The 137,146-nt window shown below is 45.8% G+C and overlaps 13 protein-coding genes and 1 pseudogene across 18 annotated transcripts; 6 read left to right on the top strand and 8 right to left on the bottom strand.

Moving 5' to 3' along the window:
• Nucleotides 1–21,970: 21,970 nt before the first annotated feature.
• On the bottom strand, nt 21,971–23,398 carry LOC4326501 (macrodontain-1). The gene is made up of 2 exons (XM_015778556.3): nt 22,834–23,398; nt 21,971–22,741 (listed from the first exon to the last, which is right to left on the bottom strand). The coding sequence occupies exons 1-2, from the start codon at nt 23,324–23,326 to the stop codon at nt 22,149–22,151; spliced, it is 1,086 nt and encodes a 361-aa protein (XP_015634042.1). The 5' UTR covers nt 23,327–23,398; the 3' UTR covers nt 21,971–22,148.
• Nucleotides 23,399–23,783: 385 nt separating this feature from the next.
• Nucleotides 23,784–25,424, bottom strand: LOC107280841 (non-specific lipid transfer protein GPI-anchored 25). Its single transcript, XM_015782158.1, has 2 exons — nt 25,414–25,424; nt 23,784–24,378 (listed from the first exon to the last, which is right to left on the bottom strand). Exons 1-2 carry the CDS (start codon nt 25,422–25,424, stop codon nt 23,784–23,786), a joined length of 606 nt encoding a protein of 201 aa, XP_015637644.1.
• Nucleotides 25,425–33,370: 7,946 nt separating this feature from the next.
• Nucleotides 33,371–34,784, top strand: LOC107280557 (senescence-specific cysteine protease SAG39). Its single transcript, XM_015778886.3, has 2 exons — nt 33,371–33,919; nt 34,005–34,784. Exons 1-2 carry the CDS (start codon nt 33,484–33,486, stop codon nt 34,595–34,597), a joined length of 1,029 nt encoding a protein of 342 aa, XP_015634372.1. The 5' UTR covers nt 33,371–33,483; the 3' UTR covers nt 34,598–34,784.
• Nucleotides 34,785–38,838: 4,054 nt separating this feature from the next.
• On the bottom strand, nt 38,839–40,330 carry LOC4326500 (senescence-specific cysteine protease SAG39). The gene is made up of 2 exons (XM_015773290.3): nt 39,761–40,330; nt 38,839–39,674 (listed from the first exon to the last, which is right to left on the bottom strand). Exons 1-2 carry the CDS (start codon nt 40,197–40,199, stop codon nt 39,082–39,084), a joined length of 1,032 nt encoding a protein of 343 aa, XP_015628776.1. The 5' UTR covers nt 40,200–40,330; the 3' UTR covers nt 38,839–39,081.
• Nucleotides 40,331–43,238: 2,908 nt separating this feature from the next.
• Nucleotides 43,239–44,679, top strand: LOC4326499 (macrodontain-1). Its single transcript, XM_015776511.3, has 2 exons — nt 43,239–43,803; nt 43,896–44,679. The coding sequence occupies exons 1-2, from the start codon at nt 43,311–43,313 to the stop codon at nt 44,486–44,488; spliced, it is 1,086 nt and encodes a 361-aa protein (XP_015631997.1). The 5' UTR covers nt 43,239–43,310; the 3' UTR covers nt 44,489–44,679.
• A 20,497-nt stretch (nt 44,680–65,176) lies between these two features.
• LOC9266029 (uncharacterized) lies at nt 65,177–67,806 on the bottom strand. 2 transcript variants are annotated; one of them, XM_015779276.3, is made up of 3 exons: nt 67,551–67,806; nt 67,401–67,462; nt 65,177–66,882 (listed from the first exon to the last, which is right to left on the bottom strand). In XM_015779276.3, the coding sequence occupies exons 2-3, from the start codon at nt 67,401–67,403 to the stop codon at nt 65,746–65,748; spliced, it is 1,140 nt and encodes a 379-aa protein (XP_015634762.1). In that variant the 5' UTR covers nt 67,404–67,462; nt 67,551–67,806; the 3' UTR covers nt 65,177–65,745. The 2 variants fall into 2 exon arrangements, with proteins under 2 accessions (XP_015634762.1, XP_015634769.1); XM_015779283.3 differs by having other exon boundaries at nt 67,401–67,455; nt 67,551–67,794.
• A 5,138-nt stretch (nt 67,807–72,944) lies between these two features.
• LOC4326498 (uncharacterized) lies at nt 72,945–75,358 on the top strand. The gene is made up of 2 exons (XM_015772973.3): nt 72,945–73,273; nt 73,512–75,358. The coding sequence occupies exons 1-2, from the start codon at nt 73,166–73,168 to the stop codon at nt 74,886–74,888; spliced, it is 1,485 nt and encodes a 494-aa protein (XP_015628459.1). The 5' UTR covers nt 72,945–73,165; the 3' UTR covers nt 74,889–75,358.
• A 2,643-nt stretch (nt 75,359–78,001) lies between these two features.
• Nucleotides 78,002–82,856, top strand: LOC4326497 (glycine-rich domain-containing protein 1). Of its 2 annotated transcripts, none has more exons than XM_066311742.1 (7): nt 78,002–78,457; nt 78,897–79,292; nt 79,377–79,658; nt 80,540–81,048; nt 81,561–81,691; nt 81,791–81,928; nt 82,038–82,856. In XM_066311742.1, exons 1-6 carry the CDS (start codon nt 78,185–78,187, stop codon nt 81,886–81,888), a joined length of 1,689 nt encoding a protein of 562 aa, XP_066167839.1. In that variant the 5' UTR covers nt 78,002–78,184; the 3' UTR covers nt 81,889–81,928; nt 82,038–82,856. The 2 variants fall into 2 exon arrangements, with proteins under 2 accessions (XP_066167839.1, XP_015622361.1); XM_015766875.2 differs by having other exon boundaries at nt 81,786–81,928.
• A 193-nt stretch (nt 82,857–83,049) lies between these two features.
• Nucleotides 83,050–88,124, bottom strand: LOC4326496 (dual specificity protein phosphatase PHS1). Of its 2 annotated transcripts, XR_010742084.1 has the most exons (11): nt 87,898–88,124; nt 87,674–87,789; nt 87,065–87,287; nt 86,491–86,667; nt 86,252–86,412; nt 85,170–86,169; nt 84,620–84,766; nt 84,313–84,540; nt 84,061–84,218; nt 83,377–83,882; nt 83,050–83,184 (listed from the first exon to the last, which is right to left on the bottom strand). XR_010742084.1 is itself a non-coding variant. In XM_015780630.3 (10 exons), the coding sequence occupies exons 1-10, from the start codon at nt 87,946–87,948 to the stop codon at nt 83,528–83,530; spliced, it is 2,616 nt and encodes an 871-aa protein (XP_015636116.1). In that variant the 5' UTR covers nt 87,949–88,124; the 3' UTR covers nt 83,050–83,527. The 2 variants fall into 2 exon arrangements, 1 of the variants encoding a protein (XP_015636116.1); XM_015780630.3 differs by having other exon boundaries at nt 83,050–83,882.
• Nucleotides 88,125–92,866: 4,742 nt separating this feature from the next.
• LOC4326495 (uncharacterized) lies at nt 92,867–96,438 on the bottom strand. Of its 3 annotated transcripts, XM_015780228.3 has the most exons (3): nt 96,232–96,438; nt 95,956–96,123; nt 92,867–94,373 (listed from the first exon to the last, which is right to left on the bottom strand). In XM_015780228.3, exons 2-3 carry the CDS (start codon nt 96,121–96,123, stop codon nt 93,009–93,011), a joined length of 1,533 nt encoding a protein of 510 aa, XP_015635714.1. In that variant the 5' UTR covers nt 96,232–96,438; the 3' UTR covers nt 92,867–93,008. The 3 variants fall into 3 exon arrangements, with proteins under 3 accessions (XP_015635714.1, XP_015635732.1, XP_015635723.1); XM_015780246.3 differs by lacking the exons at nt 95,956–96,123; nt 96,232–96,438 and adding an exon at nt 94,609–94,767; XM_015780237.3 differs by lacking the exons at nt 95,956–96,123; nt 96,232–96,438 and adding an exon at nt 94,604–94,766.
• A 6,589-nt stretch (nt 96,439–103,027) lies between these two features.
• On the top strand, nt 103,028–104,233 carry LOC4326494 (uncharacterized). The gene has a single exon (XM_015779976.3). The coding sequence runs from the start codon at nt 103,117–103,119 to the stop codon at nt 103,645–103,647; it is 531 nt and encodes a 176-aa protein (XP_015635462.1). The 5' UTR covers nt 103,028–103,116; the 3' UTR covers nt 103,648–104,233.
• Nucleotides 104,234–106,153: 1,920 nt separating this feature from the next.
• Nucleotides 106,154–107,737, bottom strand: LOC4326493 (uncharacterized; annotated as a pseudogene).
• A 2,916-nt stretch (nt 107,738–110,653) lies between these two features.
• Nucleotides 110,654–112,875, bottom strand: LOC9269789 (uncharacterized). The gene is made up of 2 exons (XM_015770808.3): nt 112,402–112,875; nt 110,654–111,953 (listed from the first exon to the last, which is right to left on the bottom strand). Exons 1-2 carry the CDS (start codon nt 112,402–112,404, stop codon nt 110,748–110,750), a joined length of 1,209 nt encoding a protein of 402 aa, XP_015626294.1. The 5' UTR covers nt 112,405–112,875; the 3' UTR covers nt 110,654–110,747.
• A 10,698-nt stretch (nt 112,876–123,573) lies between these two features.
• On the top strand, nt 123,574–134,336 carry LOC136355271 (uncharacterized). Its single transcript, XM_066307657.1, has 5 exons — nt 123,574–123,614; nt 124,359–125,153; nt 125,571–125,795; nt 128,425–128,615; nt 134,095–134,336. The coding sequence occupies exons 1-5, from the start codon at nt 123,574–123,576 to the stop codon at nt 134,334–134,336; spliced, it is 1,494 nt and encodes a 497-aa protein (XP_066163754.1).
• The last annotated feature ends 2,810 nt before the right edge of the window (nt 134,337–137,146 follow it).

Raw genomic sequence — 137,146 nt, 5'->3', positions numbered from 1 at the left:
GGTGATTTCAGTGAAATCATAATCTTTTGACTTATTGGAGTTAAGGTAGGTAACCCTACTCCACTTAGGTACGATGACTAGGAGAATCCAATGTCGCCTGCGCAGTGGTTATGTAGCGTTAGTACTAAGAACCTTAACTTCAAAAACAATATACATGAAGGGTAGTGTCCTCTTACTCTTGGTTGTGTGCGCACATGATGTACTCCTTGTCTTGATGGGCCCATAAACACCGGTTGACATAGTCAACCACCTCAGTGAAGCTCTGTCGTAAATTAACCTCGTTCATCATGGATGGATCAAGAAACCCAACCTGATTACCAAGGCGACGACTCTCGATCCAACAGAACCTTAAAACATTTACGTATTAGAACTAATTTAATTAGGAGATATAGTCCAATCATATCACAAGTATAGAAGGTATGTACTTACAAGGAGTAGGATTTTAGAAGTCTAGTGTCCAACTTCGGAATCCTTAAAAAGTCGAAAAAGTCATCAAAGCCTATAGTTATATAGGCAAGCGACGATAGGAACGGCTGGTGGTCGTGATGTCCAACTATGGATGACTCCCTCATTTTCCGCTTGGCATTGCTTAGCTCCATGTATTGCTTATGTAGCTCTCGGCAAGCAATACCCATCACGGCTAACACATTGTCCTCCACCAATGGCATGCCTAGCTCAAATTGGGCCGGCGCCCTCACGACCTTCCCCGCTTTGCTCACCGGCATCGACGTCGCAGCCTTGCCCCTTTTTGGCTCCGGCGCCAACTCCCCGACCTTCCCGAGTTCACGCTTCTGGCCCTTGACAAGTGGTGGGGAGTTATCGGCCTTTTTTGTGGTCTTTATTGGAGCCAAGCTTTGAGCTATATCTGCCAAGTCCATATTAGCTCCATAAGGAGAATGAGGTACTGACAATACCGGTCCACGGGGAGCCTCAATTGATAGCTTAGACTTGGGAGGTGTAAGCTCCGTGGGTCGACTTGGACGAGGAGTCATCTTCACAACTATGTCTTCTTTGGGCCATTGTATGAACGTCTTGCGCGCATCGCTCAAAGTCATGATTTCATCATTGGGGGGCACGGGCAGCGGATAGCCTGACCAGGTGTCCTTTACTGTATCGATGGACACCTTGGCATACCCAGCTAGCAGGTCTGCGCCGTGGACCTTGTCTGTAACTGAGGGTTTGAAAGCCATGCCCTCAGTGACTTAGGGAGCGAAAGTTGGGTGGCCCTCGCCAGTAGGACACACTGTGCTATGCCCTGCATATGTGAAAGTTTGAATTTAATATTGGAACGTGTAAAGGTTTTTTATTAGATATGGATCGAATAACATCAATTACCTCTATGTGGTCCACTGCAGCTAGTGGTGCGACCGGGAGACCAGGGGCCGGCACCTCTGTGGATGCACAACTACTCCTATGCTGTGACGGACTCGCGTCGTGTTGTGCATGACGAGTTGGATACACAGCAGGTGTTGTGCCTCGGGGTATATTCATGTCGGCGAGGACCTTGTTAACCCTTTCTTCCACCCTAGCGTTCATGCTAGCTTCTAGTTCTTGAATGACCTCCACCTTAAGTTCGGCCTTCAAACGAGCGTCCCTCTCTTCCTTGGAGACTTTCCGTTTCCTGTATTGGGAGCTGTACTGCGGGAGTCCATGCTTCCAGGGCACATCGCTACCAATTCCCCGAGTCTGGCCAGGATGTTCTTTGGTTCCGAGCGCCTTTGTGAGAATGTCATCTTCGCGCCTCTTCGGCGTGGACTCAACCTCGTTTTGTGAAGCTTGTTCAGCAACTAAGCCCAACTAGAAAAAAAAGAGTCCTTTATACAAACTTCTACTTTATACGAACGGTAATTAGTTAGGTTAAGTAGTGAACTCACCAGTTCCTGATAGACGAATGCATCACTTTTGTTCTCAAATGTGACAGAGCCATCCGGGTTGACCTTACCCCTTGCCCGTGCCCAGTTGCGAGCTCTTTGTTCAGGGATGTCTGAAAACGGGGCAGGGACATTCACTGCTGCAGCGGCTGCATCTTCTTGGGCCCATATTGCCTCCTTGTCGATGTACCCTGCGGTGCCCAGCCGATGCGGGTGCTCATTCCGCTGTTGCAGTAGGCGATGTACCTCGCTTGATTTCCTAAACTCTTGGGTGTTCTTGAGAGAGCAGAATTCCTCCCACACCGCTTCGGTTATTTGAGGGTACTCATCGAACGGCGTATGATTGCCGGGCGGGTTGACAAACTCGGTGAAGAGCTTCGACTTCCAATTCTTGCAAGCCTTGCCCATCTTATGGAATGCCTTCCGCTTGAGCCTATCATTTGCTTCAGCCAGAAATATGAACCATTTCTCCATTGTCATCCAAGCTCGCTCTTTTCTCGGCTTCTGTGACCTTGCCGATATCTTTATGGAGGATCCTGAAATTCTCACGTGCCGCCAGCCCGCAACAGTTAGACCATCTTCCAATGACAGTCCTCGACGCTGTGGGCCTACCACTAACGTCAACCTCTCTTATAACTTGCACTGTGGTCGGCCATATATTTTGTGACCAGGGATTTCTACTCGACCTACTTGCACTTGTCCCGCCCGACATCGACGTATGTTGTTCCTGGGGCGATTCTGCAGCACACACAGAAGGCAACATATGCTAAGGGGTGCTAGCTAAAATTTATGTGGTCATGTGGTGAAAATTTATCCTATAAATTACCATGAATTTCGGGTTGTTCGACCGCCGTTGTCGAGGGATGACCGGCGTCAACTGTCTCCGTGGCTGGGTTTGCTTCTTCCTGTATCCTCGCAGCTGTTGGGGAGGGCGGGTTTGCGCTGGGCGTTGTCATGGTCTAATTTTCCCGAAAAAGCTTATAAATTGCCTACCATTATACTAATTAACATTAGATCCATATAATACGGGGTATACTATGAAAGATATGACCTCAGTTTTGCTCAGAAATTATGCATCAATTACCATCATTTACATGAAGGGAAAAAAAGAGGAAATCAGCTACTAGGAGGGAAAAGCAACCCAAAGTAAAGCGTAAAAAAGAACCAAGTGTAGATAGTCTCCTCTTATCAATCCAGAAAAAAGAACAAGTGTAGATAATCTGTTCTTATGCATAAAAAAAGAACAAGTGTAGATAATCTTTTCTTATGCATTAAAAAAAGAACAAGTGTAGATAATCTATGCATAAAAAAAATAAACAAGGGGCACAGGGGCAGCAGCAGCAACAACAATTCATCAAAAAAGAACAAGTGTAAATAAAAAAAAAGGAACAAGTGTAGATAATCTGTTCTTATACATTAAAAAAGAACACTCATTCTATAACAACAACAGCAGCAGCATCAATTCATTCTATAACAATCATCAAAATTCATCAAAATCAGGAAATCAGGGGCAATTCTTATGTATAAAAAAAGAACTAGTGTAGATAATCTGTTCTTATGCATAAAAAAAGAACAAGTGTAGATAATATGTTCTTATGCATTAAAAAAAGAACAAGTATAGATAATCTATGCATAAAAAAATGAACAAGGGGCACAGGGGCAGCGGCGGCAACAACAATTCATCAAAAAAGAACAAGTGTAAAAAAAAAGAACAAGTGTAGATAATCTGTTCTTATGCATTAAAAAAAGAACGAGTTTAGAGGTATTTCTGTTCTTGAGCATTCATCACTGGCCATTTAACATAAGGCAACCATAGGCAGTAGCATGGGCAAACATAGACAGCAAGGCATCAAAAAAAAATCATACACATGGCAATAATTTCTTAAACAGCCCACAATTAATTTATCAAGCAGGGGCAAGTGTAGATAATAAAATAACCCACAATAATTTCTAAAACAGCAACAGCAAGGGTATATAAATCATGTATATAAACAACAATTCATGCAATTCACCTATTCATAGACAGCAAGGGTATATAAATCAACAAGTGTAGATAATCTGTTCTTATCCATAAAGAAAAGAACATCCACTGCAGCAAAATTCATGCTAAGATCCTCTAATACCAATAGAATAATTCCTCTAATACTGCATTCATCCAAAATCTAGCCCCTACATTCATCCAAAACATCCATAGACAACAAATCACATTTAATTCATCTACACAGCAGCACCAACAATCGAAACAACAAATCATCTAAACAATGCAATTCATCCATCGAAAAAAGAAGGAAGGGGGGAGGGTGGCGGCGTACTTGGAGAAGCGGCGTACTTGGAGAAGGCGACGCAGGCCGTAGGCGTCCTGGATCCCGGCGGCGGCGAAGACGAGGGCGGGGAGGCAGCGGCGAAGAGGTCGAGGCGGTCGGCGGTGCAGGCCGGTGTCATCAATCCAGGCGTCGGGGAGGTCGGGGTCAGGGAGGTCGGGGCCGGTGATGGACGGACGGAGGCAAACACACGAGGGCGGTGGTGGAGATGGCGGCGGTGGAGAGGTCGAGGCGGCGGTGGTGGTGGAGATGGCGACGGAGAGGGTGGCGGTGGTCGGGGATCCCGGCGTCGTGGAGGTGAAGGCGGCCGGCGTCGTGGATCCTGGTGTTGGGGAGGTCGGGGTCGGGGAGGTTGGGGGAGTCGTGGATCTCGGACGGACGGCGGAGAGGACGAGCGGCGGCGGTGGAGAGGAAGGCGTAGAGGGCGGCAGAGAGGGCGGGGGCGAGCGGCAGCGGTGGAGAGAGGGCGTAGAGGTCGGCGTAGAGGGCGGCGGAGATGGTGGCGGAGAGGGCAGCGGAGAGGTCGAGGCGGCGACGGTGGAGAGGAGGGCGGAGAGGGCGAGGCGGCGAGGGTGGCGGCGGTGGAGAGGTCGAGAGAGTGAGTGAGAGGCGGCGGCGGTCGAGATAGTGAGTGAGAGTGAGAGAGAGTGGCCGGATCTGGATCTAGAAGAGGTCCAACCCTGGGTCAACCCTAGTCAAACTCACCTGTGACGGGCTCTAACTGTGGGGCTGTCATAGGTGGGGCCGTCACTGGTGAGGTCACCTGTGACGGCCTCACAGTTAGAGCCCGTCACAGGTGAGTTTGACTACGTGGACTACAATATTTATTTAATTTTATTCTATTTCACTTAGTTCTTTTATTTTCCTTAACATATTTCCACATACACTACATTTTTATTTTAATTAATTATTTTACTAATTAATTTATTTTAGTTCCGATGGTTATACTTGCTTAATTATTTTATTTCACTTCTAGTGGGTGCTTCAATTAATTATTTTATTTGACTATTTCATAAGCAATATACTATTGATCATTGCGAACATATTAGAGTCATACAGATAACAGACATGTAGACATAACTACGTACATAAATTACAAAAATAATCCTTCCTCATGGTCGACGTGTGCATATTGAACGTCATCTTCTTCTTCCTCCTCTTCTAGAGGTATTTCTTGACCTATGCCGTGGATGTGCTGGTTGTAATCATCCTCGTCTGCAATATTGTCTAATCCAACAATTCTCCTTTTCCCTTCACGAACAACATGTAGTTTCTTGTTACACGGGTCAACTATGTAGAACACTTGAACAACTTGTTTGGCGAGAACGAACGGTTCATCCTTGTACGTGTTGTTAGCCAAGTTGACAGTGGTGAAACCTTCATTGTCAACCTTTACATTGCAAAGATCAACCCATCGACAACGAAACAACGGGACTTTGAACTTCAAGTAATCTATCTCCAATATTTGCTCAACTCTACCATAGTATTGATCACGCCGACCATCGTCACTAGCAGCCTCGATGCGTAACCCACTGTTCTGCACTATGCATTTGCTGTCTTGCTTTACCGTGTGAAAGGTGTATCTATTTATGTCATATCCTTGCCACGTGGTGGCACTCCATTCAGGACCCTGTGACAACCACTGAAGTGTTTCACTAGACAAGTTCTGCAACCTGGCAATTTGGTTCTTCAGCCACTCGTTGAAAGAAGACATGTGCTTATTTCTGACCCAACTCTCTGATTGGCCTGGGTTCTCCTGTAGGAGAACTGCAAGGTGTTCGTTAACGTACGACACCACCTCAGTCATATGATGCAGTACCGTGAAATAAGCTTTATCGTACACCTTCCGATCCAACCTAACAATCTTCCTTCCAACAGTACCAACACCATCAAGCCTCCCTTCGTGATGAGATCGTGGTAATCCAATTGAAGATGTTTCTGACATGTAGTCCACACAAAAATCGATGACCTCTTCGGTGGTGTAACTCTCGATGATACTCCCCTCGGGGTGTGAACGGTTCCATATATAACCCTTAAGGATCCCTAGGTACCTTTCACAAGGATACATCTGCGTCATGAATGCTGGACCACAACACTTTGTTTGCCTCACAAGGTGCATGGGAAGATGTTCCATTATGTCAAAGAAAGTTGGAGGAAAGTACATCTCAAGATGACATAGGGTTCTCACAAGTTCTGCCTGTAGTTCATCTAGTCCCTCGGGATCAATGATCTTCTGGCCGATTGCATGGAAGAAGAAACACAACCGCTGGATCATGTGTCGCACCTTAGGAGGCAAAATATTCCTTATTGCAACAGGCAATAGCTGTGTGATAAGAACGTGGCAATCATGCGACTTCATTCCTACCAACTTAAGATCTTGCAGTGAAACGAACCTACTGATTCTTGATGAGTAACCAGATGGAACCTTTATACCACTCAAACATGTTAGGAAATCAATCTTCTCTTCTTTCGAGAGAGTGTAGCAGGTTGGAGGAAGGTAAACCCTGCCGGATTCCGTGGTTATGGGATGTAGTTCCGAGCGAACACCCATTTCTTCTAGATCTCGTCGGGCGTTGTGACCATCTGTCGGTGATATGGGACCGGGAGTATCATGACTAGAGGCTTGAGGCAGACACAATCGCCCACGTGGCCTGGCACCTTCGGGGACGTCGGGCCCGAGGGTGAGGTGTCCGCCCTCCTCCTGATTTCCCCCGAGGGGGGGTCGGGTTGCGCTTGCCCCGGCCCCGAGGGCCGAGGCACCCCGACCCCCTTAAGGAAGTCTGCGCCACATATATGGGATAAGTGAGCACAGCTGTGCTCACCTAACAGCATTTATTGCAGTCTGGACAAGCGTGTCACGCTGCATGCAGCGCAGTACGGCGCGTTCCTTTATCCGGTCTGTGACCAGTCACAGACCGGTCAGATCACGGGTTAGGTGACGACTGGCGGTCTGACGCACGCCTTACCCCATCCCGTCAAGGTGTGAGCTTCTAAGCACTCGTCCCCAGCTGGAGCTAGCGTGTTACATCCCAGAGATGGCACGTTAACCCCGATCGATATATACCAGGCTTCATCCTAACCATTACAGGCAAGGTGTTACACAAGGAAGGGCAAACATGCATGTTGTTAAACTGACACGTGGTGGACAAGAATGACCGGTCTGACACTGGTCGCGTCAGCAACGGGCAGCCACGATCCCACGTTGCGCCTGTCTCCGCCGGGAGTGGAGGTAGGTGTGGGCTGTCCCATCGGAGTGTCATTCGGACAGCAACCATACCAATCTCCGTCCATAAAGAGAAGAAAAGTCCAGTTTGGAAAGGGAAGGGTGCATGTGGTATCCCCTTGAAGTATAAAAGGAGGACCTTGCCCATAGAGAGGGGGTTTTTTGATCCTTTTCCAGATTTAGAGCTTAGAACGGGGGAGAAGTTGGCTCACACTTTGTAGCTCATTCATACACAAATCCACAAAAACACAGGAGTAGGGTATTACGCTTCGCAGCGGCCCGAACCTGTATACATCGCCGTGTCTCGTGTGTCTTGCGGGCAGACGATCTTTCCAGATACAGAGGGAGAGCGAGAGCTTGAGATTTCACCCTAAGCCCCCGGCCGAACTGGCAAAGGGGGGCCTGCGCGGTCTCCCGGTGAGGAGCCACGAGCTCCGTCATCTGGCGCGCCAGGTAGGGGGCTCAGCGTGTGTTTTCTGAGCTCTCAGACTCTTCCGTGTGCGCCAAGTTTTTCTTGTTCAGCCTAATGGCCGAGCAAGGAAAAGCGCACGACCTCTCTCCGAGTGTGAGCGGCGACGACGGGGAGCCGAATCCACGCCGTCGAGCTCGTACTCCCCCACCTCCTCCGCGCCAAAGCCCTAAGCAGGGGGAGGCGCTTGAGAGGGTCGACAAATCTGTGGCATCACCAGTCGCAGGTGATGCAGGAGAACGGCGAGATGGGGAGCGTCGCCTCCTCGTCTACGGCGACGGCAGCACGCCTCAGGGTGCGCTTCAGGCTGCTGGCGCGCTCCTACGACACCCGCCTGTCGTCCATGACCCGGAGTCTCCAGCCCAACGATGGCTGGAAGACGTGGCCAACTTGGTCATGACGGCACAACAGCGCCTGGGTGCTGGTGGACGGTCCACCACCACCAAGACCTCCGGCGCCGCTACCACCGGCTCCGTGTCATCAAGGCGGAGGGCGCGGCGAGCGGCGGCGGCTGCACGTCATTCGGCTGCCACTCCCTCGTCGACACCGTCGACTCGGGAGGATCAGCATGGGGAGCCGGATGCCCGCCTCAACATCGAGCGCCGGCGTAATAGCCGGCGTACTCCCCGTGCAACGGAGGGCGCCTCCTCGTCCAGAGTGTCACCTCGACACGGACGTGAAGATCAGCCCTCCGTGCCCCCGGCCGGTGGTGTTGGCTGTAGAGCCTTTGTGGCGAGTCTTCGGAATGTCCGTTGGCCCCCAAGGTTCCGGCCCACCATCACCGAGAAGTACGATGGGAGCGTCAACCCCACCGAGTTTCTCCAGGTCTATACGACCGGGATCGAGGCCGCTGGGGGTGACGACAGGGTCATGGCGAACTTCTTTCCCATGGCCCTAAAAGGACAGGCGCGGGGTTGGCTAATGAACCTGCCACCCGCGTCGGTCCACTCCTGGGAAGATTTGTGCCAACAGTTCACCATGAACTTCCAAGGCACATATCCGCGCCCAGGCGAAGAAGCGGACTTGCATGCAGTACAGCGAGGCGATGATGAGTCGCTTCGCTCGTACATTCAGCGGTTTTGCCAAGTCCGCAATACTATACCATGCATCCCTGCACACGCGGTGATCTACGCGTTCAGGGGGGGTGTGCGGCACAACCGCATGCTCGAAAAGATTGCCTCCAAAGAGCCCCAGACTACCGCAGAGCTTTTTCAGCTCGCGGACCGAGTGGCTCGTAAGGAGGAGGCCTGGACCTGGAACTCCTCCGGTTCCGGAGTGGCAGCTTCGGCCGCCCCCGGATCCGCCGCTCAGACAGGGCGGCGTGACAGGAGGAGGAAGAAGAGGCCGGACCGTTCCGGCGACGAGGGTCATGTCCTCGCCGTCGAGGGCGCTCCGCGGGCCACTCGAAAGGGGAGGCCTGCGAGCGACAAAAAGAACGAGGCTGGTACACCCAGCAGGGAGCGCCTCGCCGGCAGGTGGTGCTCTGTCCACAACACCTCCCTCCACGATCTCGCGGACTGTCGTGCGGTCAAAAACCTGGCCGAGCGAACGAGGAAATGGGAGGAGGACAGGAGGCAGGAACGCCGTGAGGGCAAGTCCCCGGCGGTTCCTTCCGGCAAACGGCGAAGTGAGGCCAAGCAGAAGGCCCCCGCTGTTGACATCGATGATGGTGATGATGACCTAGGTTTCCAAGAACCTGGGGCCACCATTGCCACCGTCGATGGAGGAGCATGTGCTCACGTCTCTCGCCGGAGCTTCAAGGCTATGAAGCGAGAGCTTCTGGCCATGGCCCCTACCCATGAGGCGATGCGTCGGGCGCGGTGGTCGGAGGTTGCTCTCACTTTCGACCAGACCGACCACCCACCGTGCATTGCCCGGGGAGGGCAGGTTGCGATGGTGGTTTCCCCCACCATCTGCAACGTGAAGTTGGGACGTGTCCTCATAGATGGAGGAGCGGCTCTCAACATCCTTTCCCCCGCGGCCTTTGATGCTATCAAGGCCCCGGGGATGGTGCTCCAGCCGTCTCAACCGATCATCGGTGTGACGCCGGGGCACACGTGGCCATTAGGTCACATCGACCTACCGGTCACCTTCGGTGGACCCGCCAACTTCCGCACGGAGCGGGTGAGCTTCGATGTGGCGGACCTCAGTCTGCCCTACAACGCGGTCCTAGGGAGACCCGCGTTGGTGAAGTTCATGGCGGCGGTCCACTACGCCTACCTCCAGATGAAGATGCCGGGCCTCGGTGGCCCCATCTCTGTCCGTGGCGACCTTAAAGTCGCGCTTGCTTGCATGGAGCAGCGCGCGGACCGCCTCGCTGCTGCGTCCAAGCCCGAGGGTGGTGACGAGAGGCTTGGCCCCTCTGCCCCCACCGCCCCGAGGCAGCGGATGGCCACATGCGACGAGGTCCCGGTCAAGGAGGTTGCCTTGGGCGACGGCCCATCCAAGACCACACGGATCGGTGGTCTTCTGGATGGCAAATAGGAAGACGCGCTCGTCTCCTTCCTGCGGGCAAACGCTGACGTCTTCGCATGGAGACCAGCGGATATGCCCGGGGTCCCCAGGGAGGTGATTGAGCACCGTCTCGCCGTGCGGCCGGGCGCAAGGCCGGTCCGGCAGAAAGTGCGGCGGCAAGCCCCGGAACGTCAAGCCTTCATCCGCGAGGAGGTGGCTAGACTTTTGGAGGCCGGGTTCATCCGTGAGGTCATCCATCCGGAGTGGCTGGCGAACCCGGTGGTCGTTCCCAAGGCGAACGGCAAGCTTCGGATGTGTATCGACTACACCGACCTTAACAAGGCATGTCCTAAGGATCCTTACCCCCTGCCTCGCATAGATCAGATCGTCGACTCCACTGCGGGGTGCGACCTTTTGTGTTTTCTAGATGCATACTCTGGTTACCATCAGATTCGCATGGCTAGGGAGGATGAGGAAAAAACTGCGTTCATTACCCCCGTAGGAACCTATTGTTATACATCAATGCCCTTCGGGTTAAAGAATGCAGGTCCTACTTTTCAGCGTACTACTCGAATTTCTTTGGGTAGCCAAATAGGACGTAATGTTGAGGCGTATGTCGATGACTTGGTTGTAAAAACGCGCGACCAAGAGACCTTACTCTCAGATCTAGCGGAAACTTTTGAGAACCTCCGCTCCGCCCGCATAAAACTGAACCCCGATAAGTGCGTGTTTGGTGTACCTGCGGGCAAGCTTCTCGGGTTTTTGGTCTCTGCCCGAGGCATTGAGGCCAACCCCGAGAAGATACGAGCTATAGAGCGGATCCGCCCCCCCAGCAAACTTAGGGATGTGCAGTGCGTCACTGGTTGCATGGCCGCCCTAAGTCGTTTCATATCAAGGCTGGGAGAGAAGGCGCTTCCCTTGTTTAAGCTCCTCAAGCGCTCGGGGCCGTTCACTTGGACGGAGGAAGCTGAACATGCCCTTACTCAGTTAAAGGCATATCTCAGCTCTTCCCCGGTTCTAGTCGCCCCGGAGCCAAATGAGCCCCTGCTACTTTACTTAGCGGCGACCCCCCAAGTAGTTAGTGCAGCGTTGGCTGTGGAGCGCGATGAAGACAATCCTCATTCCGCGCACCCCCACCCTGTGCTGACTTGGCCCGGGAGCAAGCAGGGAGGAGAGGCCCCCGAGCCGAACGGTGGCCTAAGGCCCCTGACGACCGGAGTCGGCCCTCTCCCCGCTCGTCAGACGGTGCTGGGCGCCCCCGACCCTCAGGAAGGCCCCGAGGCCACTGCGGGGAGGCCGCACCTATCGCCCTCTGACCCCGAGGCTAACCCTGTACCGATTCGACCCGGGAGAGAGCAGGGAGAAGAGGCCCCCGAGCCGAACGGTGGCCTAAGGCCCCTGACGACCGGAGTTGGCCCTTTGCCCGCTTGTCCGATGACGCCAGGAGCCCCCGACCCCCAGGACGGCCCCGAGGCCACTGTGGGAAGGCCGCTCCTGTCGTCCTCCGACCCCGAGGTCATCGGCACAGAAGACGAGTGCGCCCCGAGGGGCCACTCGGACGAAGAACGCCCCGGGGGTACGGTCCCTAGCGAAGAGGATCGGCCCCGCCGAAAGGTGCAGCGGCCTGTCTACTTTGTTAGTGAGGCCCTCCGGGACGCCAAGACCCGATACCCACAGGCCCAGAAGATGCTTTACGCTATTCTGATGGCCTCGAGGAAACTGCGCCATTATTTCCAGGCGCATCGGATCACTGTGGTTACGTCTTACCCCCTCGGTCAAATCTTGCATAATCGAGAGGGTACAGGACGAGTGGTAAAATGGGCAATCGAGCTTTCTGAGTTCAATCTGCACTTTGAACCACGCCACGCTATCAAGAGCCAGGCCCTCGCCGATTTTGTGGCAGAGTGGACCCCGGCTCCAGAGACTGTCTCAATACCCGAGGCCAGCACGAACCCCTCTCAGCTGCCTCACACCGCCCACTGGGTGATGCAGTTCGACGGTTCTTTGTCTCTCCAGGGCGCCGGTGCAGGGGTCACGTTGACCTCTCCGAACGGAGACGTCCTCAGATACTTGGTCCGTCTCGACTTTCGAGCGACCAATAATATGGCAGAGTACGAGGGACTCCTTGCCGGACTCAGAGTGGCGGCCGGGCTGGGGATCTGCCGCCTCCTGGTGTTAGGTGACTCTCAGCTGGTTGTTAACCAAGTCTGTAAGGAGTACCGGTGCTCTGATCCGCAGATGGACGCCTACGTGCGCCAAGTACGGCGTATGGAGCGCCATTTTGACGGGATAGAGCTTCGGCATGTGCCCAGACGGGATAATATGATTGCCGATGAACTCTCAAGGCTCGCGTCCTCGCGAGCCCAGACCCCACCGGGCGCCTTTGAAGAAAGGCTTACTCAGCCGTCGGCGCGACCCGACCCCTTAGGGGAGACGGATGCGCCTGACCGGCCCCCGAGGCCCGTCGGAGTCCAGGCCTCGGGACCCGAAGGGAGCGCTCCAAGCTCCTTTAGATTGATTGCTTGGATCTCTGAGATCCAAACATACCTCGCAGATAAGACTCTACCTGAGGACCGCGAAGGGAGTGAACGCGTACAACGCATTTCCAAACGCTACGTGTTGGTAGAAGGGACCCTCTATCGGCGCGCGGCTAACGGAATCCTCCTGAAGTGCATTCCTCAGGAACAAGGCGTTGAGCTTCTTGCTGACATTCATGAGGGCGAGTGCGGAGCCCATTCCGCCTCGCGTACCCTGGTTGGCAAGGCCTTTCGTCAAGGATTTTATTGGCCGACAGCTCTCAATGACGCAGTCGATCTGGTCCGGCGATGCAGAGCGTGTCAGTTTCACGCCAAGCAAATCCATCAGCCGGCCCAGGCCCTGCAGATCATACCACTGTCATGGCCATTTGCTGTCTGGGGGCTTGATATCCTGGGACCGTTCAAACGGGCCCCGGGCGGGTTTGAGTATCTGTATGTTGCGATCGACAAGTTCACTAAGTGGCCCGAGGCTTATCCGGTTGTCAAGATCGATAAGCACTCTGCTCTTAAATTCATTAAGGGCATCACGGCCCGTTTTGGAGTGCCTAACCGTATTATTACGGATAATGGCACCCAATTCACTAGTGAACTCTTCGGCCACTACTGCGAAGACATGGGCATCAAGCTCTGCTTCGCCTCACCTGCCCACCCCAGAAGCAATGGCCAAGTGGAGCGCGCCAATGCAGAAATCCTTAAAGGCCTCAAAACCAAGACCTTCAACATTCTCAAGAAGCACGGCGATTCATGGATCGAGGAGTTGCCAGCGGTGCTCTGGGCGAACCGAACCACACCAAGCCGAGCGACCGGGGAAACGCCTTTCTTCCTCGTCTACGGCGCAGAAGCGGTTCTCCCATCTGAGCTCACCCTGAGGTCTCCTCGGGCCACCATGTACTGCGAGGCTGATCAAGATCAGCTTCGTAGAGATGACCTCGACTACTTGGAAGAACGAAGGCGGCGCGCGGCCCTCCGAGCTGCGCGCTACCAGCAGAGCCTGCGGCGCTACCATCAGCGCCACGTCCGGGCCCGATCACTCTGCATCGACGACCTCGTCCTACGCCGCGTCCAAACGCGTGCTGGATTGAGCAAGCTCTCACCAATGTGGGAGGGTCCGTATCGAGTGATCGGTGTCCCCCGGCCGGGCTCGGTACGGCTGGCCACGGGCGACGGCACGGAGCTGCCAAACCCGTGGAACATCGAACACCTTCGTCGCTTCTACCCCTGAAAGGGGGGGGTCGGGTGTCAGGTTTTGGCTCGGGCCAACCCCGCACCCCCCTCGGGTGTGCAGGATTGGCCGGGGGCTACCACACATGCACATATATCCCTTTTTCCTTTATTTCAGCATTTCAATAAAAGCAGTTTCAATTTTCTAAAGGTTGTGTCTGTGCCGTTTTTTCCTTTTGAAGAATCTTGACTTGAAATAATGTCACTCGTGCTCAACCTTACCCTCGGGGGCTCGGTTCGGTCAGCTAAAATCGCCAAACGGGGCCCAGAACCGAGCCGTGCCCCGGGGCGTGGTGAACTCCGGGGGGGAATCGGCAAAAACCCACAATCGGGTCACCCATAACCCTCGGTCACCACGTTCCCGGCCTGGCCAGTCTCGACATGCGGATCTCCCCAGGCACTAGCCCCGACCCGCGCTTTTCGAGGACTGGGACTTGGGCACGGGCCCTTATTTCAAGCTAAGACGCAAAAAGACCACGGCACAGATCATCCTCATCTCATATATAGCAAAATAAAACTAACACAAAAATTTTTTCATCATTTCTCATTGCAGATTAAGTTAAATTGTACAAAAAAGAGGCATGAAGGCCTTAGAAGAAAGAACAAGAAAAAAGTTAAGATTGGCGGGGGCCTGGGGGCTCATTCAAATGCGCCCGGGTCGCCGGCCTCGTCGCCACCGTCGTCCTCGCCGCTGGCGTCGCCCTCCTCGTCGGAGCTGGGGGCGAACGCGAGCCGAGGGGCCGAGCCCTCGAAGCCGTTGACGATGTGGTCAGCAGCATCCCTGACGCGCGCGCGCGCGTCGTCCTCGGTCCCGGGAGGGAACTCCTCCAGCGCCATCCAGGGAGAGAAATTGGGGTCCCGGGCCTGGTAACTCGCTAGCACGAGTTCAACCGCCCCCCGGGCGAGGTCCCTCGAGGATGACTTGATGGTCTTCTCGAGCTCCTCGGGGAGTCGTTCGAGGACCCAGGCCATCCTGTTGAGGTGCGGAGCGAGGCCTTCCAGATTGGTGGGGGGCACCGTCGTCTGGCCTCTCCAGAGGCCTGCTTGCCGACCGGCGCGCTTCATGCGGGAGACCGCATCCCAAAGCATGTCGGGCCCAATCTCGCCCGCCAAGCGAAGGGCCTCGGCCTCCCCGGTGGAGGAGTCCAGCGCTCGCTGCATTTCCGCGACGGTGTGTTCGGCAGCTGCGAGGCGGGCGGCTAAGTCGCTTTCGCCCGCGGCCGCCCCGCCGATAGGCGCCCTTGCGTCCAGCTCCTTTTCCCGCGCCTCGAGGTCAGCAGCCCGCTGCTCCAGTGCGGCTCTCTCGGCGCGGACGCATTCGAGATTGCGGCGCGCCTGCTCCTCCTGCGCCGCCTCGCGAAGGGACAGGCTGTCCGCCAGCCGTTTGGTCCTGGCCTCAGCCTCCTCGAGAGCTCGCTCCCGCTCAGCGAGTGCGTCCTCGCGGAGGCGGAGCGCGCACTCCTCCTCGGCGCAGGCGGCCTCATGCGCCGCCAGCGTCGCCTCTCGGAGACCAGCGGCGGCCTTGCGGTCCGTCAAGCCCCTCTCCACGGCGCCGGCGTGTTCTTCCAGCGCCATGGCACGGGCCTCAAGGGCCTCCTCGCGCCGCCGAAACGCCGCTTCAGTCTCCGTTACCCGCCGCTCTCGGGCAGCGGCGGAGTCAAGGACCCCTTGGGCGGCGTCGAGCTTTTTCTTCAGCTCCGCCTCCCAGCTTGCGTGCTGAAGGCGGAGAGTGTCTTGCGCCTCGATCATCGCGGTGGTAGAGATGAGGGCGGCCGCCCGCTCCTCCTCCACCTCACGGGCGATCTCCGCCAGCGCCGCTTTCCGGGCTTCAAGCTCCGAGACATGACGGCGGTGAGCCTTACGGCCCACCTCCACCATGGCGTCCACCGAGCGCCGCCCCTCCTCAACACGCGCCCATGCGGCCTCGAGCTCCGCTCGTTCTGCACGCAGGGCCTCCACTTGGGTGTTGAACCCATCCAGCACTGCGGTGTTTGCGGCGGCCAGGGCCTGCAGAAGGGGCTCGGCGCTCAGCGGGGCGACAGAAGATGAGGAGAAGAGCCGCCTTGGAGAAAAGGCGACGCGGCTTGGCCCCCCGGAGGATGCGCTGGGCTCGGGGATGTCCCCCGGGCCCGTTTGGTCCTGGGCGTCGCCCGGTGAGGTAGGCCCGGGCGATGCGCCCGCGGCCTCGTCGCGAGCCGCCTCGGAGGATGTCGCCTGAGGGCCGCCCGAGGGAGTAGGCCCAAGTGACGCGCCAGCAGCAGCTGTCGCCTCAGCCTGGCGAGCCCGGGCGGCCTCCTCCCGGGCAGCTTCTTCGGCTTGGCGAGCCCGGGCGGCCTCCTCCCGAGCAGCTTCCTCCGCTTGGCGAACCCGGGCGGCCTCCCGGGCGGCCTCTTCAGCTTCCCGAAGGCGGGCTGCGGCTTCACGCCGGTCAGACTCTCGCCTCCGCTCCTCTGCGGCCGCTGGATCTTCGGCCTCGGACTGGCCGGATTTGGGGTGGCGGGAGGAATGCGACGGGACATCGCTGAAGCAGAAGAAAAAACCAAAAGACGAACAAAATGAGTAAGAAAAAACTTCTCTTTGGGAGAAAGGTGGTTGCAATGAGAGTGAGACGAACCTGCGAGGGGGTCGGTTGAATGACCACCTTGGAGGAGAAATCAGGTTCCCCCGGCATGGTTCCGTCTCCCCCGTCTTGCGGAGCCGTTTCTTCTTGCGCTCCCCCTCGGGCTGCGACGTCGGCGCGGCCCCCTCCGGGCGCCGACTGCTGGCACGCGCCGCCCCGCCCCCTCGGGGAGGAGATGGGGGAGGTGTTCCTCCCAGCTTCCTCTTCCCCTGGGCGTCGGCAGGGCGGCTGCTCCCCGAGCCCCCGGCGCGGGGCCCAGAAGCACGACCCCCTCCTGGGGCAGATTGTTCCCCTCGGCGGCGCTCGCCCGCGCCGTCGTGGCCCTTAGGGGCTCTCTCCTCTGAGGCCCCGACCCCCATCATAATGGTTAGAATGGAGGCGCGGTCGGGATCGCTGCAGAGGGGGAGGATCTCCTGAGGAATGCGAGACGCCTCCGCGGAGTTAAGATTCAGCACCCTTTGGACCACGATCTTGAAGTCCTCGGGAGCCCAATCCCATCTGGCTCCCTGGTGGGTCCGCATGTAGTCTTCAGGCCCAGTGTACTCCCAGGCGTTCCGGGCGCGCCGTTGGAGCGGCGCAATCCGGCGACGGAGGTAATCGCCGTACACCATGGCCCCGGTGAGCCCCTGGGATTGCAGGCCCGCCAGGCGGTCGAGGACGGCGTCGTAGTCCTCCCCCAGATCTACCGGTGCCCGCCAGCTGGAGACCTGCGCCGGGGGCTGGCTTGGAAGTCGGAGGCGCGCTTCGTTGGCGAGGGGGGTGTAGAACCAGTCGCTCTTCCAGTCGTCCCACTTCTTGCGAAGGACGCAGGGGATGTAGCGGTTCAACACCGGCCCCCGCGGCTGGAAGTAGCAGCCGCCAACCACCGACGGCGGTGACACCGACTGCACGGTGAAGAACCACCGGAACAGCTGAAGAGAGGGGCGCACCCCGATGAACATCTCGCACAGATGCGCGAAGATGGCCAATGTCATCACCGCATTGGGGGTGAGGTGCGCCATCTGGAGGTCATAGAACTCCAGGACATCCATGAAGAAATGAGAAAATGGCGGGACCAGCCCAGCCATCGCGAAGGGGAGGAAGAAGATGGACCGCCCCGGGTAGTCTGGTGCCGGGCGCCCCTCGCCCAGCATCACTATCTCCCGACCGGTGGCGGACTCCGGCATGAAGCGGCGCGGCAGTCCGGCGTGCCTCTCATTCACGATGCGGGAAGGCGGTAGTACACTGCCGTCGAGCAGAGCAGAGCCCCGTGCCATGGCGGCGGAGGAAGAGATGATTGAGAACGAGCGCGTGTGGCGAAAATAGGGCGTAGCAGAGAAAGAGTTAGAGCTCAGGTGGCGAAGGCAAGAGGAACAATGGCGAAAGGAAGGAAGCAAATCCTTTTCTCAATGCTTTTATACCCTTGCCATCGCTGGGCCTGACTCCTCGTTTCTCGCGCCCACTACCTCGCTCCCTCGTATCTCGCTATCTCGCTCCCTCGTTTCCCGTGCCCACGCTTCCACTAATCCCATTCGCCCGCTTACGGCGCATTGAGTGGATATGCGGTTGTGGCAATCGAAATGGATTGTATCGTGCGCGCGTTAATTACGCTCGCCGACCGAAGCGGCGTTACCATATCTCCGGGCGAGACAAATCTGCTCACCCAGATTCGCGCGCTGCTCAAGTGGTGTGGCAGTCTTGAATAGACCGCCCATTATGGACAACCAAAGTTACCAATACCAATGTGCATGGATTGAGACCGTTGGGTATTTTGCCCAACTACGGAGACCGGTCCCACCTGTCACAGGGTGGCGTCACACCTGACCGCTTCCCTTGGGAAGGGAAATTGCTCTGGCATAACGCCGGGGGCTACTGTCGGTGATATGGGACCGGGAGTATCATGACTAGAGGCTTGAGGCAGACACAATCGCCCACGTGGCCTGGCACCTTCGGGGACGTCGGGCCCGAGGGTGAGGTGTCCGCCCTCCTCCTGATTTCCCCCGAGGGGGGGTCGGGTTGCGCTTGCCCCGGCCCCGAGGGCCGAGGCACCCCGACCCCCTTAAGGAAGTCTGCGCCACATATATGGGATAAGTGAGCACAGCTGTGCTCACCTAACAGCATTTATTGCAGTCTGGACAAGCGTGTCACGCTGCATGCAGCGCAGTACGGCGCGTTCCTTTATCCAGTCTGTGACCAGTCACAGACCGGTCAGATCACGGGTTAGGTGGCGACTGGCGGTCTGACGCACGCCTTACCCCATCCCGTCAAGGTGTGAGCTTCTAAGCACTCGTCCCCAGCTGGAGCTAGCGTGTTACATCCCAGAGATGGCACGTTAACCCCGATCGATATATACCAGGCTTCATCCTAACCATTACAGGCAAGGTGTTACACAAGGAAGGGCAAACATGCATGTTGTTAAACTGACACGTGGTGGACAAGAATGACCGGTCTGGCACTGGTCGCGTCAGCAACGGGCAGCCACGATCCCACGTTGCGCCTGTCTCCGCCGGGAGTGGAGGTAGGTGTGGGCTGTCCCATCGGAGTGTCATTCGGACAGCAACCATACCAATCTCCGTCCATAAAGAGAAGAAAAGTCCAGTTTGGAAAGGGAAGGGTGCATGTGGTATCCCCTTGAAGTATAAAAGGAGGACCTTGCCCATAGAGAGGGGGTTTTTTGATCCTTTTCCAGATTTAGAGCTTAGAACGGGGGAGAAGTTGGCTCACACTTTGTAGCTCATTCATACACAAATCCACAAAAACACAGGAGTAGGGTATTACGCTTCGCAGCGGCCCGAACCTGTATACATCGCCGTGTCTCGTGTGTCTTGCGGGCAGACGATCTTTCCAGATACAGAGGGAGAGCGAGAGCTTGAGATTTCACCCTAAGCCCCCGGCCGAACTGGCAAAGGGGGGCCTGCGCGGTCTCCCGGTGAGGAGCCACGAGCTCCGTCACCATCCTTTGTAGTACCTGGGTTAAGCTGTAATCCCATTAAACTCTCGCATACATTCTTCTCTACATGCATTAAATCTATGCAGTGGCGAACTTCAAGATCCTTCCAGTATGGTAGTCTCCAAAATATTGACTTCTTTTTCCACATGCTCCTCTCTTTTGTCTTTTGTTTTTCCACACGCTTCTCTGTTTTGTCCTTCGACAAGCTCTTCTCTTTTGTCTTTCAAACTTTCCTCTTTTTTCCAAACTCGTTGATTATTCCCATCACTAAGTTGTGCACCTCTGTCCCTGTTAGCTCTGCCCGGGGTCCGGCTGTATCTCTGTGTCCATTGAAATTCTTTCTCATATTCCTATACGGGTGATACCTTGGGAGAAATCTCCTGTGACCCATGTAGACCGTCTTGTGTGAATGCTTCAACCATTTGCTTCTTGTTTCCTCCATACACTCTGAACACGCCCATTTCCCTTTCATAGTTTGGCCAGAAAGGTTGCCAAGGGCCGGATAATCGTTGATGGTACAAAACAGCATCGCATGGAGGTTGAAATACTCTTGTGCATATGCGTCCCATGTTCGTGTTCCCTCATTCCATAGCCTTTCGAAGTCAGCGATTATCGGTTCAAGGAATACATCGATATCGTTGCCAGGTTGTCTCGGTCCTTGAATGAGCATGGCAAGCATAATATACTTTCTTTTGAAGCACAACCAGGGAGGAAGGTTATAGTTAACAAGCAGAACTGGCCATGTACTATGAGGACTGCTCAAATTACCAAATGGATTAATGCCGTCCGTACACATTGCGAAACACATGTTTCTTGGGTCCTTTGAGAATTCCTGGTAAATCCTATCGATTGTCCTCCACTGTACTGAATCTGCTGGGTGCCTCAGCATACTATCGACTTTCCGTTCCTCGGCATGCCAGCGCAATAGCTTAGCTTGTTCCCTATTCATAAACATTCTCTTCATGCGCTCCGCAATTGGGAGATACCACACCACCTTTGCGGGGCCTCCCCTCTTTGACTTACTTCCTTCACCTTCACTCTTTGCTCGTTTGTATCTTGATGCCCCACAGACAGGGCAGACATCGAAGTCAGCGTATTCCTTGTAATACAAAATGCAGTCGTTCGGACATGCATGAATTCTTCTGACCTCTAGGCCCAATGGACATAATACTTGCTTTGCTTCATATGTCGTCTGTGGTAAATTGTTCCCCTCTGGCAACAGGTCCTTTAACAGCTCAAGAAGTTCTGTAAAACTCTTGTCCGACCAGCCATTACTAGCCTTAAGCTTCATGAGTTCCAACACGCATGACAACTTGCTGTGCTACGACTTGCATCCATCATACAAGGGCATCTGACAATCTTCCACCAACTTACTAAACTTCTCAAAATCTCTGTCGTTTGTATAACCATCATACAAGGGCATTTGTATATTATTGGTTGTTAGTCATTAATTTATGCATATACAGTGATATCATACTACTATTATATATTATTATTATGTTAGTAATTGTTTGTAAGTGAGAGGTAATAAGGAGTAAAAATAAAGATTTAAGTCAAGATTTTAATATATATGTCCAATTTATATGTCACATGATCAAACTCATTCAACTTATATATAAATTGGACTAGAAAAAAATATCCGTGCGTTGCAACGGTTGAATGCTATTTTAATCTTATTATTGTTATACGGTTTAGCATGATGATACTTACTATGGGAATTCACTTGGATATTTTTTTTTAGAAAATTATGAGACGCAATTAGGAGTCCGACTTTCATCTCAAGTTAGCATGTAAGTTTTTTTAAAGAGATTTCTTATACGATTCCTTTTGTTTTTCCAAAAGCAAAAGAACTTAAAATCCGACTCAAACACGAATCTGTATTTCCAAAAGCGAACGAACTTAAAAACCAACTCAAATACGGATGACGTACCAAAATACTGGTAAAAATATTTTCAATTTTTATAATAGTAGAGATAAAAACACTATGCAAAATCACCTTAAGGAGTTATATAAACGGTATCGTAAAGTTTAGAGGTTGAATGTACGGTTTCAAAGTTTAGGATGTTAGACACGAAATAGGGGGTTATTTAAACTTTTCCCATTATCGCATACAAATCACTTTTTCCCTTCTCAGGTACAAACCAAACTAGCAAAGCTTCAGGGCACCTAGCCAGGTAACATTTAAGAACTTCTTAAAAAACCTATATCAGACATGTAAAATTTTCAGGCCAGGTGCATGCTCATGTCACCAACCAAACAGGTCCTTATGCAAGCATCTTCAGAGTGGTAGGATCAGCTGTAGCGAGTCAAGAATCCACTTCATTATTTAATCAAAGCGGAATGAATTTGTATTATTGATTTATTGTCTTTCATGATTACACTCTCACAACAGGTGGTAGAAACTATCAACAGTCCATCAATCTCAGCCGTCCGAGCCTTCATCCACGGACAGATTAGACACTAGCACTGTATACTTAAGCAAAGCCGGGCACACGAACGCGGATTAAACCGTGGGGTAGAATGGGGAGGTGGCGAGGCCACAGGTGCCCTGGGGCCACCACACGTCCTTGGCCAGGTACACGTAGCCCTGCTCGCCCCAGTCGTTGCTCCACGAGTTCTTGGCGATCCAGTACTTTTCCCCGCCGAAGTTCTCGCAGTAGCCGACGATGGTGACGGCGTGGTTCACACTCCCGGGGTTGCAGGGGCCCTTGTACACGCCGCCCTTGTAGAACTGGAACTCCTGCGCGCTCGCGTCGATGTACACCGTCACCGGCTGCCTCGCCACGGCAAGCGCCAGCTGCCGCTCGTCGTTGGGCGGCACGGCGGCGAAGCCGGAGACGGACGCCGAGTGGTCGAACAGCAGCTTGCCCACGTCGCAGCTGCCCTGGACGCCCGTGTACGGGTACTTCTCCTCCGACGTGATGCCGCCGCGGGACGCCACCAGGTTGAGCGCCGTGTCGGAGTGGCCGCCGCTGCAGCCGAAGCTCCCGGTGTCGCAGTCCACCATCACCTGCTCCGACAGCGACACCAGCTCGCCGGTCTTGATCTTGTGCAGGCCCTCGATGGCCGCCGCGGACGCGAACGCCCAGCACGACGCTGCCATTGTTTCCAACCCAACCAACAAATCAGCAATGCATTAATTGGCCGGAGCTAGCAGAGACGACAGAGAGCATGTCGATGTAGCTTACCGCAATTGCCTTGGAACTTGACGCCGGTGACGGCGCCGCTGGAGCGCCAGTCGACGCAGCACGGCTGCCAGGAGTGGGGCGAGATCGGGGTCGGCGGAGGGGAGTGGAATCCGGAGGCGTTGAACCCGGTGAACTGCTGGACGAACTCGGTGGAGGTGAGGTCGCCGAACCTGTTCATGCCGACGACGGAGTCGGTGATGGTCTGCGGCGCGAAGGCGCCAACGCCGGAGGAGAGCTGGGTCTGGCTGCGGAACGCGCCGATGAAGTTGGTGTTGCCCTTCCACACCTGGTACCGCTTCTCCTGCTCCTCCGGGCACGAGTAGTGCTTCGCGTACTTGGCCATCCACTGCGAGAACATGAACCTCAGCTCCTTGTCGGACTTGTCGCACGACGGCGGCGGCGGCGGCTGAGGGTTCGCCGCCGCCAGTAGGACCTGCAAGAGGCAAGTGATGGACAGGAGAAGCCCAAGAAGGAGAGGCTTGGAAGAAGCCATTTTGATTAATTAGATTATGTTTGTCGATCTCTTGTCTGTACTTAGTGCGTGTAGCTTATGCTTTTTCTTCTGTGTGGAAAACATGCTTACATAGCAAGGTTTATATAGACCTCTTGACCATGCATTGATGCTTACTAGTAGTAGTAGTTGCCTTGTTGTCAGTTGTGACTTGGGACTTGGGGACTTGGGAGTAGTTGTGTTGTGTATGCAAGAGTAGACGAGAGAAAATTGTGATTTTGCTATCGCAAAAGGATGGATTTGCTAGAATACTATCCCCTCAAAGTGATTCATTAAAATGCTATCCAAAACTAAGGGGTGTTCACTGAAATGCTATTTTGGGTCTTTCTGGTTACTAGAAATGATTTAGCTCTATTTTCATTTTTGTTTTGACCAAAATACCCTTGCCTCAGATAGGTTTTTACCAGATGGAATCGATCTCATCCCGTCGGCATCGAAGCTAACTGAGGAGTAGCGACATCGGCAGCGGCGACATCGTCGCGCCTCCGCATCGGGTCCGGCTCCGGCGCCGGCCCCGCCACTCTCCGACCTGCTCCTCCCCTCCCTCCTGCCCCAGTCCACTCGCGCCGCAACCTCGGTAATGACCTCGGTAGGTGTCGGCGAAGAGCGTGGCGGCCTCGACAATGGAGTCCGCGGAGGCGTTGGCGTTGGCGATGGCGCAGGTGGGGAGGAGCGCACCGAGCCTCGCGGTGTTGACGGGGAAGCCGAGGAGCGAGTTGCGGAGCAGGTGGCAGAAGCACCCCTCCCCGCCGCCGCCGCTGGGGGAGACACCGCGGAGGAAGGCCGCGCAGCGGGCCTCCGTGGGCGCGGGCACGGGCCGCACGGGCGGCGCCACCACCGCGACGTGCGCCAGGCACGGCGCCACCGACACGATGGCCACTGCGCACGGCGTCGCCGGCGGCACCTCTAAGAACGCCCCCGCCGCCGACGCTGCCGCCGTGGCCACGACACCACCCCCGGCGCCGGGAAGACGGGGACGTGCGCCACCACCACTGCCGCCATGTTCATCCGCTCGCGCCGCTGGGTCGCCGCGGCTGTCGCCGAAACGTCGGGGTGCTCGCTAGGTCGACGCCGGCCTCCCCGCCACGCCTGCTGCGCCCTCCCCATGCCCGCCGGTGGCAGCCGGCCACCGCTGCTCCCGAGAGAGAGGGGAAAAGAGAGATGAGTGAGTATGACAGGTGGGGCCCGCATCAGGGGTATTTTGGTCAGAACAAAAATGAAAATAGAGCTATTCTAGCAACCAAAAAGACCCAAAATAACATTTCAGTGAACACCCTTAGTTTAGAATAGCATTTTAATGAATCACTTTGAAGGGCTAGTATTCCAGCGAATCCATCCTTTTGCGATAGCAAAATCACAATTTTCTCAGTAGATGAGGATGTTTGGTCAGTGCACTAAGTAAATTAATTGAATTTTATGCTAAGTTGCAACCAACTAATGTTGTTTGGGGCAAAGGAATGATCGTCTTTAGTTCATAGGGAATGACATTTTCCATTCATGTTTTCAGGAAATATCACAAAAGGTACAATGTCTTTGAAACTCTCATTTCAATTTTCTCCTTTCCAAGGAAGCATCCTTGTTGTGATTGGCAGATTGAACACTTCCTTTTCCCTCAAAAAGATTGAACACTTCCTTCGATATTAAGATGCTTCCGAAGGATTCAACAACAACCATAAGATCCTATACCCAACATGGTCATAATTTAGCAAGCTTATGATTTTAGTCATATGTAACGATTAATAAATCATTATAGTTGAATGATGCATGGGTCTGTTCAGCATATGGCGTGGATAAACTAGGTCCCCGTATATCTTGGTTGCTGAATATTTTGTTGAAACCAAATCTTGGTTGCCGAATATAAGAACGCTTATGATTTTAGTAGTTTGCAACAAACCATGTGCTTGAGGTTGAGGGGGTTAAAAAAACTAGTGACCAAACCGTTTTGTCTCAACGGTGCACATCCTTATTTTTTAATTCTTCAATTGCATCCATGCTTGAAAAACACACGCACATCACCTATGATCAGGGTTTAATATATCGCTCGCCTACACACTGTCAGTACAAATGACCTGCACAACATCGTTCGAGCTAGAGGGTGATGTTTTGCCAGGTCAGGAAATTAGTTCTCAAATTCCACTAGTCACAGGTAGTTATTAGTACTGGTTGTTGTGATGTCTCGCTCTGCATTACAACAAAAAAAACTTAATTACCTAACAAATTACCAAATGAAAATGCCTTTACACAAAAACACTCCAGTGGCAATATATTGAGCTGAAGAAGTTCTAATTGTACACTCTTGCACATGCAGAACTTTACACAGGCCACGCTGTCATATATATTGACGCACATTATTATATAAAATAGTTTTTTCGGTGTAGTAGAACATTGAAGTCGATCATTGCTAATTATCGTGAGGATCTTGAGTGATCATCAAGTACAAATGCTAGCATTGACCATTGCTAGGGTCTAAAATTCCGAAATTTTAGGTCAATCAATCCCCGCCACAATATAGGAAACTATTTCGACCTCTTTTTTTTGGAATTTTTCTTTTTTGGATTTGGTAAAAATTTATTTCAATTTGACCAAATATATTTAAGAGTTCAAATTATTTCAGACTTAAATTATAGCAATATCCAAAAAATTTGATGTTATCGATCCCCCGATAGGATTAGGAAAACCGACTAGGCGAAAATAATAACCATATATCAATTTGATTCCACCTATATATGGATCGGATGATGACAAAATCTGCGACGAAATTGATCTACTAGGTAAACGAATCGTACTGCGATCATGCATATTGTGTCAAACCTGCTTGCTAGTGGCACTGGTGGAGAAACCATCTTTGGTCGGTTGGCGAAATTCCACAATTGTCCCAGTTCTAATAAAAACCGGGACTAAAAAGCATATTTAGTCCTGATTTAAAAGTGGAGGGGTACTTTTTGATCTTTAGTCCCGGTTGGTAACACCAAGCAGGACAAATGATCATTTTTAGTCCCGATTCAAGAAGTTGTCGGGTTCAAGACAGACCCCAATTATTTTTACTCCCGGTTGGTATAAACAACCAGGACTAAAAATAGATCTTTAGTCCCGGTTGCTTATACCAATCGGGAGAAAGAGTACCCCGAACCGCGCGCCATCATCTCGATATTATCCGCGCGCACTCCTCTCGATCTCCTCCCCTCTCATTACTCCTTCTCCATCCCTTCCTCTCCCCTTCCCCTCCCGTTCCTCCCCTTACCCTCTCTGAGCGGCGGCTAGGTGGGCGGTAGCGGCGGCCCGGCGGGAGCGGCGGCGGCCGGGCGTCTGGGCGCGGCGGGCTGGCGGGCGGGCGCAGCGGCCGGCCGGCTGAACCGGCTCCTCCCCTCTGCTGCCGGATTTTTTTTTTGAATTTTTGATTCATTGGATTTGATCTGTGATGTATGTGATATTGGATCTGATCTGGGATGTATTTGAGTTGTGATATATTTTTTGTTTGAGATTTTGTGATGTGATGTATTTGTAATCTGTGATGCATTTCTTTCCAATATGTGATGCATTTCTTTCCAGATCTGTGATGCTACATTGATTTGTGGATGATTTGGGGATATGATCGGGGATATTTAGGGAGCAGATTGATATGAGTAAAGAAATAACAAAAAAAAGAAAAAAAATAGGGATCAACCAGGACTACTCCCACCATCTTTAGTCCTGGTTGGTGTTATCAACCGGGACTAAAGATGGATTTTTAGTCCTCGTTATTCACCCGGGACTAAAGATGGGTATATTTAGTCCCAGATTCATAGTCCCGGTTGTATAACCGGGACTATAGGGGGGTTTCCAACCGGGAGTAAAGCCTTTTTCTCCAGTAGTATGGGTACCGAACTCCAGTGTGGGATTCGAATTTGCACAGTTGGTGTCGTCAACATCGACACAGTAGTTGCCAACCAATTAAAATTGCTACTTTGCTAGACATCATATGGAGCGTGCAGCTTGTAATTAATCAAATTAATTAACGGTTTAAACACTTGCATTGTTTTCTGGCTACCGATCGATTGGTGATTTGGAAGCTGAAACCATACTAAATACGAACATATGCATGCATGCCAGCCCTTATCCGAGAGAGACCCTATGTACGACGATTTTGAACGAATTGGTCGAGTGCGTTTTCACCAACTACCTGCCCGACTGATCGTTATGTACTAATCGACCAAGTAATATTCCATATGCCACTGTGTTTACGTAAGCAGACTGTGCTTTAATTATACTCGATCCCAACATTTAGCGTGAGGAAGTATCAAGTGTTGCGTAATGTGCATGTGGGGATTATGGATACCCCATACCTACACGGCATGTATAGTCTGATTGGGTATGGGGTGTCATATATAGCTAGAATATCTTTAAGAGGACTCGGGTTAAATTCTAAACTTGTATGTCAAGGAAATAACCAAGGTCCTAGTCGGTTACGATTGTATTTTATCTGTAACTACATATTCCGTTAGGGATATGGACTGTATTTTGTAATACGGACCCCTTCCCCTATATAAGGAGGGGTCCGGGTGCCTCTAGGGGCACGGTTTTCACCCAAATCATACGATCAATAATACACTCGGCGGATTAATCCCCGGACAGGACCCCTTCCCCTATATAAGGAGGGGTCTGGGTGCCTCTAGGGGCACGGTTTTCACCCAGATCATACGATCAATAATACACTCGGCGGATTAATCCCCGGACAGGAGTAGGCTATTACTTCTTGATTAAGAAGGCCTGAACCTGTATAAAATTTCTTGTCTCTTAACCCATCCACTTTTCCAGCTTGATAGCCACCCCCTTTTAGTATTGCCGAAATCTTGTTTCGACAGTGCATTTTTCATTTATTTGACAATATATATACAAATCATATAAAAGTCATTAATTTATGTTTTTTTTTAGAATTACACAGTACAACGCAGACACTCACAACGCACGCGCACTCACCCTATAAACACACGCACACAAACCCTACCCCTATAAGCATCTTCGAAGACTGGGCCAACAAATTCTGGAGAGATTGACGAAGTCACCACAGGCGCCTCGTTGTTGACGGGTACGTCGCCTACCACTGAAAACACAACGCCGTTAAATCCTGGAAAATTCGCTCCCATGGGGAGTCGAACCCAGGACCTCAGGTGCTACTGAGGCTCTTGGCACTTTCACATTTATGTATTTTGTTTACATGCGAATTGAAGAAAAGGCGAAAAGAATGCAGTGTGCACTCTTCCGTGACAGTATAGCTTGGTCGTCAGAAACGATCAAACGACGAAGAAAACCGTGGATTGTTTCATGAATCATTATTATCGGAAGAGCATTATTCAGGCTGAACATGTCAAGACGAAATCATGGTCGTTGGAACGTGCATATCAAGTGATAGATTTGTTTGTGAACTGTTGTCAAGATATAATCAGCACTAAGCTGAACATCACGGTCGGCTCTAAACAGTCAAGTCAGAATGAAACTAACTTCTTCCATGATGTACAAGTAGATTAATTAATACTATTTTTTACTCAGGCCTTATTGGGAGAGTAAAATTTTAACTTAAGGAGATTAACTTTTACTGATCGACCGTGCTTTTTACATTGCCTAACCAGAAAGTAAATATTTTACCTACAAACGGAACGTGCATGCAAGCGAGCAGGGAGGAGCGGTGGGAAACCCGGAAGCAAAAAGAAGAGACGAAGGAGAAACGGAAAAATAGGAGGAGATCACTTGCTGTGAGAGGCGCTACGTAGTTTCCTAGCGCGCTACGCCTATGTGTCGCTCTATGTAGCGTGACCGTATATAATGATATGGTTTTGATAAATCTTTATCAAAATCTTATTTGCAGGTACTTTTCTGGGCAACGTATAACGTATTGGCTCCGGTGTTGTGCCCAATTACAAAGGTCTGATGAGAATATCATGCTAATTAATAATGTATGTCGTAAACTTGAGTCAATGGTTATACAACTTTTTGCCAACTTCGGGTAGAGATTCACAAATAGAATTCAATAATTATGTTTTCATTATCTTGTGTTGGTTTTTATTAGCGTGTGCTTGCTTAATATTTTTTTTTAGAATTACACAGTACAACGCAGACACTCACAACGCACGCGCACTCACCCCTATGAACACACGCACGCAAACCCTACCCCTATGAGCATCTTCGAAGACTGGGCCGGCAGATTCTGGAGAGATTGACGAAGTCACCACAGGCGCCTCGCTGTCGACGGGTACGTCGCCTACCACTGAAAGCACAATGCTATTTTGCTTAATATTTGGTTAGAGTGTGGTTGTGAACTCGCTATTTTGTGAACGCTTTTGGCTGATTTTTTGTTATAATTGGTTGTAGCACCTTAAGTAAAGGCAGGAATGATATCCCATCATTTAAAAAAATATATGCCAGCATGGCCTGTGTGTAAATTTCTACCAGTGCAAGTATACAATTAGAACTTATTCAGCTCCACAGCTCCACAGCTCCACTTTCATTTGGTAATTTGTTAGGTAATTAAACGTTTTTTTAATGCAAGAGACATCACAATAACCAGCACTGTACTGCCAGTCTGCACTGTTTGTAATGCAGGCACTAATAACTACCGGTGGCTAGTGGAATTTGAGAACTAATTTGCTGACCTGGCAACATCTCGCTAGCTCGAACTGATCATTTACACACTGACAGCGTGTAGGCGAGACCGACTGAATCTTTCAAACCGATCCAAGAGAGCGAACACTTCAGAGAGATTGTTTCAGACTGATCAATATCTAATTAATTACTAACCTACTCGATCGCCGGCCTAAGTACACGCTGTACATAGTGCGTAAGATTGGAGTACGTATAAGTTTGTATACCGTTATCGTAATGCTACTTGTAGTACTATGATTAACTATCGATTTTGCTATATCTCACTCGAAAGATTTTTTCTTATCTATCACTCGATTTTCTCTCTCAATTTTACATTGCATTTTCTTGTAAGTTACAGTGTAATTTATGAAAATTACACTGTAACTTTTGTAAGTTACACTGTAATTTTTGAATCTTCGCACGCAAATTTTAAATTTTGTATTGGATTTGGTCTTTTTCTTGAGGATATGGTAATTTAGTGTCCATTATGGTGTTTCTTAATTGTCTTTTGCTTTTTATTATATCTATCGGATTTTAATTCAAAGATTAAAAATCTGTGTGATACGATTATAAAAATCTTTCGAAAGATGTATAGGTACTCCCATTAACTATAGTTTCCCCTTAAATTTCGGTTACGTTGTACCCATCGTCGATCAGGTAGGCGAAAATAACCGTTTCTATATATACGATTCCCTATTGGATGATGACTAAATCTGCGACGAAATCGATCGACTGCGTAAACGCATCGAACTGATCAAACCTGCTGCTGCCAGTGCCAACTCCAGTGAGATTCGCATAATTGTTGTCGTCAACGTCTACACAGTAGTTGCCAACCAATTAAAAGTTGCTTGATATCATATACTCCCTCGGTTTCGAAATGTTTGACACCGTTGACCTTTTAGCATATGTTTGATCGTTTGTCTTATTCAAAAGTTTTTGTGAAATATGTAAAATTATATGCCTACATAAAAATATATTTAACAATGAATTAAATGATAGGAAAAGAATTAATGATTACTTAAATTTTTTGAATAAGACGAACGGTCAAACATATGCTAAAAAGCCAATGACGTCAAACATTTTGAAACGGAGGGAGTATATGGAGAGTGCAGCTTGTAATCATCAAATTAATGGTCTAAACACTTGAGTGTGTTTGCTAGCTGGCCATCGATCGATTGGTGATTTGGAAGTTGGAACCATACAAAATATGAACATATGCATACATGCCAGCCCTTATCCGAGAGAGACCCTACGTATGATTTTGAACGAATTGGTCGCGTGCGATTTCACCAACTACCTGCCCGACTGATCGTCATCTAATCGACTAATAAGTAATACTACATTCACCCCATTCATCCCAAAATATAGAAACATTACCAAATGAGAAATATCCTCCCTAATACTATGAATTTGATCATGAGGTCCAATACATACTTAATAGCTAGGATTTATCATATCTAATACTATGTTACTATATTATGAGAGGAATACTCCTTATGCAATTGTGTTTATACTGGTGGAGAAATACTCTTTACTCTCGGTTTAGAACCCTTTGTAGTCCCGGTTTTCCAACCGAGACTATAAATTCTGGACTAAAGATCATCACTATCTTTAGTCCCGGTTCAAATACCCGAGACTAAAGATCGATCTTTAGTCCCGGTTAGTAACACCAATAGGGAGTCATTAAAGAGGGGAATCTTTAGTCTCGGTTGATGTTATCAACCGGGACTAAAGAGGGGTAGCGGCAGTCCCTCGAGGTCCCTTTTCTTTTTTTTTTCATTGTTGATTTGCTTGGCTAGAGTTAATCTTTGTATTTTCTCCCAAATCAAGTAGGATGCACATCCCCGAATCAATATCCTAAATCTGAAGTTACTTATACACACAGATCAAATACATCACAAATCCTAAAAAAATTACACACAAATTAAATACATCACAGATCCATGCAATGCAATGAATCACAAATTCTAAAAAAAAATATACATCCAGTGAATCACAAATTATATATAAAAAAAACCAAACGGACCGGCCGCCGCTCGCCGCCGTCGCCCGCCGGCTGCCTGCCTGCGCGCGGCCGCGCCGCCCACCGCCCGCTTGCCCGCGCGCGGCTGCGCCACCGCCGGCCGCCGGCCGCCTGCCCGCCACCGCCCGCCTGCCCGTGCGCAGCCGCGTCGCCCGCTGCCCGCCTGCATGCGCGTGGCGGCACCACCGCCGCCCGCCGGCTGATGGGAGGGAGTAGAGGGGAGGAGGAGGAAGGGGAGGAGGAAGGGGAGGAGGGGGAGGAGGAGAGGGGAGGGGAGGAGGAAGGTGATCGGATCTGAGAAGAGAAAGAGAGGGGATGATCTAATGTTATCTAAATATCTCAGTGAGGAGGAAAGTCTTGACTGGACTTAACCGATCAGATGTGAAAGAGAAATATTTACTCCCGATTGATAACTCCAACCGGGACTAAAGATAGATATTTAGTCTCGGTTGATATTACCAACCGGGACTAAAGATCTAAATGATGTTTACTCCCGGTTGATACTGCAAACCGGGACTAAAGTAGTAATCTTTAGTCCCGGTTGGTAGTATCAACCAGGACTAAAGATCTTCGGCCCCCTGACATGTCTCTGACAGGGGATGAACCAGCTGGACTAAAGATCAAAATTTTTTTAACTGGGACTAAAAATCGGTTTTAGTTCTGGTTTTAATGGAACCGGAACTATTGTGGAATTTGGTCGACCGACCAAATATAGTTTCTCCACTAGTGTTATGTAAGCATACTGTGCTTATATACTCGATCCCATCATTTAGCTTGAGAAAGCAAGTGTTGCGTTCTGTATATTTGACACTACAAATCATACAGGTGTCATTAATTAATTTCTGTATTCTGTTTGCATGCAAATTGTGGTCGAAAAGCATGTAATGCACTCTACCCTAACATTAGCTTGATCATCAGAAACGATCAAACGGGAAGGAAAATTGTGGATTGTTACATGAATCATGATATCGATCGGAAGCATTATTTAGGATGAACATGTCCAGGGAAAATCAAGGTCGTTGGAACGTGCATGTCAAATGATTTGTTTATGAACTGTTGTCAAGATTAATCAGTACTAAACTGAACATCACGGTGGGATCTAAACAGTCAAGTCAGAATGAAACTAACTCATTCCATGCATGATGTGCAAGTAGATTAATTAATACTCCTAATTTGTTTCCTGCAACAACTACTGATCGATTGATGCACTTGTGTAAACAATTATCAGAGGATCGATGAAACAGCCATCAACTGCTATTACAATCACTCACTTGGTCCATCTCCTAACCTACTCTGCTACTCATTGCTATTACTAGTAAGACAAACCCCTCTGCTAGGTGCTAGCTAAGCTTATATAAAGCCTGGGATCTTCCACAACACTTCATCACAATCTCGACATCTATCAGCATCCAGTCTAAACACTAAAAAGATCGAAGTATCAAACTTGACCAAGAGAAAACAATATTGTGTTGTAGCTTAGAACTGATAAGTCACACTTGAGATGATGGCGCCTTCGCGTCCGATGACTAGCATAGTACTGCTTGTGTGCACGTTGATGGCTTTGCAGGCAATGGCAGCGAGCGCCTACTACAACAACGGCAGCGATGACGGCGTGACGATGCAGATGTTCGAGGAGTGGATGGCCAAGTTCGGCAAGACGTACAAGTGCCACGGCGAGAAGGAGCACCGCTTCGGCATCTTCCGCGACAACGTCCACTTCATCCGCGGCTACAAGCCGCAGGTCACCTACGACTCCGCCGTGGGGATCAACCAGTTCGCCGACCTCACCAACGACGAGTTCGTCGCCACCTACACCGGCGCCAAGCCGCCGCACCCCAAGGAGGCGCCCCGCCCCGTCGACCCCATCTGGACGCCCTGCTGCATCGACTGGAGGTTCAGGGGCGCCGTCACCGGCGTCAAGGACCAAGGCGCCTGCGGTAAGTAGCCCGCCGTCGCCGGCAACCACCGAATATATATATGGCGCTAGCTAGCTGTTGTGCTCACCGTCACGGTTGCATGCAGGGTCTTGCTGGGCGTTCGCGGCGGTGGCGGCGATCGAGGGGCTGACGAAGATCAGGACGGGGCAGCTGACGCCGCTGTCGGAGCAGGAGCTGGTGGACTGCGACACCAACAGCAACGGGTGCGGCGGCGGGCACACGGACCGGGCGTTCGAGCTGGTGGCGTCCAAGGGCGGCATCACGGCGGAGAGCGACTACCGGTACGAGGGGTTCCAGGGGAAGTGCCGCGTGGACGACATGCTGTTCAACCACGCGGCGAGCATCGGCGGGTACCGCGCCGTGCCGCCCAACGACGAGCGGCAGCTGGCGACGGCGGTGGCGAGGCAGCCGGTGACGGTGTACATCGACGCGAGCGGGCCGGCGTTCCAGTTCTACAAGTCCGGGGTGTTCCCGGGGCCGTGCGGGGCGTCGTCCAACCACGCGGTGACGCTGGTGGGTTACTGCCAGGACGGCGCGTCGGGGAAGAAGTACTGGCTGGCCAAGAACTCGTGGGGTAAGACGTGGGGGCAGCAGGGCTATATCCTGCTGGAGAAGGATATCGTGCAGCCGCATGGCACCTGCGGTCTCGCCGTCTCACCTTTCTACCCCACCGTCTAGTAGCTAGCTAGCCGGCCACCTCGTCGACCTCGATTGCCACTGGCGTCGTCCTCCCCCTCTAGCATCTTCTCTTCCTCTTATCCCTCCCGTTAATTCCTCACGTGGAATAAGGAATAATTGTCGAGTTATACGTACTTGCGTTTGAGAGATTAATTAATGAAATGAATGCTTGTTTTTGTTTGTTTCTCTTTTTCGGAAAAAAAAAGATTCATGCCGGTCTCCATGACGTCGTCGCTCCCCTCGCTCCGAAATGTCATTTATCGTAGATGTCCACCTATGCTCGATGCCGTCCATGGTGCTTTCGACTCGTGCGTATACTCATACCTCCAGTTGTATCTATTGTATATATTGTTAAAACAGCTTTGAAATTAGACATCACGTTCGCTGTGAGGGTTAGAAATTCCCATATTAATCAGAGAAAAAGAAAATAAAAGTTCAAGTAGAAAATACAATTTAGAAATAGCTGAAATTAAGAATTAAAAATAAGTAATATTGAAATAAAAATACATATAAGAACCCAATATAAGATTAATCAAAATTCAGAATAAAAATAAAATAAAATCCAAAATTAGAAAAGAAAAGGAGAATCCAAGTAGGAACATAATTTAAAAATAACTGAAATTCAGAATTAAAAATAAGGAATATTGAGAGAAGAGTCCATATAAGAACCCAATATGACATTAATTAATATTCGGAATAAAAAAAATCCGAAATTAGCAAAAATAAAAGAAGAGTTCAAGTAGGAATACAATTTAAAATTAACTGAAATTCAAAATTAAAAATAAGGAGTATTGAAAGAAGAATCCATATAATAACCCAATACGAGATTAATAAAATTTAGAATAAAAAAAAATAATATCCAAAATTAGAATAAAGAGAGTTCATGTAGGTATACAATTTTGAAACAACTGAAATTCAAAAAAAATAAAAAATATTAAAAGAACACTATATGGTATTAATTAAAAATTGAAAAAAATAAATTCTAAAATTAGAAAAAGAAAAAAAGATTTCAATTAGGAATACAATTTATAAATAACTAAAATTGGTGATAAAAAATAAAGACTATTGAAAGAAAAATACCATCTGAAACACATGACGAGATAAAAAAAAGTATTAAGCCTATAAAGAAGTAGAGTAGTGGTGGTTGATATGACATATAAGAACTGTCAAGAAAACACCAAATATAATCCTAATGACGATTAAAAGGAGGGATGACAGGCAGGCCGTGAAGCAAACGAGCAAGTCGGTTGCCAGAACTTCTAGAAAGTAAAAAAATAAACCCCATTGATAATCATATTCGATTTTTAAAATCTCAATGGCGATGAAAAGGAGAAGCAGCGGGCGGGGTGTATAGGAGTATAGCTGCAGAGTTGCCGACGGTTGGCAGGACTTCTAGAAAATAAAAAATGAATTCCAACGATAGTTATGTTTGATTTTTAGAATCCAATGATAATAAAGAGTAGGCGGTGGATGGGCCGTAGAGGAGTATAGTGGCATCGTTTGACGAGACTTCTAAAAATTATAAAAAATGAAACCCAACAAGACAATAAAATCTAAAAGCTACAAGATCCAAATTTTTATGGTTCGGAACTTCTAAATAGTACAAGAAAAACCAATGATAATCATATTCGATTTTAAAATCTCAATAACAATAAAAAAGGGAGGCAACGGGTAAGCCATAAAGGAGTACAATGGGAAAGCCGCTAACAGTTTGGCGGGACTTCTAAAAAGTAAAAAACCCGAACGATAATTATGTTCGATTTTAAAATCCCAATGACAATAAAGAGAAAAGACGGTGGACGGGCCATAGAGGAGTATAATGGTAGCGTTTGAAGGGACTTCTAGAAATTATAAAAACAAAACCCAACGAGACAATAAACTCTAGAAATTATAACATCCAATTTTTAAAGGTTTCAAGGATAATGAATAAAAATAGTGGTATATCAAGCAAGCAAATAAAGAAGGATATGATAGAAGTAAGTAAGGGGTAGCAGCTGATGCGACTTTTAAAAACTATATAATTAGAAATACGGGGATGATAAGGTTTGGTCTTTCAAAGTCTTAAGATAATGAAATAGCTATTTAATAAATTTTAAGTAATATCTGTGAGCGCTCCTCATTAGGAGCCGTTATAAAAACTAACTAGTATGGTGGCCCGCGCGGATTGCGCGGCTAGCATCATTATATTTTCTCTCGTATAATAGCATATATGTTTTCTCATTATATTATTCAAATATATTAAAATGACAACATAATTTCAAATTTTGGAATAACTTTACAAAACTACTAACGTGTAATATTCATATAATATTTTATATACGTGTTAGTTATTAATTATTTTTAATATCAAATTTTAGTTATTTGTAAATTATATATATTTCTATATGGACTCTAAACTCGTCTTTTAATATTTTTTTTAATTCTGAATTTTGTATTTTTATATAGACTCTATGCTCTTCTTCCAATATTATTTATTTTTATTTCTAAATTTTTATTATTTCTAATTGTATTTCTACGTGGACTCTAAACTCATCTTTCAATATTCTTTAATTTTTAATTTCGAATTTCAGTTAATTCTATTTGTATTCCTATATTGACTTTAAACTCTTCTTCCCATATTTTTCTTAATTTCAAATTTTAGTTATTTATAAATTGTATTTTTATACGGACTCTAAACTCTACTTTTAATTTTATTATGTTTATTCCAAATTTTAGTTAGTTTTAAATTCCTATATGGACTCTATACTCATCTAATATTCCTTATTTTTAATTCCGAATTTCTATTTTTTTTCTTAATTGTATTTCTATATGGACACTGTACTCTACTTCTATTCCTTATTTCTAATTCCAAATTTATACTATTTCGTAATTGTATTTATATATGGACTCTGTACTCTGTTTCTAATATTCCTTATTTTTAATTCCAAATTTCAGTTATTTCCTAATTGTATTTCTATATGGACTCTATACTCTGCTTCTAATATTCCTTATTTTTAATTCTGAATTTTAGTTATTTTCTAATTGTATTTCTATATGGACTCTAGTCTCCTATTCTAATATTCCTTATTTTTTAATTCCGAGTTTCAGCTATTTCTAGATTGTATTTCTATATGGACTCTATCTTTTCTTTTTCTCCGATTAATGTGAGAATTTCTAGGCCACGAGAGCGAACGTGGAGGCTCCTTTTTTTCTATTCCTTTAAATAATATAATATAATATAATAGATAGATATGAACAAGATCGAGATGATCAATCTAGCTCTCTTACCTTTCCTTTATGCGTCGCCCAGGTTCTCCATCTCGATAGTGCTATCGAGAGGCACGTACGTAACCTCCGAGCCGCGCTCGTACAACTCGCTCCTGCTAATCTGCTGGGTCGTTGTAGAAGGCCTTTCAGCCGAGGGAGGAGCATGCAGACGTGCAGTCGTCTCGTCGAAGGGGTCCAGGACGTACGCTAAGGTGGGCGAGGAGGGAGTGGGCTTGGGCTTGGCCGGCTAGCACAACAAAATAAAGCGGCAATGCGAGGCAGGCCGTGAGGAGCGCGAAGGTGCGCGGACGAGGTTGGCTGCGCCGAGCGACGCGAGCATGCATCCCCGGGACCATCGCGTCGGCTCGGCGTGGCGCGGATGCTTGGGGTTTCATGGCCGGGGACTCGTGATTTTTGGGGACGGCCTGCGAGGCACTCAAATTAATTAGCAAATGGCAAAGACGACGGATGTGTTACGCGAGAAAAATAATTAGCGCGTAAGCGCGAGATTGGCTTTTGGTGCACACGTACGTACACGTTTCGCTACCACAGCGCGCAGCAGTGCCGTTAATATGAGTGAAAATCGAAAAAAAATCCACGATTTGTAGTGCGGATTAGCACAATTAGTGCTGATTTGTTTTTTCTTTTCTCGAGTATTTAGACCGTAATCAGCGATCGATTGTTTTTTTTTTCAGTAACATTTAAAACTCTAATTTAAAATTTCAACTTTAATTTAATTTTTTTATAACTCATATTTAAAACTTTTAATTTAAAGTGATATATCACATGTTAATATATATTTTTTTAATTTTTTTCATAACTATCTAAGTGATATGCAAAAGGAATATGCCACTCCCAGCAACATTTGTGCGCCGGGGTGTTGGTCGTCAGTGTGGGTGTGAAGAGCGGCGGTTTGTGCATGCATGCGCGCGGCGCAACGGACGCGAACATGGGGCGACGACAAACCGCTGAAAGAAACAAAATGAGACGGCACGTACATTAACCACCAGTACGTATGTCATTATCATGTGTACTTTTCAAGGGAAATCCAGCGCATTAAACATCGAACAAACAGGACCATTCACTCATTTCAATAGTTAACCTCGCAAACGCTACTCGATCATTATTCCTTAATTATTCCAACTTGTTGTAACTAACGGCGAGGAAAAAGAAGAAGAACTGGCTGAGGATGACGGCCGGCATGCGGCTAGCTGCGATCGATATATGTATATGGCCGGCTAGACGGTGGGGTAGAATGGTGAGACGGCGAGGCCGCACGTGCCATGCGGCTGCAGGACGTCCTTCTCCAGCAGGATGTAGCCCTGCTGCCCCCACGTCTTTCCCCACGAGTTCTTGGCGACCCAGTACTTCTTCCCCGACGCGCCGTCCTGGCAGTAACCCACCAGCGTCACCGCGTGGTTTGACGACGCCCCGCACGGCCCCGGGAACACCCCGGACTTGTAGAACTGGAACGCCGGCCCGCTCGCGTCGATGTACACCGTCACCGGCTGCCTCGCCACCGCCGTCGCCAGCTGCCGCTCGTCATTGGGCGGCACGGCGCGGTACCCGCCGATGCGCGCCGCGTGGTTGAACAGCATGTCGTCCACGCGGCACTTCCCCTGGAACCCCTCGTACCGGTAGTCGCTCTCCGCCGTGATGCCGCCCTTGGACGCCACCAGCTCGAACGCCCGGTCCGTGTGCCCGCCGCCGCACCCGTTGCTGTTGGTGTCGCAGTCCACCAGCTCCTGCTCCGACAGCGGCGTCAGCTGCCCCGTCCTGATCTTCGTCAGCCCCTCGATCGCCGCCACCGCCGCGAACGCCCAGCAAGACCCTGCATGCATCCGTGACGGTGAGCAACAGCTAGCTAGCGCCATATATATATACGGTCGTTGGTGCCGGCGACGGCGAGCTACTTACCGCAGGCGCCTTGGTCCTTGACGCCGGTGACGGCGCCCCTGAACCTCCAGTCGATGCAGCAGGGCGTCCAGATGGGGTCGACGGGGCGGGGCGCCTCCTTGGGGTGCGGCGGCTTGGCGCCGGTGTAGGTGGCGACGAACTCGTCGTTGGTGAGGTCGGCGAACTGGTTGATCCCCACGGCGGAGTCGTAGGTGACCTGCGGCTTGTAGCCGCGGATGAAGTGGACGTTGTCGCGGAAGATGCCGAAGCGGTGCTCCTTCTCGCCGTGGCACTTGTACGTCTTGCCGAACTTGGCCATCCACTCCTCGAACATCTGCATCGTCACGCCGTCGTCGCTGCCGTTGTTGTAGTACGCGTCCGCCCCCATTGCCTGCAAAGCCATCAACGTGCACACAACCAAGAGGACGGCACTAGCCATTGGACGCGAAGGCGCCATCATCTCAAGTGTGACTTATCACTTCTAAGCTACAACACAATATTGTTTTCTCTTGGTCAAGTTTGATACTTTGATCTTTTTAGTGTTTAGACTGGATGCTGCTAGATGTCGAGATTGTGATGAAGTGTTGTGGAAGATCCCAGGCTTTATATAAGCTTAGCTAGCAGAGGGGTTTGTTAGCGCAATGGCTACCAGTAGCAACAACGAGTAGCAAAGTAGGTTAGGACTTAGGAGATGGACAAAGTGTGTGTGAGTTCAGATTGTAATTGCAGTTGCTAGCTATTTGATCGTCTGATAATTGTTTACACAAGTGCATCGATCGATCAGTAGTTGTTGAAGGAAACAAATTAGTATTAATTAATCTACTTGCACGTCATGGAAGAAGTTAGTTTTATTTTGACTTGACTGTTTAGAGCCGACCGTGATGTTCAGCTTAGTGCTGATTATATCTTGACAACAGTTCACAAACAAATCATTTGACATGCACGTTCCAACGACCATGATTTCCCCTTGACATGTTCAGCCGGAATAATGCTCTTCCGATAATGATTCATGAAACAATCCACGGTTTTTCTTCGTCGTTTGATCGTTTCTGACGACCAAGCTATACTGTCACGGAAGAGTGCACACTGCATATGCTTTTCGCCTTTCCGGCAATTTGCATGTAAACAAAATACATAAATTAATGAATTTTATATGATTTGTATATTGTCAAATAAATGAAAATTGCACATCACTACGCAACGTTTGATACTTCCCCACGCTAAATGTTGGGATCGAGTATAAGCACAGTCTGCTTACGTAAACACCGTGGCATATGGAGTAGTATTGATTACTTAGTCGATTAGATGACGATCAGTCGGGCAGGTAGTTGGTGAAAACGCACGCGACCAATTCGTTCAAAATCGTCGTACATTGGGTCTCTCTCGGATAAGGGCTGGCATATGCATGCATATGTTCGTATTTAGTATGGTTTCAGCTTCCAAATCACCAATCGATCGGTAGCCAGCAAACAATGCAATTAGTGTTTAAACCGTTAATCTGATTAATTACAAGCTGCACGCTCCATATGATGTCTAGCAATTTTAATTGGTTGGCAACTACTGTATCGACGTTGACGACAACAATTAATTGTGCGAATCCCACTGGATCGTTGGGTACCCACTGGCAAGCAGCTGGTTTGACACAGTATGCATGATCAGTAGACGGATCGATGCATTTACGCGGTCGATCGATTTTGTCGCAGATTTAGTCATCATCCAATAGGGAATCAAATTGATATGATCACTATTTTCGCCTAGTTGATCGGTGATGGGTACAAGATAACAGAAATTTAAGGGAAAATTAGTTAATCATAGTACTGCAAGTAGCAATACGATAATGCATGGTACACAAAGTACAATCTTACGCACTATGTACAGCGTGTACTTGGGGCCGCGATTGAGTAGGTTTGAAATTAATTAGATATATAGTGATGGAAAAGTCTGACACAAATTCTCTGAACTATTCGCTCTCTTTGGTTTGAAAGGTTCGGTCTCAGTCTCGCCTACACACTGTCAGTGCAAATGACTTGCACACAACATCGTTCGAGCCAGCTAGCGAGATGTTTGTCAGGTCAGGAAAATAGTTCTCAAATTCCACTAGTCACTGGTAGTTATTAGTACCTAACAACAGTACTGGTTGTTGTGATGTCTCGCTCTGTATTACAAAAAAAATGCTTAATTACCTAACAAATTACCAAATGAAAATGCCTTTACACAAAAACACTCCAGTGGCAATCTATGGAGCTGAAGAAGTTCTAATTGTACACTTGCACAGACAGAACTTTACACACAGACCATGCTGTCATGTATTGACGCGTACATTATTATTTTCAGTGTAGTAGAACATTGAAGTCGATCATTGCTAATTATCGTGAGGACCTTTAGTGATCCTCAAGTATAATGCTAGCCTTGATCATTGCTAGTTTTAAAATTCTGAAATAAAAATTCCGAAATTTCGGATCAATCGATCGCCGCCCCAATCCCTCGCCATCCCCAATCTCCCCAATAGGAAACTATTTCAACCAATTTTTTTTGGAATTTTTCTTTTTTGGATTTAGCAAAATTTATTTCAATTTGACCAAATATATTTAAGAGTTCAAATTATTTCAGGCCGAAATTATAGCAATATCTAAATTTTGTATGTTATCGATGCCTCGATAGGATAAGGATAGGATTAGGAAAAACCGATATATTAAGCCCTGATCATAGGTGATGTGCGTGTGTTTTTCAAGCATGGGTGCAATTGAAGAATTAAAAAATAAGGATGTGTACCGTTGAGACAAAACGGTTTGGTCACTAGTTTTTTTAACCCCCTCAACCTCAAGCACATGGTTTGTTGCAAACTACTAAAATAATAAGCATTCTTATATTCGGCAACCAAGATTTGGTTTCAACAAAATATTCAGCAACCAAGATATACGGGGATCTAGTTTATCCATGCCATCTGCTGAACAGACCCATGCATCCTTCAACTAAAATGATTTATTAATCATTACATGACTAAAATCATAAGCTTGCTAAATTATGACCATGTTGGGTATAGGATATTATGGTTGTTGTTGAATCCTTCGGAAGCATTTTAATATCGAAGGAAGTGTTCAATCTTTTTGAGGGAAAAGGAAGTGTTCAATCTGCCAATGACAAGTTCACAACAAGGATGCTTCCTAGGAAAGGAGAAAATTGAAATGAGAGTTTCAAAGACATTGTACCTTTTGTGATATTTCCTGAAAACATGAATGGAAAATGTCACTCCATATGAACTAAAGACGCTCATTCCTTTGCTCCAAACAACATTAGTTGGTAGCAACTTAGCATAAAATTCAGTTAATTTACTTAGTGCACTGACCAAACATCCTCGTCTACTCTTGCATACACAACACACAACTACTCCCTAGTCTCAAGTCACAACCCACAACAAGGCAACTACTCCTAGCTAGTAAGCATCAATGCATGGTCAAGAGGTCTATATAAACCTTGCTATGTAAGCATGTTTTCCACACAGAAGAAAAAGCATAAGCTACACGCACTAAGTACAGACAAGAGATCGACAAACATAATCTAATTAATCAAAATGGCTTCTTCCAAGCCTCTCCTTCTTGGGCTTCTCCTGTCCATCACTTGCCTCTTGCAGGTCCTACTGGCGGCGGCGAACCCTCAGCCGCCGCCGCCGCCGTCGTGCGACAAGTCCGACAAGGAGCTGAGGTTCATGTTCTCGCAGTGGATGGCCAAGTACGCGAAGCACTACTCGTGCCCGGAGGAGCAGGAGAAGCGGTACCAGGTGTGGAAGGGCAACACCAACTTCATCGGCGCGTTCCGCAGCCAGACCCAGCTCTCCTCCGGCGTTGGCGCCTTCGCGCCGCAGACCATCACCGACTCCGTCGTCGGCATGAACAGGTTCGGCGACCTCACCTCCACCGAGTTCGTCCAGCAGTTCACCGGGTTCAACGCCTCCGGATTCCACTCCCCTCCGCCGACCCCGATCTCGCCCCACTCCTGGCAGCCGTGCTGCGTCGACTGGCGCTCCAGCGGCGCCGTCACCGGCGTCAAGTTCCAAGGCAATTGCGGTAAGCTACATCGACATGCTCTCTGTCGTCTCTGCTAGCTCCGGCCAATTAATGCATTGCTGATTTGTTGGTTGGGTTGGAAACAATGGCAGCGTCGTGCTGGGCGTTCGCGTCCGCGGCGGCCATCGAGGGCCTGCACAAGATCAAGACCGGCGAGCTGGTGTCGCTGTCGGAGCAGGTGATGGTGGACTGCGACACCGGGAGCTTCGGCTGCAGCGGCGGCCACTCCGACACGGCGCTCAACCTGGTGGCGTCCCGCGGCGGCATCACGTCGGAGGAGAAGTACCCGTACACGGGCGTCCAGGGCAGCTGCGACGTGGGCAAGCTGCTGTTCGACCACTCGGCGTCCGTCTCCGGCTTCGCCGCCGTGCCGCCCAACGACGAGCGGCAGTTGGCGCTTGCCGTGGCGAGGCAGCCGGTGACGGTGTACATCGACGCGAGCGCGCAGGAGTTCCAGTTCTACAAGGGCGGCGTGTACAAGGGCCCCTGCAACCCCGGGAGTGTGAACCACGCCGTCACCATCGTCGGCTACTGCGAGAACTTCGGCGGGGAAAAGTACTGGATCGCCAAGAACTCGTGGAGCAACGACTGGGGTGAGCAGGGCTACGTGTACCTGGCCAAGGACGTGTGGTGGCCGCAGGGTACCTGTGGCCTCGCCACCTCCCCATTCTACCCCACGGTTTAATCCGCGTTCGTGTGCCCGGCTGGCTTTTCTTAAGTATATACAGTGCTAGTGTCTATCTGTCCATGGATGAAGACACGGACGGCTGAGATTGATGGATAGATGCATCCGTTGCTAGTTTTCTACCAGTTGTGAGAATGCAATCATGCAAGATAATAAACTAATAATATTTTCTCCGATTTTATCAATGACCACTACTACAGAGTACATAACATGGCATAAATGCCGGTTGGGAATCCCTTGTAGGTAACGTTTTCTTAACCGGTATCAATTTGGAGCATCCTGACCTGTTTGTCTGGCACATATAGAGATTATAGGTGCCGATTCCATTGACAAGAATCAACACCTATAATTTTTGAAAAAAAAGATTAGAAAAAGATTACGTTGCAGAATTAGTCATCGGCAATCGAAAAAAAGGAAAACGGAAGGGGCACAAAATCTCAAATTATACAAACCCATAACACAGATGGAATAGAAAATCTACTGTACAGTGTCTTATGCTCGAATCAACTATACCTAGCACATTATCTCACTGAAATCCCATGTCTTCCATATCCCCGTCCTCTGCAACGAATCTAGTCAATCTAACTTCATAATGTCAATCGAAAGCAAGATGGGTTCGGCACCTACATTGGGGGTGGAACTGGATGCCCAAACCTCGCAATTCGCATAGCAACGGCAACATCGGAATATCCACCTCGAAGATGCAGACAGAAGCTATCGAGGGAGAACGTAGTGGAAATTTTTTTATCTGAACACATGCAAACCACTAATTACAAATGTGAGCACGCAAAAGTTGGAATTCTAGGTCTAAACAACCTGCCCATGTCACCGCCGTAAATCCGGTTGACCTGGTGCTGTACTGTCCATGATATGGGCTCCTCATTTCTTATCCTGTTAGCTTTGGTGTGTGTATGTATAAACCATCTAATATAACCTTTGACAGTGACAGTGTTATCGTGGCCATAGTGCAACTAAAATTCTTCCATTCTGAGCACATTGTGATCGACTAATCAAACTAGCTAGCATGGAGCAAACAATTGATCCACTAATATGAATCGCTAGTATTGAAAATTTAGTAGTATAATACCACGCTGTTTGTATTTTCTTTGTGATTTGAACAATGAAAAAAACTCGCCGTACGCAACCCTAATTAAACCCTATGATTTTCATACTACTGGATGAATTAGATTTGAACAATGGAGAAAACTCCCCGTAATGATGCAACTAACCAATTTTAGAGGTGGGTTGTTAGGCTAACGTGATCAGTTCAGTGGCCAGTTTGTTGGGCTACTGATTAGAGGGAAACATATCGCTGCATATGAGCATCTTGCCTAAATAATTAAATGTAATTGTTGTGTGCTCACATTTGTAATTAGTGGTTTGCATGTGTTTAGATAAAAAAAATTCGGGGCGATGGTGCCCACGGGATGTGCAGCGAGCGCGTGTCCCTGGGCTGGGGCAGTGACAGAGGCGAGGTCGCCTTGGCTCTAGAGGCGGACGGTCTCGTTGAGGGCACCCGTCAGGAGAAGCACTGTAATTTTACACTGGTGGAGAAACCATCTTTCGTCGGTCGGCCTATTTTCACAATAGTCCCGGATGCAATAAAAACCGGGGCTAAAGATGATATTTAGTCCCGGTTCAAAAGTGTAACGGGCATATTTGATCTTTAGTCCCGGTTTGTGTTACCAACCGGGACTAAAGATCATCTTTAGTCCCGGTTCGAATGCTGTCAGGTCATGTCAGGCCCCCCCGGGATCTTTAGTCCCGGTTGGTATTACCAACCGGGACTAAAGATAGTAACTTTAGTCCCGGTTGGTAATACCAACCGGGGCTAAAGATCCCGGTGATCTTTAGCCCCGGTTGGTGCTACCAACCGGGACTAAAGTCCCACCCCTATATATATGTCTTCTTCCTCCTCCAGCTGCCCGAGCAAGCTTCAAAATTTCTTCAAAAAAGAGGGAAGGTCATGCCAAAATTTCTATTGAATTTATTTTGGTGATTACATACAAATCGGAGGTGCCTAAAAGGTTTGCAACTTCATCCTCCAATGTTTTTTTTTGTCATACTACATTTGCACATATGTTTTGCACACTTTTTTTGTCTCCAAAATTTAGTTGTAAGTTGATGAGAGAGAAAATGTGTGTGGGGAAGAAAGAATATATAGAAATTTAGTTCATTTGCTAAACAAGGTTTTATAAAATAGTTGAGAAGGAAAACTCTAGTGAAAGTTAATCTTAAATAATAGAAAACAAACTAAAATGAAAATTAAAAGAAGTAAAACACATTAAAATTAGTTTAAAACTTTACAAATAGTTTTTAAGAATTATTTGGTGTAATATTTTATGATTTTTGTATGAATAAAGATATCTTATAATTATTGTATGACTGTCATTATTGTAAGAATAATTATTTGCGTACGGTTTTTTTTACTCATGTAGATGGATCGGCAATGGATGTACGCTGACCGGCGGTCCAAAGAGTTTATTGACGGTGTGCACTATTTTTTGAGAGTGGCCGAAGCTAACAGGCAAAGGGGTTTTATTTGTTGTCCATGCAATAAGTGTAAGAATCAGAAGGAGTATTCTGCATCCAGGACTATTCATTTCCACTTGTTTGAGTCGGGGTTCATGCCAAGCTATAATTGTTGGACATCCCACGGAGAGTAAGGTGTTGAAATGGAAGAAGATGAAGTGGAAGACGACAATATTCCGGACTTTGCTCAGTATGTTGGATTTGAAGGAAATCAAACGGGCGAGGAGGAAATAGCTGCTGATGGTAACGACGTTGCGGATGATCTTGGTCAGATGTTGCAGGACGCTAGGGAGGACTGCGAAAGTGAAAAGGAGGCCCATAAATTGGATAAGATGTTGGAGGACCACAGAACTTCGTTGTACCCAGGTTGCGAGCAGGGGCACAAAAAGTTGGATACCACTCTGGAGTTGTTGCAATGGAAGGCAAAAAATGGGGTTAGTGACAAGGCATTTGGCGATTTATTGAAACTCGTCAAGAACATTCTTCCGGGGGGAAACAAATTGCCCGAGACAACGTACGGGGCTAAGAAGATAGTCTGCCCGTTAGGACTGGAAGTTCATAAGATTCACGCATGTCCGAACGATTGTATCCTATATCGCGGTGAGGAGTATGAGAACCTAGAAGCATGCCCTGTTTGCAAAGCACTACGATACAAGATTAGACGGGACGATCCAGGAGAAGTTGACGGGCAGCTAACAAAGAAGAGAATTCCTGCTAAGGTGATGTGGTATTTCCCTATAATACCACGGCTAAGGCGTTTGTTCAGGAACAAGGGGAATGCTAGAATGTTGCGATGGCACGCTGAAGAGCGTCAACAGGACGGGATGCTGAGACACCCCGCCGATGGTTCGCAGTGGCGAAACATCGACAGAAAATTTAAAGAATTTGGAAAGGACGCACGAAACATACGGTTTGGTTTGAGTACGGATGGCATGAATCCTTTTGGAGAGATGAGCAGCGGCCATAGCACTTGGCCCGTTACGATGTGTATCTACAACCTCCCCCCTGGCTATGCATGAAGAGGAAGTACATAATGATGCCGATTATTATTCAAGGCCCCAAGCAACCTGGTAACGACATCGACGTGTACCTAAGACCACTGGTCGAAGATCTTAAACAGTTGTGGAAGAAGGAAGGTGTCCCCGTGTGGGACGAGGACAAACAGGAGGAGTTTAACCTACGAGCGCTGCTGTTCGTAACCATCAACGATTGGCCTGCACTTAGCAACCTATCCGGACAGTCCAACAAGGGGTACAAGGCTTGCACTCACTGTATGGATGAAACAGAAAGTACGTATCTTAAGCACTGTAGGAAGGTTGTATACATGGGTCATCGTCGATTCCTTGCAGCAAACCACCCGGTACGGAAGAAAGGCAAGCACTTCGAACATAAGGCCGACCACCGTACGAAGCCTAAACATCGCAGCGGGAAAACAGTGTTTGCTATGGTTAAAGATCTTAAAGTAGTGTTCGGAAAGGGGCCTGGAAGCCAGCATATAGAGAGCGAAGATGGTCACGCGGCGATGTGGAAAAAGAACTCTATATTTTGGGAGTTACCATATTGGGAATTCTTGGACGTACGCCACGCAATCGACGTGATGCACCTCACTAAGAACCTTTGCGTAAACCTTCTTGGCTTCCTAGGTGTATACGGAAAGTCGAAAGATACACTGGAAGCACGTAATGATCTGAAGCATATGGAACAACGCGGCGACCTTCACCCGGAACCAAAGGAGAAAGGAAGCCATTACTTGAGTCCAGCCAGCTACACTCTTAGCAAGGTAGAGAAGGAAAGTATGTTTGAATGCTTGGAGAGCATAAAGGTACCGTCTGGATACTCCACGAATATCAAGCGAATAATAAGCACGAAGGAGAAGAAGTTCACAAACCTAAAGTCTCATGACTGTCACGTGTTGATGACACAACTGCTACCAGTTGTAATAAGGGGTATCCTTCCAGACAATGTCCGGGCAACAATAACAAAGCTATGTGCATTCATGAACGCAATTTCGCAGAAGGTCATCGATCCGGATAGATTAGAAGCCCTTCAGAATGAAGTGGTGCAATGTCTCGTCAGTTTTGAGTTGATATTTCCACCTTCATTTTTCAATATAATGACGCATATGCTTTGTCACCTTGTGAAAGAGATCCGTATTCTCGGGCCTATGTACCTACACAACATGTTTCCTTTCGAGAGGTACATGGGCGTTCTGAAGAAGTATGTTCGTAACCGTGCTCATCCAGAGGCAAGCATCGCCAAGGGTTAAGGAACAGAGGAGGTCATCGAATTTTGCGTAGAATTTATCGAAGACCTTCGCCCAATCGGGGTACCTGAATCACGCCATGAAGGGAGACTACGGGGAAAGGGAACTCTCGGAAGGAAAGCAATAATGACGGTAGACAACAGTTTATTACGTAAAGCCCATTTCACTGTTCTGCAACACTCTTCATTGGTAGCTCCTTACATCGAGGAGCACTTGGCTCTAGTTCGCGCCAGGAACATCGGTAAGTCTGATGCATGGATTACACGACATCACATTGATACTTTCCCCGCGTGGCTACGACAACATCTCATGGGTAACGAGTCGATCAACCAACAACTTGCCTTCCTGGCGAGGGGACCGTCTGGGTTGATCGCGACATTCCAGGGATATGAGATCAATGGGTACACATTCTACACGAGAGCCCAAGACATGAAGAGCACGAACCAAAACAGCGCTGTTCGTGTCGATGCCATGGGACACGATGGAACAACTGCCACGTATTACGGTGCCATCGAGGACATATGGGAACTTGACTATGGTCCTCTCAAGGTTCCTCTGTTCCGGTGCCAATGGGTTAGGTTGACTAGTGGAGGCGTAATGATTGATGACAGTGGGATGACAACTGTTGACCTTAACAAGGTTGGATACTCGGACGAACCTTTTGTCCTTGCCAATGATGTAACGCAAGTCTTTTTCGTGAAGGACATGTCTAGCAAAGGAAAGAAGGGCAGAGGGCCTGATGAGCCTAAGCGTCAAGTGGTTCTCCCAGGCAAAAGAAAAATCGTCGGAGTTGAGGACAAGACTGACGAGGATTACGATCAGTTGGATGGGCAACCCCCTTTCACGGTGACGATTGACCCTAGCATCCTCCTATCAAATGAAGACACCCCTTACTCACGCAGCGATCACAAGGAGGGAACAATAGTGAGGAGAAAGTACGTGCGGTCAACCGTCACCGCCGATGTAATGCCGTAATTATTGTGTACACGATGTAAACTATTTTGGATGTATTGATTATCCATATAAATCAATTGATGTATGGCATATGTTAATTACGCACGATTATTAGAGGTTTCAACAAGTTTAAATCATGTATATGCTAGTTATATGTGATACTTACAATTTTTAAAAGTTTTAAATCACACAGGTGGCAATTTCATATGTATGTTAATTAGAGTTTTTAACATTTAATTCACTAGCATTCATATGCTAATTATAATTGACTAGAGGATTTTTAAAAGTTTTAAATCACGCAAGTGGCAATTTCATATGTTAATTAGAGTTTTTAACATTGAATTTACTATCATTCATATGCTAATTATAATTGACTGGAGAATTTTTAAAAGTATTAAATTTAATATATTTTTAAAACTATCATTCATATATTAGAGTTTTTCACAATTTAATTTACTATCTTTCATATGCTACTTATATATGACTATTCGAATTTTTAAAAGGTTTAAATCATGCATGTGGCATTTACATATGTTAATTAGAGTTTTTAGCATTTAATTTAATATAATTCCTACGCTAAGTATATATGATGATTACAATTTTTATTAATTTTAAATCATGCAGTATGTACATACATATCTTAATTAGAGTTTTTACCAATATAATAATATCATTCATATATATGCTAAGTATATATATATATATTGGAATTTTTATTAATTATAAGTCATATATTTGCTTATTACGATTTATCCACTTAATTTATTACAGACAAAAATAATTTTTCGAAGTAATTGTCATTAATCTTTGTACTTTAAATAATGTTAATGCATTAACCTCTATTTTATAAACACATATGTAAGCGAAAATCATATGCAGTGCTATAATCTTTAGTCCCGGTTCTTAACCCTAACCGGGTTTAAAAAGAATTTCGAAATAGCGGGAAAAGATCTTTACTCCCGGTTGTTGAGAACAACCGGGACTAAAGATATCTTTAGTCCCGGTTGTTCTCAACAACCGGGAGAACAACCGGGAGTAAAGATATTTTCTTTACTCCCGGTTGTTCTCAACAACCGGGACTAAAGATTTAGTCCCAGTTGTTCTCAACAACCGGGAGTAAAGATATTTTCTTTACTCCCGGTTGTTGAGAACAACCGGGACTAAAGATATCTTTAGTCCCGGTTGTTGAGAACAACCGGGAGTAAAGATCCGGGGGTATATATATTCCCGGTGCGCCCTCGTCTTCTTCACCAACACTTAGACGTTTTCGGCCGATCGATCTCTCTCGGCCTCTCTCCTTCGCCGCCACTGCCTAGGGCAAATCCCCGCGCCGACGCCGCCGTATCTCGCCGTCGTCTCGACCTCGTCGTCCTTGCCGCCGCCTCCGCCTCCTCCGCTGCCGCCACATCTCTGGGGTGAGAGCCGCCGCCGCCAGATCTCTCTTCATCTCGATCTCTCCGATCTCGATCTCTCTCCGTCGCGCCGCCCGCCACGAGACGCCGCGCCACGACGACAACGCGCCACGCCGACGCCGCGCCAAGCCGCCGCCGGCACGCCACGCCGCCGTCTTCGCCGCCGCGCGCGCAATGCCGCCGCCGGCACGCCACACCACCGCCTTCGCCGGCGCGCGCGCAATGCCGCCACCGGCACGCCACGCCGCCGCCGCCACGGCCCCGCAACGCCACGCCGCCGCCGCCGTCGCCACGCCGCCGCCGCCGCCGCCACGCCGCCGCGCCAACCGCCGCCCCGATGCCGCCACGCCGCCGCGCCAACCGCCGCCCCGATGCTGCCACACCGCCGTTAACGAACGAGAACGAGAACGATCGAACGAACGAGAGCGAGAACGAACACATCAACGTACGTTGCCGCGAGAACGTGAACGAGAACGAGAACGATCGAATGAACGAGAGCGAGAACGAACACGTCAACGTACGTTGCCGCGAGAACGTGAACGAGAACGATCGAACGAACGAGAGCGAGAACGAGAACGATCGAACGAAGACAAGCGAGAACGAGGGAACGAACGTGAATGAGAACAAGCGAACGAACGTGAACGAGAACGAGCGAACGAACGTGAACGAGCTAGGGAACGTGAACGAGCGAACGAACGAGGACGAACGTTAACGTGAAATGCAATATATATATATATATATATATATATATATATATATATATATATATATATATATATGTTACTTCGCATTTATCCTAATATATCTTTTTGTATCTTGCAGAAAAGACGTGTTGTCGGAGTCGTCCGTCAAGCCTGAGTGGAAGAGCTAGCCCTAGAAGGAATTGGAGCAGGCAAGTGACGTAATAATATAAATGATTGTTATATTTGTAATGCAATTAATTAAGATCATTAGACCTGTAATTAGACTTATCATATAAGATTGTGTAGTGTTCTAATATTATTTGAGTTTTAATATAAGATTATTTTATTGCAAATCAGACTTAGTATGACATTATTGACTACGGAATTGGTGCGACTCCTAGCAATTGACTATTGTAGTCTTAATTAGACTTAGCATATACGCACGAAACACTTAGCATACATGACTATTTTAGTCTTAGCATGTAATATTATTTGAGTTTTAATATAAGATTACTTTATTTGTAATTAGACTTAGTATGTAATTATTGACTACGGAATTGGTGCGACAAGTAGCAATTGACTATTGTAGTCTTAATTAGACTTAGCATATACGCACGAAACACTTAGCATATACATGACTATTTTAGTCTTAGCATGTAATATTATTTGAGTTTTAATATAAGATTATTTTATTTGTAATTAGACTTAGTATATAATTATTTACTAGCTAGGGTTGTATAATATACGTCACCTAGACTTAGCTTATATCACGATTTGTAATTAGACTTAGCACGTAAGGTTGTGTAGGGTTCTAATGTACGACATTTACACTTAGCATACATGATTTAGATTGTTAAAACATAAATGTCTCGTGACTTAGCAGATGTTTCTTGTATCAACAGATGGCTGACCGCGATGAGGAACAGATATTGTACGATACAATCGCGGAGGGAAGCAGCCAGTACTGGAATGAAGAAGAGGGGAACGAGGATCCAAACCAGTACTTGAACGAGGAAGGGAACGTGGAGAGGGATGCGGAGGGGAACCAGCAGGGGCACGTGGAAAGGGATGTGGAGGGGAACCAGGAGGAGGAGGCTAGTGGTAGTCAACCCTCCGTTGGACAGAAGAGGGCACGTGGGCAACGAGGTGCAGCGAAGAAGCTTGAGGGTCGGCACATCATAACGGAAGTGGAAGAAGATGGACGTCCTAGTGCCCCAGCCGAAGCCGCCAAGAACTATGTACGTCACAGCGGTTGGGTTGTGCGGGATAACGTGCCTGTCAGTACGGTGTACTGGCGAAGAACAAGGGCACGCGGAGATCATGAGAGCTTTGTCCCAGATTCGGAGAAAGAGATGCTGTGGACCACAATGCTCGAGACATTCACCCTTCCTGCGGGTACAGAGGACAAAGTGAAAAGGTGGACTCTGAAGAAAATGGCAGAACAGTTTCAGAGCTTCAAGGGAGATCTGTACCAGAAGTATATACTGAAGGGGCAGACACTGAACTTCGATACATTCCCAAAGCTAAGGGATCACTGGGACGAGTTCGTTGCATATAAGACAGGTGAACAAGGGCAGGCGATGATGGAAAGAAACAAAGAAAATGCCGCCAAGAAGAAGTACCATCACCACTTGGGGTCAGGAGGCTATAGCGTCGCGATGCCGAAGTGGGAGCAGATGGAGGCTAGCTTGATTGAGAGGGGTATCGAACCGGCAACAGCCAATTGGCCGGAACGATCGAAGTTCTGGTACTATGCTCACGGTGGAACGCTCAACCCAGCTGATGGCTCACTGGTCTTCGGTGATCAGATACGAGAGGCTGCGCGACGACTACGCTCAACCCTCCTCTCAGGGCACGTTCCGACCAGACAGAGATATGGACGAGCTGACACTCGCCCTGCAGACTCCAGAGCATCCAGGACGAACACGAGGGAAAGGGGTGATTCCTTGGAAGATTGGTTTCAAGGAGGACATCCACACGTACAGGAGTCGGATGAGGAGCAAGAGAGATACCGAGGCGAAGATTGCAGAGCTAGAGTTCCGGGTATCGATGTCGCGTCCCAAAACGACTCTAAAATACATCCTCGAAATTATGCCTAGAATAATTAAAATCCGTGTGAAAGCCTCCAACAATTAAAATGTGCAAAGTTAAAAGTCAAAAAAAGGCTTGGAGGATTTTAGTGGAATTTTCAGAGCACAAATAATAATTAAGAAGAAATAAACAAAGTTAAAAATGTTTTATAAAAAGAAAAACCCTAAAAAGTTCCCTTTCCCTCCCCCTCTCCCTCTTGGGCCGGTCCGGCCCAGCTCCCTCCCCCTCCCTCTCCTCTCCCCGCGGCCCATCCGGCCTCTCCCCGCGCGCGCGCCGCTGACGGGCGGGCCCGCCCGCCACCCTAGCTGACGGGTGGGGCCCACCCGTCATCCCCTTCCTCCCGCCGCTCCCGCCGCCTCGCCCGTGCCCTAGCGCCGCCGCCGCCGCGAATCCCGCCGCCTCCCGCTGTCCACGCGCGCAATAAAGTGGGGGGAACTATTCCCCGTGATTCCCTCCCTCTTTCCCCCCATTTTTCCCTCCCTCTCTCCCTCGGATTCGTTTGGAAACCTCACCCCTAAACTCGCCGGCGCCATCAATGGCGGCCGGATTTTCCGCGCCCGTTTCCCCCTCGTCCGGCCGCTCTCTCCCCCTCCCAACCCTATATAAACCCTCCCCGTGCCTCCCTCCACCGTTTCCACCACTCGCCGCCCTCTCTCCCCGTCGGAATCGAGCTCGCGCCGTCGCTCTCTCTCTCCGCCGTCACCGCCGAGCTCCGGTCCACCGCCGTCGTCGCCCCGGACCATCTCCCGCCTCGGCGCCGCCTCCTTCGGCTTCGCCGCATCCTCGCCGACCTAGTTCACCCCTCCGTTTCGCTCGTCGACCGCCGGAGCGCCGCCGTCCCCGTCGACCCGAGCCGCGCCGCCGCCTTCCTCCGCTCCGGTCGCCGTTTCCGTCGTCGCCGTCGACCCGGGGTGAGCCGTGGACCGCCGCTTCGTTTCCCCCTTTCCCTCCCCTCTCTCGGGCGCCGCTCCACCGTACCTATGGCCGCCGCCGGCGACCATAGGGGCGCGGGCGCGCCGCCTCCCGCCGGCCGCGCCGCCGTGGCCGCCTTCGGGCGCACCGAGCGGCTGCCGCGTGGGGCCCGGCTGTCAGCCACCCGCGCCCTTAGGTGCGGCTGACGCGTGGGACCCACGGCGCCGGCCGGTGTGAGCCCGGGTGCGCCCGGTCCACCGTGGACCGTGGGGCTGCCGCGTGGGCCCCACCCCCGTGGACCCGGTCCGCGCGCCCCTCCGCTCGGCTGACGCAATAAATCCATTTTTAAATTAAAATTTAAATGAAGAAATTCGCAAATATTCATTTAAAGAGCATATAAACTTCAAATGGCCATAACTGGGCCATTTGAACTCGGAATTGGACCGTTCAAGTCTCTAATTTTTCCTTAAGAAGTCAAGAACCCATTTTTGTGCTTTGTTCCTGCTGGTTATATGGAGTTTATTAGAGTAAAAGCCTTTTCTTTTCCGTTGGTCGTGTAGACGCTGCAGCTTCGGAAGATCCGCTCTTCGTGGAAGTTGAAGCCAGCGTTTGGGAAAGCGAGCAAGGCAAGTCACATCATCCTTGAACATATTGAATCCCAGTTTATAAAATTATGTTGCTTTAAATTATTGCATTATCGCTTTAATTAAATTCCCGCGTTATCACTGTTTTATCTAGCCATGCCTATTTACCTTTGTTATGACCTTATTATTATTGTTATTGTTATTATTACCTTGTTCACCCTAGATTAAACAAAACCCCAACTAGTAGACACTCTACTCATGGTACCACTAGTATGATTTTAGTTAGATGCTTCGCTGTTTAATTAGGTAACATTAGGTGATTTTACAACTCTAGACTTTGGGATATTCTCATCACCTGGACACACTGGAATTGTTGGATTATTGTGGAATTGGATTCACACCTCCCCCTCTATTCAAAATCCCCAAAATGGTTTTAGGCTGGGCTCGGGGTGCATGGTTTTGATAGTAGCACCTCGGCCATATAAGGACCGGTCTTCGGGCCTCTGTTGCAAAGCACTACCGTACTTCCACATGTCTAGTGGGTAAGGCTTAGTTTGTGGCTCAGTCTGGTTATAAACAAAAGTACACGGATGGAGATGGACGAAGTCGGGGGTCGATGGACATCTCTAGGACAAATGAAGGCTACACGAGCTGCGGCCCGGTAGTCGAGATGTCATGGCACAGGGCTGGTGTCCTGCTGCTAGGGGCTCAGTCCTGCCTACCTGTCCCGGGGGTTCCGGCCGTAGGTGGGATTGGGTCGGTACTCTTGTCTATGGCTAGTATGGGTTGGAAACTATGTCACGTCTTCCGTGTGTATACCGTGGTGGTATGTGGCACGTGGCTACACGTGAGGAAGATGTGTCTTGTGGGTAAAGATGTACACCTCTGATCAGAGTATAACCTATTCGAATAGCCGCGCCCTCGGTTATGGGCAAGCCGAGCAATGTACCCAAGTTAGTGTTTTAATTCTTAAAACCTGCTTAACAACTAAAATGTGGAATGGTTGGCCTGGGTTGGCTTGGGACGAGCTGGGACCCAGGGTCGGGTTGCCAGTTCGGTCTAAATCATCGTAGGCCTTGGGTTAAGGCAGGTTCGTGTGGGTTCACGGCCTTGATTAATAATATTGTATAGCTCTAGGACCGTATTTGCAAAATAGCTTTGAGCATCTAAGTGTCTTTTAATGCTGTTTACTGCAAACCCCAACCCTTTATATTGTAACTCCCTTGTACTCCCTTGCATTTTATTCTGCACTTGTGGGTGTGTCTTATTGAGTACGGTGGTTGTACTCAGTCTTGCTCAATTTTTCCCAAACCCAGAAGAGGAGCCTCTGGAAGATGAAGGCTTTGGTGTCTAGCTCGTGCCTGCCGTCAAGCGCCTGTGGTCGTCGCCCTAGTCTTCCGCTGTTTCCCGTTTGTCTTTGTGTGTGCTGGGCCTTCGCTGCCCATGTAATAAATTAGCTATTTACGCTTCCGCTTGATAAACTCTGAAATGTATCAACTCTTGGTGTACCTTGCCTCCTGGGACAAGGAATAATACACGCACGTAAGGAACGCCCGTTGGGTTAATTCCGGTCGTGACAATCGAGCTACGAACTCAACATGCAAGAGGAGGTGGCAAGGAAGGTTGATGAACGCATGGCTGCACATCGGTCCCATGATCCCCAGCCGACCATTCCTCCTGCAATGGTGAGCCCGTCAGGAAACCGTAGCAGCTGCGCCTCAACGGGGCAGGTAGGATCACAGAGCATGGACGCCATGCAAACACAGGACGAATCGACCTGTCCCGTTGATGACATCACTCAGCGGACACCATGTGAGCTGCATATTCCTTTGAAGAACTTATCAATAAAGGTAAGATTTAGCCATTCCGCTAGTTGCTGCTTATATATGTTGATTACTAATAAATAATCTCTCACAACATGAAGGTGGCGTCGGGCATGGCCATCCCAACGGACCCTTCAGGTATTTACCACTGCAGGCCGATTCCAGCAGGATACTCGAAGGTCGAAGTTGAGTTGGTCGAAGGCGCGTACGAGGACCTCGAGCTGGATTACCCTAGAGGAGACGGTGAGACGCATCTACGAGACACATGCCATGCCATTATTCTATGGCGCAGGCGGTACATCATCCTCCCTGGGCGACAAGCGGCGTCTCGTGCACCATCTCCTCCGGCTCCGCCATCTCCTCCTCAGGATCCTGCACCGTCTCCTCCTCATGCTCCGCCAGCACCGTCTCCACCTCAGGCTCCAGCATCGACTCCTCCTCAGGATCCTGCACCGACTCCTCCTCGTGCTCCTACACCTACTCCCCCGCAAGCTCCTCTTCCGGCACCTTCAAAGTCAAGGGCCCCCCCAGCTCCACCGCCTGCCCACACAAGGGCAACGAAGAAGGCGAAAGTTGACGCCGCCAAGAACAAGGACCCGGGGTACGATTGCACGCAAGAGGAGCTTGATGCTTACGTTGCATCAGAAGTCAAGAGACAATTCAAGCCTCGAAGTCCAGAAAAGAAGATTCTTAAAGACCCCAGTGTCAGGAACTTCTTCAGGGGTATGTCTGCATCTGTCAAGGAGGCCATCAAGCTATCGGACTATGAGCGAACGTTGAAGAAAGCATCTTCTGGAAAGTCCAAACCAGTCCCTCAGCTTGGAGAGCAACCAAACCAGGAGATCGAGCCGTTGGTGACCGGTAAAGAAATGACGATAGAACAATTTATTACTGACACCGGTCTAACTACGGATCAATTGCTAGGAGTCGCACCAATCGAAAAGGCGGAAGTGAAATACATGTACGAACTCGGTAAACCGCTTGTCAAGCCTGAGCTGCTGCAGTCCCTACCCACGCAAATGTACAAGTTCCATCAGCTGTACATGGAGATGAGCGCCACCGGTAGAGAGATGATCGGAGCGAGGATCAGGGACACGGACTTCTTGCAAGGAGATGACATTCTCTAGATCAATTTCAGGGGAATCTACGAACTATACCAGCTGGACGCCCTCGACGTCTCTATTATGAGTTGCTGGATTTTGTAAGTATATCGTTCAGTTAAATTTCTTACTATACGACTCCTTTAATTAATTAGGTCCTTGTATATAAGTAGACTATAGAAAATAATATACTCCCTTTTATCGTTGTAGAATGGAGATTCAAAGGGCCCGACGGCGGAGGGTTTTCGATACTGGATTTATCGACCCTCGGAAAGTAAACGTCGCAATGCTCGACCAATATCCACAAGAAACAGAGGACAATCTCGTCCATCTCCTAAAGGCGCAGCATTACAAGACGTTCATACTGTTGCCATACAACACAGAGTTAGTTTAATTTTATTGTCTTCCTACATACCAAATTTCATTCCCGTACGAACTTGCTAAGTGTTTCATATGTAATGCATCCCACGCACATTGCAGATTCCACTGGGTGCTTTTACTCTTCGACCTGGAGGCCTGCACCGTCAACGTATATGACTCAATGGATAAAAAAGAGTCTACGTTTAACAAGGTTTTAGAACTTATAGACAGGTACCGTCATAAGTTCCTTTGTTAATTAAGAAAATCTTGTTATGTTAATTGCTACTACGAATCATAGCTTTAAACTCCATGTAGGGCTTGGTATCGGTTCCGTCATTTGGTCCGCGGCAAATGGAGAGAAAGACTTAGGCGGAAGTTCAAATTTCCTGTGAGTACACATGCTCTACATTTATATTTCTCCGATTCAAATACATACAAGTGTATATTAATTAGATATCTCGTTGTTTGTCATTTATTTGTAGTGCGCAAAGCAAAAGCAGGGAACTAACTTGTGCGGCTATTACGTGTGCGAGTATTGCCACTGCCTTGCAGACCAAATCATCACCACAAGAGAGCTCGATGTACGTACAAATAAATTCAAAATTTCATTACGTAGAGATTTCTTGTTTAATTACTAATCAATTTCATACATTCATATAGTTTATTCGCATGAGGGATAACCTAACCACACACAAGGAATTTATCGCGGCGGTTCAAGAACAACTCATGGGATTCATCAACGAAGAAATCCTTGATCCCAAGGGTGAATTCTACTACGACGGAAACACAATTCACCGGTCCTTAGCTTCTGAGCTAGCGGCGACTACTACTACGTCGAAATCGTAGCTAGCTAGGACATATAATGGATTGTAATTAATACATGACTACATATGTTTCTATATGCATGTGTACACATTTTCTATAATGTAAATATATTTTGGTCATATATATATCTATATACATATGCATTTGCATAACATATATATGTATAAATACATATATATTATGCATGTATATACATATAATATAATATAATATATATATACATATATATATATATATATGTATGCATATATATGTATTGAAACATATATATGCATGGTTTATATTATATATAAACCATGCAGCAACAGGGCCATGCAAAAAAAAAAAGGTCAGCTCGATCTTTAGTCCCGGTTGGTGTTACCAACCGGGACTAAAGATCGATCTTTACTCCCGGTTATTTCACCCGGGACTAAAGATAGCGATCTTTAGTCCCGGATTGGTACTCCCGGTTTGGAAACCGGGACTAAAGGGGGGTTACGAACCGGGACTACAAAGGGTTTCTCTACCAGTGTTAGATGTAATGGATAAAAGAGAGAGGGTGGTCCAAAGTACCACAGAGATAAAATCACGTAATCCAAACTGAAAATATTGGTTGATGGGTGGTCCAAAATAAAACATCAGCAATAAAAGGTGGCACAAAATGAAATTTACTCTAAGTTCTGTTACTATTAAAATTTTAAATTAGGGTTGGCAACGGGGCAGGTCGGGCTGGAATGCCCCCGCCCCAGACCACCGACTTCTCCACACGGCCCGGGCCCCGACTAGAGTTGTGCGGCTAAATCAACACCCGGTGCTGACCCCTTCGAGGCCCCGCAATCGCCAAGTGCGGAGGCATGCAGGAGGCTCACCACACCCGCGCGCCGCCCTCATGCCCCCCGTGCTGCCCTCTCACCGGTAGCTAGGTCGTCGCACCTGCGCGCCTCCCTCATGCTGCCTGCATGTAACACGCTCGCCGCGCCTCCGCACCGCCCTTGTGCCGCCTGCGCTCTGCTCGCCCATCCTCCACACGTTGCCATAGCGCTGCATGCCGTCCACGCGCCGCCACATGGAGACAGGTTGGAGAGGAAGAGGGGCACATGCCCACGGACCGCGTGCGACCGGAGTCGAAAGGATGATGGAGAGCGGAGGGGATTGGCACGTTTCTAGGAAGGGGCGCACCAGCGCACTGGCGGCGGCGGCGGCTGAGGAGTGAGGAGGGAGAGTCTAATCTAGAGGTGGGTGGTAGAGCCGTAGAGGTGTATTAGGGTTAGGTTTTCACCAAGTTGGGTTGGGTCTAATGGGTTATATTTGGGGTTGGCAGTATATTTATAAGTCTAATCTACATTCTCCGGGGCCCCATGAGTCACCGGCGGATGGAATGACTCACCCGCCCAATTGCGGGCCGTGGACCCAACTCTGCAGAGGGAAGGGGGAGGGGGGTAGAAACTCGACCCAACCCCGACCTCGTGGGGGAAATTGCCATCCCTAGCCACAGATGCTGGTTAGTGATGTGATACGGGCGTACAGCTATTTGGAACGCATGCGCCATGTGGCATGTGATCTCCATAGGATAAGCATTGAAGCCATCATCTATTTTGTAAGAAATTTCAGACTTTTTTTAATGTTTCACAAATCTTATTTAAATGTCATAATTTTTACTGTGAAAAATAAAAATATAATTTTAGATGATTTATTTTAAATATATTTTGGTTATATTTTATATATCTAACGCTGTGAAATTGAAGGGTTAAACATATATATAATCTATAATCTATATATGGTAGAGGTCCCATATATAGGTTATATAATTTTTTATGCATCTGTATTGTTGGACATAATAACTTGCCTTTGTATGTTCAGTGAAATATATATTTCTCCTAATTTATTTCGAAAATGATTAGAGTCGGGCGACCGGCGTGGGGGTGCCGGATCGGGCGCTCCCCCCGCGCGCTCCTCCCCCGCGTGCACATCTATTGGGTCCATCTACTTCTCTCTTCCCTTTTTTCATAAAAGATGTTTTACCTAGTGTACTTACAATGTTTCACTATTTATAAATCTAATGTTGCAGTGAATTAAAATATTCTTTTACAACAAAAAACTCACATATTTTGGAAACTCTCTATTAAGGGAATTTGGTTTATTTTTTTGTTCCACAAAAAATATTTCACCTTGTGTACTCACAATGTTTCACTATGTATAGATCTGATGTTGCAGTTAACGAAACATTCCATTGCAAAAAACCCACATATTTTAGAAACTACCTATTAAGGGAATTCGGTTTATTTTTTGTTCCACCAAAAAATATTTCACTTAGTGTACTCACAATGTTTCACTGTGTATAGATCTAATGTTGCAGTGAATTGAAACATTCTTTCGCTATTTGCTGAAACATTGTTTTTATATAAGATGAAACTACAGCCGATTTAAACGAGTGAAACATTTTCGATCTACTTAGTGAAATAATTCTGATATACCTGGTGGAACATCGCGCAACATTTAAAAATAATTCAATAATAAACAAAAAAAATTTTTCGTAAGAATATATCCATGTGTGGTCTTGTTTTGAAGATTTAATTGCAATGAATTTAATGGTGTAATCGGATCAAAAGTAATTTAGGAGAAAAATCAGTTTAAAGTATTTTTGCACGTAAATCAGGTACTGACATCAGCACCCGATTTTGCTCCTAACCGATCAGCCGCCCGAGCGGTAGGTTCGTCCAATTTATTTGGCACTGCTCATTTAGTCTTGTTTTAGTTTTGATGCACGTGTTAATTATACATACCCTACGCGGGTGCACGTCCATCAACAAATTATTTGCAGTCCATTCACGTAACGTAAGTAGCATTTTTTGAGCTGATCAACTTAGCAATAGCATAGTAAACATTCACTGCTATCATCGATGGCCCTCCCTAGCATGAACCTCTTACTTCCTTCCCAACACTATCTCCCTCTAACAGACGTGCAGCATATATCTTAATATTCAATAATATCTTACCGACTGCAGGGTGGGGTTAATTCTCCAGATTGTTTTAATCCATCTAATCTAATCTAACGATTTAAAATATTGAACCCACATATTTAAGTGAAAATCAAGGAACATCTGTTTTTTTTCTTTTTTTCTCAATTTTTTTTGTATTTTCTCTGATTGATTTATTAGAGTGTTACGTCGGTTTAAGAATATTTGTAGGAGTCTCACATGATATATTGAAAATATTTATAGGAAGTTTAATGAGATTTTGGTATATAATAGATATTTAAAAGTTTAAATAATTTTTAATACTACTATTGGCTCTCTTTGAAGATTTTTGTAATATATGGTTGTAGTTTCGACTGGAATTTATATTTTATCATTAAAAAATATATTAATAGTGTGAGATGAGCTAGTACTGAAATAATAGGGTGAAGGTCTAAAGTTGCAGTTAAAAAGAAACGATGGTGACGGCGACGAGGCGGACAAGCACTGATGCAGGCAGCTTGGTGTTCTCCGACGATGAGGGAGGTGGGGTGCCGCTTGGACCGGCGAGCGCATGCTAGCTCGAGGAGGAGATGGGTGACAGCGGTGACCAAGCTGTGCCGCGCAGTGGCTGTCAGGCCGCTTGGTTGTGAGCTAATACATCCGTCCTAAAATGTAATTTTTTCTAGCAGAGTATGTTGTCTTGAAATAAAACTATTTCTCCACCTACTTATTACTCTCAACCAATCACAACCATTATCTTTTATCTACTTTTTTTTAACTAATCACACACTTTCTCCAATTATTTTTATCTACTTTCTTAACACTTATGTCAGCTAGTATTGGGGCTTGGGGGGGGGGAGGAGGGGCTGATACGCGATCAGCCCCGCGCGTGCGGAGGCGCGGTCAGTCGCCCCCTTCCCCCTCTAGTCTTTCATATGTACTACTATATGCATCGTATGTATATACTATATATATATTTGTATGAATATATTTCAATGCATAAAAAATATATACACCCACAAAGTTTATATACGCATAAAAAATAAAAAAATAATAAAATATACATCATGAATATAAAGTTTGTATACGCGTAAATAAACTTTGTATATGTGTATACAAACTTTGTATATGCGTATAGAAAGTTTGTATACGCGTACATAAACTTTGTATATGTGTATACAAACTTTATATATGCGTGTATAGAAAGTTTGTATACGCGCATAGAAAGTTTGTATGCGCGTATACAAATATTCTATATGTACGAATACAAACATGGTATATATACAAATACAAACTTGGTATTTATACATCTTGAAAAAAAGGAAAAAAAGCCGAATAGAAGAGAAACCGGAAAAATAACAAACCGAACAGACAAAAAACCGGAGTAAAAAAAACCAAATAGAAACGAAAAAATCGGTGAAAAAATCAATCGAACCTAAACGAAAAAGGGGAAAAAAACAAAAAAAAAACGAAAAACTCGCTCCTCCCTCCGGCGTGTCGCCGCCCCCCCCCCCCCCCACTCGTGCGCGACACGTGTCCAGTCGCGTGGGAAGGGAGGCGCGCGACTGATCGCCCAATAGCAATCTCGCTTGGAGGTGAGGTGGGGAGAAGAGAGGAGAGGTAGGACGGAATGGCCTGGGCTGGCTTGAGCCGATGGAGAGCGAGGATGTTTTGGGCTGGCCTAGTTCGGGCAGAAAGGAGGGAGGGACGTAGCTGGCTGAGTTGGGCTGGGCCAGGAAGGGGAGAGAAAAAGGTAGGGAGAGGAGATATTGATCGAACCCCAGGATAATTAGACTTAGGTTTAGGTTTGAAAATCCAGAGTTTAATTAAGATTTTCGCTTTATGTTATTTTGAATTAATTTGAACTTTGGTACCAGTAAAAAATAAAGTAAAATCCAGGAAGGCTCAACATGATATGCAAGTTTGGAATGTTTTTGATAGTTTCAAACTTAATTTCTAGATTTTAGATTTGAAATTCCATGGGTGTTAGACCCCACGCCCCGGTACCATATGCCACTGGGTAGTGGGTGGAGACGTCCGATCGAGTCAGGCTTAGATTCCATGGGCATATATAATTGCTAGCTTCCATGGTCAAAATTTTTGTGTAAATATAAAAATATTTATGTCATATTAAAAAACATTTAATGATAAATTAATTCACAATAAAATAAAAGATAATTACATAAGTTTTTTAGTAAGATGAATGCCAAACGTTGATCAAAAGTCAACAACATTATACATTAAAATACGGTGGGAGGACCTTATTGAGTAACGTTACAAATGCTGAGCCCCACTAACTTATGTGAGCCGGCCACAGATACATGTTTAGCTGTAGAGGCTAGATTTACTTTTATAATTGAGATTTGTTCTTGTCCAATCAAAAGTATCTCGAGGTACTGGTACCTCATGGTGCTAAATCGTTTTCGATCGTTGGATCTAACAATGTCTATCTTACCCAGTTAGATCCAACGATCGAAAACAATTTAGTCCCATGAGGTACCTCGTGGTACTTTTTGATGGATCTAAGCAAATATGTTATTACTCCCTCCGTCCCATTTTAAATACAACCATAACTTTCCGCGCTCAACTTTAATCGTCCATCTTATTTAATTTTTTTTATAATTGCTATTTTTGTTATTATGAGATGGTAAAACATGAATAGTACTTTACTCGTGACTTATATTTTTAAATTTTAAAAAAAATTAAATAAGACGAACGGTTAAAATTAGGCGCGGAAAATCATAGCTGTACTTAAAATGGGACGGAGGGAGTAGAAAGTTATCTAACTTTCGAGAGACCTGAGCACCGTCATGGATATGCTTGCAAATGGAACAACAGCCGCCGCAACACAGATGTGCGCACACGAAGAAGCTACATTTTCAGCCCAGACCATGGCTCGCGACGGCTTCTTCACGTGCGTGATCAGCCTCCACGCGAGGCCAGCGAGGACAGCTGACCCAGTAAGCACTATGAAAGCGTGGGTGTAGCCGCCGCTGGTGGAGCTATTGCTGAAGCTCGGTATGGAGACGGCCAAGAACCCTGTGAACGCGGCCTTGGTCAGCTCTAGAGACACCGGCTTCACATCCCTGTCCTCTCCCTCGTCGTGGTCGAACAAACGGATGAACAACCACACGAAAAAGGAAAGGATCCACGGGATGGATACTAACCACGCCGCCTCCTTCAGAGGTGCAATTGTGATTAGCACGACGATCACCCCGAACGCTATTGCCAGAGAGGTATCCAAGATCCTCAAGGAATCCACCAAGCGGCCCATGCCGTACACCGGTGGAGCCGTTCCAACAAGCATGAAGACTACACCCAGGACGCAGGTCACGAAACTGACGATGAGGGAGTCGGAAAGGTGAGCATCCAGCCCCTTGATGGCGCTGGCCTGTCCCTCCAACGCAAGACCTTTTAATCCCAGGAACAGAAGGGAGGTGATACTAGCAGAGAAATCAACCGAGATTTCCAGCTTCCCGTGGTGGGCTGATTTCGTGGCGTCGTCGGCGTTCTCATGCTCCTCATCCTTCACGGAGTTGTAGCCTAGCCATAGGATGAAGGGGACGAAGGGGATCCAGATGCTTAGGCAGACAATGTTACTCTTGCTGATGAGCAGCAGAATCACAAAGGCTAGAGCCATGAGGAGAATGACACATAGGTGGATGAGCAGCTTCGAGGCCAATACGAGCCACGCGAGCCTCTCTCCGAGCACCGTGGAGAGGCAGAGGCCGAGGAAAGGGAGTATGCCAGCTTCCAGAGTTAACGCTCCAATCGGGGAAATGCTGTCCACGATTTGTTTGCTTCGATTGGCCGTCAGGTCCACCTTCTTTAGCGCGAACGAGAGAAGGACTGGGCATACCATGACCACTACTGCTTCAGTGAATATCCGGATGCGATTCTTCAGAGAGTCCTTGCAGTCCTAAGACATTTAGAGGATAATAATGACTGAGGAGTGAGGATTATGTATGTAACTAAAATCAAATCGTTGTACTAACTTCGAGAAGGCACAGATCAAGTGTACAGTGACGTGCGTTCAAAAGAAATGTGAAGTGATGTAAGGTAAATTGGCGGTGTATATCCTTTTTTTTTAGAAAATGGATTTTCATTAAATCACTTTGCATTACATCACTTTACATTTTCATTAAATCCATTTTCTAAAAAAAATATTATGATAAATAAGCAGGTGGGTTAGACCGAAAAATATATATAAAAAAGTGTGACGTTGTTGCGGAGATCTCTTTCAAATGATTTCCTGGCTTGGAAACATAATAAAGAGACATCGGAGATTTGCTTAGCGGCTTTGCACTTGAAAGAGAACTGCTAGCGAAGCCAATTGCATGGGTTAACTAGATCATCCAAAACATTCAATTTTGAAACAATCAATTTTAAAACAAACTGAAAATTGGAAATGGTATTAATTTGTTGCTAGCAGCTCACCATTTTAAGTGGAACAGAACAAATGCAGTCCTTAGATACGTTCCGGAAGTAGGACCTGAAAACTAAAACAACATATATGAGCTAGAATAACATGTGATGCACAAAAACAAACCACAACAAAAAGAAAAAGGCAAACAGTAGAGGAATTACTCTGCTTTCTCTGTCGTTGGCAGAAAACGGCTTCAGAGCAACCGCATACAGAATGGTTGCAAATATTCCAGGGTTCTCGCAGATACTTAGGACTTCAGGGATAGCTATCAGCTATCATATGCAAACAAATAAGGGGAGTTCTGCAAGGTATGGAACTCCTAGAGACTCAGTTGGGGATCGATCATATGCATTTGGAGTTGCGCTTACATGGAGGAAGAGTTTGGCCACCCTGTACTTGAGTCAAGGTCTTCGGCCAAGGAAGGCAAAAGGAAGCCTATAGGATAAACAATCCAAATAAAAGGACAAACTGTGGATATCCATGATTGCCCGCCTCCCCTCACAGAATAATACTCCAACATTTCCACTGCAATACTGCACCCCTTGAAAAGATACTGCTTCCTCCGTCATAAGATATTGCTACTTCTGTCCTAAAATAAACGCATCCATAAGTTTTCGTGTCTAATTTTGATCATCCGTCTTATTTGAATTTTTTTATAAATAATATTTTTATGAATTATAAAACATGAATAGAACTTTATGCGTAACTAATTTTTTTATTTTTTTTAAAAAAATAAGACGGATGATTAAAATTAGACACAGAAACTCATGGCTGGGTTTATTTTGGGACAGAGGGAGCAACACTTTAACTGAATGTGACACTTTATAATATTACGAATCTGGATAGGAAATCTTAATTATTATTTATAGTGATGATTATATGTCTCACTATCAGGGATATTTGAGATTTTTTTTTGTTTATGTATGCTTTTTCAATATACTTCTAAATTGGGATTGGTTACTAGTTCCAATTTGATACAAATTTATTTTCCGAGGGGAGAGCTTGTGAGAATGTATTCCTATTTATCGATAGACTTTTGGTTTGCATGGCCAATTGTAACGAGCGCTTGTAAAAAGCTTTTCTAACTTATAGTGTAGAGGATTTTGGTCTATTTATTACGAATTCTAGGTGTCTTTTTGATAATAGGTAGTTTAGAGCTTCATAGCCTATACAGATTCGTAATACTATGAAGTGTCTCATTTGATCAAAGTTATATTTTGGTGCTCCTAGTTATATTTTGGAACAGAGGGGTGGTAAAAAAAACACACAATAAGACAAGGGGAGACAGCGACTACCACAATTCAAAAGGAAAGGCACCACCTTAGATAAGTTAGAGCAGAAAAGCATGAAAACAAATTGTTTCAATAATTTACACATGCTACATATTGGAGATCGATCAAGACACTCTCATTTTGAATGACTATCAAACCAATCCTCACCCCACCCATCCACCCACCCACACCTTTTTTTTTACTTCAGGATTCTTCCGTTTGGACAATTGGTTGTTTCCTTCGAAATTTCTTCACAATCTGAATTAATCCAATGTTTTCTGTTGTTATTAGTTACGTGCTATCTTCCGGGTACCATCCTAGTTTTGAAATGAAGTATCATAAAGTAATACAGAACTATACTCTAGAGCACTCTCAATGCACACTACCTCCAAAATCCACATTAGTCCAGCTCTACACTTTGAGGAGGCCACATATACATAATATCAAACTTACACTTTCATTACTACAAAATCAACATTTGCATGCGGCCAAAATCATTTTTTGCAGGAGGTTGGACGGCCCACATGTACGAAAAGGACTATGAAAATCGGCTTCTTTTTTTTTTGCATATGGTGTTTACATCAAAATTTGGTAAACCCCGAAGTCGTCATCGGTTTAAAGTCAGTATCAGCTTCAGAGTCCTGGAGTGAGCCGATGGAAATTATCAGCCGCCAACCGTAAGATTCTTGGAGGATTCGGTCAAGAAAGATGTGACATGGAAGTTTATCTATTAATTAGGAAGAGTCAGCTAGTTTCCTTTTATTTTAGAGAAAAAGATTGTTTAGAGTCCGATCGGGAATTGTATCTTTTACTTCATCTTTAGGAAAGTTTGTGTATTGTTAAGGACTAGTATATACCCATGGGTATAAATATGTATACTTGGGGTCCCTGTAATTTATTGCTCGATCAATACAACTTTGGGGCATTGCCACCATTTTTATTTTCGTCTTTCTCGATGAGTTCTAGTTTTAAGTTGGGCTGCATCGGCTTTGATCTCGGACGAGGGGTAAAGCTTGTTATGGATGTTTGTATTGACGGGGCTAGGGCCTCGACACTCTTATCTTGTCGATCTAAACATCTATTTATTATATATCTTAGTTAATCTAAGTCGATGTCTCAATTTACCTGTATCGGCCAGATCTTTTCTAGGGTTTTGTTGGTATCAATGTATCTAAGCTATCCACTACCCTGAAAATCAGTTAAAGACTTGATTGTTTAGACTATATGCTTCTTTTCATACTTAGTGCTACATCAATTGGGTGTGACCTACTAAGTCATATTTAGAATCATAAAAACTAACCTGCCTTTGATTGCCAATAAGGGTTTCACCAGGGTTTCAGTTGATGAGTTATTTGGACGTTGCATCGGTGTACAAGGATTGCATACAAGTTGGTTTTAGCTGATAACAATAAAGGTTTTCAATGATTATCTAATCTTGTGAATTTAATGACATCGGATCACCAGCCGATGTATGCTTAACCTTCAGATCAAGCAATCAGTCTATCATATCATTATTGACCAATTGATTTCTATTGTATTTTTGTTTTTATCACATTATCATTAGCCGATTGTCTTTATATCATTATTTACACAAGTGCCAGAATCTAGATTGTACATATAGTCGGTTGCTCAAAGCCCTATTGACATCGGCTGGTGTCAGTGAAATGGGAACTAGGGTACCCATTTCCCTGGCAAAACAATTATAAATAAGGTAAATGGCATGATTAAATCATCCTTAAAAATAAAAAGTCATCGCTAGGGTGATGTAGCTAGGGACCTGCCTTGATGAGTCTCGAGCCCACCTTTGTCTGTGTTTATGACACTCCCCTTGGTTTAAGGGGAATGATACATGTCAAAAGTACAATGACTCAAAACTCTGTGTATAAGTTTGGTCTTGGTCCTAGCTAGTTTCGCTTTAGGACCTAGGTCCACCAAAGCATATCTTAAGAATGAATGTAGCCTAAGGTCTATCTCGGACCTGGTCTTATCCTGGGTCCCGAGCTCACCTTAGTCCTTGTAGGTCCTACGTTTCTCGGTGAGAGGAGCGTAAAGACCTAAAAGATCTACATCTTAAGAGGAATAAACTAAGATCTGCCTCAGATCCGACCTTTTCCTAGGTCTCGGGCTCACCTTAGTCCATACAAGTCACACACTACTCTAGGAAGAGCAGTGTGGAGACGTATAAAATCTATATCTTATGAATGTAGCTTAAGGTCTGCCTCGGACCCGGTCTTGTACAGGGTCCCGGGCTCACCTCAGTCCTTGTAGGTTCTACGTTTCTCGGTAAGAGGAGCGTAGGGACCTACAAGATCTATATCTTAAGAAGAATAAACTAAGGTCTGCCTCAGACCCAGCCTTGTCCTGTGTCTTGGGCTCATCTTAGTCCATACAAGTCACGCACTACTTTAGAAAGAGGAGTGTGGAGACGTATAAAATCTACATCTTAAGAAGTAGCCTAAGGTTTGCCTCAGACTCGGTCTGATACTGGGTCCCGGGCTCACCGTAGTCTTTGTAGGTCCTACGTTTCTTGTGAGTGGAGCGTTGAGACCTATAAGATGATCTACATCTTAAGAAGAATAAACTAAGGTTATGCAGTCCTTGTATACGTTCCGGAACTAAGACCTGAAAACTAAAACTATATATATGAGCTAGAGTAACATGTGATGCACAGAAAACATAGCAAAAAAACAAAAAGGCATACAGTACGGAATTACTCTGCTTTCTCTTTCGTTGGTAGAAAGCTATCTTTAGAGCAACCGCATACAGTATGGTTGCAAATATTCCACGGTTCTCACAGATTTCCTGTGCTTAGGACTTCAGCGAAAGCTAAGTATCACGTAAACAAATGACGGGAGTTCTGCAAGACATCGAACTCCTCGAGACTCAGGCTTACATGGGAAGATCATATATGCATATAGAGTTGCGCTTACATGGAGGAAGAGTTTGGCCACCCTGTACTTGAGTCAAGGTCTTCGGACAGAGAGGCAAAAGGAAGCCTATGATAAATTATTCAAATAAAAGGACAAACTGACTGGGATATCCATAATTGCCCCACCTTTCTTCACAAAATACTCCAATATTTCCACTGCACCCCTTCAAAAGATACTAGTAGAAAAACACAGAATAAGACCAGTGGAGACAGCGACCGCCACTATCCAAACGGAAGGACACCACCTTAGATAAATTAGAGCAGAAAAGCGTGAAAACGAGTTGTTTCAGTAATTTAATTACATATGCTACATATTGGACATCTATCAAGACACTCATTTTGAATGACTATCAAACCCACCCCCACCCCCACCTGCCCTCCCACCATTTTTTTTTTTACTTCAGGATTCTTCCCTTTGGACAAACTAGAAAACACCTTCTTCTATAATGTAAGTGAAATTTTATTATAAATATATATGTGCGGGGTTTTTTATTGAAATATTTTTATTATATTCTATACTAAAATTAAACTTATTTTGTATTCTTTGAATGCTAGTATTTTCTTAGAGAGAATTCCTTATATACCATTGAATGCTCACCGGTTTCCTCATATGCCCTTGAAAATTTGCTATTCCTCTGTACATGCCACTAAATGATTTTCTTCATTTCCTCATATGCCATCCACACCATCTGACTATTTTAGTTGGCAAGGAAAGTGCAAAATTACCCTTAGCTTTCTTTTCCCTTCTTTTGTCTTAGTCTTCTTACTACGAATAAACAAAGGTGATGCATTTCTTGATGTTAATCAACTCATGTCGGTATCATGAAGTTACTTACTTTCATGGTGAGATTAAATTAAGCACTTAACTTTTTAACTTTTTAAGTTAAGCATAACTATTTTTACGTATAAATTAGGCACACAATCAGTTTGCTAAGTGGAGAGATTGATTTTTTTCCTAAACTGAATGCTTACATCCAGTGAGATACATTACATTAGAACTAATTAAATTATTGTTCTTAGTGCCATTTAAAAAAGAATACGAACTATTTCTTTCTATAATCTATAAATAAACTATAAAAATGGAAGAGAAATAAAACTTTGTATCCGTCATTGGTTGTGTGTTTTATAAAAAATGATTGCTAAAGTTATAGTCATATTTTTAACTGTAACACATCCTGATTTGTTCTTTACATAGCATGAAAGGGAGTCCAGGGGCAATTTTGTCATTTTTCAAAAAGAAATAACACTATATACGTCACTCTTGGGTGACATGGATGGCATATAGGTGAATGAAAATTTCGTTTGATGGCATATACGGGAATAGCTAATGTACGATGGCAAATAGGGAAACCGGTGAACTTTCAGTGGCATATAAGAATTTTTCTCAAAAAGGATATGCTAGATCAAACCATGAGCAGGTACAGGTTCTTCAAATGGACATGGTGAGGACAATTCAAGCTTGAAGCTTCCCATCTCTTCGTTTTTCTTCTTTCATCCCTCACCCCAACCAACGCACTAATATGCGCTCGAAAGATCACACAACCAAAAACCAAAAACAGCGGATCTATAGAGAGGAATGAAGGCACTCAGCGTGCCCGAGATATCGTCGTCAAAAAAATTGAGCGATGAAGTCACTCAATCTTCTGAAGCCAGAGAGGAAGAGAGCGACGAGGACATGAAAGAGGTAATAGATTCAAGGCAAATTCAGGTCCTTGTTCAGATCCTCATTTGTTCTCAGATCTGGTCCTTATTCAGTAGCAGCTAGGAGCCTAGGAGCAGTTTTTAGGACAGTGAGCAACTTTCGTCATAATCATATATACGCTCTGTGACCTCAAGTGATTCAAGCGAATTTATATACAGTTTATCTTAGGGGTCATTTTTACTGACGAATTTCTTTTGTTTGTTTTTCTGCTTGAATCAAGCCAATTACAAGATTGTTCGTGCATGGTTTCCTGTCGCTAGTGATATCAGCGGTCGGCAACTATATAATTCCTCTTCTAACAAGTCACAGCGAGCCCGAGCAAACGGCTAAACGGTCCGCGATGCCAATAGCTGTTTTCTGTCTCGGCATGATCACTCCTGTGATTGGAAATGGCATGCGTTTCCGGATACTTCAACCCAAACAGCAATATGGCTCCGGGGTTGCGTTGCACATCACCACTGCCCGCATAGTGCTGATTTCTTACGTGTTCCTGCTCCTGATTAACACAAGGTATATCAGCCTCGCCGTGTTCCCAGCTATCATGATTGTGTTCATCGGCGCTCTGTGCCGCAAGTTCTGGGTAGAAGAAACCTGCAGGAGGCAACTTCGACATGATTCCCCCGGTGCTTCCAAAGCTAGCAGCGTCTTGCGTAAATCTGAAGAGCAGCTGACGCTGATCGTAGCGGTGCTACCGTTTTGGCTGCAGCTACCCGGCGTGATGCTTGCCCGAGGAACCTGGCAGCAAGATCGTGTTTTGGTCTCTCATTTCCTGGTGTTCATCAGCTCCGCTATGGTTGCTCTGGCGACACTAATCGCCCGCACGGTGCCAGCCGGGATCTATCCTGGCGTATCACGCGTGTTGCCAGTGATGCACAGGACATGCATCGCCCTCATTCTAGTGTCGGTGCACACCATGGCCGGAGAATGGTTTGGGACGAAGAGCATGGCGCTAGCCTGCACGCCGGAGCTTGTCGCCCTGCTCATATGGTTCTCCGTTCACCTCAACCATGCCCACGATGCCCGTGCGTGCAAAATCATTTGCCTCTTCGCGGTTTCCTTGCTGTGGGCATGGGCGGCTACATATGATGAGATGACGATCCTGCAGGGTTATTGGAGAAGTAGTTTTTGGGGCATCTCAGGCTTGTCAGGGGGACTGTGCTACTTCAGCTCGTGGATCTTGAAGCAATGGCCAAAAGATAGCTTCAGGCCTACCACTGATCACCATGCATCGCTTCTGCTGCAGCTGCTCCGAATTTCTGCAGAAATTTCCTTATTCACATCAGTTCCAAGTATTGCCTTGCAACTTCCTCGTTGGGTGAGCCGAATTTCTGCGCAAATTCGCTTATTCGCATCAGTTCTCACTACTGCCTTGCAACTTGGTCTTTTGGTTCCCATCATATACGTGTTGTTGAAGAGTGTCGCGGTGATAATGTTCTATGTACTGATATATTGCGTGTGTTTCCTTCCACTGATCGGCGTCGAGTACCGTCCAGGCATGAGTGTCAACAGACGCAAGGCCTCCATATCCATACAACTGCGACCGATTATGCTGTTAGTACTGCTGAGCATACTGATATCTCACTTCACGGGCAGATGAAACTCTAAGAAAAAATGGTTCAAGAGCAAGTGCCAGATGACAAATAGTAAGCGTGCACAATATTGTCACCTGTTACAGCTTAAAGGTTGGCACGCTTACCGCCGAATTAACTGACTTTGTAAATTTTGTTTTTTCGATGGTTTAATTTGTACTGGTAGCAAGTATTATATTCCTGGTTAAAATGATATGAGAGGCATTATAGTCTCGGCTAATTGTACTTGATTTGGAGACCATTCGCCAGAATTACCAAATATTCTTGGCACAGGGTAATTTTATTGAGAAGACACCGGGGTGTATCACATTTTCTAATGTAAAACTCTTCTAGATACTACCTTGAAATACTTTCTTTAAGGATTGTAAAATTTCTCCTTAGCATATGTGAGCTCTCATATATTCTATAACAGGATTGCTATATTTCAGTCACTTTAAATTTTCAGAAATTTTAGTCAAATTTGACTAAAATTTTCTCAGGTGCGGTTCCATGTTCCGACTTTACTGTTCCCTTCCTTGTTCCTTCCAAGAGTCACCGCGTTATTGGTAAGGGGATCTTTGGTGGGCCTCAATGTGTGCCCCATCTTGCAAGCTACCAGGCTTATTCTAACACGAAACGGAAGCCTCGTAACTTAGAAACGGATCAAACAATGTTGGTCTTCGGCTCCGATACTATGTGGAAAAATCTATTTGTTGTATTTTATTGTTTTCTTATCTATTAGATCGACTCTATCATGGAGTATATATAGGAGTACATAGGAGATAGACTTAGAGTACAATACAAGTAAGAGTAGATTTATTTCTAGGATTCTATCTCCAGAATATATCTTATCTCTATAATTTGTATTTGACTCTTATCTTTGCTGGAAATATAGTCATATATCGGCATATTTTAATCCAAAATATTAAGACAATAATCATGGCATGAACAATGTGAGGTGATCTAGTGATAAAATCAAACATAAACAGCAGCATGCTTAAGGTAGAATAAGCATCATCATCATACATAGAACGCAATAGCATTGCGACTAACAGAAATATCAAAAACCGAAATAACAGTAGAGGGTTATACTCTGTGAAAGTCCCACCGCTGGATTGTGAGGCAGAACTGCCTCCGTTGGTGTTGTCGATCGGTGCACCAGCTCCCGGTGCGCCAGCTCTGGCTCCCGCTCCCGGCGCGCCATCTCTAGGTGCGGTAGACATGAGTGATGCAGACGAAGGGTTGAAGACGAACAGAGAACGAGGAGCAGTCGTGCGGAAGCACTCCCCAAAAACCTGATCACCCGCCAACCCGGTGCAGATCTCAGGCGAATGTGTGGTTCCGGAGGCCCTGCTCGTTCCGATCTCGTGCGCGCAAGCGATCAGAACCGGGGAAGCAGACAGTAGCAGCATAGACAGTGGCAGCGTGAGAAGGACGAAGAACCAGTGTTTGGAAAGTAACCGAGGGGATCTGATCGGGTTCCCTCTTTCCTTATGGTGCAGGAGAGAAATCTGCCCGTTGCCGCAGTAACGACACGATTAATGGGTATTGAATCGCCTATCGCTAATCGGGTTCCCTCTTTCCTTATGGCGCAGGAGAGAAATTTGCCCGTTGCCGTAGTAACGACACGATCAATGGGTATTGAATCGCCTACCGAGGGGATCTGATCGGGTTCCCTCTTTCCTTATGGCGCAGGAGAGAAATCTGCCCGTTGCCGTAGTAACGACGCAATCAATGGGTATTGAATCGCCTGCCCGTTATAGAGGCAACCACGCGGGGTTGCACGCCCACGCCCTAGCCCTCGCCCTCGGTTCGGCCCGCCCGGCCGGCTCGGCTCGGCGCGCGCGCGCGTGGCTTTCCGATCCCCACTCAACCGGTCAACAGGGAGCCTCCAATAACTCCCTATTTAAGTTGAGATACTCCTCGTTTAATTCCCAGGGTGGTATTATTATCCTTAACATTTATTATGGGCCCTTAAGATTTAATAGAAAAATCGGGTCTAGCCCATTTATTCTAACAATCCCCACCAAATTTCATGGCTCATAAGAAATGTTCTCAAAGTTGTGCCTGTTTGATATACCAGTGTTTTGGTGGAGACTGTTAAGTTGAACTTCCACCTAGGAAATGAGCTACATCAAACCACAACTAAACAATGGACTATGCCTTGAATTGTCAGTCTTATGTGATCAGGTTTCACTCAAACCCTTGATTGGTACTGGGCTGCCGTTTGCATCCCCTATGTTTGGAGTATATAAGTCAAACTCCAGGCCCTTTCATGAGTATCTAAAGATAGCCCAAATCTCATAGACTGTGACTAGCAGTCGAACTCATATAGGTGTGTTCCTTCTGAGATGTTCTGCAGGTCAACATCTCTGCTTAGAAAAGCTACTCGGATCACATTAAGGCATAAGCCATCCTACCATGCAGAGTAGAAGAGAAGTACATCATGAAAATGAGCCCTTTTCAAGAGTCTCTTCTCTCAGCCACACAATAGTTTGTTTCGCCATCCAAATTCACGAGATCTCCGATCACAATGGATAGGTTTCCACTATTGTGCAACCTTAGGTGGGTATCAAGCCCATTTCCCTCGATGCACTGTCTATCACATTACATGGTAGCCCCTTGGTAAACTGATCTGTCAAATTTTTAGCCGTTTGGACATAGTCCAATGCTATCACTCCGGAGTTTTTCTGCTTTTTGGCAGATTTTAGTCTTCTTTTGATATGTCTAGATGATTTCATATTGTCCTTTGAACTGTTCACTTTATTATGACTATCATGTCTTCGGTCCGGCCCGGTATGGGCCGAGTCCTATTAGGTCGTGCCTGGGCCATGTGTGTGCTTGTGGGCTGGCATGACACGGCCCGACGTGCGACTGACCTCGACCTAGACCCGGTCTTATCGGATCGGACGGCTATACGTGCAGGATGGGTGGGGGGAGTGTCCGATTTGTGGCCGCCCCGGAAAGTTCGCTCCAAAACAAGTCAAAACACCAACGATACCGACCGATCGACGTCCGCCCGCCTCTTGCCTAATCAAATCATTCTCCGGCACGTACTACTGTACGTCTCGTACCAGATCGAGATGGTCGTCTCTCCCGATCCGTCCCATCAAAAAGCAACACCAATAATTCATCCCCTCTCGCCGTCGTGTAGCCCAGTACACGCACCTGCTCTCTCTCTCTCTTACGCTTTTGACCAACCGCTCCGCACTAGCGGCCGCGCCGCGCGCCCACCGCCACCGCATACCACCTGCAGAGCTGTGACGCGCCACGCCACGCCCACGCCCACGCCCACGCCCACGCCTCGCCACCACCTTCCGCGGCGATGTCCGGCCCCGGCGGGCGGGAGCGGGAGGCGGCGGGGCCCGCGTTCTCCTTCTCCGTCGACCTCGTGGCGGCCGCGCGCCGGCTGCTCGCGCTCCTCCGCTCCGGGGACGGGGAGCGGGGTGGAGCTGGGGTGGTGGGGCCGCGGTCCGTGCGGAGGTACGAGGAGCTGTGGATGCCGCTCGTGGCGGCGGAGGGGGCGGGAGGGGAGGCGCCGATGCTGGTGCCGCCGCCCGACGTGCGGCTCGTCTGGCTCTGCCACTGCTTCCACCATGTGAGAGCTTTACCTGCCTGCCACCTTGGCCGCTTCAGTAAATGCGTCAGATCTTTGGGGACTAAATGCTCGATTACGTAGAGATATCTTCACCGATCCAAAGCTCACCTTGTTTAATCAATATATATATATAGTGGTTGTGCCCAATGTCATTTAGTAAGTGTGATCTTGAGAAGAAAAATTAGACATTTCAGTATTTCACTGTGTTTAGAAACACCGTATTGGGAAAAAAAATCAGTAATGGTATATTCACCATGCCGTCTGCCGTGCTTACTCTTACGGAAATTCTATGTTTTCAGATAAATCTCTGGACTGTACATAATTTCTGTACAAAAAGTCCCACAATTTTGGAAATTCATATATATCACTTATACTGTGATTGTGGCTTATGAAACTTTCACATGAAATGCGCCATCTCAAGTTTTCTCCTGTTCCCCAGGAGAGCTATGCTGCTTACTGTGCATCAAGGTTTGGACGCCTCATCAACCGTCCGTCGATCCTTGATGCTGATAATGAAGAATATGCCGCTGACCACTGTCGGGATGTCTGGGCTGCACACTATCCATCGGAGCCATTTGATCTTGAAGATAATGAAACTGAAGGAAACAGTAGTAATGACAAATCTGCTAGTGAAATTATCGAAATGGTTCAAAGATATACTGGCCTAGCAGCCCGCTTTGCCTCACCCTTCATCTCAGAAGGTGTCTATCATGTTGCTGCTAGGCGGAGATACATGCGTTTCCTTGAACTTATCAAGAAAATTGTGAGTACAACCCAAGGAAACACGCGGCTGGTGCCTAGCCTGGACATACTGCTAATGTGGCTTGCTCACCAGGTATGCATAGGCATGGCATCCTATGAAGCAAAACAATGCATTATGGATGTTTTAATTGACACTGTTATTATGTATCCTTCGCAGAGTTTCCCAGTGAGCTATTACGCAGACATGGCAGCGATGGCCGTCAAGGATAATGTTGCAAAAATAGTTGTGGGTTATGGGGAAGTGGTGAGTGAAGAGATGGTGGAGAGAACAAGGGTATTGTGGGAGGAGGCATACGATGAACCATACGATATGGCTGGATCAGAGATTGATAAAGCAGAAGTTGATGCAGCGAGAGAAGCATTCTATTGGGAGACAGCAGCATCAGAAGAGGATGCTAATCGACTGTACAAAGGGCTGCAACCTAGGTTCATTATGGAGGTATATCCAAGGCTAACCCCAAACATTTTTTCTAGGGATTAGGATCATTCACTTACCCTGGCATTTAATATTTTTTCTAATCTGCAAATGCTTCATTTCATTTGTTTATCCTCCAGAGAAAAAAGAACTTATGCTTGACATTTTCTTATCTCATAGAATGGAAAATAAGGTCCTAGAGGCATCACAGTGTAGTGCAGTAGTGCCAACAACAATATGGAAAAAGGCAGTAGTGAATTTTACCACGCATGTGAACTCTGATCATTTCCACCCGAAATGCAAGATTTCCTATTGTTGATTCCTCAAGTAGTTGGTGTACTGAGTAACTGGCTAATCATGTTCATTTATTTACTTTGTTGTGGCCATTAAGCCTTGTACCAGATATAATGATTTTAACATCGATATAATATCTGACCAAAAGGTTCTATAACTACAATTTCCACACTCAAAATTGATATTAGATGTGCTTCTATGCTATCCTTATACAGGACTAGTGCAGACTTTTTCAACCATTTGATGAGTTTATTTCCCTCTAGCCATTAGCAATTGCAACCGCTTTATAATCGCGGGATACTCTTCGAGGAAAACACAAACACCCTTTTGTAGTTTTCATTGCTTAAAAAAATATACATATCAGAAACAGCCTGAAAGTCTCAAACTTCTTACAAATGGTTTGATGCTAACTTCAGCTCACACACCCACTGAAAATTCGAAAAAAATCTAAATAAGACATAGTGTACCTCCTTAAGAGTAAAATGAAGTTTTCCTTCTAAATTCGTTATATGATCATGCAAGGGAATTCTCACAAAATGTTTTGTCTTTCTATCGTAACTAATATATTCCTTATATATTGGTAATATGATATAAATTATTCTTGATTGCAGGTATATGTGTTCCTGAAAGGAGAATTTGACAGTGAACACACCAGTAAGGAATTCTTACGTTTGCGGACACAGAGGTGTTACAGATCACTAAAGCTCAACATACCACTGTTCAATTTATCCTGCAAAAACTGGCAAAAAACATGGCACCTATATTGTGAGTTTTCAACAAGAGGCCTCATCATTGAGGTCAGACGCAGCACAAGTGGGTGCTTCAGGAACAGCAAGCTCATCAAGAACATCTCATTCTCATGGAGTGATATGTTGCATGAGAAATCCCTCATGCTTACAGAGGAGCTTGATGTTAGGATGAAAGCAATGGCATCAATCACCCCTCCGGTTCAAGCACCATACTTGTTGAAGTGCGTACCTGACCGAGTTACCGATGATGGTGGGGCTATGATTTCTGATGTCATATTGCGGACAAAAGGTTACCGTCCACAAGAAGGACGATGGCTGACTCGCACGGTGCTTGATCATAGTAGGAAAGAATGTTTTGTCATTCGGATAAGGTACTGTTCAGGAAAATGCGCCAGTAAAATGCATTTGATACACCTTCAGATTCTACTGCTGAAGTTTTTCTTGATGGACTATCCCGTGCATTGCAACAGGTTTCAAACAAATATATCATAAATTATAAACATAAAAATGTTGTGTATATAACAACAAATAATATTATTACAAACCACATCTGTAAATGACCAGTTGTCCACAAAGATCCTACTGACTCAAGAGGTGGGATGATAGGCTCACTACCACTACTAGTTGCTTTTACATAGTAGTGATAATAAATGTTCTGTTTGTTCATTTGAGTTCATGCTAGCAATTACCGCATTCCCAAAATGGTCTTTGATTTATATCATATCCAAATGAACCATGCAAACCAGACAAACATTTTCCGTTTATATCAAGTTGAGATCATATGCTGAATTTTGACATTGGCATGCTTAATCTTAGGGGGGGGAATGATGTTTTCTTCTATATCTTAATATGCTTCCACTGAACTTAGCTGCAACTTATGTAGAATAGGCAGAGGGATTTGGCGGAGAGGTGCTGAAACTCCCATAGCAGTGAAATGGGAGGACAGAATCATTGAGATTAGAGAGGGTTCATGGTCATACATTGCAAATGCAAGCTCCGTCGGTTATGCTCCTGGTAACTTCAGTATGCAAAATAATTGGTTCTGGTTTGGTACGTATCATATCTTGTCTTAAGAGCAGATGCTTATTGCTTTCACTTTGTGGTGCAGAGAAGGTGGTGGGAACAGCAACCCCAGAAAAAGATCAACAGGACAGCAAGGTGGTTTGGCGCTTTTCAACTGGAGATGTACTGACGGTAAAGTTGGGAGATGACTTAAACTTCCATATTCGAAATGAAAGCTCAGGAGAAGAGGTATGGTGTCATAAGCTCCTCCGTCTCTGCGCATTCTGTGTGGAATTGGATTTAGAATGGAGTATCTTGGCTTTCATTCTAACTGCATTGCAATGAACCATATTACCAGGCAAGGCTTCTTGTAGGGAGGAGATTGAACTACAGAATAAACAAGGAAAGCACATTAAATGACCGCAATGATGAGGAGGAATACCTTACCCTAGTTCGTACATCACCTGATCATCTAGGTGACAGAGCAACTATGCTCCTCAACTGGAAACTACTTGCGGTAGAATTCTTACCTGAAGAGGATGCAGTTTTTGTGCTTCTCCTGTGCATGGCAATCGCACGAACCATGACAGAGATTAGGAGAGAAGATGTATCTGGGCTTTTGGTACGACGAAGAATATGTGAAGCGAAGGTTGGGCAGAGAGACTGGGGTTCAGTGATGCTCCCAAACTCACCTTCTCTTGATCCTCATTTGCAACCGTGGTATCGGAATGCAGCGCATGTATTAAGCTCTGCAGAAACAGCGTCTAACAGGGTGATGCTTATGAAGTATTCACCTGCTGATGGCAAGGATGAGTTGTACAGGAAAGCTCTTATACCTTAAGCCCCGATGGAGAATTGGAGATGATTCCTATCATGGCTTGTACAGGATTAGTTTTGAGTTGTCATTTCACTAATGGTGTTGATCTTTGATACAGATCTGATTATGGTTGTAAAATATGGTTTATAACAACAGAAACTTAACATTCCACCACAAAAGGGCTTGCTTTTTGTTTGTTCTTTTGACCAAGGATGTGCAGTTTTTTTGTACTTTTTGTTGAGTAAAAGTTTCCATTCCTTTGTGTACATTGTAATTCTGAAGGGTTCACCGGTTCAGTGGTGCAAACTTCAGTTCCAGAATACACATGTTTCACTTCACTGATAAGATTCATCTTGTGCATTTCTTCACTTGAGTGATAGTATTGCTACAATTATGTTTCCAGAGATGCATAAACTGTCCCAACATGTTAAGCTACTGAACTGCCAGTGTTGTGGCTACATGCCTACATCAGGCCCATCGCCAAGCCAGACCTGAATCACTATTGTTGTACAGGCCACGTTGCTCAGAACCATGGACCAAAATTAGACAACGCTGAAGTTAAGACAGGCTCTTTTACTCAGCCACAAAAGGAAACTTGTGCAGGTGAACAAGTTGAGATAAAAGCGAAAAATCTTTCGGAATCATGCTAATCATCTCTAATTCGGCATCTCACTGCACAAATCGTATTCTAGGGGCTGTTTAGATTGATGCCATTTTCAACCATACCAATTTTTAACAAGGTTGCCAAAAAAGTGCCTACATTTAGTTTGTTGTCAAAATTTGGTAAATACATAAGGAATCTTGTCAAAATTTTGGTAATATTGTCAACTTGCCAATGCCAAAATTTGGTAAGGTTTATTTAGGCTACAATCTGAACAACCCCTATATATATATAATTTGGTCAAAATTTCAGGTGTAGTACAGTTTTGCTCATAAAGTGAAGTAACACATTGCCGCATGATCTGGGAGATGCAGGATGTGATGCAAGCTGTGGCTCAGCGAACATCACCAGCCCTAGCATCACAAAGAGTTCAGGAAGTAACCTTCTCAGCGCTATGCGTCGGGCTGTCACCGCCGCCACGCCCAGCCTTGATCGCCTCCACCGCCTTCTGGATCTCCAGACTCATGGCGGTGTCGACGCTCCCCGACGATATCTTCCGGTGCGCCTTCTGCAGGTGGAGCTTCAGTGAGCTGCTGCTGAGCCCAGCGTTCTTGCCGCAGATGGGGCACACCTTCATTGCAGGCCTCCTGTGGTGCCACTCCATGGAGATTTTACCATGCAGTTTCTTGTCAAGATCCAACAAGACCTTGGCGAAGCCGTCGTTCGGGTGCGCTCGTCGGTGCACCTTCTTTAGCATGTTCCATGCTTCCAGAAGAGTGAATTTTCTGGGCATGAAACAGTGGGCAGGTCAAGAAGTCTCATTGAGCAGCAAAAAAAAAATGATATGTGGCATTCACCCATAAAGGAAATATAAATAGTATATTATCGAGTTTCTTGAAAGTAATACAATAACTATAATTTCAAGAACGAAGGCATAACAAAGTTACTATTATGCAGCCTTACTTTCTCAGCATCAGGTAAGCAAGAACAACAGTTGCGCTCCGACTTTTTCCTTCAAAACAATGGACGAGTACTTTGCCATGTAGGTGTTGAACATAATCAATGAAATCTGAAGCATCTTGGAAGACATCACTGATGTCTGCATTTTCATCATCGTTAATCTACAGAAATGAAACAATGAAGCATTGCAAGGAAACAAAACAATTAGTCCGAAGCTCTAGAAGTTTTTCCTCAAACTTTCTCAGGTATACTTACTGAGAAGTTCTGATAGTCGAAACGATCAGGCTGCTGAGATTCTGCTTGCCCAATTTCATTTGCGCACAAGCATAAAACATGGGTTATGCCAAGGTGTTTAAGTGTATATGTTGACCGAGCAGCTAGAGCACCACCAATATACAAATAATCCGTGATCTGAGAGGGACGCTCGGTGCTTGCAGCATCAGAAATCAATGATATCCTCTCAAGAATGTGCTCAAGTCGAACCTGTAAGCAAAATTTCCTGTTATTTTCCATTACTGCGATGTATAGTTAGTTGCTTGAAAGATGGGCACGTTAGGATTACCTTCAATTCATAAGCATCAACTGCAATGCTATTATCTATTCCTTCAAAGAAACCCGTGTTAAAACTGTTGTCTTGACACAATTTCACAACTTCTGTCCTGAGCATGTCATTCCATTGTTCTATTTCTTTGCATAATTCACCGTCTGCCTGTAAATATTTTATACCATGATGAATAGAATCAGTTGATGAAGTTTCGAAAAACAAGAGGTAATCTTCATAAAATCTGCATTATGGAAATAATTGTCGAGAACTGATCTGTAAGTATTGCAAATTAAATGTTCAATTAGCATCAAACTAGTGTTCCAAATATTGAAACCATTTCATTTTTAAAAAAAGATGCTGACACCATTTACTGACAGGTATTTGGTTTCATCCAGTTTGCTATTTTCAGGATGACCTATTTGACATCTTTTATATCTTCCCATCTGATATGACAGCATGAAAATTTTCGATCATCAAAAGTGTGAAGAAAAAACTAGACATTAGACAGGCGCTCATGTAATATTTTAAGAAAATGAAATTTCAAATGTGCACTCCAAAAGGTGTTAACCTTAGCATACTTATTAAAATCCCGTAGTTTCATTGTCAGCCGCAATCCACGGGAAGCATCACTGCTTCCTTTGAAATTCTTAATCATAAAGTTCTCTCGACTGGAAGGAGATGATAGGTCAAAATTGTCACGGGATAAAGTACGGGAAGGCCTACGCATATGCTTTGGAACTTCAGAATCATGTGAATCCATGTGTGTCTCTGTGGAACACGGTGAATCAGATGAACCAGCGTCTTCCCTGTCATATTCATTTAATACTTTATACATAAGATTGAAAAAGATTTTCAATAGACCATCCAGCTTCTGGTAAAGTGTGACAAGGAAAATGTGGAATCGTTGAAGGTCCCTCAAAGCACTACGAAAACCTCCTCGGAAGGAATTCACCGCAGCTACCATATCACTTTCGGACAGAGGAGAATGGTAACTAAGATCAGATGACACATCAAATTCTTCAGGTCCTGGGATACCGAGTTTTCCAAATGACAGTTCAAACAAAAGGTTAGAAGAGTAATCCCAATTGTTGAGTGTAAGTTCCACAAGCTTTGGATAGCTCTCTTGATCTTTCGCCCGTTTGCAAGCAGGCGGTCTGCGTGGAACACCTGAATCAATGGCTATGATGTGAAAGCTGGAAATCTCAGGCTGACTAGGATTGTCCGGCAACATGAGATCAGATGTATCTGAGCCAATACTGCCACTTATTGAAACTGCTCTTCTCGGCTTCCGATTCTGAGGGCTTCTGATGATCTCTGGCTTGTAACGAATGATTGCAGAATCATAAACATCATCTAATGAATCGAGGTTTGCATAAGCATTCCTGTCGGCAACAAGTAAATTTGCGTAATTTCCCCGCCAACCAAGGGGGCGGCATCGCAACCTGTCTTCATTTCTCAGTACAAGGTCCAGTATCAAGACCCTTCCTAAAGCTTCAGCAGTTTTTTCAGCAGAATCATGTGAATCAAATGGCATTGTGTTCTCTAGCAGAGGGGAGCCATGTACATAACTGCAAAACAGCACAAAAATTCTTTCATGTTAAGGAAGGACCATTTCCGTCATGTACATTACTGGTAGCTTGATGTGTATACTTCATTAGGAATAAGCATCGGCTCAATTCGAGCGCCTCTAGCATCTCAGTGCAAATCATTTCCTCGAGTTCATCACAAGAAGATATCGCTGCATCCCGAGCGTTCTCAACTGCATCCTTCATTTGATGCCATTCAGATGAGAAGTTGTGAATCACTCTGCCCTGCATTGGCCAACAGAGTAGTGCAATGTAATATTTTTATGGTTAACCAGAATTCCAGCAAGCAAAGTGGGTGTTCACCTGAGGAGTCCTCACTCCAAGCCATTTCGCAAGTTCATAGCCAAAGCGTTCTGATTGAGTGGCCATCCTTGAAGGCGCTATTTTAATGACCGCTGCAGTCTCCTTGGACGGAAGGTCATCATATTCAGATGTTTTGAATAATGCAATGAAAACAACTCCTCCAGAATTTACTGTAACCTATGAAGAAAGATACATGTAGAAAATGAGCTAGAGACATGACAAATAAACAAAATTTATATTTATTTTGAACATTCATATGAAGGGGAATGCTAATGGACATGAAGTCTCTCGCAGGATAATGCACTGGCCTTTAGGCTTATGCTGATAGATACATATCTACGATGCAGTTGCAAAGATGTACACTTTGTAATGGAATTCGAAAACAGATAAAAGTATATGGTAATAAAATTTTGTTGGGAAATGACAGTATAACTATGTTTTTATATCTCTAATCAAATTCCGGCAGAGCTCCTGCTGTTGTTTTCTAAAAAAAATGATATTATAACTAGTATTGACAACATTTTCCAACAATGCAAAACATAATCTGTAAAAGATACAAGTGAAAACAATAGACCTCAAAACTTCTGCTGGTGTCATCCTCGTAGGGTTCTGTACTAGTATCAGTATGTTTTGTATGGTGCAGTGAAGAGAGAGAGCTCCAGTTGAAGTCACTTGACTCGATGTCCATCATAGTAACCCTCCCAAGCCTATCCCATAAGCTTGTTGTTGGTAGTTGGTATGATAAGCTATAGTCAATCGCATCGCTATAAGGGTGACCAAGTTCTAGTCCTTCTGAACTGAAAAATATAGTGCACAGAAACCATATTAATTAGCAGATACTGAATGATATGAGCTTTATCAAGAACCTCATCCAATGAGGCAATCTAAGAACATCGTGCCCATAATGCCACAGTTGAAATCATGTCACTGTATCCTTCTACAATGAATGAGCAGAAATCATGCTTTAGTACATCTATAAACAAGTATCTTGTTCATTTTCTCTGATATGGTGAATTGGTGATAATCTAAACACAATTACAAAAAAAAAATATCACAATACGAATCATGCTAATCTAATAGTACAATCTATATCCATGTAAGGGTCAGACATGGAAAACGAAAGTACAACGGAGATGCAAATCTTTCATCGTTAATACATCAACGGGAGACAAATGATATATACCTGACTGAAGATTGGGCAGCAAATCCACCAGACCTGGGCTGCTGCGGAGACGACGAGGAGGGCGTCCCACTCCCATTGCGTTTCCTCACCAGCGCCATCCATTCCTCGAACCCACCCTGCAAGAAACCGAGATCGAGGGTAACGAAACCTCCCAAGAACAATCAAACAAGACCAAGCAAAGAGATGGTTTCCCTGTTCTGAGATATCATTTCGGACGCACTTACGAAGGAGGAGGAGCGGGAGAAGGATCCTGATTCCACGAATCCCTCTTCCATATTCCAATGCTACCGCAGGAAAACCGAGTGGATTTCGGTTTCTTCGCGAAATCGTGTGGAGCCTGGCTGGGTTGCAGATTGGCGAAGTTTGCGGGAATGGAAGGGGAAGAAGAGGGGAGAGGGAGGGAGGGAGGGAGAGAGAGAGAGAGAGAGAAAGGTGGCGTGCTCGCATGAATGCATGATAGGAGGCAGAAGAGGTGGAAAAGCAGAGTAGTCATGTACGGATTACAAACTACTCCCCGTCTTCATCTCAAACTTTTCCAAGAGAGTGAAATATACATGATTAGTTCTTAAATTTAAGGGTAGTGTCAATTAGGGTTTCAACTATTGGTTTGCCTTTTTTTAATCCGGGGGCAACAAAAATATTTTGGACGAAATTTTCAAATAAATTTTGAATTCAAATTTAAAAACTGCTGCCGAAATTTCCGAAAGTAAAAGAAAAGAGACAAAATAAGAAGACTGTATCATTATTTGTTAACGTAAAATCTAAAACGAGAGGTCTCTCGATCTGCCAGCCATCCGATTTACTTGAGAAGCATAAGAGCGTTAAGTATGCATGCTTTTTTCTCTTCTTATAAAATTTTCTTTCAAATTATTTATCTGATCTACAATCCAATTATACCATTGTGTTCGTTGCAATTAAATCTTTACAACAAAATCTTACATAATTATATTATAATAGAAAAATATTTATGTTTGTAATCGGGTACATGGGCCAAAACGATGGAGATGTTGCCACATATACGGGAGTACGGATGGGAGCACACGGGGGGAGCAGACAAGCTGCGTCCCTTTGCTCTCTAATTTTTGGTACGTTTTGATGAACAATTATGGCACTTCAACTTAAATATATCTTCATGCATGGATCATCTTTTTAGTACAATTGTACAGTCCATCCGGTGATTTGTATTCTCTTTATTGTTTTCTTCCCATTAATCTTCTTCTGAAATTATTCACGGCATTTAAACATGTATTACTTAACCTCAACAACACCATATAAACTCAAGTCAGTCGCCTGACTCCATATATTGCCTTGAATCTTCAATTAACTTCACAGACATGCGTAGAATATATAGATTGTTTTGCATTGCCATGCTTCAGTTGATTTCCTTTTGTGTCCAAACATTTGCTTACTGTGTACTAGCTAGGTCCCTGCCATGGTCAGCGTTTCCCCGTTATGGATTGCCATTAATTAACAGGTTAGCTTGCTTGCTCACACGTCTTGAAACATTATTTTCTGTTAAAAGAAATTATTCATGTTTCATCGATTATTCTGTAGAGAATTATATGGTTCAATGATAATTGCAACAAGGTTGAAGGAGTCAACCATTTCATCCATCAACAAAGAGCCATTTACTCATGTACATTAGTCTTTAATTAATTTTATGTTTAATGTAATACCTTAAATTTGTTATGGCAGTATATATTTCTCCAGGGATTAATATGCATGGCACTAATAATTATATGTATGCACTTTCATCGTTTTCATATGATGCTTATTTTATTTTATTTTATTTTTTGACTAGATCCTTAGTGTATTTGACCTTTGTTGTCTGCTTGGTTATGTGGAATTTGTTGTTTCTCTTGCAAGCCTATGTAGTTGGCACTGTTTATTGATTTTGGTATATAGAAAATTGATAGGCTAACACATTAAAATCTTAATTCAAATTTTTAACTACAAATTTGTCAGGATTATGGATACCACATACCCAATAGTAATCGACTAAGCTCGGTAGGGCCCACCACATACCATGTCTTATATGGAAACAAACCTCGTATATAGAAGGAGTTCTGGATAAGGAAGGACGAGTAGAGTTCTATATGGAAACGACGGACTAATCAGATTATATCCATATTGGTTTCCCTAGTTTTACTTGGACAAGGGGGCACCTATGGGTATAAATACAAGCCCCCCTAGGTGGAGAGGGGATACACCCACCACAATCTACGAAGCCACAAAGCCACAAGCCAACACAAGCCGTTAGATCTCGACATCGGAGATTAGCCTAGCTATACCCCATCCGGTGCCTACGGAAACCGGCAAGAGGGATTTAGTACTATCTCTGATCTCGCCGAGTACAGATTCGAGGAGGAAGACTACCTTGTCATCAACTATGAGTTGGTTATCTAGCCGCCAAGTCGACGACAGCTAAATAGGTTGTCCCAAATATTGTATTTGTGTGATCCAGATGAATAAAGAGCAACATCGGCTTCTGCCAACAGGATGTAGGGCTATTACCTATCAGATAAGGGGCCCGAACTTGTATAAAAATCTCTATCTCTATCTCTTTTACCTCAATCTTGCATATACCCTAGTACCAACGATCCCCATACCATCCAAATACCGTAGTCGCGATCGCAAACGTCGACAAAATTGCGCTTTGCTTTATTCTTTTCTGTAGCGGAAAATTTTCAATTTTTTATATGTGTAGCTATCCTGCAGCAACACACTGGATAACATCTAGTAAATCTTATAAGCTAAAACTTTAGCTTAAAAGTTCAAGCCAATAAGTTTAAGAGGGCCTAAGAGTAGTACGCAATCATTGGTTTATACAGAAACCAATCGAATGATGTGATGTTAGTACTTAGAAGTAATGTGCATGTTGGTAGAAACTTTAGATTTAGAGCATAAATGAGTCAAATAAAGAGTAAATTTCATAAAACTACAAACATATTGTTAAAATTATTGTTTTTACAACTTTTAGCTAGATGTTTCACAAAGCTACAACAAATAGCAAACACTTATATTAGAAAAATGCAGCTTTTGTCCACTATATGACTGTAAGTTAATGTATGTCTTTAGCTTTGCAATTGGTTGCAAGAGAATTAAGAGGTGCCGCACCCTAACTCAACGGTTCAGTTTAAGGGGATATATAAAAATTACAGATTGAGATAGCAAAATGTTCACCAAATTCGCATGAAAAACCAAAACCAAGTCGTGTGATGTCGCTTGGTTTAGGATTTTGATCATCAAAACCATAATATCTACTATAAAGTGCCCCATATGTATCTATATGGTACCCAAGTTGTGCAAAAGCCCATAGGCAATAACATGATCAACATACGAGAAGCACAAGTGGCATAGCATCTATACATGACGCGGAGAAAGATTCCCATGCTGAATTGTGAGGATGGAATACAAACATCGACCCCTATGGACCCTACTACTAAGACAAGCAAACTGGTCAAGACGTCAGTCATTGAGGCTGTATCTGACTGGCCACGGGGAGGATGCCAGGGAGGTTATGGTGGACGAGGCTGACCAAGTTGAGGACAACGAGGGACGTCAGCCTGGAAGACGATGTCGTTGATCACAAGATCTCGAGCAAATCTCCCATCACCTAACTTCCTATGTAACGTGGGTGAATCAAGGGTTGCCGATGGAGAAAAAACTGATCTCTTATAAAAAAAAAGGGAAATGCTGGTCATGAGCGATGAGAGGTACTACTTATCGGTGCGCTTGTTTTGATGTGAAAGCACGGCGGCCTGGGATATCTGCTTAACTCCTGTGCAGGTCCAAGGCTAACCTCAAGTGTGTCAAGGGCGTGCTAGTTGATTTGATCATGCAATCAGCAAAAAAGAATAAAAGCAGAATTAGTCGACCGATAGCCAATCGGCCGATAGGCCGATAGCATATCGTTGATGGTCTTAGCCGATGGAGTTGGACCAAATCGGCTATGGACTGGATATATCAAAGAATAATAAACCCTAAACACACCTAATCGGCTATAATACTATCTATCGAGTTTAATAGATTGATTTAAGACAATATTATGAAAGTAGCTTATGTGACAATATTTAGAGCAGAAAAGATAATGCACTAGCTAATACTCTAGTACAAACTTATATAAACAAATTGATCCATAAAAACATATCAAACAGAAATCAAGCATGAAGGTGCAAGAATCTAGCCGATACCGACTAAAGCTTGATATGCTTATATAAAATGATCTATCTATATAAGTGGTGAATATACATGAAACAGATAGTGAACATGCATATTAGGTAAGATCGGCTGAAACCCCGATACTATCCTTATTATGTCTAATTGCAGACTAGTTTGCATGGTTCTAAGCACGACTAGAAATGATGCATCTCAAAGTATGAAAAGAAACATACAATCTAAACAATCAAGCAATTAGGCACTTTTCAGGATGGTAGATGCCTTAGCTAATCTAATCTACCAAGACAATTTAACCGAAACCAGCATAAACCCTAAAGCGAGCAGCAGCCGATAGAGCTAAATTGAGAAGCTAAGAATAGATTAACTAAGAGATATGATAGCAATGACTCGTGATATCGAGCCTAACATGTTAGCCCCGATAGCGCAGGCCATTGAGACGGGTTTCCTCTTGCGAAGAACTCACTAAAAACGAGAAAAGTAAAAGGATGGCGATGCGCCGAAGTTATATTGGATTGGCTCCCTTATTTCAATGCTATGGGGTTCATATTTATATGCCGAGTACAAACTCAGTCTATTATTTTTAAAGTTAATACAAATAAGACCATATACGGCGGTCTCTTACCAAATCTCTAACAAACCGACTCAACATTCTAATTAATAGATGAAATTGCCTTAATCGAGCTCCATCTCTTATTGGCAATGACAGTTATCCCAATCTAGGCCCATGCCCGGGAGTGAGCAGTAGCGTGGCACAGACGATAGAGAAAGACAACAGCATGCTGCCTTTGGAGTCACAAGAGAATGAGTTGGAAGTGGGGTCTAAGGCAGAGGTGCATGAGGTCAACATCGACAACAGCAACAGCATGCGCACCATGGGGGTGCATGACTATAGCTACAGTGATAGGAGCTCCCTTGTAGAAATAGCTCATATGTGGGGAACAACTACGTCACCGACTAGTGTCATCGTTGTTGTTTCCTGAAATCGCATCTTCAGGATCACCATACATGTGCATATGCTTTTCAAATTTCCATTGTAACATATAATAAATTCTCTAATTCTCTTATTTCTCTCAAAACAAAAGACAGTATATTAAACAAGAAGGAATGTTACAACTTCATTGTTACAAAAGGGGATGAATAAGACTTGCCACCTCATTTACTTGTTGCCATTACTGGTGCTTGGATTTGACAAGACAGCATCATCAAGGAATGGGTCTTTGTTGAACGCAATCCTGGTGTCCGAAACATCATCCTTTCTTACTTGAAGCTCCTCCAAAAAATTATCTAGCAACGAATCATCGGCCATTCCCAATTCATCCCAGCTAATACTACATTTATTACCATCTCTAGTAGTAGCATTGATGATTCTTATATCAATACTTTCATATATCTCATTTTGATGATGCCACTCAACATTAGTTTCTTTCTCATGTTGTTCTTCTTGGCCACTAAAAACCTTTGTAGCAGCATCAACATCACTTGTAACATGCATGATGTCGCTAATATCTACACCCTCCAGTATAGCAGTAATCGTGTCATTGTTGTTACTATGTAAGAACGTCGAGCATGAGGACTGAAGGGCAATGGGATAAAAATGGCCAGAGGGAGCAATATTTGCTTGATTTGCAACAATTACGCTACTATTATTGGAACCACAAGCATCATTGGAGTTAATTATATCCATTGTGCAGTTGTAGGATTGGGAGTTTGGAGGATTTAGTGGTGCCCCTGAAGGCCCAAGTAAAGCAGGATTCATCATACTTGCAAGAACCGCAGGGCTACTACAACCAACAATATTGTCTAGGATATTATTGTTGGCAACTGCATTGATATTGTTTCCTTGTAAGCCCAGACCCCTTGCTATATTATTGATAAACAACATTGATCTATTCACAATGGGTGTGGGTGCCATCAATGGGAACTTTTCTTGTGGCAAGGATGGAAAAGAGGATGGTGTGCATTGAGAAATTAATGGCATTAAACTAGGAGTAATAGGGATGGCCAAAGTATATGTAGGAGCAAACTGTGGCAGCAGATGTTGGTGGGGAATGTGAGATGTAGAAGGTTGATCAACTAACCTACAACGCTTGGTGGAAGAACAAGGAGTGGATTTTTGCTTCACACTGTGATTGTGGAGGATATCAACAAGAAAGTCATAAGACTCAGTAGAGGCTACGGCTTCAGCAATATCCATGTCTAGTATGATGCATCGGTTATGAGATTGGGCACATGCCCATGCACGCGCAGCAAGTTCTTGTACAAAGAGCTCACACATCTTTGATAAGAACGCTGGCATGTCAAAGGTCATCATCATGTTACCCTTTTGAGAAGATACGATCTTCTTCAAGCGGGCCATAGGGATCATGTGCTCACTGAAGTCCTTTGTCATCTCAATCTCCTTTTGTCGGTCCCTCCAAAATTCATCCATTTGTTGTTGAGCCATTGGCATTGGTGGCCTCAACGATCTATGTACATCCAAAGTTTGCTTCATTGCTTCCCTTTGTTGCTCTGAATGATATACCTAAATATTAAGCACATACACTTTGTTACTATCTTTTCTTAGTTTTCTAGTTTAACAATAAGCAAAAAGATGAAAATATCATAGATGATCTTACAGTCCCACAGAAAGAGATAGCTAGCTTGATTGCAAACATAATAACATTTTTCTCAAAGCAATACTATTTACAGTACCAATACAAAAACCAATATATAGTAGTAAGTGCAAGAATAATAAGCTAGGAGGTGCATCACCTTACTTGAACTACAACTGCAGAAATGTGCTACTGGCACTAATTGGTTGGTGGTATGAGGATGAACACAATATGATGTGAGGATGAACATGCTAGGCAAGGTAGGATGGTTTATATAGGCCCAAAAGGGTCAGATTTCTCTAGACATCTATAATGTTGAGAAGGAAAACAAAAGAGATTTGAAGAAAGAAAAAAGTTTATTAGTTTCTTGTGGGTTTGATTTGCGTGTATCTTTTTCAATGAAACGGGTAGCTTTAATATCTGTGGGGCTCACAAGGCCAAACCTTGCATTCCACACTACTCTCTGCTAAAGACAACCAAAATAAAGCAATGTAGTTTTGTTTTATCTTGATTTGCTTGTTAATTGAACCATATATACAGCCATATGTTTGTCTTCTCATATACCATACAGATGTATCTTTATGCTGAATTGACGTGCCATACTGATCTATCTCTAAGCTAGCTAGATGATCGATGGACAGTTAGCTCTAGATGCATGCATGATGTATGGAGGAATTTGTTTTGCTTTTATTTACTTTAATATAGGCGTTCATCGTCAAGGCATGCTAATACTATATATACTAGCTTGCTTCCAGCCAATACTAATTAACATATGCATGGGTCAATGGAATGGTAGATAAGTACTTGATCCCTTGCTAGCAAACTAAGCAAACTTTCGGCTCCTTTCCTGCTAGACCTCTTTGTATTTTACTTTAAATTCTAGCATGTCTTTTGTAAATTGTGTAACGCAAGCAGCTATCTTATTTTGGTAATTAGCTACCTAATACCAAGGTTGTCCACGCATATACTCTGGATTGCCGCTTGCAGTAAGTGCATGGTTCACATGCATTGCCATGTATAGATCATGTAATGTTTATTGTGGTCCTAGCTATATAACTTATACTCCACGTACTTGCTACTTTATTACTCTTATATGTTAGCAGATAGCTAACAAGCTTTGTATGTTAATACTTTATTAATTTTGTATGCTACTATATAGTTTGTGTGCCACATATCCTCTATCCCATGACTCACCACCTTTTCAGTTACTACACATTTAATTGCTTTTGTATGTTAGCAGCAGACTAACAAGCAACACCCAAGTAAAATAGGTTAATCATATATAATACTGTTAGTTGTACATCGATATATATGTAAAAACACGAAACTTGTTACCTGAACATAGAGTACAATATTACATCTGAAAAAATTAATGAAAAAAATGAAAGATAAATGGAACAATTCAACCCTCCATAAAAAAAGACTTGATTTGAGGGGGTTTTTTTTTAGACGGGGGAATGCATCTTTGCCAAATTAGAATCTGTTTGGACAAGACATACTAGAGGGACTTACATAGCTGTAGGTAGATATAGCCCTTGGCTCGATGCATGCACGATGATGTAGATGGAACCTTGTTTGAAACCCATGAATTTTCATGGTTCCGGTCCGTACAATAATTAAATCGTCGCATTTGAAATTCCTGTAAAATTCCTGCGTCTTCGACCTGATCTTCACCCGCATCTTATCAAAAGAGAAAACATTTGATTTAGTAAACTAATACATAATAACTTTTGGTTGCAATAAACAAGAATTTGAGTTGAAAAACTGATAAGGAGAAAATAGAATTACCTTGTCTTTTTTATGTATGGCATTAATCAATTGTATCTATAAGCAATAATAACACTAGTATCAACCACAATAGTATATCCATCAACGAAGAAGGAGATCCATGGGAAACACAGAAAGCTAAGTATAAACAAAAGAGATGAGGGGTAAGTAAAAAAATTGAGCGCTTGGGTGACAAAGCTAGAGAAGTTTCTCAATTCATCGATGCTCCTAGTGCTAATTGTGGGGTCATCTTTTATAGCTCTTCTATGCGTTGTGATCTTGTCCTTCCAGAGGGTTCGCTTTGGCATGATATGTTTGTTTTCACGCGCTCCACCCGTCTCTTTTTCTAAAGCATATAGTATTTTCTCTTCTATGCGTTGTGATCTTGTCCTTCCAGAGGGTTCGCTTTGGCATGATATGTTTGTTTTCACGCGCTCCACCCGTCTCTTTTTCTAAAGCATATAGTATTTCAATCGTTTGCGAATAAAACCATGCCCATGAATTTATTTACTATTTTTTCCTTTTCCCACATATATCACATAGCCTCTCCCCTATAATTATAAGGAACACCTATCTCACCAATCATCCATCCCTAAGTTTTTAAGGAAGTGAAGTGTCAATGCATGATCATTTTAACTCCTATAAATTTATTTGTTGGTTTCATATATAGTCCCCTCAATATTTATGTGGTTGCTACAGATGGAAATTTTCCCATATGGGATGAGGATATGCCCCTGGGGGGAGGGGGGCATATATGTGCACTTGGGCGGGGACCTAAAATCATATCGGCCAGGGATGGGTCTATGTTTGGATCCGTGGGGGATCTTGTAAGTATAACATGCATGGGACAAAGTAACCTAACAAGCCCAATAGAGCTAAAGATATAAGATAGTCCTAACATATGTAGTTGATTATTTGATTGTTCTTTACAATGCAATAGATTGTACGTGGTTAGCAGTGAGCCAGTGACTCCCAGGTGATCCCAACAAGTATTGTTCTAGCTGTCATATTAGTAGAGTAGGGTTTTAATCTTATGCTAACCTAATATTGGTAATGACAAACATAAATTTTAGTAAGGTACAGCTGATACGTTGTTTTAGATTGGTGCCAATAAGAGATAAATATTTGTGGCTAGAAATTTGTTAGGGCAGAACTTTTAAAAATGGTGGTACTCATATGTCATTGACTATACCTCGTCGACCCCTCCACGCTCTCTCTTTCTCCATCTCTTCTCTCGAGCTACTCAGCACAACCACTTTGAGATGGAGGTGGAGAGCTTGAGCTGGAGGAGAGTGACAACCATGAAGTTGCTAGAGGCCGATGATCAAACCCGCAATTGGCATAGGCGGCGATCCATCAAATTGGACTAGGAACGAAGGAGTTATTGGGAACAACTCTATTGAGCTCTAGCACTCCGGCATGACGGCCGCCGAGTTCCTCCCTAGTGTGGTGAACACTGACAAGCTGGGCATGCTAGCTGGACGTGTAGGGATTGAGCTCGTTGAGACTGCCACAGAGCTTGAGATCCTTCTTGCCGGTGCTGGTTTTGATCGGGGTGGGGTTTGGTCGGATCTGGCCGCGGGGTTGACCTCTGCCGCATGTTGCATAGCTGCCATCATCATAGTTCACCTCCACCTCCACCATCCTAGCCTTCCCGGAGCAATTGAAGCCACCATGTTCATTGTCCTAGTTTTCCCGGAGCCCTCGGAGGCCGTCGCTGCCATCTCAATCTGCTAGATTAACCTACCCTTGTCGGTCAGGTGACAATCTTGGCCATCGATGGCTTCCTCGCCTTCTACTATCGTGTCAATACTCTCTCCACTCTTTGCTATATATGTGGCACCACGACGACACATGGATTCTATAGGTTGAGCTCCTTCTCCGTCAAATGAGCTCAAGCTTTTCTACAGTCATCGTCGCGTGAACTTAAGCTTAACGGCCTCACAGACTACCACTACCGCTGCAAGCTCAAGCTCGATAGGAGCTCCCTGCTTACCCCTGCTGACCTCCTTCCTCCTCCTTGGGCAACCTAGAAGAGAGATAAAACTACCGTCAAAACCGCTTAGGGATCAGTAAATTAATCTGGTTTTAATATTTAAGGGTATGTTATATCTGGTTTTACGGTTGAGGAAAATTAGACTCATGGTTGAGTAAATATAGACTTACTTCCTCATTCAGATGAGCGTAGCCAGCACTGCATGAGCTCACTCGGTGGCCTACAATGAAAATTATCTCCCAAAAGTGCAAGGCATTTTGATTTATACAATTGCTGTGTTATATGATTGATCGCTGCCGGTATGAGTATGCGTGGATCGATGAATTTGGATGAGAGTAACCATTTTGTACAGACTGACAGGAATCAGCCGAGTGCAAGATGAAGTTTAATTAAGGCGGTTGGCAATAATCACCAACTTATATAGCACAGTTATTCGGAACTGGTCGGACCGAACCGGCTGTCCGGCCATAATAAATTGGAACATTTGCTCTCAAGTAACGATCTGGTTCAATTAAAAGGCCGAAAGCAATGAGAGAGTAATAAAAATATTACTATTTCGGAATAAAATTTAAACGTATGAGGTTGGTAAAAATTATTAGAAAATGAGAGAAATCAATCAAATGGTGCTGATCAAAGTGGAGGCACACGCCGAGCACGAGTAAGCTAGCTCGCGTGCTGGTTGGCAACACAGTGAGTGTGCGGGGGCATATGCGCACGTAGCAACCTCAAAACAAAAAAGAAATCAATCGAATGATGTTAGTGCCGGCCTGTTGCTAGAAACATTAGATTAGAGCATACATGAGTAATATAATTAAGAGCCCGACTACGGTACTCTCTTGCTGGTAGTAGAAAGCAATTTGAACATTTGATCTCATTTGATCGAAGGGTTAAAATATATTTATAGTATTATTCTAGTTAGCGGTATAGTAGAAACGTGGAGGAGCTTATTCTCTGAAAAAAAAAGGTGCGAAGAGGTATAATCATCGTTTAGCACTGACTACACATTTTTTTCCTACTTTTTGACTTTTCTAATGGAATATGAGCGATGCTAGTACAATGGATAACCATGTATCGATCTAGCCCAAGAAAAAACATAAATGACAAAGTTGCCCTTAATCACTGCATTAGTAATTAAATTACTAATTTACCTTTAATATATAACGAACGATTTAGAACATTTCTACTAGTACTATTATATTACCAGTAGAAAGCACTGGAGCATCATTTTTTATTAAAACGAGTCAGTAAAAATGGAGACCTCAGAGATTAAAAAGCTAATATCTATACTAATATCTATAAGTCAATAAACATGTCCCTGTTGCTCCGATTCTACCTTACAAATCTGGATTAAAAAGATAATGGTTTTATATGATATTATCTGGACAAAGAGAACGATAAGTGCACATAATATTTTGTGCTTTTGTTGTAATTCATAAAGAATGATAACTACACATAAGGGCATCGTCAATGTATTTGGCATACTAGTCTATAGAAGTTGAAACCACCACATTGTTAGTAATTAAGGAGGGTCCCACAGTGGTAAAAAAATCAGCAGCCCCTCAATTCTCCCCAATTCTCATTTCCTTTGGGCCCAATTCTCGTCCCTCCCCACGCTGCCATTGCACCAGCCCTCTCTGTCGCCCCCAACTCCTCTTATTTCCACTCTTCTCTTGGACTATTCTACACCATTTAGGCAGTTCCTTGACCTCCCTCCACATATACTCCAATGTGAAAGGTTTGTCCTTGTTTTCTTTTTCGAATATCACATGGGCTGAGTTCACGGCTATGTCACTGCTCCAGGTAGCTTTAACTCTACCATGTACTCCATAGAACTTTGTGATCTTTCTCTTCACATCACCCCAATGCGTCTTTTGTTGCTTGACAGACCTCTTTGTCCATTTGTTGGCGCATTGGTGTTGAACTCATCAGCCACAGCTTTTTAGTAATATTCTGATTTCATGTCGATGCCTTTTACAGGATCAGTTGAGCGGTGTAACCAACAGCTAAGAAGTCGTATGTTCTCTTCTTCAATCCAATTTATGTGTGTATGCCGCCTTGGTTCTTCGTCATTGCTACTGCTTGACTCATCAATGGTTACATGTTGTTTCTCGTTTTCTCTTGCAAGGCATGGAGAAGTAGACTCAGATCCATGGGAAGAGGTGTTGGCTGCAGCACCAAGCACCAGACGAATAGCTAAATTGCAGCAAAGATGGTGGCCTGTTGGCAATATCTCCAAATTGCATCGTTGGTAAGGGACCAAAACTCTCTTGTAGGTGAAAACCTTGAAAGCTTGATGGAGTATGTTACAACCAGCTCCCTTGGTATTGAACGCCTTGAAATCCTGGAGGAACCAGTCCACTTTCTATGGTTATGGAAGTGCAAAGCGGTTTCAAAAGTAAATGTTTTTGGGTGGCTACTCATGATGAATAGATTGAACACCAAGTTCATGCTAAATTATAAGAATTGTGCTCCTCCGGATTGTGATCTTTCTTGTGTTCTTTGTCAATCGGCGGCTGTTGAAGACCTAATGCATCTGTTCTTTTTATGCCCATTTGCCCAAAATTGTTGGAGTCTTTTAGGCATTACATGGGATACTACTCTCCCTTTGGAAGCAATGTTTATAAGGGCCAAATTGGATTATCAGGGGAGCTGTTCAAGGAGAAATTCCTTTATGCTGCTTGGCATATATGGAAACAAAGGAATGGGTTCATCTTCGAGCAAAAGATCCCCTCTTTCATCACTTGGAGGCAACTCTTAAAGGGTGACCTCTTCCTTTTGTTGTTTAGAATTACTGCGAGATATCACGATGTAATCATAAGTTGGATTAATCTGTTGTAATTTTGTTCTTGTTTTCTTTAATAAAATTATTCAAACAGCAGGGGCCTCCCCTGCTGTGTTCTCTTCAAAAAAAATCCTGGAGGAGAGTGGCCAAAGGTGGCTGGTTTATTGGAGAACCAAAAGGGTTAAAGTTTTGTGGATAATTTGGTGATGTAAAGATAAACTGAGATTGTGGTGTATGAGGTGAGATATGGTCACTACTCTTAGAGTATTGGTTTGGGGAGTCTTAATTTGTGAAACTTGAGATGTTTCTGTGGGAGGGATTCATTGGAACTAATTGTGTTCTAGCAAATTTGATGAATGGAGCTGGTGTATTTTGGTGCAGTTTTTGTAGGCGAAAGTTTTTTTAGGCGAAATGGCCAGAAAGCCAGTGGCTACCTGTGCAACTGTTACTGAAACTTTTGTTTATTATTTATGAATAGTGACACTGCCCAACTATGGTTTTTTTTTGTGCTCTTGCCTACCCATAGTGCAATGGGTAGTTTTTGCTATTTTCTTTCTACTATGGACTATTACATGATATTGCTAGCTGGCTGAATAAAATATTATATTGCCTGTGGACTATTTTCATACCACATTGAGGATGCCCTAATACATTGATGGTTGTGATAAGTACAGGAGTTATCCAATGGCTTTGTTTTTTTTTTTCATTTGACTCAATGCATGTTTAGGATTATCATATTTCCATAATTTTGTAATCATGTATTAACATATATATGATGAACGATACGAATAATGTTTTGAGCCTATATGGAATAATATTGGATATTTCAAACAGAACAAAGGACAACGTAACGACCCATGCTAACATGACTGAAATATGCAGTAGTCCTATATTAACGTTGATAAGGACACCGACCGGTGAATGTAAGAAACCTAAGACTCCAGGAGCAAGCACTTTGTAGGTAAGAATAATAAGTTAACCGTTCATAAGCAGTTTAACAACATTTTAGAATTAGTTTGTAGCTTACTTGAGAAGAGCGGTACACTTGTGCCGATGTGACGTGATATGACTAAAAGGTACTTCCTCCATGGATATGACACATTCTAGTACTATAAATATAAAATAGGATATGTCACATTCATCCAGTACGAGGTTTCTTTTCTAGGAGGGAGTAACTTCTATTATCATTAAGAAAATGTACTATCAAAATTTTCAATGTGATGCAATAGTTGATCACGCATCTACATTCTATTGTATACTGTTCGACACCAACATTTATTTAAATTATTACTCCAAGCCTGGCTATAATAAAATAGAACTCATATATATTTGACATCAATTCTAGTTGTATATATTTTTAAGGGATAATGTAAATATGTGAAGAGACGGTAGGTGTGTTTTTAATGTATAATCCATAGTCCCTAACCGTTTCTTCTATAGTTCTTGAACTATATGAATGTAATTTCATGTATGTCTAAGTAATGAAAATGTGCTGTTCAGTTTTAGGGGCAAAATATTCACCAAAACTTGTCGGAAAAACCAGTCGAGGGTTACGGAGCCATCGGAAATGGCATATTTACAAACGAAAAGTAATTTGTGAATAAAATTTTTATATACGTGTTTTCAGCGATTTAAAAATAAAAACTGAAAAAACTTCGATAAAAAAAATCTTAAAATCACTAAATTTAAGATTAAAAATTTAAATTTTAGATAATATAAATGTAAACATAAGTGGAAAGACGAGGTCTCAAGCTTTATCCCGCCTTCAATCTGCCTCGATTGGATTGCTTCCGATTGCTCAAACCCAAATCTCCACTATAAACCTGTCCGTATAATAAATCCTAGTCGTTCCCGGTTTGCCACAACCACAAAATCAAACTTATGGTGTAGCAACCAGACACGAGACGGAGAAAGATCCCAGCAGCGTCTGAATCCTGAGGACGGAATCCCACCACGGGCACGGCCCACGCAGATCCCCCTCTCCGCCGCCGCGTGCCCGTCCCGTCCTCCTCTCCTCTCCTCACCGTCACTCACCACCCGCCACACGTAACTTTTCCCCCACTTGCCTACTCTTCGTCTCTTCCTTTCCTTTTCCCCTTCTCCGATCGCGCGGCCATCCCCACCAACCATGGAGATCTCCGCCGCCGCGCCCTCCTCCAGGCCGCCGCCGCCGCCGCTGTCGCTCCTCCTCCTCCGCCCGCTCGCCTCCTCCTCGCCCGTCCCCCCCGCCACCGCCACCTCCTCCTCCACCACCATCATCCGCCGCCGCCCTTCCGCCTCGGCCACCGCCACCGTCCGCCGCCGCGCGCGCACCCGCCCCCGCACCCGCCGATCCAAGCCTCCCTCCGACGCGGGCGGGCCCTTCTCCGGGGACGACGGCGACGGCTTCTTCGGCCCGGGCGGTGGCGGGGGTGGAGGAGGAGGAGGGGGGTGGTGGTGGAACCGCGGGTCTGGGTCGGGGGCTGGATGGGAGGACTCGTCCGGCGAGCCCGACGTGCCCGCGCCGCGGAGGTCCGCGGCGGAGGCGGCGCTCGGGGTGGTGTACGAGCTCATGTGCCTCATCGCGCTCTCCAACTGCACCCAGTTCGCCGTGCGGAGGCTCGCGGGCCTCCTCGCCGCGCGCGTGGCGGCGCTGCGCTTCGTCCCCACCGTCTGCTGAGGGTGGGTGGGGTTCGCACGGTTCGGTCTCCTCCTGCCTTGATCCCGTCTCTGGTGTCGGCGGATTCGTCACTCTTGTCTGAAATCCGCTGCCGCTTCTGTATATATGTACCTGCCTGTGATTCTATAGGTTGGGGGGATTGGGATCTCTGTTCCGTGGTACTCGCTTCTGGCGAATCGTGGAACAGCCACAAATTCGTCGAATTGAAACTGAAGAACAATTGAACATGACCTTTTATCTTCGTTTGTTGGACTCAAGATTGCTTGCTTAATGCAAATTACTTTAGGATGTAGCCTGATGGCTGATGCAGTCTGAATTCTTGTACATAGTAGTATTCTGTAATCTCCATTGCAGCTACTGGCATTTGGGCATGCTTAAAATAATTCAGAAGTGTGATTTAAGAGTTGCATCTCTGATAGAATAGTTAAACAATTGCACTCGAATACTTGATAAGCTGGTATTTCTTTCTTAGTTAATCATAAAAAATGGGTAATTGCTCTCCCGCCTGTGATTCTATGGGTTTGGGGGACCATCTTTGTTTCGTCGAACTGAAATAGAAGAACAATTGAATGTGGTGTTTTGTTTTCGTTGAATTTCTTGACACAAATTACTTTACAATGTAGTCTGATGCGGTCTGATTCTTATACATAGTAGTTTGCCATAATGTCCATTCCAGATATTGTTATTTAGGCATGCTTACAATGATTGAAAAGGATGATTGAAGAATTGTGGTTGTCCTAATATTATTTGCTGAATGATACTTTTGTTTTGAGGCAGGTACTGCCATACCAGTCTGATTTTTGGCTATGCCTTTTGATCTACGGTTAGTTCATTGGTGTAAATAAAATAATGGTTCATATATGTTGAGCAATATGGTAATGATTGTAACTAATGAAAAGGGAGAATAAACAGGGAATTCGAGTTATCTTTAACTTGTGGTATTTTACGCCTTGAACTGACAATATGTTAACAGTAATGTCTGTTTTGTCCCTCTTCAGCTGTGAATCCAGACATTTACGGGTCCTTTAACGGTTTAACCAGTTCTTTTTATGGAAAGGGGTGTAAAATGTCTGGCTTCGTGGTTTAGGGTTGATATCTAGGCTTCGGCAACAGTTGTAGGGTTCTTTTTTTTTGTTGTTGTTTTGTTTGGGGGTGTAAGAGGCTTCAATCGTTAACAACTTTATTAGAGATGGGGTAAGTTCATTTGTTATCTTTTTTGAAGCAGAACAGGGGTTGGCCTTGATTGTTATCTTCAAAAACCAAGCTCACAAGACTGTCTTATTCATTTATTTATCTGAATATAAACTACTCTATGTTAAGAGCTCTAGTAGACCATCCTTTGTCAACATGTGGTATGATTCTTCAAATCAGTTAAGATCCCACTGTTAAGGACCAGAACATAGGCTCAAAGTTTCTGTTCCTGGGTTGATGGGATCGAGGAACGGGGTCAAGGAATATGGTATGCTACTTGCGAGAGGTTTATACAAGGTGGCGATGAAAATGTCCTTGTATCCCCAGGACAGCATTCCCAGGTGGTGTAATGCTGCTATCTACCCCGTTTCCTGTAAATATGGAAAGTAATGTGTTTCTTTTTGGGTGGTATCTATGTGTATGATCAGTATTAAAATAAGCTATGTTGCTATTAACTTATTGGTAGACCTGCTGCTTCTCTCCTATTCACAACCTAGTACCCAGCTTTCAAAGAGGTTAGTCCTAAAACTGGATTCATGCCCCCTCTTGGATACTACTGGCCTGAAAACTGAATTGATCTATGCTCCCTCTTGGAGACTACTTCTGAGCATATTGTTGATACCTAATCTTTTGACATCAGTTTTTTACCATTAGGTGCATCAAAGGGATCTGCTTCTATATTCATGTTTTCCCAAAGTTCCTTTATGTGCTGTATTTCTAATTCCTGATATATCACTTCTGATTAAGATAAACTCTATATTTTCTGTTTGTTGATGAATGTAAAAGGGCTAAACTCCAAATTTGTTTGTATAGAGGTGGATTAATGTACTCTGGGTTTAGCTTAATACAATTATTGTGGTAAAACTGCCAACATGCATGTGCTGGAATTTTGATACGTATATATGTGCTATTAGGTTTGTCTTCCTGTTTTAGTTATACTTTCTGATATATTAATGTTAAACATTTTGCTTTCTGCCATATAAGTAGTTACAGGAATTGATATAAGATACAATACCAACATCAAAGTGGAACTGGGATGTTTGTCCGACGAGTCTGTTGGAAATCTGTGTGTGGAGGGTTTTTGCCAATTTCTAGCAGTTTTATGTGTGAACAGGGGAGGGGTAAACACATGTATTTTGTACTTCCTACAAGTAGTTATGTGTGAGGTGCTAGGTAGGCAAGCTATATATCGCTAAGCAGCCTGATGATTACCAAAAACAAGTCCGTTTGTGTCACGGTATTGTAGTGGGCTTCTGACTATGGGCTGCGAATCATGGATAACAGTATATGGATTAAGGTACCTGCAAGTATGGCACTGTGTTATGAACATGCGGTTTTGTTTGTCTTGAGAAGTCACAGATATGTCAACACAGGAAATACATGAACGTGCCCCTTCAGCTAAACTATCATTTGGGGGACCTTGTCAATGTAGTCGCTGAAACATTTAGCAACTGTCGCGAACATTGGTTCTTGAAGGCATAACCGGAAAGCAGTCAGCAACGCAAGCAGCAGCAGCATAGCTGCCACTGCCAGCAAAGTGTTCCCCCAAAACTTGAGCACTAGGACAACTTCCATCAAAGAGGCAGCAGTACTACCGGCCGTCTCAGCTTGCCCCGGCCACTGACCGAGCACGACCACAGCGCAGCGGACCAGAAGCCCTGAGACGCCGCAAGACACCATCGTGATGGTGCTCACGGACAGGCCACGCTCACCCATGGCGGCCGCGAGGTACGCAACACTGGCGACGGCTGCGGCAGCGAGAACGGACAGCACATTCCTGTGCGATTTGATGCCGTCGATGGTGGCGGCCGGCGAGCTTTCACCGTCGAGGTGAAGGGTGAACCAGAAGAGCGCCGGCGCGAGCTCCGGCAGGCAGAGCAGCGCTATCGTGGCCTCGCCCAGCAGCTCGGCGGCCGCAGCGTGCGCCGTCACCAGCATCACCACGAGCGTGGCCCTGCGGAGAAGTTCCGACGCCGGCGCTAAGCCCGGTGCTGCTCCGGCGAGCTGCGACAGCCGCGCCGCCATTAGCGCCAGCGCCCCCAGCGTGGAGCCGAGGAAGAGAAGAAACTGGGACACCGCAAAGCTGTCACCTCCATGAAACTGCCCCATCGCGCATAGCACCCAGTAGGGCACAACCACCATCGCCTTGAGCTCGAGCGAGTGATCTTTCCTCCTCCTGCATCGTCTTCCTCAGCAACGGCGGCTCTCCTGTCACCGCGGAGCTCCTCGTTGAACAGAGCGGCGATGAAGGCGAGCGTGAGGGTGGGGAAGACGGCGAGCCAGATGTAGCTCAGGTTGATCTTGAGCAGAGACAGGTAGGACAGCACCACGACGACGGCAGTGTCCATGTAGATCCTCAAGCTAGCACGGCTTTTGCTGCTGCTGCAGCTGGTAAACCGGTGCAGCGCCCGGGCATAGAGCTTGACTAGAGGCAGTGGCTGACCCTGCAGGTCGGAGAGGAACTTGCTGATGTAGGAGTAGAAGAAGAAGAGCGGGATTATGCTGGTGAATTGCAGGTTGTGTTCCTCGAATTCCTTCAGCAACGGCGAGGCAAGGATGCTGAACCGGCCGACGACTGCCGGCACCAAGGTCACCGGATACAGATACACCAGCTCTAACTCCATGGCGAATTTCTCCTCTCCTGATCTTTACCTGAAATTTTCTGAAAATTTCGACAGTATTAATTGGATCTGACTATGTATAGGTACATCAGAGATGATACGGTTTATATGCATCGATATCAGACTATCAGTAGGCCTTACTTTACCAAATCATTGATAGTTCGCACTCAGCACTTCAGAATCACTATTTTTGTACGATGGAAACTCCGCTGCTGGTGTAGAATTTGCTGCTCCATTGACGAGACGTCCCAGCTACTTCCCCATGTCGAGCCAGTAATCAAACTTGACAAAGAAATATATCTGCAATAGAATAGATCAACAGTAAGACAACCTTTGTGAATATCGTTGTCTTGGTCTGTCTTTTTCACGGCTACTTGCCTGTTCACGGAAATTTAGAATTGAAGCATATTCAGTAACCGCGCTGGACCGCTGGTTCACACCCTTGAGCTAGATATAATTAACCCAACCCCTCTCCCCCCAATAATTTTATCAGAACCCTTCTGTGAACTAGTCGCCATAGCCTACATGTACGTTGCAATACAATGGTTATTTTCTAAATCGTAGTGCTTTAGATTAGATTAAAAGATCGACGCAATTACATCTAGTTAATACTTCATCCGTTTCACAATGTAAGTCATTCTAGCATTTCTCACATTTATATTGATGTTAATGAATCTAAATAGATATATATGTCTAGATTCATTAACATCAATATGAATGTTGGAAATGCTAAAATGACTTACATTGTGAAACAGATGGAGTATTTATTTATTAATTTCCAATTTTAGATTAAAATAAGAAAATACTAGTTGAGAGTCCAAGATGGATATAACTTCATACTTACTAATTTCAAATACTAGAATTATATTTTAGGGAAATAAATAAAACTGAAGTGTTATATAATGGTTTTTCCAATGTTATGTTTTATTTAGCACTAGTGAGCATGCATGTGCAAGGCACAAACAAATCCTAAAATACCCTCCAACAAACCAAATCTCTAGACAGATCAAGACTTTACCAAGCAAAGAAATGCGAGGCGAGACCAAAAAAGAAGAGTAAATCCCTTGTGTACACATGAAAACTCACCTAATCCCTTCTATACCCTCGAATTTTACACGATCCTCTGTGTACCCCTGAAATTTCGCTTTGATCCCTTCCATGCCCCTCCCGTTAAGTTTCCATTAGATACGTTGCTCAAACCGTGTATTGTGTTGTCAGAATTTTTAGAAAATACCAAAATGCCCCTGCCAACCCAAACTAAAGTTCCCCTTTTCTTCTCCCTCATCCTCTTCCATGCGAATGGCCTCTGCACGCCGCCGTCCCGCTGCCCTCCGGCCACGCAGGTCGTTGTCCAGCCGCCGTCTCGCCGCGCGGGGCGCCGTCGTCCAGCCGCCCTCCCGCTGCGCAGGCATCGCCGGCCACCGCCCTCCCGCCGCAAGGGTCGCCGGCCACCGCCATCCCGCCGCACAGGCGGCCGACCACCGCGCCCCCACCGCACGGGCCGCCGGCCGCGCGCGCCGTCGTCCAGCCACCGCCCCTCCGGCCGCGCGCGCCGTCATCCAGCCGCCGTCACGCCGCCACCGCCCCTCCCGCCGCGTGGGTGTCGCCGGCCACCGCGCCCCCGCAGCAAGGGCCGCCGGCCACCGCCCCTCCCGTCGCGCGGGCGTCGCCGGCCACCGCCCCTCCCACCGTGCGGGCCACCGGTCGCCGCTCCTCTTGCCGCGCGGGCTTTGCCGGCCATCTCCCTCCTGATGCCACTCTAGCTGGCACTCTTCCATCTACAAGGGTGTTTTAGACATTTGGAACCACACATAACGTGAAAATGAAGGAAACCTAACGGGAGGGGCATGGAAGGGATCAAAGCAAAATTTCAGGGGTACAGAGAGGATCGTGTAAAATTCGAGGGTATAGAAGGGATTAGGTGAGTTTTCATGTGTACACAAGGGATTTACTCAAAAAAGAAACCAAACAGAAGGCGGAAGCCCACTACTGCCCCCTCCCACTGCCCAGAGCGGTCGCGTTGCTAGCCGTCCTCTTAGCTCCAACACCGTCTAGCCCCACCGCCTGCATCGGTCATCTCCGTGAGGACTCCGTCTACTAAAACTGCGTGAGCTCCGGTCGCGTTCTCTAGCCTCTAGCTCCTCGACTGCTTAACCACAGGCTTAACGAAATCAACTCGTTTTTCTGTTGTTGTTAAACTAGTCGAGTCAATCTTATTCAAGTGCTTGCATTAAACTTATTCTTCAAGTTCCATTGATTTTTTTTTTTGCATATAGCGAGACTTAGTGTGATAATGTTTAACCTGTCGTCAACAATTATATTTATGGAATCTCCAAAAAGCATTGATACTACTCTTAGAAGTATTTAACTATGGTAATGAATCACATTGATAGCTCACAATTTATGAAAACATGTTGATTCAGCTAAACATGTGTATACTAGAGTGGTTTTTACAACAAAATTGAGTAGGGCTAAATATTTGTAATAAAATGGCTTATGAGGTGGAATATTGAACAAGTGACTTGTAGAGTAGTATTTTCAGGGAAATTGAAGTGCGAGTTGATTACATGGAATCTTTCTCCAGTTGTTTTAATGCACAAGATATGGCTTGTACCAAGTCCTTGTTTAGTTTGTGAAAAGAAAATTTTTGGGTTTTACATCGGATGTTGGACCAGATGTCGGAAGGGGTTTTCGGGTACGAATGAACAAATTAATTTCATAACTCGCCTGAAAACCGCGAGACAAATCTTTTTAGCCTAATTAAGCCGTCATTAGCACATGTGGGTTACTGTAGCACTTATGGCTAATCATGGAGTAATTAGGCTCAAAAGATTCGTCTCGTGATTTCCATGCAAATTGTGTAATTAGTTTTATTTTTATCTATATTTACTGCTCCATGCATGTGTCCAAAGATTAGATGTATCGTTGAAACTAAACCAGGCCTAAGGAGAGGAAGAAATAACAAAAGGGCAAAACATGAATAGTAACCTGATCATCCCATGTCAAGATTTTTTATTTTTTTGCTAAAAAAATGTATTTCAGTACTTCAATCCAAAGTAGTCTTCAGGTAAAAAAAGAGGTCTTTTTTTAATTTTTTTTTTATAAAATAACTGAGTAGGTAAAATTATGTCGTATTGAGTCTGAACACTTTAAACGGTATAGTATAGTCCTACTCCTGTCACTGAAGAGAAAAGTTTTCTGGACCAAACATCCAAACCCAACTAAAGGGTTATTAATTTTTGCCTGTCAAAATAACCCTCCAAATTACCCTGTAGTACAAACAAATAATCAGTGCAGAGCTTGTCCGGCCATAACTGTAAATGGCACCGTTGCAAGCACGATGCACAAATGCGTGCAGAAGGAAGCTACATTGGCACTTTTCCCAACTTTGGCCTGCGTCAGGAGCCTCCAAGCGAAGCCCGAAACAATGGCCGACGCTGCAAAGATGAGGAACCACTGGGTGGACGTGCTGAGCGGGCCACGGCTGGTCGTCCTGGCAGATATCGCCACGGTCAGGAACCCGGTGAACGCGACCTTGCTCAGCTCCAGCGACGCCGGCTTCACGACATCGTCCTCTCCTCCTCCGCCGCCGCCGCCGCCTCCGGGGAAGACCAGATCGAATGCATGTACCAGCAAGATCAGGAAGAGCGGCGAGAGCAGCATCAGCGCCAGTAGCTTCACGAGCACGACCATGATCGAGAACATGACCACGGCGATGGCACAAGCCATGAACATGCCACATATGGCAGGGAGATTTCTCACGATGTTGGCACGGAGGCTTGTGTCGGTCGCGGACGGTGGTGGTGAAGGCGGAATGGTCTGAACGAGCACGAAGCACGCGCCAAACAAGCAGGCGAAGAAGCATAGCCCCATGGGCGCGGCGAGACGACCCTGTCCGCCATTGATCTGGCCCTCCAACGCTAGCCCTTCCAGCCCCAGGAACAGCAGCGCCGTGACCCCCGCCAAGAACTCCAGCGACTCGTCCAGCTTGCCTTCCATCGCCTTCTGCAAAGCCTCTCTCCTTTTTCTGTCAGTTAACTCATCGGTAGTATGCAACACATCACCAGGATGTACCAGGTTAGCCAGGTCACCCCCTGCACGGCAGTAGCGGACGGAGTGGATCACGATGCAGAGGCCGAACACGGTGCCCATGGCCGGGAACGCGTAAGCCCAGCGCGCGGAGAGGATGAGGTGTATGATCCAGCACGCGAGGCCGACGAGGCAGGCGCACGACGAGGGAGCCAGCCAGGTGGTCGCCTTGGCGGGGAGTCTCCACCTGTGGTCGCTGAACCTCTTGGAGAGGGACAGAGCCAGGAAGGGGACGGTGCCGAATGCCAGGGTGAGGGCCGCCATGACAAGCATGAAGATCGGCACGGCGCGGCTGCGCTCCTGGCTCTTCAGGTCGACCTTCTTGAGGGCCACGGCGAGGAGCACCGGGCACACCATGATCACCACCGCCTCCGCGAAGGCGCGGGACCGGTTCATCAGAGCATCCTGGCAAAGAAAAAAAAATCGTGTAAGAACTAAGAATTCGAGCGCAAATAACGAACTAGAACAGTCATCAGAGAGGAATCTGAAGAAATATAGTGCGCTGGATAGTGCCATTGGTTCCTGAACTTTGCAGATACTAAATTGTAGTATGGTTTATCGTTTATGTCATTGTCTTTCTTTTCTTAGCTAAATTTTTTTGGCAAAGTAAAGCTAGAGGGGAACATCTTTGGAATCTTCATATTGTGATCCATCTAACAAACAATAAGTATTCTATGCATCTGCATTATGCTTTCTTGGTACCTGTGTACCCCAACTAAAAACTTTTCTGATAGCGAATCAATTTCAGGCTGTGTATAAGGAATCAAGGATATGTGTGGTACAAGCTAAAATATAGGATAAAAATAGAGATGCATGAGATGAATTCGGTTGAACGATGATTCGGCCTGCTTACCATCTCAAAACCTCGGCGATTAATCCAAGCGCTCCCTCGGAGGAATGCCCAATATGAACTGGAGAAATCGCCACAAAGGATAGAAACGTTCTTAAGTGATGTATTGCCTAGCTGATCATCCTCAAGAAAGCCACTCTCAAGGTAGACTGATCACGTTCCCATCTTGGGAACCCCAAGAACATATGAAAAGAAAGGAAAGAAAAAGAATAAGCAGAAATACAACAAGAAGATGATTCCAAGATTACAGATTAAAAACCCTGCTTTAGCTTCCAAGCTCTTAATTAAGCTGTTTCCATGAAACTTCTGAATGGACAAGCAACTCATTCATGCGGCAAAAACACTGAAACCAAGGGGCAGCCAAGACTTCGATTTGGTGAAGTCAATGGTAGTGTCGTGAAAAATAGAATCATGATAGCACGAGCCTCGTGAGGAGCAATATAGGGTGTGTTTAGTTTCTGAAAAAAGTTAGTAGGTTTGAAGAAAGTTAGGAGTTTGGAAAAAAAGTTGAAAGTTTATGTGTGTAGAAAAATTTTTGATGTGATATGATGTGCTGGAAAGATGGGAATAGGGAGGAAACTAAACACGGCCATAATGGAGCCAATTTGCTAAGCTGATACAGTACTACACTACTACTATGTACTCCTCCGTCCTAAAAAAAACCACCACGTACTAAGATGTCCAGATTCGTTGTAATATAATGTGTCACATACGAATATTAGGTTGTCTTTTTTTTTTGGAAGGATGGAGTACTTGTTTAGATTATTAAGCACCAACTGAAAAAGCTCAGTATGATTGATATACTCTTGTATCCAATCATATGAATGCTTGAAATTGAGATGAACAAAACAATCATTTACTTAGGATACAACATGATGGCCTAACCTTGTGCTTATCTCCTTTGGCGCCCTATCTACATCTAGATTACAGTACATGCCATAAGCCCATAAACAACTTTGATTATAGCAACATCCATGCACTTAGGACCACAGCTTTGTGTCTGTATCCGTAGTCCAGACTACGACGGATAAAAGAATCCTGGTATAGTTATACAATAGACCGTGCCACCATGTCCAACAAAGACCACCAATATGATCAGGTCATTGTTTTTAATGTAAATCTTTTTCATAAGAAAATGATATGTGATCAGTTTTGCTGCACTGTACCTTGAAATAGATTTGCGTTTGCAAAAAACACAGTATTTGCCACCGCCACCCGGCTCGGAGGCAAGAGAGAGATTGAGGAGAGGAGAGTGAGAGGAGAGGAAGAGAGGAGAGGAGAGTTAGAGAGAAATATCTGGAGAAGGAGAGAGATAGGATAGGTGTGAAATTTTTTTTTGAAGGGGTGAGCACTACTAGAAAAAAGTATTTCCAGGCGAGCAAAAATAGCCTTCCCAGATGGACCGGCGTTCCGCCTGTAGACAATCGTTGGGAAGTAGAATATCTTCCCAGGCGGGCGGCCGGTCCGCCTGGGAACATGTTCTTCCCAGGCGGCTAGGAGCTAGTACTGACCGCCTGGGAAGATAAGATAAGCCCGCCCGAAATGATAGAATAGGACCGCCTAGGAAAATAGCATCAAGAATTGAAATAGCCGCAAATTTTGTATTAATAATTTTTTCAATAATATTGCAATTAATTAATTAATTCATAATTAATGATAGTAACTAATGAACATTCAATACTGACATGTATTGCATTCAAAGTATCATTCAAAGCATTATACAAAAAATTGTACATTAATTTATATTGTTCACTTCGAATGCACACTGTAATCTGTAACTAATAACCATGTCATGGCATCGCGTTACTCTACTCCCGAAGGTCCTTGAATTCATCGCTTGTAGCCAGGATTGATGTGCACTAGGATTCCCGATCTTCTGAAATGTTCTGATAAACAACGATTTGGGCGAAGTCGCGACACAAATTGATCCGGCTTCTTGAACGCGCACGCTCTTGAGCCCCGCAATTGCAGCACCACGTCTCCTTTGGTTATCACCCGTGTCGAAACACGGATGACCTCGCCAAGAAGGCTAATCCCTATTTGCCCATCGAAGAACACAAACAAGAATGAGATAAAATACAACCAAAATTATAGATGAATGATTAAACTCACAAGTTGGGGTCTTACAAACCGATCTAGCGGCGAAACTGTTCTCGACAGAATAATCTAAGCAAAACCCAAAATCTAAAGGTGATGGCAACTACTGATATATAGAGTTTAGGGTCGTGCAATCCCCTCTTGACACAACCCTAATGGGTTCCAACATGATACACGACCCAAAGGCCCAAATACGGTGACGCAGCACCGGGATAGATTCTGGACGTCAACTTGTTCGGTTGATTTCCGTTGACTTGGAAAGAATTTGGACGTGGGACAAAAACCATTGGAAAGGTTATCTTCTTAGCTTTCCATCCATATAAAGAATGCCCCAATCAGAGCACGTATGCGACCCGGGCGCCCGTTTTCGTGCATACTGGTCCTAGGCTCCGAATTGCACTCGAAGTCGACTTGGAGAAGGTCTTGATTTGGTCCCCAATCAACTTCTTGGATATTCCATGCATTCGTTATGCTCGGCCTCTTTTCTTTCGTTCAAGCAAGTACCTCTGCAAACGAAAACACACAAAACTTATTGTGTAGCATCGTTTGTTCAAATATATAACAAGTAAATCGAATGTAGAACATATTCACCTTTGTTTGATTAATACATAAGGTAACCATGGTTATATCTGAGCTACTTGTGTCCTCATCAAGGATGTTGTCTGGGTCAAAGAACTTGCCTAAGACATGACAACACATGCGGTGGATGAAGTGGCAGAGGTCCTGTTGCACATTTTTAATGCTCATATCGTCGAATCCTTCTCGACGCTCAATACTAGGCAACTGTTTACACGAAAGAATGATAATACATTAGTACGATTCATAAGTGTAGTGGTCCAATAGACTTGTACGTTGAGTCGAGAGACTTACATCCTCTGCGTTAACCCTATACCTCCCAGTAACCCGGAGGTATTCGCATGCGTAGTACCCACAGAGGATAGTGCCCCTAGGTTGCTTGTGACACTTCATGAGATAGAAGGAAATAGTTAAAATTTGAAATTAATAAAACAATTGAAATACATTAAGTGAGTTATAAGTATTACATACCGGGCAATACGTATGTACTAGCAGCTTCTCCCTTGTTTTAGTTTGTTCTCCACCCTTGAACTTGTAGTAATTGTACGCATTGTATGGAATTTTCAAAAGTTTCGCATTAAGGACCGTTATTTAATTATAAAACATTAATAGTAGGCATGCAAGTATGAGAATCACTTACTATTGTAAGATTTGTAGAAAATGTCTATACGTCATGTGAGAATAATCAAGGGGGTCCAGGACCATCACTACGCCTGCATTCGGGTCGATAAGGAAACATATGTAATGATCGCTACATAGTAATGGCGATGCAGTTACTCACATATGAAATAACATAGGTATGTACAATGAATCTACTTGACTTACTTGAAGTTGTACGTGGCCTTGATGACTCTCTTATTTTGGAAGTGCAAGAAGGCTCGTCCGATGCACTGTGCGACAATAATCATCTTCTGCTTGTGCAAGCTCTTCTTGTATTCCGCTATCTCTGCAGGAGTCTTGCCCTTGAGCTGGTCAGAATTTGGTGATAATGTCATGGTATGCTGAGTTTGACAGATCTTTATTGGATCCAGAAATCCAATAGGTTCACCGATCTTCTTAGCATCTATGGATTGCATCCTACAAAAGCAATTTGTTAATAATTGATCACATACTTATTCGTGCAATAAATAAACACTTGTACTCACAAGCACCATGCAGGAACGTAGTTTATGTCCGTCTTTTCCCGACGATAGATGGCGTGCAGATCATTGAAATCAAGCCAGAAGAATCCTTCACCGGCAAAAGCATTTGCCGGTGATTGAATAGTTAAATTAGGTAGGCCTTTCTTGCTGGCTTCCATGTACCATGTATGAAACCTTCTCATCTCCCATCGAACCTCATCAAGTGCCCAATCCGGCAGAAAAGTTTAGCCAAGTTCGAAGTTTTCCGGACAGTCATCAGTCCAGACGTATTTTGGTCCGGATAGTGCAGCTGCCTTCTTATCATCATCCCCTCTTAGTAGTGCTCTTTCCTTGCCCCCTTGAAGACGCTTACCATGTACTTCTCCTTGTGTTCATCCTTTTTCTTGGAGTCGTGGCTTCTGAGTACTCTAGGCACTTCAGACTTATCTTTGGCCGTGTCATTCACGAGGGTCTCCTCAACAGGGTCCTTTGCAGGATTTGGGTCCTTATAGATGTCCGGTTCTGCTTCATCCCATTGCAATGTTGGTATGTGTCACACCCTAAAAATCCTAAATATATAAATTGTTGTTTAAATGGAATTATTAGAATTTATTTTAAAAGCCTAGAAGAGAAGATCTAATTTTAATTAATAAATTCCAATATAAAATGGGGCCAGATAAAATTTCATTAAATACTTTGCTTAATTCTATAATTCCTAGATTTTTCTGGGATTTATTTGAGCTAAGGAAGTATTTTTAATAAATGGAATTGCATTTCATGAATAATTTAAATTGAAAATTTTTTTTAAAAGTCTCTTTTGGCTTTGGGCCGAAAGTCGGCCCAAAATCTTTTCTCTCTCTCCCCGGCCCAAGTCGGCCCAGTCCACAGCAGCAGCCGCCCGCGCGAGCGCACTCGGTCGCTGACAGGTGGGTCCCACCTGTCGGACCCGTCGTCTTCCTCCGGCCGCCACCGCCCGAACCCTAGCCGAGCCGTGCCGCCGTCTCCTTCCAAATTCGGCCGCGCCTTTCCTTCTCTGGTGAAATCAATAGAGGGGAAATGATCTTCGGGATCTCCTCTACCTTTTCTCTTTTGGAATCATCGTCTAAATCGCTTTGGAAATCCGTGGATTCGAGGTCGATTCGGATCGGTTTCTCTCCTCCGAACCCTAACCTTTCCTTCTCGTCGCCGGTCGCCATGGGCCTTCGTCGCCGTCTTCCAACCCCTATAACAGGACCCGGTGTCTCCTCTACCCGCCGCCACCCTCGCCTTCGTCTCTCGCCGTCAGAAGAGCCCTAGCGCCGTGGACCTCGCGCCGCTGTCGTCGCCGTCGCTCCAGCCATGCTTCGCCGTTGTTCCAGTCGTCGTCGTCGCTCGGGGAGGTCGCCATCGTGGTCGCCAAGTTGCCGCCGTCCTCGTCCGCCCCTTCGCCATCGCTGTAGGCCGCCGGAGCACCGCCGTCGTCGTCAAGCCGAAGGTCTCCGCCGCTTCGACCTCGTCGCCGACGTCGTCCGTTGCTCCTCCGCCGTTGCTTTGGTCACCGGTGAGTTCGCCGTGATGCCCGCATCGTCCTGGTGCCCTCCGTTCGTGCCGAAGTGCCGTCGTTCGCCGGCGAGCTTGCGCGCCCGAGCCGCCGAGCTGTCGCCGGAGATGACGTCGCCGCTGACGTCATCAGGGTCCGTCTGCCGTGAGCCGCCGTAGACCCGATCGATCTCAGCCGTCCGTTTTGGATAGGATCGATCTCGGCCGTTCGTTTCCGTGAGCCACCGCCGTGCGCCCGGTCCACCGCAAACCCTAGCCGCTGACGCAATAAACCCCTTTTCCTTTTCAAAAATAATTCATTATTGCGTCATAATTCATTTAAAATCCATATAAATGTTTTAATCCGATTTAATCTTTAAAAATTCATAACTAATTCACCTTAGCTCGGATTTAGTTGGTTCTAGTTTCTAAATTTTTCTAAAGTTGAGATCTACATGTTAAAAATATCCACATGTACTGTTCATGCTTGTTTATGTGCTGTTTTTGGTGTTTTTGCTCTTTTCTGTTTAGATTCCGACGTTTCCGGAGAGTCCGTTTTCGCAGGAGAAGAATTTGAAGAGTTCCAAGGCCAGCAAGGCAAGTCACACAGATCCCAAACAACCCTTTGAGCATGTTGATCCCGTTTAAAGCTATTGTTTCTATTCAACTATTGTATTTATTTTCGAATGTCATTGGGTGGAATTAACCTATTATTTGTTATAGCCCTTTTGTTCTTGATTACTTTATTCCTTGATACCTTGGGTTATTATAACTTGACTAGTTGAGCTTTATATATTGGTTCAGCTAGATATTAGATATGATTGCTTAGCCATACTTAGAAACATTAGCACATTATTGGGATAACTTATGACTCACTATTATTTAATGATGGCTTAATGATAGTTCACGATGATCAATCGTGATTGGTTAATTAATTACTTGCCAACTAAAACTTGATAATTGTGGGTTGTGAGCACATGGTTTTGAGAGTCGTGCTCATGACAATTAAGGACCGGTTCACGAGTTTCGGTTGTGAAACATTAACCGTGCCAACCACAAGCCAGCGTGGGCAACGGCTTTACCTTTTGTATAGCATGGTTCATTGCGGAGCACCAGACAGAGAAGTGGCGGAGATAAGCCCACGGGGGTCGCTGGGGAGTCCATGCCTTGTTTATAGGGGGTGATTATGATCCAGGAATGGTGCGCTGTGGTGGATTGTGTTGTGCGAGGGGTACTGTCACAGCTCCTTTCCGAGGTACCGTGGTGGTATTAAGGCACATGGTGACATGATGTGGGGCTGTGTCTTGTGGGTACAGTGGTACACCTCTGGCCAGAGTAAAACTATTCGAATAGCCGTGCCCGCGGTTATGGGCGGGTCTAACAATGTCTTTCGTGATTAGTCTCACACTCCTCATCATAATAGAAGATGCTATAACTGGTAATAATTTGTTTAGCTCCTGGTTTGGAATGGTATATTCCTGGTTTGGAGATAGAACTGTGCAGCCGGGATGGTTGTTCAGAATGGTTGGGCCTATGCAACAGGGTATGTTGTATAGTGTTGGTTTAATATTGTTTAATTATTACTTAACGGCTTTATTAAATTCTGAAATGTGTATTAAATGCTGTTTATGCAAATGAAACCCTACTATGCCATCCTTTGTTATCCTGTGCACCTGCATATTTGCTGTGTGGCTTGCTGAGTATGTCATATACTCACCTTGCAATCATTCATCAGAGGAAGAGTTCTACAGTGACGCTGATGGTGTGGAGGATTAGGCGTAGCCTTGGTCAAGCTGCCTGTGGAGTGGAGTCGTCTGCGCCGTTTATCTTATCTTTCCGCTGCTTAGATCTTTATTGGTTGAGAGGAACTATCTACCTCTGTAATGACATTTTATTCGCTTATTAATTAGAGTAATAATTGTACTCTATTATCAATTTGTTATTGTGTGCCTCGGCTGATTCCTGGACGAGGGTTCACACACATGTAAGTGTTTGGAATTTTGGATAGAAATTCAGGGCGTGACAGTATGTCTTCCAGCTCTACACCGATGGATGACAGAACTTGCACATCTGGTAGAGCCACAGCCGGTTCTTGGACATCCGGTACAATTTGCACCTCCTGTTCATTTTGCGGCATGACAGGTGTAGATGGCCCTTCAGTTGGCTTAGGTATCTCAGGTTCTTCCGCCTTGTCCTTCAACGGCTTATGCTTAGGAGGTCTCGGTGGTTTTTTAGGAGCAGCGGCGACATTGCCAAATATGATATCCTTTTTGTGCTACAGAACGACAAGGTCGACCACATCCCCAAGTACTATGATTCCATCAGGTGTTGGGATGTCTAGGTCATACGACTCGAACTCTATGTTCACCTCTTGCGGCTGCACTTTTGCATATGCAGATTCAATAAATCTGCCATGGTACGTTCTGCCAGGAATAACAATTCCCTTCGCTGCCTCAAGTGTCCTCCCAGCGCATCCAATCGGGACATACAACCGACAAGGTTTAGTCTCTTGTAAATCATCGAAGGGATATTCTGGCTCCGGTTCTTTGGGCTCTTGTAGTGGAATAGAATATTTCATGTAGAAATCAATCAATTCTTTTTCAAACTGCTTACCCCCTTCGTCCCTCAACTTGTCCTTATAGGCGTCACATTTCTTGTATGAGGAGGCGTCCTGTTTGAAACCTTCTTTCCAACTCAGCTTAGAGGATACGCCTCGAACCCGGCCTCCATGCTCCCGATTCCCCAGCGCCTGTCTTAGCACATCCTTCTCCCTCTGTGGAGTGAATTCTCCTTTCTTTTCCTTGCTTGATAGATCATCTATCTTGTCTGCAACTACCTGTAGCTCGGGTTCTTCAAATTGCACTTTGCCTTCCAAGGTGATCTTCGGTGTTCTAGCTTTCACCCAGTGCTTGGATCATATGTTCCAGTCCTCCATAGGCACCGGAACCCCCGCATTCTTCATTTCCTCCTCCTCTTTGTTCCATTGTTCTATCTTGGGTGCGTAACCACCTGAGCCCAGTCGATGGTGCCATTTGTTACGCTTTGCCAAGTTAGACATCAATTTACTCTTAGCCATTTCTTCCGGCAAGGTCTTGAACTTAACAAATTCGTCCCATTGTAACGATGTTATTTTCCCATATGTCTTGAATGGTGTCTTGCCCTTCTTCACGTATTGTGTGTTTAGAGTGTTTTTCCATCCGCGCCATGACTTGTCCATTGTTTGCAATGCATAATTCCTTGCCATTGCTTCAGATCCGTTAGGGAACTGGAACCTTTTCTCCGGAGACGGGTAGAAAATCCGCGAACTGAACTGCAAGGAGGTATGGTCTTGCACGTCGGACCTAAAATGACACGACCTTAGTCAACAGGTAAATTGGTATGTATCTGCATATTTGTTTTCAACAATTTAAATTTTTTGCATCAGCACATGTTTGAACTTCAGAATTGCATTTAGGATTTATTTTGAATTTTGAGGAAATTCTTCAAATGAATTTTTCAAAGCAAACCAAAATAAAATTTTCAACGATAATTTATTGTGCCACGACCACACTAACCGTTGGAACCCAACGGCCGAAAGTGGGGCCGGTTGGGCCCACCCAGGGTTCGGCCGAACCGGCCAGGCAACGGCCACCTGCCACTTTTGGCAGTGTAACAGCTAGTGGGTCCCACATGTCATTTCTTGCCGTTGTGGGTACCCTATAAAAGCCAGCCGGCCGAGAGGGGGAATTCCACCCCATTTCAACACATTTTCATTCCCTCTCCAAAGTTTGCTCTCAAGTTCATTCAAGCTTTGATAGTTTCCCTCAAATTTAAATACTTAGTTTCATATATACAAGTTGCTTTGGTGAAACTAGCCTGCGGGTGAAACTCTTGCTATTCTAACCCCCGCTGAGTTAGTCCGTTTTGCTCCATTGTGCAGAATGAGGAGGCGATTGTCTTATCTGTTCAATGGGTCCGGCTCTTCATCAAGTCATCATAATGAGTCTAGCGCTCGTTCATCCACTAATCTCTCGATGGAGGATGCCGACGCTCCGCGACGTCTCCTAAATGATGCTGATCTCGACCTTGTCAGTGATCGGAAAAGACAAGCCTACTAAATGCTGAGAGACCGGGAGTATGCTCACACGCGAGAGTACTCTCCGGAGCTACTGAAAAAGATAGGTATGGATATTAATTTTCGTGCTATTTGGAAAGCTGTTGGTTGGCAGAGGTTTGCTGTGGTAGATGAGCCTGATTCCCATTTGCTTACTGTTGGTATTTCTTAACGACGTTACTAGAAATATAATTCCCAGTAATGGCGCAGAAATACTCCTGGTATATTATGGTTACAGAGTTAATCCGCAAGAGCACAGATATACCATTGTAGCATTTCACCGGAGAGTATTCCAAGGGTATCATATTTATTTAATCCCCGTGGGAAGATCATGGTAGAGAGAAGTTGACTAATAATTTATATATTACTTGTGATAATCATAGCCTAAGTAGGGGTTAAGATAATTCAAGGTAGAGTGACACACAAGTATTAAGCTACTCATTCTCATACTAAATTATCTAAGCTAAAAGGAAAATAAAGAGAGAAAATCTATTCCTATACTTACATATATTCTAGTCATCTGATATACTAGCTAATACACTCTATCTGATGCCCTCCTGGTACTTCGAGAAGCCACTCCTAATTGCCGAGTTCCTTACGACAGCCCGTCATGACCATACAACCGGGGCTAAATACGGAGTACCCTCCCCAGGAAATTAAATTAGGACTATATACACGCGCGGAAGAATACCCGTACTGAGCTGTCACCATCAGCGGCCCACCTCTCATCCGCAGCATATAACCCCAAATAATGATATCCTGTAATCTAAACACCACATCTAAACTACTAGATACTACTCTAATATCATCGTCATGACATAGAGTAATTGCATAAGAAAACATTATACCGGCACGAAAGCATCTCCCAGATAAGCTAGCAGTATATTCAGTATAACATGAACATAATGTAAAGTAGGTATTCATATACTCGGAAAGTATTTCAATACCATAAATGTATATAGAAGAGTATTCTAAATAAAGTACAAAGCTTACGAAAGAGAAAAGGAAAGCTACTAGAACTATATCCGAACTCTTCCAAAGACATCCGAACACCCGATTTCTACTCTATTCCTATTCCACTAACTTAATAATACTAAACTAATTTGAGAGAATATGAGAGAGCTCTTTCTTGAGGTGTGTGAGTTAAGTGAAGATGAGAGCTCCTTTTATAGGTTGAGAATGACGGTTGTGACGGTTGGAAACGTCGGTAATACTCACCAACCGTCATTGGGGAGTCATTGAAGCATCTAGGCCCCCGTTGTTAATTTTGGTAATTAATGACAAGCGCTAATTGTGGACTAACCGTTGCTATTGAGATAATATTTTAAGTTAGGTCCATGTCATGTGTGCGCATGGATGACTATCGATTGATTAAAATTGACGGCGCAAAGCAAAGAGAAAGAAGACGGTAAAACTAGTGCTTTAATTTAGAATTGATCGAGGTGTAGGGCGATCAAATTTGCTAGTTTATTTTCTAGTTTCGCCGTACTATTAAGAGGGCTTATGACCTAGCAAAGAGATGATTAAATTGCCACATTAGGTCATTGCATTTTCACTTGTGCTCACTTTTTCATCAGACACACACACACACTCACCTTTGCTTTCACTAAGCTCGGCCTGACCAGGGGCGGTCAGACCAGCCACATAGTGGCGGTCTGACCGGCGTGCCCTAGCCGGTCTGACCGGCCTCACAACGGCGATCTGACCGGCCCATAAGGCCGGTCTGACCGGTGGCTCATGCGTGGTCAGACCGGCCCCCTGGAGGCCGGGATGGTGCTACTCGGGGTGGCTGATACAGAGCAGACGGAGCCGTATTCGGTCAGACCGAGCCGATGGCGGTCTGACCGAGCCGAGGCCGGTCTGACCGCCCACTCAACGCCGGTCTGACCGGCCGGGCCGAAGGGGCCCTCTGACAGCACTACAACGGCTAGTTTTCTAGCCGTTGCAGAGTAGCACGGTCTGACTGGCCTCATACCTCCGGTCAGACCGGCAGAGCACAATGATTGGCAGATTTCGCCACCAACGGCTAGTTTTGGTGGGTGGGAGTATAAATACTCCCCCACCAGCGGCAAGGGGACTCTCTTGGCACCTAATTCAATTGCATACACCCCTTGCACCTCTCTCACACCCACTTGTGCTTTATGTTCATCCATCTAGTGTGTTAGAGGGTTAATTCGCCAAGATTCAAGTGCATTGCTTCCATTTGTAGAGCTAGTGTGGCACTTGATTGATCATCTCCACGCCGGGTCATTGCTTGTTACTCTTGAAGGTTGCCGCCTCCTAGACGGCTTGTGGAGGAGTTGCCCGGTGACCTCTCCGAGAAGATTATGGAGGAGGCCCGATGCCGCTTTGTGAGTGGTTTGGAGTTCACCACCTTCGGAGTGAAGGAAGAACTACCCTAGTGACCGAGGCTTGGGTAGTTCTTCCTATCACCACAATATTTGGAGTATTGTGGATGTAGGCTTTGCTATCACCGGCACGCCCTTGACGGAGATTGATCACCGCAACCTCCAACTCAATGCCCAAGCCATGAATGTTTTGTTCAACTCTTTGAGCCAAGAGGAGTTCGATAGAGTGAGCAACCTTGAGACCGCATATGAGATTTGGAACAAGTTGGCGGAGATCCATGAGGGCACAAGCGAGTACAAGGATGCCAAGCTTCATTTCCTCAAGATCCAATATGAGACATTCTCCATGTTGCCTCATGAGAGTGTGGAAGACATGTATGGGAGGCTCAATGCCACTGTGAATGATCTCAAGGGGCTTGGGGCAAACTACACCGATGTTGAGGTTGCCCAAAAGATGGTTAGGGCTCTACCGGAGAAGTATGAGACCCTTGTCACCATGCTCATCAACTCCGACATGCCAAGGATGACACCCGCAAGCCTCTTGGGGAAGATCAACACCAATGACATGTACAAGTTGAAGAAGAAGGAGATGGAAGAAGCCTCACCTTCCAAGAAGTGCATGGCTCTCCAAGCCGAAGTTGAAAATATGGGTAAGGGCGAGGTAAATGAAGTCAATGAGGACTTGGAGGAAGAGATTGCCCTTCTTGCTAGAAGGTTCAATGATCTCTTGGGAAGGAGAAAGGAGAGAGGAAGGGGCTACAACTCAAATAGGAGAAGAAATAGAAGACCCAACAAGACTCTCTCCAACTTGAGGGTCTTTGAGTGTGGGGAGAAGGGACACTTTGCTTCCAAGTGCCCTTCCAAGGATGATGATGGAGACAAGTCATCTAAGAAGAAGAGTGGAGGCTACAAGCTCATGAAGAAGCTCAAGCAGGAAGGCAAGAAGATTGAGGCATTCATCGGGGAATGGGACTCAAATGAGGAGAGCTCCGCCTCATCCAGGTCCGAGGAAGAATGTGGTGATGATGCAAGCTCCAAGAAGAAAAAGATGGCCGTTGTTGCCATCAAGGAGGCTCCATCACTCTTCGCTCCACTTTGTCTCATGGCAAAGGGCTCCTCTAAGGTAACATCTCTTATTGATAGTGAGAGTGATGATGATTGTGATGATGTTTCCTATGATGAGCTTGTGAGTATGTTTGAGGAGCTCCATGCTTATAGTGAGAAGGAGATTGTCAAGTTCAAGGCCCTAAAGAAGGATCATGCTTCTTTGGAGGTCTTGTATGAGGAGCTAAAGACCTCTCATGAGAGACTCACCATTTCTCATGAGAAGTTTAAGGAAGCTCATGACAACCTCCTTTCCACCACTCAACATGGAGCTCTCATTGATGTTGGCATATCTTGTAATTTTCTTGATGATAGTGCTACTTGCCATATTGCTCATATTGCATCATCTAGCATTTCTACCTCTTGTGATGATCTTGTGGATATGCCTAGCTCTAGCTCTAGCTCTCGTATTTCCATTTGTAATGCCTCACTTGTTGTTGAGAATAATGAGCTTAAGGAGCAAGTGGCCAAGCTCAACAAGAGTTTGGAGAGGTGCTTCAAGGGTAAGAACACTCTTGACAAGATTTTGAGTGAACAACGGTGCATCCTTAACAAGGAGGGACTTGGATTCATTCCAAAGAAGGGTAAGAAACCTTCTCACCGTGCCACTCATTTTGTCAAAAGCAATGGTAAGTATTGCTCCAAGTGCCATGAGGTTGGGCATTTGGTGAATGATTGCCCCGGTGGTAAGCCTCCTAAGACATGCATGTTTGATTCTCATTATATGCTTAGGAAGACTCATGATGGTAGCATTGTTGCTAGATATGTGGGTTCCCCTATACTCGGTGGTAAAAAGAATGCCATTTGGGTGCCCAAAGCTTTGGTCTCTAACCTCTAAGGTCCCTAACAAGTTTGGGTACCTAAAAGAGCTTGATCTTCTTTTGTAGGTGAACTACCGCACCGGTGGTAGCCATTGGGTGCTTGATAGTGGATGCACTCAACACATGACCGGTGATAGGGCTATGTTCACCACATTTGAAGTAGGAGGGAAAGAACAAGAGAAAGTGACATTTGGAGACAATAGCAAAGGAAAGATAATTGGGTTAGGTAAAATTGCTATCTCCAATGATTTGTCAATTGATAATGTCTCTCTTGTTAAATCTCTAAATTTCAATTTGCTTTCGGTTGCTTAAATTTGTGATCTTGGCTTGTCATGTGCTTTCTTCCCGCAAGAAGTTATTGTTTCTAGCCTTCTTGACAAGTCTTGTGTGTTCAAAGGTTTTAGATATGGAAATCTTTATTTGGTTGATTTCAATTCTAGTGAAGCAAATTTGAAAACTTGTTTAGTTGCAAAAACTTCATTGGGTTGGCTTTGGCATAGGAGGCTAGCCCATGTTTGCATGAATCAATTGAGCAAACTTTCAAAATGTGATCTAGTTGTGGGCTTGAAAGATGTGAAGTTTGAGAAAGATAAGCTTTGTAGTGCTTGTCAAGCTGGCAAGCAAGTTGCATGTTCTCATCCTACTAAGAGTATCATGTCCACATCTAGACTATTGGAGCTCTTGCATATAGATTTGTTTGGCCCAACAACCTATAAGAGCATTGGTGGTAATAGTCATTGTCTTGTGATTGTTGATGATTATTCTTGCTATACTTGGGTGTTATTTTTGCATGATAAGTCTATTGTTGCCGAGCTTTTCAAAAAGTTTGCAAAAAGGGCCCAAAATGAATTTAATTGCACTGTTGTGAAAATTAGAAGTGACAATGGTTCCGAGTTTAAGAATACCAATATCGAGGACTATTGCGATGATCTTGGTATCAAACACGAACTTTCCGCTACCTACTCACCTCAACAAAATGGTGTAGTGGAGAGGAAAAATCGTACATTGATTGAGATGGCAAGGACTATGCTTGATGAATATGGTGTTTCCGATTCCTTTTGGGCGGAAGCCATAAACACCGCTTTCCATGCAACCGATAGGCTTTATTTGCATTGTCTCTTGAAAAAGACTTCCTATGAGCTAATTGTTGGGAGGAAGCCAAATGTTGCATATTTTCGAGTTTTTTGTTGCAAGTGTTATATTTATCGAAAGGGTATTAGACTAACCAAATTTGAAAGTCGGTGTGATGAAGGGTTTCTTCTAGGTTATGCCTCAAATAGCAAGGCATACCGGGTCTACAACAAGAACAAAGGTATTGTGGAAGAAACCGCCGATGTTCAATTTGATGAGACTAATGGCTCCCAAGAGGGGCACGAGAATTTGGATGATGTAGGTGATGAAGGCTTGATGAGAGCTATGAAGAACATGTCAATTGGATATGTCAAGCCTATTGAAGTGCAAGACAAGTCATCCACCTCCACTCAAGATGAGCCATCTACTTCCGCTACGCCAAGTCAAGCTCAAGTTGAAGTGAAGGAGGAGAAGGCACAAGATCCACCTATGCCACCAAGGATACACACCCCTCTTTCCAAGGATCACCCAATTGACCAAGTGTTGGGTGACATTAGTAAGGATGTTCAAACTCGATCTCGTGTCGCTTCGATTTGTGAACATTACCTATTTGTTTCTTGTCTTGAGCCAAAACATGTAGATGAAGCTCTTTGTGATCTGGATTGGATGAATGCTATGCATGAAGAGCTCAACAACTTTGCAAGAAACAAGGTGTGGACTTTGGTTGAAAGACCTAGAGACCACAATGTCATAGGGACAAAGTGGGTCTTTAGGAACAAACAAGATGAGAACGGATTGGTGGTGAGAAACAAGGCAAGGTTGGTGGCACAAGGTTTCACACAAGTTGAAAGTTTGGACTTTGGTGAAACTTTTGCCCCCGTGGTAAGACTTGAGGCTATTCGCATCCTTCTTGCATTTGCATCATGCTTTGATATAAAACTATTTCAAATGGATGTGAAAAGTGCTTTTCTAAATGGTGAAATTGCCGAACTTGTCTTTGTTGAACAACCTCCCGGTTTTGAAGATCCTAAAAATTCTAACCATGTTTATAAACTCTCAAAAGCTCTTTATGGTTTAAAACAAGCTCCTAGGGCTTGGTATGAAAGATTGAGAGATTTTATTTTGTCAAAGGATTTCAAAATTGGAAAAGTTGACACCACCCTTTTCACAAAAATCATTGGTGATGATTTCTTTGTGTGTCAAATTTATGTTGATGACATCATATTCAGTTCTACTAATGAGGTATTTTGCAAGGAATTTGGTGATATGATGTCTAGGGAATTTGAGATGTCCATGATTGGAGAGTCGAGCTTCTTCCTTGGACTTCAAATCAAGCAACTCAAGGATGGGACGTTCGTGAGCCAAACCAAGTACATCAAGGATCTACTCAAGAGGTTTGGCTTGGAGGATGCGAAGCCCATCAAGACTCCTATGGCAACCAACAGACATCTCGACCTTGATGAGGGAGGTAAACCGGTAGATTTAAAGCTTTATCGTTCTATGATTGGTAGCTTGCTTTACCTTACCGCATCTAGGCCGGATATCATGTTTAGTGTTTGCATGTGTGCACGGTTTCAAGCCGCTCCTAAGGGGTGTCACTTAGTGGCCGTGAAAAGGATTATAAGATATTTAAAACAATCCTCTACTATTGGCTTGTGCTACCCAAAAGGTGCTAAGTTCAAGCTTGTTGGCTATTCCGATTCGGATTATGCCGGTTGCAAAGTGGATAGAAAGAGCACATCCGGTAGTTGCCAAATGATTGGTAAATCCCTTGTGTCATGGTCATCCAAGAAACAAAACTCCGTAGCCCTCTCTACCGCCGAGGCGGAATATGTTTCGGCGGGTAGTTGTTGTGCCCAATTGCTTTGGATGAAACAAACATTGTTGGACTATGGCATATCCTTCACCAAAACCCCACTCCTATGTGACAATGATAGTGCCATAAAGATAGCCAATAACCCGGTCCAACATTCTAGAACCAAGCATATTGACATACGCCATCACTTCCTAAGAGACCATGTAGCCAAGTGTGACATAGTCATTAGCCACATAAGAATCGAGGATCAACTAGCCGACATCTTTACCAAGCCTCTTGATGAATCCCGCTTTTGCAAATTGAGGAATGAGTTAAATGTCATAGATTTCTCTAATGTGGCTTGAGATGGTGCACATGGTTGCTTCTTTTTGCATTATGTATATTTGCTCTCATTTGCTCTTATATTTTGGATTTGTTGCCATTTGGTTCTTCATTGCGAAAATGGAGCATCTCACTTTAAGGGGGAGATTTGCACTCTTGCATGTGCTCTACTTCCCTTTATATGTGATCAAATCAACTAGTGGTGCTAGTAGTATTTCCAAAATGCCCAAGTTAACATAAGTCAAAACTTTTGCAAAATCAATGTAATTTGAAAACTATCTCTTGGAAAATGTTTCAAAAGGTTTCCTATATGTTTTCCAAGCCTCACATTGCAAGAAAAATGATTTTTGAATGAAAATGCCATTTTGGCCCTCTTTTAAAGAAACTAGATTCTTAGTTTTGGCCAAAATGAGATTTTTCCCCAAAATGAGATTGAGAAGGAATTTGAGAAAAGTTTCAAAACAAAGTTGGTAGAGAAGAAGATTTGAAATGTTTTTGGTATTCAAACCTATTTCAAAAAACAAATCATTCAAAAGTTATTTGAAAATCAAATTTGCCCAAAAACCCCTATAGACCATAAAAGGTCACCTCCTAGCACTTAAGTGAGTTTTGTTGCAAATCTTCATAATTTTCAAATGTTATGAATGGTTGGCAATATTTAAACTCACACATTTCAAAATTTGCTCCAAAAGTCATTTTTTTATTGAATTTTATTGTGTGGGGGTTGCTGACTTGTGCAAGGGCTGTGCACAGCCGGCAGGGGGCTTGGCGGTCTGACCGGCACTATATGTGCGGTCTGACTGGCCAGGTGCAGTGTCACGTCCCAAAACGACTCTAAAATACATTCTCTAAATTATGTCTAGAATAATTAAAATCCGTGTGAAAGCCTCCAACAATTAAAAGGTGCAAAGTTAAAAGTCAAATAAGGCTTGGGGGACTTTTGTATATTTCCTAAAAGCCTAAAATACGTAAATAAATTTTAGTGGAATTTTCAGAGCACAAATAATAATTATTAAGAAATAAACAAAGTTGAAAAGGTTTTATAAAAAGAAAAACTCTAAAAAGTCCCCTTTCCCTCCCTCTCCCTCTTGGGCCGGCTCGGCCCATCTCCCTCCCTCTCCCTCTCCTCTCCCCGCGGCCCATCCGGCCTATCCCCGCGCGCGCGCCGCTGACGGGCGGGCCCGCCCGCCACCCTCGCTGATGGGTGGGGCCCACCCGCCATCCCCTTCCTCCCGCCGCTCCCGCCGCCACCCCCGCGCCCTAGCGCCGCCGCCGCCGCGGATTCCGCCGCATCCCGCCGTCCCCGTGTGCAATAAAGTGGGGAGAATCATTCCCCGTGATTCCCTCTCCCTTTCCCCCCATTTTTCCCTCTCTCTCTCGCGTTCAAACGGGCGGATTTGCCCCCGCAAATCTCGCCGGTGCCATTGATGGCGGCCGGACCTCCCGCGCCGGTTTCCTCCCTTCCCCGGCCACCCTCTCTCGACCCGGCTCTATTTAAACCCTCCCCGCACCTCCTCCGTCCGTTTCCGCCTCTCGCTGCCCTTCCTCCTCGCCGAAATCGAGCTCGCGCCGTCGCTCTCTCTCTCCGCCGTCGCCGTCGAGCTCCGGTCCGCCGCCGTCGTCGCCCCGGACCACCTCCCACCTCGGCGCCGCCTCCTTCGGCTTCGCCGCATCCTCGCCGACCTCGTCCACCCCTCCGTTTCGGTCGCCGACCGCCGGAACGCCGTCGACCTCGTCGACCCGAGCCGCGCCGCCGCCTTCCTCCGCTCCGGCCGCCTTTTTCGTCGTCGCCGTCGACCTAGGGTGAGCCGAGGACCGCCGCCTCTTTTCCCCCTTCCCTTCCCCTCTCTCGGCCGTCGCTCCGCCGTGCCTATGGCCGCCGGCGATCATAGGGGCGCGGGCGCCGCCTCCCGCTGGCCGCGCCGAGTGGCCGCCGCGTGGGGCCCGGCCGTCAGCCGCCCGCGACCTCGGGTGCGGCTGACGCGTGGGACCCACGGCGCCGGCCGGTGCGAGCCCGGGTGCGCCCGGTCCACCGTGGACCGTGAGGCTGCCGCGTGGGCCCCACTCCCGTGGACCCGGTCCGCACGCCCCCTCCCCTCGGCTGACACAATAAACCCTTTTAAAATTAAAATTTAAATGAAGAAATTCGCAAATATTCATTTAAAGAGCATATAAACTTCAAATGACCATAACTTGGCCATTTGAACTCGGAATTGGACCGTTCAAGTCTCTAATTTTTCCTTAAGAAGTCAAGAACCCATTTTTGTACTTTGTTCCTACTTGTTACATGGAGTTTATTAGAGTAAAAGCCTTTTCTTTTCCATTGGTCGTGTAGACGCTGCAGCTTCGGAAGATCCGCTCTTCGTGGAGGTTGAAGCCGACGTTTGGGAAAGCGAGCAAGGCAAGTCACATCATCCTTGAACATATTGAATCCCAGTTTATAAAATTATTTTGATTTAAATTATTGCATTACCGCTTTATTTAAATTCCCGCGTTATCACTGTTTTATCTAGCCATGCCTATTTACCTTTGTTATGACCTTATTATTGTTATTGTTATTATTTCCTTGTTCACCCTAGAATAAACAAAACCCCAACTAGTGGACACTCTACTCATGGTACCACTAGTATTATTTTAGGTAGATGCTTCGCTGGTTAATTAGGCAACATTAGGTGGTTTTACAACTCTAAACTTTGGGATATTCATATCACCTGGACACTATGGAATGGTTGGATTATTGTGGAATTGGATTCACACCTCCCCCTCTATTCAAAATCCTCAAAATGGTTTTAGGCTGGGCTCGGGGTGCATGGTTTTGATAGTAGCACCTCGGCCATATAAGGACCGGTCTTCGGGCCTCTGTTGCAAAGCACTACCGTACTTCCACATGTCTAGTGGGTAAGGCTTATTTTGTGGCTCAGTCTGGTTATAAACAAAAGTACACGGAAGGAGATAGACGAAGTCAGGGGTCGATGGACATCTCTAGGGCAAATGAAGGCTACACGAGCTGCAGCCCGGTAGTCGAGATGTCATGGCACAGGGCCGGTGTCCTGCTGCTAGGGGCTCAGTCCTGCCTACCTGTCCCGGAGGTTCCGGCCGTAGGTGGGGTTGGGTCGGTACTCTTGTCTATGGCTAGGATGGGTTGGAAACTATGTCACGTCTTCCGTCCGTATACCGTGGTGGTATGTGGCACGTGGTTACACGTGAGGAAGATGTGTCTTGTGGGTAAAGATGTACACCTCTGATCAGAGTATAATCTATTCGAATAGCCGCGCCCTCGGTTATGGGCAAGCCGAGCAATGTACCCAAGTTAGTGTTTTAATTCTTAAAACCTGCTTAACAACTAAAATGTGGAATGGTTGGCCTGGGTTGGCTTGGGACGAGCTGGGACCCAGGGTCGGGTTGCCAGTTCGGTCTGAATCATCGTAGGCCTTGGGTTAAGGCAGGTTCGTGTGGGTTCACGGCCTTGATTAATAATATTGTATAGCTCTAGAATCGTGTTTACAAAATAGCTTTGAGCAACTAAGTGTCTTTTAATGCTGTTTACTGCAAATCCTAACCCTTTATATTATAACCCCCTTCTACTCCCTTGCATTTATCCTGCACTTGTGGGTGTGTCTTGTTGAGTACGGTGGTTGTACTCAGTCTTGCTCAATTTTTCCCAAACCCAGAAGTGGAGTTCCTGGAAGATGAAGGCTTTGGTGTCTAGCTCGTGCCTGCCGTCAAGCGCCTGTGGTCGTCGCCCTAGTCTTCCGCTGTTTCCCGTTTGTCTTTGTGTGTGCTGGGCCTCCGCCGCCCATGTAATAAATTAACTATTTACGCTTCCGCTTGTTAAACTCTGAACTGTGTCAACTTTTGGTGTACCTTGCCTCCTGGGACAAGGAATAATGCACGCACGTAAGGAACGCCCGTTGGGTTATTTCCGGTCGTGACATGCGGCGGTCTGACCGGCCGAATAGGGCCGATCTGACCGGCCGAGGTGGGCCCAGGCAGTTTTGCCCCTTTTCTTCTCCATCCTGCACCTACCCTCTCCCATCTCATCCCGATTCATCCCCAACTCGAAAAACTCTCTCTCTCACCTTCCCTCAAACCCTAACTCTTTTCTCCACCAAATCCCCTCGGTTTGACCGTGGATTTCTCTCTGGTTACACCGTAAGTGATTCTCCTCCGCTTCCTCTCTCTATTCCATGGATTCGTTCGTGTTTTTGTTGAGTTTTTATCCATGGCATGGAACCCTAGGTGAAGAACGAGGTGTTCTTCGATTTGCACCAGTAGAGGGTAGTTTCTTGGTGTGATTCATCCCCTTCAACCGGTAAATCACTATCTCTCTTGTGCATTCTCTCAAATTAATCTATTTCACCCTAGGGCTATGGGTAGTTATTCCAATCCTGATGAATTAGGCCATATTCTTTGATGTTCTAGTTCCAATCTTAAGCTATATTGTTCTAGCAATTTTTAGACTCAAATGTGAAGATGTGAAAATTTTTGAATGCTTGAACTTGTAGGAGGAGATCTGCCCAGAGCCACAGGCGGTCTGACCATGGGTCAGTCGCCGGTCTGACCGGCGTGTGCGCCCGGTCTGACCGGCCGGCAGCCGTCGGTCTGACTGGCCACCAGCGGGCGGTCTGACCGGCCTGATGCCGTCGGTCTGACCGACCCTATGGGCGGTCTGACCGGCCTGATGCCATCGGTCTGACCGCCCTACTGGCTGTGGTCTGACCACCCCTCCATAGGATATAGGCAAATTTTCACCTCTCCAAATTGTTTCTAGAATTATTACTAATATCTATCATCCTTTGCTCTTTGATAGTGATGCCTCCCCGCACTCGCCATGGTCGTCGTGCACCCACTCCGGATCCCGTGAGTGAGCCTGAGGAATCGTGCGGCAATGAGTACGCTCAAAGTGATGAAGAGGTTGAGGTCAATGTTGAAGGGGCTAGTGAGGAGGCTAGTGGAGATGATGACAGTGGAAGTGGAGAGGATGAGGATGAAGGAAGTGATGATATGCATATTGATCCCTCCATCGCAATATACCATCTTGAGGCACCATGATCAGTTTTTGAGGCCTCGGGACACCCCGGATCCCCGTTTTCACACCGCTTTCCAGAAGAGTGTGTATGAGCAGGTTTATGCAGGGAAAGCTTTTGTAGAGCATAAGTGGATTTCTTGGAGAGACACAATGAGACTCCAGAGTTTGAGGGCTTGCAGGATCTCTTCAAGACTGTTGGCATTGACCAGATTGTGACTCTCAAACAAGACTACAATGAAGATTTGATCCGGCAGTTCTATGCTACAGTGTGGGTGGCTGGAGACTATGGTGAGATGAAGTGGATGTCCAACACCCTTCAATGTTCTATCTCCAGGAGGTAATTCCGGCGACTCCTCAATATTCGCTTGGACTTTGGAGATGACTTGCATGAGGAGCACACCCATAATCCGCTCTCTATAGACTATTTCTCTCAGTTTTATGAAGATGGAGTGCAGTACACACATGGGAAGGTTGCTGGCCTGACGACTATCCCCAGTGTGGTTAACAGGATTGTGAGAGCTACCATCCTCTCTCGCCTTGGTAACAATGATCATATTAGGGGGGCGGCTTGGCACGTCATCGATGCCATCATTTAGGGCCGTCAGTTCGACATTGTGTCTCTCATGATGCAAGAGATTGCCATCTCCAATTGGACCTTTACTTAGGGAATCTATTATGCCCCTTACATCATGAGGTTGATTCAAGACAAGCTTGGGGCTGCTGGGCAAAATTTGAAGAAGCACAAGCAGTACAAGCCCAGCCTTCAGCTTGGAGCTCCCCGTGCTCCTAGGGCGGCGCCCTCCTCTCATCCTGGAGCTAGCTCAAGCTCAGCACCTCCTCCTCCTCCTGGGTATGATCCAAATGCTTTCTTCTATCCACAGTATGCTTATTTTGGAATGCAACCCAACGAATACTTCAACCTGGTACTTGGGGCTATTAACACCCTAAGTGAAAGCATTCAACACTTGTCTACCGGGCATGAAGCATTACATGAGGATGTTCGTGGCTTGCGTACGGATGTTGGAGACTTGAATGCTTCCGTGGGGAGATTGCACACTAGAGTGGGTAACATTGGATTCTCGAGTCCAAATGTTGGAGAGCTCCCAAGTATTTGTGTATCCACTTCAGCGCGTCCTCCTTCTCCTCCACAAGAGTGAAGACCTTTTTTGTGCTTGATGCCAAAGGGGGGAGAAAAGTGTGCTCTATTGTCACGTCCTGATAAATTCATCCCGAAATAAAAATCATCTTCTAAAAGGAATAATAGAATTAATTAAAATTCGAAAAGAAATTGGCAAACCTTAAAATACGTACAAGAAAAATTCAAATGTGACCCGGAGAATTTTTGTTAAATTCTCCTTGGTCTAAAAGGAGCCCTCAAATTTTAGTGGAATTTTCAGAGCACAAATAATAATTGAAAAGAAATAAACAAAGTTGAAAAGGTTTATAAAAAGAAAATCCTAAAAGAAGTCTTTTCCCCCTCCTCCTCCCTTCTTGGGCCGGCTCGGCCCATTCCCTCCCTCTCTCTCTCTCTCTCCCCCCGGCCCATCGGCTCCCCGCGCGCGCGCGCGCCGCTGACAGGCGGGCCCGCCCGCCTCCCTCGCTGACGGGTGGGGCCCACCTGTCATCGCCTTCCTCCCGCCGCGCCCGCCGCCGCGCCCGTGCCCTAGCGCCGCCGCCGCCGCGGATTGCGCCGCATCCCGCCGTCCCCGCGCGCATTAAAGAGAGGGGAATTACTCCCCGCGTTTCCCTCTCCCGATTCCCCCTCTTTTCCCTCTCTCTCTCCCTCGGATTCGTCCGGATTCATCCCGCGAAGTTCGCCGGCGTCTTCAATGGCGCCCGAGATCTCCGCGCGCGGTTTCCTCTCTCCCCGGCCGCGCTCTCCCCCTCCCGTTGCTATATATTCGATCCCCGTGCTTCGCTCTTCCGTTTCCGCCGCTCGCCGCTCGCTCTCGCCGTCGGTTTCGTGCCCGCGCCGTGCTCCTCTCTCTCCGCCGTCGCCGCCGACCTTCGGTTCGCCGCCGACGTCGCTCCGGTCCTCCGCCCGACTCGGCGCCACCTCCTTCGGCTTCGCCGCATCGCCGTCGACCTCGTCCGCGCCTCCGTTTCGCTCGCCGACCGTCGGAGCGCCGCCGTCATCGTCATCCCGAGCCGCGCCGCCGCTTTCCTCCGCTCCGGCCGCCGTTCTCGTCGTCGTCGTTGTCTCGGGGTGAGCCGAAGACCGCCGTTCGCTTTCCCCCTTCTCTCCGCTCTCTCGGGCGCCGCTCCGCCGCGCCGATGGTCGCCGGCGGTGACCATCGGGGCGCGGGCGCGCCGCTCCCGTCGGCCGTGCCGGCGAGGCCGCCTTCGGGCGCGCCCTCGCGGCTGCCAAGTGGGCCCGGCCGTCAGCCGCCCGCGCCCGCGGGTGCGGCTGACGCGCGGGACCCACGGCGCCGACCGCCGCCAGCCGCGTGCGCCCGGTCCACCGTGGACCGAGCGGCTGACGCGTGGGCCCCCACCCCCGTGGACCCGGTCCGCGCGTCCCCTCCCTCGGCTGACGCAATAAATGGGTTTTTTTAATTAAAATTTAAATGAAGAAATTCGCAAATATCCATTTAAAGAGCATATAAACTTCAAATGGCCATATCTTGGCCATTTGAACTCGGAATTGGACCGTTCAAGTCTCTAATTTTTCCTTAAGATGTAAAGAACCCATTTTTGTGCTTTGTTCCTGCTTGTTGTTTGGAGTTTATTAGAGTAAAAGCCTTTTCTTTTCCGTTGGTCGTGTAGACGCTGCAGCTTCGGAAGATCCGCCCTTCGTGGAAGTTGAAGCCGGCGTTTGGGAAAGCGAGCAAGG

This window comes from Oryza sativa, chromosome 1 (genome assembly GCF_034140825.1).
Source record: "Oryza sativa Japonica Group chromosome 1, ASM3414082v1".
NCBI lineage: Eukaryota > Viridiplantae > Streptophyta > Magnoliopsida > Poales > Poaceae > Oryza > Oryza sativa.
Note: the sequence above shows the minus strand (reverse complement) of the source record. Positions and strands in the feature narration are given on the sequence as shown.

Bases quoted from the DNA above. Each gene is read 5' to 3' on its own strand.
- LOC4326499 (XM_015776511.3), top strand. From the start codon at position 43,311: ATGGCTTCTTCCAAGCCTCTCCTTCTTGGGCTTCTCCTGTCCATCACT. The intron at 43,804-43,895 runs GTAAGCTACATC...AAACAATGGCAG, and splicing joins CAAGTTCCAAGGCAATTGCG to CGTCGTGCTGGGCGTTCGCG.
- LOC4326496 (XM_015780630.3), bottom strand. From the start codon at position 87,948: ATGGAAGAGGGATTCGTGGAATCAGGATCCTTCTCCCGCTCCTCCTCC. The intron at 86,413-86,490 runs GTGAACACCCAC...TGGCCAATGCAG, and splicing joins TTGGAGTGAGGACTCCTCAG to GGCAGAGTGATTCACAACTT. The intron at 86,170-86,251 runs GTATACACATCA...GCTGTTTTGCAG, and splicing joins CGATGCTTATTCCTAATGAA to TTATGTACATGGCTCCCCTC.
- LOC4326495 (XM_015780228.3), bottom strand. From the start codon at position 96,123: ATGCGGGTGAAGATCAGGTCGAAGACGCAGGAATTTTACAGGAATTTC. The intron at 94,374-95,955 runs GTAAGTCCCTCT...CTTAATATTTAG, and splicing joins CTATATCTACCTACAGCTAT to GTATATCATTCAGAGCAACA.
- LOC4326501 (XM_015778556.3), bottom strand. From the start codon at position 23,326: ATGGCTTCTTCCAAGCCTCTCCTTCTTGGGCTTCTCCTGTCCATCACT. The intron at 22,742-22,833 runs GTAAGCTACATC...AAACAATGGCAG, and splicing joins CAAGTTCCAAGGCAATTGCG to CGTCGTGCTGGGCGTTCGCG.
- LOC4326494 (XM_015779976.3), top strand. From the start codon at position 103,117: ATGGAGATCTCCGCCGCCGCGCCCTCCTCCAGGCCGCCGCCGCCGCCG.
- LOC4326497 (XM_015766875.2), top strand. From the start codon at position 78,185: ATGTCCGGCCCCGGCGGGCGGGAGCGGGAGGCGGCGGGGCCCGCGTTC. The intron at 81,049-81,560 runs GTACTGTTCAGG...CAACTTATGTAG, and splicing joins TGTTTTGTCATTCGGATAAG to AATAGGCAGAGGGATTTGGC. The intron at 81,929-82,037 runs GTATGGTGTCAT...CCATATTACCAG, and splicing joins ATGAAAGCTCAGGAGAAGAG to GCAAGGCTTCTTGTAGGGAG.
- LOC107280557 (XM_015778886.3), top strand. From the start codon at position 33,484: ATGATGGCGCCTTCGCGTCCGATGACTAGCATAGTACTGCTTGTGTGC. The intron at 33,920-34,004 runs GTAAGTAGCCCG...GGTTGCATGCAG, and splicing joins CAAGGACCAAGGCGCCTGCG to GGTCTTGCTGGGCGTTCGCG.
- LOC136355271 (XM_066307657.1), top strand. From the start codon at position 123,574: ATGGTGCTACTCGGGGTGGCTGATACAGAGCAGACGGAGCC. The intron at 125,154-125,570 runs GTCCGAGGAAGA...TCTTGATGATAG, and splicing joins GAGAGCTCCGCCTCATCCAG to TGCTACTTGCCATATTGCTC. The intron at 128,616-134,094 runs GTAAACCGGTAG...GCTCTTTGATAG, and splicing joins TCTCGACCTTGATGAGGGAG to TGATGCCTCCCCGCACTCGC.
- LOC4326498 (XM_015772973.3), top strand. From the start codon at position 73,166: ATGAAGGCACTCAGCGTGCCCGAGATATCGTCGTCAAAAAAATTGAGC. The intron at 73,274-73,511 runs GTAATAGATTCA...GCTTGAATCAAG, and splicing joins GCGACGAGGACATGAAAGAG to CCAATTACAAGATTGTTCGT.
- LOC4326500 (XM_015773290.3), bottom strand. From the start codon at position 40,199: ATGATGGCGCCTTCGCGTCCAATGGCTAGTGCCGTCCTCTTGGTTGTG. The intron at 39,675-39,760 runs GTAAGTAGCTCG...GGATGCATGCAG, and splicing joins CAAGGACCAAGGCGCCTGCG to GGTCTTGCTGGGCGTTCGCG.